The sequence below is a fragment of the Megachile rotundata genome, chromosome 6 (genome assembly GCF_050947335.1).
Source record: "Megachile rotundata isolate GNS110a chromosome 6, iyMegRotu1, whole genome shotgun sequence".
NCBI classification, from domain to species: domain Eukaryota; kingdom Metazoa; phylum Arthropoda; class Insecta; order Hymenoptera; family Megachilidae; genus Megachile; species Megachile rotundata.
This window is the reverse complement of record NC_134988.1, coordinates 2,710,508-2,854,686: the sequence shown is the minus strand read 5'-3', so window position 1 is coordinate 2,854,686 and position 144,179 is coordinate 2,710,508. Positions and strand designations below refer to the sequence as shown.

Genomic DNA, 144,179 nt, shown 5'->3' with positions numbered 1-144,179 from the left:
TCCAGCGACCCGCCGCATCTTTGTGACTGATAAGGTTACAAAGACGGACTTCTTGGTGGATACAGGCGCCGATGTCTGCGTTTTCCCCCGAAGTCGCCTGCGCGTACCAGCGAAAAAGTGCGAGTACGAATTGTTCGCAGCGAATGGTACACGGATTGCAACGTATGGCACAATTGCGCTGGACCTAAATTTCAAATTGCGGCGGAGTTTTAAATGGCGTTTCATCGTTGCCGATGTAAGCACGCCCATCGTGGGAATGGATTTTTTATCCTATTACGGTTTGCTGGTGGATCCGCGGAACAAGCGACTCGTCGACCCAATGACGAATTTGTCAGTGACCGGGTACGAAGCCGCTGCGGATATGACATCCGTAAAAACGATAGTTGGAGATTCAGCTTATCATCAGCTCCTACTTAAATATGCTGATCTGACTCGACCACCAGTATTTACAAGGAAAACCGTAAAACATAGCGTGCAGCACCACATCGAGACGACGCCAGGACCACCTGTCTATAGTAAACCTCGTCGCCTGCCGCCGGACAGGTTGAAGCAGGTCAAAAAGGAGTTCGACCTGATGCTGCAACAAGGAGTAATCCGGCCGTCGAAGAGTCCCTGGGCTTCACCTCTTCACGTGGTTCCCAAAAAGGACGGCAGCCTTCGACCGTGCGGCGACTACCGTGCGTTGAACGCGCGTACGGTACCGGACAGGTATTCACCCCCGCATATTGAAGATTTCGGCCATCATTTGTACGGGAAAAAGGTATTCTCAAAAATAGATTTGGTGAGAGCGTATCACCAAATACCCGTAGCACCCGGCGATATCGAAAAAACCGCAATTACTACCCCTTTCGGGTTATTCGAGGCTGAAAACATGATGTTTGGTCTTCGGAATGCTGCACAAACGTGCCAGAGGTTCGTCGATGAGATAACCCGCGGTTTAGATTTTGTTTTCGCGTACATAGACGATTTTTTAATAGCCTCGGAAGACGAGAAGCAGCATTACGAACATTTAAACATCTTGTTCAAACGATTTAGTAAATACGGCGTTGTAATTAATCCCGCGAAGTGTGTTTTCGGCGTGAAGGAAATATCTTTCCTCGGGTATTCCGTTACATCGGCTGGAATAAAACCTTTAGCCGAACGCGTGGACGCTATCGTAAATTTTACGAAACCCGAAACGGTAAAACAGCTCCGCAGGTACTTAGGTATGATCAATTTTTACCGTCGGTTTGTACCTGGGGCTGCTAGAATTTTAAGTCCTTTAAATTCATTATTAAAAGGTTCGAAAAAGGGAAATGCGTTAATTCCTTGGACAGAGGAGTCGGAACTAGCATTTAAAGAATCGAAGCGTGCTTTGGCCGACGCGACTATATTAGCTCACCCCGTTCCTGGCGCCGCGCTTAGTTTAGCTGTCGATGCGTCGAATTTTGCGATAGGGGCAGTACTACAGCAATATATTGATAATGTTTGTCAATCACTAGGTTTTTTCACCAAGACTCTATCCTCTGCACAGCAGAAGTATAGCGCATATGATCGCGAGCTGCTCGCTATTTATGCGGCAGTAAAAAGATTTAGATATGCTGTGGAGGGTAGAGATTTTGTAATATTCAGTGACCATAAACCGTTAACTTTTGCTTTTTCACAAAACCTAGATAAATGTTCACCTAGACAGTTTCGATATTTAGATTACATCAGTCAATTTACAACCAATATTAAATATATTAAAGGATTAGAAAACGAGGTTGCCGATGCATTGTCCCGCGTCGATACTATTTCGGAAGCTGTAAATCACAAGACGCTTGAAGCTGCACAGAATATAGATAGTGAGCTTCGAGGTCTGTTAGAATCGTCAACAGCGTTGAAATTAAAGAAAATCCGTTTTCCGGATCAAGACGCGGAGATTTATTGCGACTTAGAAAATAATGTTGTGCGACCCTATGTTCCGAGGCCCTTAAGGCGAAGTGTTTTCAATTCTTTACACAACCTTTCGCACCCAGGGGTACGCGCATCCCAAAAATTAGTTGTCGACCGTTTCGTCTGGCCATCCATCAATAAAGATTGCAGGACTTGGGCACAGCAGTGTTTACAGTGCCAAAAATGTAAAATAACGAGACACGTGTCTGTACCCAACGGTTCATTCGGGAACTTAGCCGGTCGTTTCGAACATGTACATTTAGACATCATAACAATGCCATATTCGCAGGGGTATAAATATTGTTTGACCTGCGTAGATCGGTTTTCCCGATGGCCAGAAGCCGTTCCCATCGCCGACATGGAAGCATCAACTGTTGCCTCAGCATTTATTTCTATATGGGTGTCTCGTTTTGGGGTTCCTTTGCGAGTTACGACAGACCAAGGACGTCAATTCGAGTCATCATTATTCAAAGAACTCTGTAAACTGTTAGGATCGCAGCATATACGTACAACTGCTTACCATCCCCAAGCTAACGGTATGGTCGAACGACTACACCGTCAGTTAAAAGGCGCCATAAAATGCCATGACACGGACAATTGGGTTGAAACCTTGCCCATTGTTCTATTAGGCATTCGCGCTACAGTTAAAGAAGATTTAAAGGCAACAGCTGCGGAAATGTTGTACGGTACTAAAATTCGTTTACCAGCCGATTTTTTCGTACCGACAAATCAGGAGGCAAGTTCTAGTTTTGTTAAAAGATTAAAAGACCGGATTAAAGATATAAAACCCCGCCCAGCTTCGTGTCATAATCGGAAAACAACGTTTATATTTAAAGAATTATTAGAATCACCGTATGTTTTCTTGCGACATGATGCGGTTAAGAGTTTATTGCAACCTCCATATGACGGTCCATACGAAGTAATTGAGCGTGGGGAGAAAAATTTCACAATTCGAATTAATGATAAAAATGTTAAGGTATCAATAGATCGGTTAAAACCTGCGTTTTTAATATCTAGCGAATTAGAATCAGAATCGAATAATAACGATCAGGAAACAGAAATACTTATCGAAACTCGCACCGAACGAAATGTATTACAGCGCGATAATAATTCGAACCGCTTGACGACACGCTCTGGTAGAGTAGTTCGTTTTCCAGTGCGTTTTCAGGCTGGTTTAAATTAGGCGAATTTGCATTCTTTATAGAACTAAGTTGTAATTTTATGCGTTAGTGTTACTATAGTTGTATATATTAGTTGTAAGTTAGGTAGCATAGGTTAGTTAGGTTTATTAACTGTGCAAATTCGTTAGCCCTCCTCTGTCCGATAGAATAATAATATTTTACGAAATGATGAACATTGTAATTGTTTCTTTTCGTGAACAAGTCACTGGTAGGGGGGTACTGTGGCGACAGGGAAAGTTCCGAGTGGGAAGCGAGGTCTGGATTTTGTCAGAGATCTTTTGACCCGTCGAGTCAATAGAGTCATTAAGTTGTAAATAATTTTGCGCTGGCTCGGCGGGTCTAAGAGGCCCTCGGCCCTTTCCACTCGGGACTTCCTAAAAAAGGAGAGAGTTTTCTCCTTCGTCGGAAAATGTTTTCGGGAGACATTCGAGTCTCGATCTCCGCAGTAAACGCATCGCGCCTTCTATATCAATAAAGTATTTTGCCACATACACGATTGTATTCATTTCACGTACATCACCTCAGTAGGTTAGCGAATTGACTTCCAGGAACCACCTGAATAGATTGACGATTTTCTCCATAAACTTGCACATTTTATTAGTTAGAGCTATTGACCGATAGTTGTTTGTGTCTAGTAGGTTTTTGCCGGATTTTAGAATAGGGACGATTGTAGTTCCCCTCCATCTGAAGGGAAAGATGTGTGTCCAAATGCAGTTAAAAATTGATGTCAGGTATTCAAGTGCAACATCAGGCAAACTAGTTAGGAAACAATTTGGGATTTCGTCAGGATCAGGACTGGTATTTTTGCATTTATTCAGGATATATCGAAGTTCGTTAAGTTGTAGCAGAACGTTTAGAGGGGACAAATCTGTTATAACTTGCACTGCTCCTGAGGGTTGTAGTGAGTTGATGGCCATTTCTTGTTTGTAGGTTCGGAACATTTTCGTGTAGTTATTGTCGCTAGAACTTTTTTGAAACGTTGTTGTTAACTCTTAAAAAATTTCGTTTAGGTTAGTAGTGGTTGTGTTATCTTCTTTGATTATGGCAGGGATCGTCAACTGGCCGTGAAATTTTCTAAACGCATTTATCCTCTTCCATATTGTAGGCAGTGAGGTGTGTGGGTTAAATGATGAGACGTATTCTTCCCACGCTTGCCTTTTACTAGTCTTGATGATTTTACGGGATATGGCTCTAAGTTTTTTGAAATTGATGAGGTTTTCAGGTGTCTTATGTTTCTTATATCTATTGAATGCATGTTTGCAATTTGCAGTAGCTTCGGAGCATTCCTCGTTACACCATGGGTTAAATTTGATTTTAAGGTTGGAAGAGGTTTTTGTCGTAGGAGTTGCTAGGTTGGCAGCATTGATGATAGATTGTGTGAAAACCTCAAGTGCTATGCTTAGTGTTCCTAAGTTAATTGAATCTAGTTTGATGAATTGGGGAGCTGATTTGGTCATTGATTCTTAAAACATTTCCCAGTTGGCTCTTTTGATTTTCTACCTTGGAGGTCTGGTGGGCCTACTTCTTGTAAGTGTGGTATGTTATTTTTATAGGGAAGTGATCACTTTCATACAAGTCATTGAGAACAAAACAGTATTTTACGTGATTGATGGACTGCATATTGATAAATCAATTGCACTGGAACTGCCAGTAGCGATGCAAAAGTGGTTTTGTTTGTTGGTATTTAGAAGATTGAGCTTGGTTGAATTTATTATTCTTTGATGATAGAGCCTCGAGCGTCAGTCTTATGGGATCCTGACAGGATGTTGTGACTATTAAAATCGCCTAGAATGATATGCGGTTTAGGTATTTGATTGATTAAATGGGTTAAGTCTGTTTCGTCTATGGTTGTTTGGTATGTATACGTTGATATATATAGGCTCGTAGAAAATTCAATTTTAACAACAATGGCTTCGAGACTGGTAGCAATCGCTACTTCTTGGCAGTGGATGTTGTTTTTGACTAGAGATACTGCCTGAATTTTGGTTCTTGTACATCAAGTTGGAGATCATCGGTTAATAATTGTAAGTGTTCAAAGCGGCTGTAGAATCCATTAGGTTCTATCGGATGATTTGAAGGGGCATCGTGTATAGTTGGTTGTATGTTGCTAGGGATCGAACTTTGGTTTAGGGAAGTCGATGGGCATTCATTGGTGAGGATAGTTTGTAGAAAGATAGATGATTCGTTGTCTGCTTCCAGTTTTTTGATTAAGCGATGGAGTCTATTTTTCATTCTTTGGTCGTGTATTAGCAAGTGCGTTGTTTTGAGCACACTGATCAAGTTAATCATATGAGAAGTAATTTGCAATTTCATAAGGATTTTCGGTACCGATAATGTTTTCTAGAAGACTCTTAAATTAGATAAAGTAGAGATTGAATTTGTTTACAGGGTCTTCCAAAAAGGGTTTGGTTGGTCCTATTATGTAATCTAATTGATCAATAAGCCTAGTTAACGACTGACTGCGTTTGGTTTTTTTCTTCGTGATGGAGACTGTGGGTTGGTCGTCTAGTTTCAATATGTTACTAGTCGATCGTTTGGTTTTCAGGTAATGTGAATTTATTAGTTGTTCTTCTGAGGAGGTAAATAGGAGCTTTTGTTGCGGGGGAATTGGAGATTGGTTTCATCATATAATGGGTTAGTGAGTGAAATTGAGTCGGTTGTGGATAAGTCTGTGGTACTAATATAGGTGTCCTCGGATTTTTCTAAATTTTCAGCCTGGCTTCCGTGTGAGGACAATGTCGAGTTTTGGCTGTTAGTGGAGTAGAGAGTTTGTATTGGACTATTACATGGGTGGTTGTAAGTTGAGTCCACATCTTACGGCAGGTTGGTGGTTGTTGGTTGTGCTGTATTGTTGCATTTCTTAGCGATATGGCCTTCTTTCTTACACAAGAAGCATGTTACTTTATCGGTGGTTGCGAAGATTCTGTACTGTGTACTGTCATGAGTAATAACAAAAGATGCTGCGATGTTTTGGACATCATCAGGATTAATATAAATCTGTCTTCTAAAACTCATAATGTGAGAAAAACCAAGTTCTTGTAGCCTCGCTCGAAGAAAGAAGAGCTTCGATGTTAACCTGATATTGTGATCTCTTAGAAATTTCTCAAGGTAATCGTGAGTTATAGTAGGGAGAACATTGGGGAGGACAATTCTCTGTGATTGATCAAACGTCTGACCATGGTAGTCGTATTATTGATAGAAAGAGATTTGTAGTTGTTCGTAAAGGTCTTGGCGGTCGTTATACCTACTGTCAAAATAAATGCAGACTCTATTATTCGCTATTCGCGAGACAAAGCGGATAGCGTTAGACCCGGTGAATGTTGCAACTGTTTGTATATAATCTTTTAGGGGAGTGCCCCCTATGACGTCAATTATGATTGCTTGTTGTTTACTGGGGAATACATCGTTGGACGCAGTTGATGCATAGGATTTTGTTGGTTGTTCAGTTGAAAGGTATTGTATGTTACGATTTGGTGATGACTCGAGTTCCATATTTAGATTGTTCTGGTCAGGAGGTTTGTCACTGTCCCACTCTTTTCGGTTCATTTTGCTGCCGTCATGACAGGACAACAATAAGTGTTGATCCGCGTACCAACACGACACAATGAAATTGGCTAAACTTTGATATGAACTACACTGGCACTCGCGAGCGATAGTAAACACATCTATTCTGTTTGCATGTTCGAGAGCAACTCGTAAAACTTTATTATATCCAAAAATTATTAATCTTCCTGCAATTAAATACGGGCAAAAGTGCGAAGAAGTTGCCCGTGAAAAATTGAAGAAATATACAGGGAGAGACATTAAAGAATGCGGAATGTTCATCGACAGTTTCTATCCTTTAATATTCGGACACTATAATACTTTAAGTATAATGCTTTATATCTTCCTGAATTATTAAAATATTTATTTCTTAGTTTTTTACCATGATTACTTATTTATTATAGACAACAAAAAAATACAAAATTATTTTGTAATTGCCACATGTTATTACATACTGAAGGATAAACCAAACGATGCCTATTTTACGCGTTACAACAATATTCGGACACAATAAACGATCATTTCTAAGAAGCGATCTAATCCGTTGTATACGCCTAAAATGTAATCATAACAGTAGCGTTACTGTTCTCCGTTAGTCTAAGTTAGTCTAGGCAAGGAAATTGAGAAATAAACATCAAATACTCAAAATTCCACGAAGAGGAAGAAACAGAAGTTTCGATAAACTGCAACTCGTGATGTTTAACCATGAAAAAGTAAAAGCTATCGTCAAATAGCAAATTTATTGAATATGAAGAAAATTACTGTAGCAAATTGTTGTGGTTATTTGGGTAAAGAAAACAGTTCGGTTTTAAAGAAAAAAATAATATTTGATAAAATACGTATATTGAGAACAAAGAAAGAAGAAAACTGGCACGTTTGTGCGTTTGTAACCGACTACCGAAACCTCTAATATAATAGAATATGAACAAATGAATGCGCCGCTCATCCCCTCTAACGACGTGCACAGACACGTTGAAACATATAACGGGTGTAGAATTTTTAACAAAAGTGCGCATATTGTTTGAACGACTTCCTCGAGTCTGATTGCCATTTTTGAACGTCCCCACGGGTTTTTCGAAACAATTAATTATACGACAGCCGATAGCTGCGAGACTCGAATTCACCTCGATTGCCCATTGTCCCGTTTAGGCTTGACCGAGCAATAAATTGTGCGAAGGCGAAGTAACGAAAAGCTAATTACCTTAGATGACCCTTTTTACCAGACATTAAACATTTTGGTATTGCACACGGTTTTCTGTCCACTGGTCACATACCGTTCGTCAATACCTGGGCCAGATAGCACGAAAGTACAAAGCAGTCGGTACGAGAAATGGACTGTTTTACGGCTCCGAACGTTGTTTTGTAAAACGGCTGCTGCTACGTGCTATACCAGAATGTTTAATGTCTGGTAAAATGGGTCATCTAAGGTAATTAGCTTTTCGTTAGTTCGCCTTCGCACAATTTATTACACGGTCAAGCCTAAATGGGACAATGGGCAATCCAGGTGAATTCGAGTCTCGCAGCTATCGGCTGTCGTATAATTGATTGTTTCGAAAAACCCGTGGGGACGTTAAAAATGGCATTTCGACTCGGGGAAGTTGTTCAAACAATATGCACACTTTTGTTAAAATATCTAGCCATGGGGTAGGGAAAGGCTAAGTGTGTTTTGGAAAGAAAACTATGTTTGACCCGTGAGCATTTTCGTGAGAGCTGCCGGACAGTAACCATCGAAATGTCCCTGCAAAGGACTAACGCAGAATTTTATATTTTTTATATTCACGTCGAGTGCAAAAGGAACGCGAGGTAGTCGAAGAGTTCCATGAAGATGGAACGCTAAGCATAGGAGACGTCGCTCGCCGTTTCGGGTAAGTAACGTTAATAGTATTTAAACGTTAATATTAAAGTATCCTTCTTCATTCATTAATACATTTCTGTATTTTATTTCAGTATGCATCGCTCCGCGGTACATCGAATTCTTCAAGAGAACGAGATGCACCCGTATAAGTTTATACGGCCGCATAATCTAAATTCTGAGGACTTTTCACAGCACCTGCAGTTTTTAACATGGATCTTGGGGGATTATTATTAATCACAGGAGCAGTCCAGGACAATATTAAAATAATCGGCCCCTTTCGGACACCCTCGGAGGCATCGGGAGGGACAATACCTTTTACCAGGGATTCTCCAGAAAGTGAAAGTGAAAACAAAAGTGTTTTGAAATAAAGACAGTGCAGTGACCTGTGAGTGCCACCAGCTGTGTTATAAGGTGCCAATGTCTGCGACAGGTCAACATCGGCAGGACGACCCAGTGGCAATTACCCCATCACTTTCACTCTCGGATTATTAACAAACAGGATTATTTTCAAAGAATGGGTGAGTTTTATTTTAATAAATTTCCTGCAAATTAGTAAAGACGTTAATACATTTGTTAGATCTCACATTGAAACTCTTTTTTATCACAAACAGAATAAGTGTACGATCGCGAACTCGGATGGTGGTAGATGAAAATATAACTTGAGTTCCTACTCGATCGCTGTGCTCGACGGCAACTTAATGTCGTGAGGACAATTTTTGAATGGTGGTAAAAGGTTGATGGTGTTTTGAAATCAACACTTAATTTATTTTAAACTAACTCTTAACTATAATGATTACAAATGTGTACTGATGGTTTGATCTGTTCTGATGGTGGATTTGTTCTGATGTGTTTCGGTGTGACTCTAAAAAAGGAAAACTTTTTGAGAAGGTGTCTGTGGTGGGATGATGGGAAAAGGAGGAAGGTACTATGTAGAAAAGAGGGAATTTTGGAGTTGTCATTGGGTTAGGAATCCTGGAAATTAGCAAGGGTGGAAGTAAGGAGTGGAGGAAAAAAGGTGGCAGTAGGGATGGCAAGGGAAACGGTACTTTTTGGGTTTTTCCGGAAATTTTATGATGGGTCTGTAGCGGTACGCGGATTGGGATTAGGACGGATAACTTCAGGATTGCTTTATGATGGATGCTAAAATGTATTTTTCTATTGCCTTTTTTAGAGTCGAGGTTAATGATGTGACAGGTATAGCGACCCTAAGTTGTACGGTGCTGTGCCATCGTACAATAAGTATTTCCTATTAAATAAAACAAAAAAATTTCGATATTTAATGTCATATTCCTTGTCGATAACGAATTGCAGTATTCAATAAATTCCATTTGCATACTTTATGTCAATTACACATAACTAATTCCGATCCTCCTTCATGAGGAATGAATAAATGAACATTACTTTTAATTATTCTGTTCGTTATTTAACTGAGTTTCGATGTAAAGACTTCTTATTAGACGTTAAGACAGTTCCGAGGAAAACTCAGTTGACCGCGCTTGCAGTCCGGCGACCGGCTCGAAGCTTTCGCTCCCGCTTCTCTGCGCGCGTAATCCCGGCGCTCTGATTGGTCCGTGTTTGTCGTTAATAACTCAAAAATGACGCTTCAAACCCGATTTTTGCAAAGGGAAATCTTGCTTAGAATCACGCCAGCTACCCCCCATTTCAGAGACCTACACGAGTTGTGAGACACCCTGTATACAGGGTGTTCAGAGATTTACTAGCCAGCGTTTTTCTCGTAAACGATTGGTACGAGAAAAAAATGAAAGAGGAAAAAGTAATAGTGTTTTTTATAATCAACATAACGAAGTATATATTTTTTTCATATTTATACTATTTTTTGAGATATGAAGGTAACCTTCAGTTTTCTTAATGGAATGGTATATATTTTTTATATCATATGAAAGGGCATATCGAAACGAATTCAACGATGTATCATATCATGACCTTGAAACCCATTGAAATATTTTAAATAATTTGTACTACTGTACTTACCGGTAATTCTTACTGATATGTTTACATTTCGTGTTCAATGTGGTTTTCATTAGCTAGAAAGCACTTTTGGTGGTTTTATCTTATGATTAGGTCATGATAATGGTGTTATGATAATGGAAACCACATTTAACACGAAATAAGCGTATTCAGCAAATATTTCGGACATACACCAAGCGACTATGTGAATGTTGACATTCACCGGCGAAAGTTGACATTCTCCAGATTTCGGTCTTTCACGGTAACATATGTACATAATGTAGATTTTGGTAGTGTTCGAATATTTTTGTAACGCGTAAAATAGACATCGTTTTGTTTATCCTTCATTATGTAATGATATGTTGCAATAACAAAATAATTTTTTATGTTTCTGTTGTTTCTATAATAAATAAGTTAACATGACCACCTCCTCTCCACCGCTTCATCCTGGTCCATAGCAGGACTGTAGCGCGGTAACGGCAGGATAGCGATACAGCGCACTTCGTTCCCAAGCTGGTGGTGTCGTTACTCCACAGCGGAATATACAAAATAACAAGGCGGCAGGTTATTCTTATTCGGTATTACGCGCGATTCGTTCTCTCCCTAGACGGCTTATCATGTATCCCGTCTCCAGAGGAGGTTCCTTGTGACGGGTAAAATTACTACGTCACAGGTTATTATTTTCAGGTGATTTACGTGAATGAATATACTCGGCATTTGTGAGATAGATTTTATTTTCATAAGGCACGATGTTTTAGCGACAATGCGACGGCCGAGACTGTAATGTCTTGAACCTTGTTAGCAAAATATATTTAACCTATAGGCGACAAAAACTCCCTTTTTGGGAAATCCCGAGTGGAAAGGGACGAGGGCCTTTTAGGCCCGTCGAGCCAACGCAAAACTATTTACAACTTTGTGACTCTTTTGACTCGACGGGTCAAATGGTCTTACAAGGGACATCACCAAGGTGTCACACGCGGATTTTAATGAAATTGACATATGTTGTAGCTTTTTAAAAATCATTTGACACGTATTTTTTTATATCTGCGGACATCCATGTTGAGGGGGTGAAAATAGCCCTCAAAGTTGGGGGTTAAAAACACATTTTCTTTAATATCTCGGAAACTAGAGGGATTAGGAAGGTGAATTTTTTTTTAAATTGTGTAGTTTTTAGTCAGGAATTTAGTTAGTGTCAAAAATTTCGGGAAAAATTATTTATTTAAATAATATATTAAAAAAATGCACTTTTTTTTCAATTTTTCACCCTAAATGCAGTTTGAATTTTTTGCAGCTTTGTATACTAAAAATATAGATCAAAATAGGGGATACGTGTTTTTGGAATTTTTTGTTTATTGCAATTTAGCAATAATTATTACATATACAATTTTCTTCTACTTCTACTTTACGGAACATAGGTTTCTATGGCCAATGAAACTCTTTACGAAAATTATTCCAAAATATACTGTTGCAGGAAAGTGGGTATGAATAAGTATATGGTAATTGTATTATTGTTTCCCTTTTTGAACATATGTAAAATTTATTTTTTATAAGTATGGATGTTAATCCCATTAATGTTATAAACATTTTAATGAAAATATTTAACTCTAATAAGTAGGAAGCACACAAATCGAAACAAAGTTAAACTGGCACAAAGCATAACAGATGCAATCGACATGTATAAAGAATGCGCATATACGGATATAGAAATGCAACAAGAGGTTATATTTAATGACTTGACGTATGCCTAATTCTTGCCTAGTTTTGCGAATTAAGAGGAAATGGAACATCCTTTTATTTAAAAACCCGCCAATATGTTTTTGATCCGTGTGAACCAGAAAATACTGTTTTGCTTCTTAATTCATGGAAAAGATATAGCGAGAAGAAGTTATGACGATCAATCCCTAGGTAAGAAACAGTGTAAAAAACAGGAAATATTAAAAATAGCAAAAAATACCTTACCGTTTGTTCAACCATTTAATGTTAATAGGTTTCGAAGTTGAAAAAATTTTATTCATAAAATTTCTAATCCTTTAGTTTTATTGAATTGAAATACAAATTTATTCACAAAAAACAATGTAATAAAAATTGATTTTTGTAATAAAAGTTGAATGCTTGCTTCTGAAGATTATGCTATATAGTGTGCACAATAATAAAATTCAATGAAGAAATTCATTATTAAAAGTCAAATAAATAAACTTATATCTTCAGCTAAAAGTTTCATTGACCATAGAAATCTATGTTCCGTATTACGACGACTGGTACTGCGACGGACTTATACCTGTCTGCTGGACCTTCCCTGGCTACCGATGGAACAATAAACATCTGATATTATCTAATTGTTAAGGACGTGACAAATTATCGAATAAAAAGGGCTGACCCTCTTTGAAAACAGATCTCAACTCACTTCTCCGTAAAAAGTAGAAGAAAATTATATATGTAATAATTATTGCTAAATTGCAATAAACAAAAAATTCCAAAAACACGTATCTCCTATTTTGATCTATATTTTTAGTATACAAAGCTGCAAAAAAATCGAACTGCATTTAGGGTGAAAAATTGAAAAAAAGTGCATTTTTTTAATATATTATTTAAATAAATAATTTCTCCCGAAATTTTTGACACTAACTAAATTCCTGACTAAAAACTACACAATTTAAAAAAAAATTCACCTTCCTACTCCCTCTAGTTTCCGAGATATTAAAGAAAATGTGTTTTTAACCCCCAACTTTGGGGGCTATTTTCACCCCCTCAACATGGATGTCCGCAGATATAAAAAAATACGTGTCAAATGATTTTTAAAAAGTTACAACATATGTCAATTTCATTAAAATCCGCGTGTGACACCTTGGTGATGTCCCTTGTTAGACATATTCCAGACCTCGCTTTCCACTCGGAACTTTTCTTGTCGCCACAGTATAAAATCAAAACTTAACGGTGTTACGCGTAATGCTGTCACGCTTATGTCATAGTCTATAGTATACAATCATAACGTAACGGTGTCACGCATAACGCTGTCACGCTTATATCATACTCTATAATATACAATCATAACGTAACGGTGTCAAGTGTAACGCTGTCACGCTTAACGCTACCTTCTCTACTCCACAGTCCAAGGTCCACCCACCATGTCACTTTGGAAGCGTATTCACAAGAAATAGGCGTGAAGCGTCTCAAAGGGTTAGGCCGCGAAGCGGACAGGAGGCGCAGCCCCCTAATACACTGCGGTACATAACTATAGCACCATCTACTATTTTAGTTGTTCTGTAATTCAAAGTTAAAATACAAAAAATCAATTGATAGAGATGAAATGATATGGGTCGCAATAAATTTTATATTAAGTCTCATTGAAATTGCTCTTTTATTAGAAACGATATAATCGAAAATGTGATTTTGGCTTGTTGCGTAACTATAGCACCAATGTCATTAAATTAACTTCTCTCCATCCAGTTCAACTACAAACTCACTGAAGCTAAATAATTACATTCTTATTAAAATACAAATTAAAATTTGACAATACTCTTTGTTGAACAATGTTACGTGGTAGATATTTGACCAAAGAGGAGAAGGGTAAAGTTTTGGCGTTTAAGGAGGATAAAATTAGTGTTCGGGAAATTGCCCGTAGGCTAGGGCGCTTACATAAAGTCGTTTTGATTTTCTTAAATAGTTCCGTTAATTATGGCAATAATGAAAAGGATGGTCCAAAGAAAAAATTGAGTCTCCGTGCCGAACGAGTAATTGTAAAAGCAGCCAGTAACATCCAAAACAGTTGTAACCAAATTAAAAAGGAACTCAACTTCAATATTTCACGGTGGACAGTACGTCGAATTTTGAAATGTAAACCTAACATGGAGAAGCAGAAATTAAAATCTGCACCAAAACTTTTACCACGACGTAATGTTACGAGATCCTCGAACTCTGAGGATCAAAGTAAGTAGGTATTTGCAGTTTTAGATTGTTTATATGTTTGACAATTTTCATTGATTTCGGCATAGCTGGGCATAACACCTTTACTCGTAAACTAAGTATCTAATATTTGCCAAAATTAAAAAAGAAAAACTAAAATATGCAGAGTGTGCCGTGATAAATACATTCTGACAAGTCGGAGATCACCGCACACGTGCAGTACAATCAGTACGTGAGAGAGTGAGACAAACAATGTTTCGTGTCTAAATTATTTATTTTAATAATTAAATTATTAGAGAATTATTTATTTTATATAGGTAAGTATTTTTAATTGGGAAATATCGTTGTAAAATGTTTTTTGATAAATTATATTTCATTATGTCCAGCTTCTCGTATGTATTTACTTAGGTATACGTTGACATAATAAATAATTGCAAAACTTGTCATCTGCTGTTTTGGATAACCTAAATCATAATTTTAAAAATTCTTTATTAGCGCTTCACCGCAAGCATGGCATCTACAAAAAAAAAGAGAAGAACTGAAGAAGAGCATCGAGAATTCAATCGGGATTGGACGAATTCGTTCGCTTTCATATGCTACTCAGATGGCCTTCCGACTTGTCTCATTTGCCACGAAAAACTCGCACACAATAAGAAATCAAATTTAGAGAGACATTTCACTAAAAAACATACTCAGTTTGCTAGTAAATATCCAGCCGGCGAAGAACGAAAAAAAGCTGTCGACGAGCTCCAAAAACAAAAACAGCAATCAAGTTCCATGTTAAGTAACTGGACGCAATCTACAAATAATGTTAATCTGGCAAGTTTCGCGGTATCACTAGAAATTGCAAAAAAAGGCAAACCATTCACAGATGGTGAATATGTCAAAGATTGCTTCATACGTGCATCTGAAGAACTGTTTCGTGATTTCAAAAACAAACCAGAAATCTTGAAAAAAATCAAAGATTTGTCACTATCCGCTAAAACAGTACAAGATAGATTAGCTAAAATGTCTTCAAATGTAACATATTTGCAGGTAGAAGATATTCAACTTTCTTCTGCCTTATCACTTGCTATAGATGAGTCTTGCGATATAAAAGAAGAACTTCTAGGATTGCTACCGTTCTCGGGACAAACTAGAGGGGAAGATATAGCGAATGCCGTGCAAAAATGCCTTCAAGACAATAAGATCGATTTAAATAAAATCGTTTCAATAGCAACTGATGGGGCCAGAAGTATGACAGGAAAAAATAAAGGGGCAACAACGATTCTTCAGAGCAATATAAACCACGAAATTTTTACGTTTCACTGCATAATACACCAAGAAGCGCTTTGTGCCCAAACATTTCCGGCCGAAATAGTTGATGAGGTCATGAATTTGATTATCAAGATTGTTAACAGCATCTTGTCAAAAACACTCTACCATCGTCAGTTTAAAGAATTCTTAAACGAAATGGAGACTCAGTATTCCGACCTCCTTCTTCACAATAAAGTGCGAAATAAATACATTCCTAAATGAAAAAGGTATTAATTACCCTGAATTAGAGAACGACAAATGGTTGCAAAAATTTTACTTTATGGTGGATATCACAGCAAAATTGAATGAGCTGAATCTAAAACTGTAAGGAAAGGGAAACCCAGCCTATATTTTGGTAGAAGAATTGGTTTGTTTTGGAGAAAAATTAATTCTTTTTGCAGAAGATATTCAGAGCGGTAAATTACTTCATTTTCAATTTCTAAAGCAATATCGCGATAAAACCAGTGCAACTGTTGACACGAATTACTTCAGCACAGTTATAAAAAAAATTAAAGATGAATTTGCTGACAGATTTGAGCAATTCAAAACCAACAAAACCACTCTAGCATTCATAGTAAATCCTCTCAACACAAATAGTAACGAAATCCACATTGAGCCATTTGGAACTGATACTGCATCTCTAGAAATGCAATTGATCGATTTAAAAAGTAAAGCTTTGTGGAGTGGAAAATTTACAGAGTTGAAAAGCAAGTTGGAAGAGTTGGAGGTCCACAAATGTATGTACGTAACGCAACAAAAGTGGACAACTTTAAAAGAAATGCCGCGAATTGAGGCACTTATATTCGACGCATGGAATAGTCTTCCAGATTGCTACAGTGAGGTGAAGAAGTTGGCATTTGGAGTGCTGACTATCTTCGGATCGACATATTCGTGCGAGCAAGCGTTCTCTTGCATGAATATAATTAAAAGTAAAATAAGAAGCCAACTAACAAATGAAAATTTAGAGTCGTGTTTGAAACTTAAAACAACAAGTTATGAGCCAAATTTATCCAAACTTTCTAAAAACATGCAAAGCCAACGCTCCCATTGAATTTGTTTGCTCAAATGTATGTTATTGAAGTACAAGTTAGTGTTGTAAGTAAATGTTTAATTATTTTAATTTTTTCCTTAAATAATAAGTAATTATCTAACAATGCCATATATATATTATCTAATTTGTTGTGAAAAACACTACTTATATATGAATACATAGATATTTTTCCTTATGAATAAATAGATTGTTTTTTTTTTTTTTTAGTACTATTTATTGTTGGCAAGAAAAAATTTTGAACAGCGTGCGTCGGGAATCGAGCCGAACATTCACGAACTCCGAAACGAGCACGCTTCGAGAACCGAGCCGAACATTCGCGAATTCCGAAACGAGCGCGTGGCTCGCCGACCGCGGAGCCGCCGAACGTTCGCGAAGCCACGAGAGCAGGCCGAGCATAGCAATACGACGTTGTTGATTGTCCGCGGGTTCTAGCAACGCGGTAATATAAATATCGGTTTCGGAGTCGCGATCGCGGCAGATTTCTGCTGGATTCCTTGCGTGGCAACCGACGAGTGAATATCGTCTGTGCATACCGAGCGAATTTCCAAGCGAATTTCACAGTTTTGTGATTGTTTAACCGTGTTTTTCGATTACTAAAGTGATTTCTAGCACGAGTTCGATCGTTAATTCTAAAATCCCATTATTAAGTGGTCGGCGAAAGCGGCCCTTCGCCGTGAAGTCGAAGTTACCTAACCTGGACGCCCACGTGGCTGCCCCGAGCGTGGAGCCCGTTATTTCTGAGGCTGCTTCCCTGCGAGAACTATCAACTAAGGACAATTCGGTAAATCAGGAGGAAATTATTTCCGATAAAGGTGGGCTGGTGGAGTCTACCGCTACTAGGAGTTTGGCGAGTCATTCGCTTTCCATCAATCGCTCTCCCGCAGGTGCTTTCAGGTTTATCCATTCATCGGTTGGGGAATCGGTCTCCCCAACCCCGTGTAATTCATCCATGCAAAACTCATCCTCGTCCGACAGCTCTGCTGATTCGCAGCCTCGTGCTAAGTCGATTAAATTAATCGACATGCCGGCTAGCCTTCAGGCGAGTGGTACCCCCTCCACGGAGGAGTTGAGTCGAATTCTCCTCACGAATCGCGAGAAATTATCCATCTTGGCCGCTGCTAGCGACGTTTCATCTAAATTCGAAAACCCCAACCGCGTGGCCCCCGTTAATTCATCAAACAAAATGAACGCCATCCCATGCGTCCCTACAAGTAACCGTTTCAGCGTTCTCGCTGACGCATTCGATTGTTTGGAGGCGGACACCAGCGCTCCCTTGCAGAATTCGTCCTCGGCCGGTACTAGTACCGGCGGTCGCTCCAATACCGACACTGATAAACCGGTGGCGGAACCCAACAGTCACTCGCGCCGAACCTCGGAGAAGGTTCCACCAATCTATGTCTCCCATTTTTCTTGCTCAGCCCCGGTTTTCGAGAGGCAACTCACCGACTTATGCGGCAAAACCTTCAAACTTAAGTTGCTCAAAGTTGCATCCAATTCGATAATCTCGACTCTCATAAAAAAATGATTAACTTCCTTAAAGAGAACAATAAGAATTTCTTTACTTTTACAAGGAACAGCGAGAAGTTCCTTAGCGTTGTCCTTCGTGGCCTCCCTGCCACTCCTACTGACGCTGTCCTGTTCGAAATCAGGAACTCCGGCTTGTTGCCAACCTCCATATCACAGATTGGCAAGTCGACTTCCAAGCCAATCTTCCGTGTCAACTTCCCTGCCGGTACTAGTCTCTCTCAAGTCAATAAAATTGGCTTCCTGTTTTCAACCAGAGTCTATTGAGTCAGATATTATTCCAATAAGAACCACACCTCAGTGTTTCCGCTGTCAGGCCTTCGGGCATTCAGCGTCAAAGTGCAACATGTCCCCGAGGTGTGTTAAATGCGGTGCCAAACATCACACTGCGGATTGCTCCAAGACGCCTAATACCCCTGCGAGGTGCGCGAACTGCGGCGGGCAGCACACAGCCAACTACTTCGGCTGCCCCTCGCTACTGGATTATCTTAATCGTCGAGATTCCAAGAGGTCCAAGCCTCTTGCCCCTCCGTCGGCGATTGACTTTCCGGGCCTCAAAAACCGGCAAAATCTGAGCAGTTTGGCCTCCCCTCCTAGCCGTCCCAACAGGCCACCCCGCCCCATGAGTCCTCTTTCGTCTGAGGAGCCCACGCCTCGTGCGTTGTCATACGCCGATACTGCTAGGTCTGGGCCACTGTTCCGTATTCAGTCGGCTCCTTCCGATGAGGGGGCTAAGCTCAATGAATTAATGAGCGAGTTCCGGGCCCTTCATTCACTGGTAGATGTTGATTTAATGTTATCGACCGTCAAAACCCTCAATGCTCGCCTTCGTGGCTGTAATTCTGATGCACAAAAGTTTCAAGTCTTTATCTCAGTTCTTGGTAGCTCAAAATAAAATCTATGGCTTCCTTCTCCAACATTCTTCTTTGGAATATCAGGTCCTTCAAAAGGAACAGAAATGAGCTTCTCCTTCTCATCTCGAAGGAACAACCTGATATTGTGCTGATCACAGAAACTTTTCTGTCTCCCACTGATGTCGTCAGCATCCCAGGCTTTTCCATGGTTAGACAGGATAGAATCTCTGGCACTGGAGGCGGGGTTGCTATTCTTCTTAATAAAAATCTCGTTCACTCCGTGATCAACACGAATATAGTTGATGGGTTTGAGTTCTGCGCTGTTAAACTGAGGCATCCAAAATTCTATGTGGGGGTGGCCTACGTCCCACCCTCCACCACTCTCCCTCCCTCCCATTTGGATAATTTGACCAGTATTGGTTCTCCATTTGTCATCGGCGGTGACTTTAATGCCAAGCACAGCCATTGGAACAATTCCAGGGCCAACCCCAGCGGGAAAATATTATATCAACACTTCTCCAACAACACCTATGACGTGATTTTCCCAGATCACTTCACCAGGTCGGTCCTTGGAGTGAGCCCCTCCACCTTAGACATCTTTCTGGTAGACTCGGACCTTTCATTCATATGTGACACCCGTGACCCGGGTCCCTCTGACCACTCTCCGATGGCCCTTGCTGCATCTACGGAGAGTCCCTCCCGTGGGATTGATGTCGAGATTGATTGGGAGAAGTATCGATCTCTGACGGGCAACTTTAATATGCGTTCTGCCTTCGCTGGTCCGCGGGATATCGATGATATTGTCCGGAGCATAGTCATCCTGATGCATTCCGCTAGAAGGGCTGCCACCCTGAAAATTGACACATCTCGCACTCGACACGCGTTTCTTCAAAATGATCCTTATCTCCTCTCGCTCATCAGGAAAAGGAGGCATTTTAGAAAGCACACCCAGCGTTTTGGATCCTCCTTTTTACATCCGTTTGTTCGCGACCTCACTGCTTCCATCAGAAGACAAATTTCATATCTTAGACAAAAGGACTGGATTAATAAACTGGGTTCCTTCCAAAAACCTGACCCTACCTTTTGGCCTGTCTATAAATTTCTTGCCGGTAAATCTACAAGTACTCCGCTTCCTTTCTTGAGTAGGGGTGGCCAGCTTATTTCTAGTGCGTCTGAAAAAGCTGAGATTCTCGCGGACCAGTTTGAGTCAGTCTACATCGAGGCTAGCGCTGCTAGCTCTCCCCTTCAATCAACGGTCGACAACTTCATCATGGAGTTCTCCATGAACCAAACCCTCTCCCCAACGTTATGGGTTGATCTAACGCCGAGGACTGTCTCTGATATAATCTCAAGCTTCAAAAATTCCAAAGCTCCTGGGAGGGATGGAGTTTTTGCTCTTATGCTCAAACATGCCTCCAAAAAACTCATTGTACAGATCTTCTACATTTTCAAGTTCTGTCTGATTAACTCCTATTTCCCTGTCGACTGGAAACAGGCGAAGGTCGTCCCCATCCACAAGCCCGGCAAGCCTGCCGACCAGGCTTCGAGCTACAGACCCATCAGCCTGCTCCCTATTCTCGGGAAGACGCTTGAGATAATCATCTCCCGATCAATCAATAGTCATTTAAAAGAACAAAAAATTCTCATTGACCAACAGTTCGGTTTCAGGAAATCACATTCCTACACCAGATTACTAGAATCTCCCAACGTGTAATCCACGGGTTTAATACTAACAAGTCCTCTGTCATGGTCCTGCTTGACCTGGCAAAGGCTTTTGATTCTGTTTGGCACCATGCTTTAATTTTTAAACTTCACTGCCTTAAATTTAACCGGAATCTAATAATGCTCATTTTTAACTATCTTTCCAATAGATCCTGTTTCGTCAAAGCTGATGGGTCCTGTTCCTCCCCTCGTCGGTTCCTTGCGGGCGTGCCTCAGGGGTCTGTTCTCGGCTCTGTTCTTTTCAATATATTCATCAACGACATTCCTTCTCTTTTTAACTGCAAGCTTGCTCTATATGCTGACGATATCGCTTTACTCACTTCTTCCTCCAAGGTGCATGTGGCTTGTCTTCGCGTTCAATCTTACCTCGACCTTATTACTGATTTCTTCGCGAGATGGAAACTTTCTCTTAACGCTGATAAAACTGAAGCGATTGTTTTTTCCAGGAAGCGCGAGCCCGTTTGCACCAGCCTTAAGGTGAACGACATCTCGATTGAGTGGTCCAATTCTGTGAAATACCTTGGAGTCATACTTGATAATAGACTCAACTGGATCCCGGCCATTGACGACCGTATAGCCAAAACCTGGAAGGCTTTCGGAGTCCTTAAGCCACACATCGCGAGATCTTCGAACCTGCACTCTAACATCAGGTTGGCCTTGTACCGCATGTGCATCCGACCCGTGCTCACGTACGGGTCCGTGGTCTGGTGGGATTGTGTTTCAGACTCGTGCAAGCTTCTGTTTCAGCGTGTGCAAAACAAAATTATTAAATTTATCTTGAATATTCCCAAATTCCCATTCGTAATTAGAACAGCTGACCTATGTGCTATGGCTCGCACTCCTCGTTTAGACGAATATGTCTTACGCCTTTCTGAAGGATTTAACATTGATGTTCCTGAAAATCTCCTTATTCGCGACCTTAAAAACTTCAATATTCATAACATTCCATACAGAATTAAATATAGATTTCCTCTTATTAATAGGTTCAACCAACTAGTCAACCATGCTTAACCTAATTATCATCCTGAGATTTATTCTTGCTTTGCTTCTCTTGAGTTTCTTCTATCTATTTTCCTCTGGAATGTTTTTCCTGTGAATTTCGTATCCTTTCTCACGGGCTGCTTATCTCGCTCGTTCATAACCGGCCCCTCCCCCTGGCTGTGATTGTTCATCTCTTCTCTGCTTATTCCATTTTTTGTGGTTTTTTGTAAATTTTCTACATCCCATCTTAGGTCACTATTAGTATTTCAAATCTCAGGTCGTTAACGACATTTTTATTTTCATGTCTGTCGGTAAGTCGGCTAAGGCTGGCAGGAACGACTCTAGAGGAGGCCTCCACCTATTGTACTGTCCAGAGCACGAGAGAAAAGTAGCGGGACGGGAACGGGGCAAAGAGGGTAGGCCGCTAGGACCACCTAATCCCCACTTTTCGACTCACGCGTAGCTTCCACCGTTCATCCGTAATGGTGTGGTTTTACATAGGTATAGAAACAGATATTGCTACTATATGTTTCCTCTTACGCGATGCGTAAAACTTTTGGACACTACGACAATGGAGTGCCGCTCGACGCGTCGCGTCGCTCGTTCTGTCTCGCTTGTTCTACATACAATCTGACCCACTCTCCGCGTCACGCGATCGATTAATGTATGTGTGCGCCTCGACAAATAGCGTGTTGTTGCCGAAAATGCGTGTGACAATAGGCGGCAACGTTACAATCCGACCACTGTGATGCTCTTTTCGTCCCTCTAGCCCCGTTCCCGTCCCGCTACTTTTCTCTCGTGCTCTGGACAGTACTTAGGGAGAACCATCACCTTGGGTTTGTGGTTGCCCTACCTCAATATCTCATCGCCATCTTGGGGAAAAAAAAGCGATCGCGGCAGATTCCTGCTGAGCTCTTTTGGGAGAGAACGAGGTAATTACCACGGTCGCCCTTTAGAGTCACGGGAGAGTACGGAGGCTCTTAACTGGCCGCCCTGGTATGGAGAGAACGGCAGGAACTCGCCGCCGGTCGCCTAGTTTAGAGTCTTTCTGGAGAGAACGGCTAGAACTCGCCGCCGGTCGCCCAGTATATTGTATTTCGGGAGAGAACGGCTGGAACTTGCCGCCGGTCGCCTGCTAATGAGGAGAGTACGGGAATTCTATCCTGGCCGCCCTTGGAATGGAGAGAACGGCTGGATTATCTGCCGGTCGCCTTCTAGGGAATGGCCGGAAGAATCTCCCGGATGCCTCTAGTAGAAATTGTACAGAATCATTGTAAATTCCGAAAACGACGTTTCCGTCCGATCCGTTCTCCGTTGCTTAATTTTGTACTTGTTTAATTGACAGATTTTTAATTTTATGTGCTGTATACAACCTAATATGAATAAATATTGTTGTTTGTGGTTTTCACAGAATCCTTTGAGAGTATTCCTTGCGACTATGCCTGACAAAGAAAAAAATTCATCCTACAATGTTGGCGCCCAACGTGGGGCCGATACCCACGACTCCTTCAGCTCCGACGTCCAGGACTTCTTTTCCGAAATTCAGGACTCCATTCCGGACCTTCAAAATTCCAATTCCACCGATCACGACACCAGAGACACGCCTTTACCTTTCCCGGTCCAGCTTTCCACAAATCAATTCACCCAACTTTTTAACCGACTTCGAAAAAGGAGGAGATGAAACGGATGAAAAGGATGAAACCTTTTGCATATGGAAGGTGCTGACTCCCCATTGGTACCATTATCAAAAAATTTTTCATTTTTTAATTGCAAAGTATTGTTATTGCAAAAAAACCGGCAACTTTTTTCTTTTTTCTATGTATGTTCGCGCATTGCGCCTAGCTGGACGGACCAATCGGAATGAAACCTTTTTCATATGGTAGGTGCTGACTCCCCATTGGTACCATTATCAAAAAATTTTTCATTTTTTAATTGCAAAGTGTTGTTATTGCAAAACAATCGGCAACTTTTTTCTTTTTCTATGTATGTTCGCCGATTACGCCTAACTGGGTTGACCGATCGGAACGAAGCCTTTTGCATCTGTTGGGTTCAGACTCCCCATTGGTACCATAATCAAAAAATTTTTCATTTTTTAATTGCAAAGTGTTGTTATTGCAGAAAAACCGGCAACTTTTAAAATAAACTTTTCTCGATGTTAGTGCGCTTTCAATATCTTATCGCGGACATGATTCTGTACAATTTTGTTCATATACAAATTTCGCGGAAATGTTTAGTTTTCGAGATATTAGCAAAAAAAATTGTTATTAACTTTTGAAATCAACTTCGAACTATTTTAATGTCCTTTGAATATGGTGTTAGGGGCGTGGTTCTGGACAACTTTTTCCTTTTGCGAAATTGACGGAAAGCTTTTGTTTTCGAGATATTACAGAAATTGTTGTTAACTTTTGAAGCCAACTTCGAACGATTTTTATGTCCTTCTAATACGTTATTAGTAGCATGATTCTAAACGAGTTTTTCCTTATGCATAATTGGCGGTAAGCTCTAGTTTTCGTGATATTAGCGAATAACTATTGTTATTATTATTAGTGGAACGCCCCGTGCTACGAACGGGAAAGACAAGAAAGGGCAATTACAATGCACTGTACCAAAACACTAACTAAGCTTTGCCGCTTTGACACGCAACTTATGCAGCAAGATGAGTTCACGTTGACGTTGATGTATTATTCCCATTGCTTGGTACAGTCTCCCTACCGTTCTAACAAACATTTTTTTTATTTTTTAGTTGTAAAGGATTATTTTTTCTATGCATGCTCGGCGGTTTTTCCTAGGTGGGTGGTCCGATCGGAACAAAGCCTTTCGCATCTTGTGGTGTCTAACTCCCCATTAATACCATTATCAAAAATTTTTTCATTTTTTAGTTGCAAAGGATTATTGTTGCAAAAAAAGTTGAAAAACGAATATCCATGTTGTCTTTTACTTAATTATGTTCATGGCATTTACGCAGACAAAAAAAAGTCCGGAAGAACTGTCTCACAGTATCCTATACAATTCTCCCCATTCCACTAAAAAGCGTGAAATAAAATAATTTTAAGAAAAATATACACCGACTTCGAAATGCACTAAAAAGTATAAAATAATTTCTATTTCATTCAATCATGCAATTACGTCACAGATATGAATGAAACCTATTTACTCGTTAGGTAGTGTATTAAATACATTTCAACCTTTTCAGAGGCGGCGCAAAATTAAAAATACCTCAGTAAACGTTGCTGCCAATAATGAGTTGATTGTGGTACGTCGTATTGGAAATTAATAAGTCCTGAGAAAGAATACGAACCATTATAGATATGTCTGGTAATATATATAAATGTAACGACTGCATCTTCATTTCGCAACGTTTCTGATGTAAATGAAATTGAATCGACTTCGTTCGCGTGTGGAAGCTATGGATCTAAGAACCTATAAATGGAGACCACGACGCGGGAATTACCAAATTTGCGGCATATGGGCTCTATCTTTATAGTACTGTCCAGAGCACGAGAGAAAAGTAGCGGGACGGGAACGGGGCTAGAGGGACGAAAAGAGCATCGCAGTGGTCGGATTGTAACGTTGCCGCCTATTGTCACACGCATTTTCGGCAACAACACGCTATTTGTCGAGGCGCACACATACATTAATCGATCGCGTGACGCGGAGAGTGGGTCAGATATATGTAGAACAAGCGAGACAGAACGAGCGATACGTTGAGCGGCATTCCATTGTCGTAGTGTCCAAAAGTTTTACGCATCGCGTAAGAGGAAAAAGATAGAGTTTTTTAACATATAGTAGCAATATCTGTTTCTATATCTATGTAAAACCACACCATTACGGATGAACGGTGGGAGCTACGCGTGAGTCGAAAAGTGGGGATTAGGTGGTCCTAGCGGCCTACCCTCTTTGCCCCGTTCCCGTCCCGCTACTTTTCTCTCGTACTCTGGACAGTACAAACTAATTACATCATGATTGAGGGTGCTTCATCCATTTATTCTTTGTTAACTTTCTTTGCAAAAATTTACTGCGCATGTGTATCTCTTACGGTTTAGGACTGCGCAAGGGTCAAAGTATTCGTAAAATAATAGCAGATCCTGCGCAACAAATTTTCTAACAAATCAAATTGATGTATTTTTAGAACGATACGGAGACTGTATCATACAATGGGAATAATACACCAACGTCAACGTGAACTCATCTTGCTGTATAAGTCGCGTGTCAGAGCGGTAAAGCTTAGTTAGTGTTTTGGTACAGTGCATTGTAATTGCCTTTTCTTGTCTTTCCCGTTCGTAGCACGGGGCGTTCCACTAATAATAATAACAATAGTTATTCGCTAATATCACGAAAACTAGAGCTTTCCTTCAATTATGCAAGAGGAAAAGGTTGTCCAGAACCACGCCCCTAGAACATACTCGAAGGACATTGAAATCGTTCGAAGTTTATTTCAAAAGTTGCCGGTTTTTTTGCAATAACAACACTTTGCAATTGAAAAATGAAAAGTTTTTTGATAATGGTACCAATGGGGAGTCAGAACCTACCAGATGCAAAAGGTTTCGTTCCGATCGGTCCACCCAGCTAGGCGTAATCGGCGAACATACATAGAAAAAAAAAAAAATATACTGATCGAATTGAGTAACCTCCTCCTTTTTCGAAGTCGGTTAAAAAATTTACGTATGATTTAAGAAATTGTTTCTCCGTGATGTTAGAATTAAAAAAAAATGCAACTAGAACAGGACTCCTTCAAGATTGATATAAAATCGAAATAAAAAACAACTTTTTATCATTATCCAGTTTTTGGTTTTTCCTGTCAATAGTATAACTTTAATATGAGTGGATAATATTAACAGTGGATAAGCGAATCAATAAAATGGCTAAGACACGGATGTATTTTTGGTTTCTTGAGCAAAGGAAGATTCCATTGACTTATGAATAATGAGAGAAAAAAAACATTTGCAACAACATTGTATTAAATTTTGATAATTTTTTACGAGCCTTCCTTATAAATATTCAGAATCACATTTATATTCGAAGTATTCTCACGTCTTCTATAGGTTTTTATATTAGCGTTTTTGTAATCACAATACTGGTTTTCCCAATAATCAAAAATATCTTTGTTGCAAGTAAGAAATGTAAAAAATAAAGCAATGCTGTGCTTTACGTGCCACAGTTCAATATTGTTTTGGAACATCTTGTATATATTCTGTACGAGCAATGCCTACTTATACAAATTGTGTCATTACTTACGGGTTTAATTTTCTTTTTTTATCAAAGATCGTATGAGAAATACTGCGGATAAATAATGATAATCCTTAGTCGTTAAAATGACATTACACCTTGTGATTCATGTATTTATACGATGGGAATTACGTTTCTTTTCCATATTCCTGCGCTTTGCGTATTAATTTTAGTATGTAATCAAAGATATTAAAGATAAATAGTATAAAATCATAAGATAACTGTGTCACGCGTAACGCTGTAACGCGGATCGCTACGCCCTCTACTCCACAGTCCAAGGTCCACTCACCATGTCACTTTAGAAGCGTATTCACACGAAATAGGCGCGAAGCGCCTCGAGGGGTTGGGCCGCGAAGCGGCCAGTGGGCACCGCCCCTAGTCAAAGATAAATGTAATTCCAAACGAGAGTCAAATATGTATACATGTATGAGTTTTATTTGCTTTGTAACGCAAAGATCGCAAAGCTTTCAGCGGCAACAAAAATTTTTTCGACAATAATTGCGTCGATAATTTTTTTATATCCGCTGTTGTCCCTGTCAATGATCATTGTGCAATAAATCAATCTACGCTTTTCCACGTTGGTTTTAAAAACTTCCACTATGGCATCGCTTTCCATAGCAATGGATGCTTGACTCCTTGTCCAGTTCTTATAACATATTGTTGCGACGTGAAGCGAGCAATGCAAAAAGCGAGCTGATCTTGACTACGAACAGAAGCGGTTTACGGAAGTCATGTAGCGGGACGAGTGCGATCGAATGGTCAAGACTTTCGGTAATTGCGAGCAACCGGGAAGTTTCAAAATGATAACAACGCGAGAACCAGAAGAGAAGACACGTCCTAATCGTCTTATACAATTAATAAATAGTTAATAATAAATAATTCTTGTTAAATACTAGTTTGAATTATTAAATAAATAATGACGGTTCGAGAGGGAACTCCTCGGCGCAACATTCGTGTCAGAATTGGAATTCAAACACGGTCTTCTACCGCCGAGGGAGAGATCCCTGTTTCAGTCGAGAAATTATTTGAAAATTTACAACGGAGCATTCCTTCGCAATTCTAGGAGCAGCAGCGGATGTCCTGGGCTAAATGGGAGTAAGAACGGACGCGGGCTGAGGAAAAGCAGGCCGCGGAGGAAGCGGCTGCTTTGGCCAAGGAAGCTGCTCTGAAAAAGAGAATAGGGCCGATAGAGGGTCATTATCAGGTCCTTTCTGAAAAATTTACTTCTTTAATTCAAAATACACGGAGTTTTGTGTGCTGTGATGAGGAACTTGAGTCTCCTAATGTAAACAGTCGTGTATCTTCTGGACTCTCAGTTCCTCTGGTTTCGCAGTCGTTTCCTCCTCGATTGATAAATGACACGATCCACCGCGAATCCGATTTGGGATATGTTTTGAAACCACCAGTTTTCAACAGCAAGACTTGTTGGGAAGAATACAAAATTCACTTTGAGACTATTGCGTCGGTAAATAGATGGGATGAACTAAGGAAAACATTGGCCTTGGTTTCATCTTTGGAGGGGCCGGCGCAGCGCCAAGCATTCTGACTACTCTTAGCGTTGATAAACGGAACAATTATAGTGAACTGATTTCGGTTTTAGAGTGCCGTTATGGAATTAAAAATTTCTCTAATTTAAATTACACGATTTTTCAAAATTATAAATAACGGGAGGGGCAGTCCGTTTCCGAGTTGGCCACGGAAGTTGAGAGACTGACACAAAGCGCCTTTAGTGAATGCCCAATTGAGATTAAGGATAAGCTTGCAGTCTCTCAATTTGTTTCCGCGCTAGCTAATGAAGAAATGAAGTAGCATTTGAGACTCAGCGGTTTCCTGTCTTTCAGGGCAGCTGTTGACAGGGCCCTGGAGATTGAAGTATCCAATTTGTAGCAAGTACCGAAGATCGGAATGTTTAGAAATTCAAATCCGTTTCTTATTTTGAGAAAAACTCTCATAAGCGAAGAGCCCCTGATGAAGAAATAAGAACTAACCAGAAAGCGGTACCCGTGAAGCGACGACCATCATGTTGGAACTGCGGAGAAACTGGATCCTAACAAAACTGACAGAACAATATTTGGTTAATTACAAAACTCTAAAATTTGTATTAAACGTGGAACAGTTACTCCTTGTTTGACTCTAAACTAATTAGATTCATGGCCTTTTTGTCAGAACACAAATCGACACCCAAAACCTGATCGCTTAATTGGGGAGCCTGCGTTAGCTAGCTGCTAGAATTACCCAACGATGCAAGAATCAAGTGACCGACGTGTGACCAACAGGGTTGCAAATAAAAATGACTCGACTTTAATTATTTATTGAAATTACTGAAACGCCACCCAAAAGACACGGGCTTCAGAGACCAAGCCGCTCAATGATGGGGAGCCTGCGTTAGCTGGGTACTAAACTACCCAGAGCGAACTCCGAGAATCTGACGACGAATTAGTAATTCAGGAAAATAAGAAATATGTATGAGTGACTAGCGAGCTCTCGTTGATGTCTTAGTTTTTTTCTGGGGCTGAGCATAGCACTCTCCTTATGGAGTTTCAGAGACACGATCGTTTGAACGGGGAGCCTGCGTTAGCTAGCTGCTAGAATTACCCAACGATCGAGTATCCAAATGGCTGATACCCGCTGTCCAGTCAAAACTAAGAATCTTGTAGGCTCTTACCAGTTAAAACTGCTCCAGTTAGTCGCTTCCTAAGAGGTCCGGCACGTAGTACTTCCAAGATTGTTCTACGCTCGCAGCCGCTGCTGCACGCCCTTTTATATCCAGAGATTCATGGGTTTTTCCCGCTCAAAAAGTAGTTATTATTTTATTACGCTTTATTTAGTAGCAAATATATATTAGTTTGATTAATAAAAATACGCTTTGATTTATTATTAATTAGTTTTTCACAAGTTTTCCCGTTAAATTATATTTTTAATAATTTTTAGATACGCAAATTATAAGTGTTTTAATAGAAGAAATAATTAATCGCAAACAATACATAAAATAATAGCTAAAAATATAACGCAATTTATAATGAGTGAATAATTAATAATATATATAATATAAACATTTAAATAATAATTTATAATTACTTTGTTTCGAAGTATGTCTCCTGTCTCTTTCTAACTAACGCGCGCGCCATCGATCGGTGATCTACTCTAAACAATGTTGCACGCGTGAGCTACCCCATCCCATTACCACGCGAATTTTTATGGTGCAGTCGGTAATTTGCGGTCGGTAATACAATAGAAAAAGATATACGTATTAGCATATGTCATTTATCGACAGGATTCAATATGATGTACCCGGGGACGTTACACAATTGTAAACAGTCTTCTCTGATGGTGCTTCATTACCAGAAGTTGCACGAAGCGATTCTATGCATTGTTGTTGAGTAAGGCCTTTTTTAAAATCATAAAAAATCATCCAACGTAAGCCTTCACGGGTGATTTCCATTTTTGCACAAACTTGCTTCTTTTAAACGTTCACTATCAACAACTTACTCAGTCAATTTCTAAATTGCCACTGGCTTCGCAATAACAGACGTCAATGTTCACAAATACAGTGGTGCCATGTGGCGACTGTACCGACAGCGTCACATGCGCCCTCTGGACAGTTCCTATTTTTAGTTACTTTTTATTTCTTAGGTTAAGTTGTAAATAGTAGTTGGTAAGACTAGTTTATAAGGAACGCGGCGCGAAAAAGAAGAACGTCGTTCTTCCACTTCTTGTACGAAAGAAAAAGAGTCAGCACGTGCGCGTCTTAATAAAAAGTACAATCCTTGCAAATAGCGAGAAAAGTCGTCGTACGTCATTTCCTACACCAGGTTCTCCTTCGCGAACCTCAGTCCCCACATAATTGGTGCCGAAACTGGTGAATTTTCATAAAAGGAGAGAAAAAATGAGTACGGAAGGAAGTGCAACCGACGCTCCGGTGGACGCCATGCGGCATGAGATACAGGCAAGTGAATTTCGGAATGTAAAGCTTCCTGCGTTCTGGAAAGAAGAACCGCCCTTGTGGTTTATCATGCTAGAAAGAGAGTTCGCAGCATACGGCGTGCGAGCCGGTGCTGTAAAAAGCTCCGCGGTAGTCCGAAGTTTAGATCAGGACACGATGAAGATCGTACTAGATGTAATAGAGGCCCCGCCGGATAAAAGTACATATAATGACATAAAACGCGCATTGATAGAAAGGCTAGCCAGGTCGGACGAAGCTAACTTAAGACATCTCCTATCTGGCCTCGAACTGGGCAACAGAAGACCGTCCGAGCTCCTAAGGGAGATGAGCCAGCTCGCGGGGGCGAACGTTGGGGAGAGCGCACTCCGCGCGCTGTGGATCCAGCGGCTTCCGGGCAGGGTGCAGGAGATCCTGTCTATAATCGATGATGCGGACCTGCAAAGATTGGCGAAAGTCGCCGATAAAACAATGGAGCGTTCGGCAGCCGAAGTGTCGGCCATTGCCGATTTCACCCACGCCAAGCGGGACACAATGGCGGACGCAACGCGGGACGACAGGCCCGGACACCAAGATGGCGAATTGGCGGCAATCGCGAGGCGATTGTCTCGCGTGGAGATCGAGCTGACCAGGAGAAACCGCAATCGCAGCAAACAGCATTTCTACAGAAGGAGGAGCGCCAGCCGGGACGACAGCACGAAACGGAACGGGTTGTGCTGGTTCCACCATAAATTCGCCGAGCAGTCCTGGAAATGCAGGAAGCCGTGCAGCTGGACAGGTCCGGACAAACGTGGACCAGAAAAAAACTAAAGGCGACGTCCCAAGTCGAGGCAGTTGGCGACGTGCAGCAGAAATATCGCCTCAGCATCCGAGACACCAGGAGCAGGATGGAGTTTCTGATCGACACGGGCGCAGATGTTTCAATAATTCCGCGATCATTGGGAGGTAAGAATCGGAAGGTAGGCTCGTTTAAATTATACGCGGCAAACGGGGCAGTCATCAATACATACGGCGAAAAATTATTATCTCTAAACTTAGGCCTTCGCCGAGAATTCCCCTGGCGATTTATAATGGCCGATGTTTCTAAGCCGATAATAGGGGCGGATTTTTTACATTTTTTCAACTTATTGGTAGATCTTAGAAATAAAAGACTATTAGACAACAATACTCAAATACACAGAAATATGACACTCCGCAGAACCGATGTCCCATCAGTATCTACAGTAGACAGGGGCAATACATTTAATTCGTTGTTAAAAGAATACGTAGATATCACTAAACCTACTGTACACAAAAATATAAAACATAAGGTGTGTCATGAAATAGTCACGTCCGGACCCCCGTTCGCTGAGCGAGCGCGACGCCTGCCTCCCGAGAAATTGAAAATAGCTCGAGCAGAGTTCGAGCAAATGATTAGAGAAGGCATTTGCCGCCCTTCAACGAGTCAATGGGCGAGTCCGTTGCACATGGTTACGAAAAAGACCGGCGGTTGGCAACCTTGTGGGGACTACCGCCGTCTGAATGGCATTACAAAACCGAATAAATATCCGTTGCCACATATACATGATGTGGCGCATAGATTCGACGGAAGTAAGGTATTTTCAAAAATTGATTTATCGCGAGCTTATTTCCAGGTACCTATAGCACCTGAGGACATAGAAAAAACCGCGGTAATCACCCCATTTGGTTTGTACGAGTTCACAGTAATGCCGTTCGGATTGTGTAACGCCGCCCAAACTTTTCAAAGACTGATGGACACGATATTGCGTGGTCTTGATTTTTGTCAATGTTATATCGACGATATAATCGTAGCGTCTCCCGATTTAGAGACACACGAGAAACATCTGCGCGCGTTGTTCGACAAGCTCCGGGAAAACGGTTTAGTAATAAATATTTCAAAATGTAAATTCGCGGAAACTAGTGTAGAGTACTTAGGATGTAAGGTTAGTAATAAGGGAATCGCTCCGCTGGACGAGCGGATCCAAGCGATCAAAAATTATCCGAAGCCGGAGACGCTAGCGGATCTCCGTAGGTACATAGGCGTAATCGGATTTTACCGTAGGTTCCTTCCTCACGCCGCGGAATGGCTGGACCCTCTGCACAAGCTCCTGAAAGGAGCTAAGAAAAGGGACAGGAGGCCAGTTTGTTGGGACGATGGATCCGAAAAGGCGTTCGAGGAGACAAAGAATCATCTGGCTAACGCTTCCCTGCTGCATTATCCGAAGGAGAATGCAGCGTTGGCGCTGCGCACAGACGCATCCGACGTCGCAGTAGGGGCAGTGTTGGAGCAATTTAGTGACGGTAAATGGGAGCCACTCGGTTTTTTCTCTAGGAAATTAGATAAGACACAAGTAAAGTACAGTGTATATGACAGAGAACTTTTGGCCATTTACAAAAGCATAAAGTTTTTTAGACACTTTGTAGAAGGCAGAGAGATGCATATACAAACGGATCACAAGCCGTTGGTATATGCATTTCAGCAAAAAGCCGATAAAGCTAGCCCGCGACAATTAAGACAATTGGATTTCATAAGCCAATTCACGACAAAGATCGTGTACGTAGAAGGCGACAAAAATATTGTAGCCGACGCGTTTTCTAGAATACAAACAATAGAATTACCAGTTGTCATCTCGACGGAAGAATTAATACTAGCACAGTCGCAAGACGACGAACTAAAAGATATAATATCCGCGAACTCCAACAAATGGAATCTTCAGAAAATACTTGTAGAAGGTTCAGATAGATGTTTGTATGGAGACGTGATAAAAAATAATATCAGACCTTACGTGCCAAAAGTACTTAGAAGAAAAATTTTTGATAATGTTCATAATTTGTCGCACCCGAGTGGGCGAGCCACCAAAAAATTAATCTCTAGAAGTTTTATGTGGCCTTTAATGAACAGAGACGTAACCGAGTGGTCCCGTACATGCGTGCCTTGCCAAATAAGTAAGATCCATCGTCACAACAGGCTGGCACCCGAGAAGATAGAGATACCAAAGGGTCGCTTTGAACATATCCACGTAGATCTAGTCGGACCTTTACCTGTAATTAATAACTATAAATATTGCCTTACGATTATAGATAGATTTACCAGATGGCCAGAAGCAGTGCCAATTACCGACTGTTCAGCCGATAAAGTAGCGACGGCTTTGTACTCGGCGTGGATAACAAGATTCGGAGCCCCAGCCACCATTACGTCCGATCAGGGGACGCAATTCGAGTCCCAGCTGTTCCAGTCCCTGGCCAAACTGATCGGATGTAATAAGACAAGGACCACCGCGTACCATCCCCAATCAAACGGTATGATTGAGAGGTGGCATAGGTCACTTAAGGCAGCGATAATGTGTCACGAGACACGAAATTGGGTCGAGATACTTCCCACGGTCCTACTGGGTCTCCGAACTAGTTTTAAAAACGATATTGGAGCATCTGCGGCGGAAATGGTATACGGCACTCCCATAAAATTGCCGGGAGAGTTTTTCATGGCTCAAGACGAAACTACAAATCCGCAAATATTTTTAGAGAAATTTAGGCAACATATCAGACAAATTAAACCAAGTCCAATATCGCACCATAGCACTCAAAAGACATTTACTCATAAAAATTTATATACATGTTCGCACGTATTTTTGCGAGTAGACGCAGTTCGAAAACCTTTAGAACCGCCTTACGAAGGTCCATTTAGAGTAGTGCAGAGGGTTACCGATCGAATATTTAAAATTGATTATAAAGGAAGCGAAATCAATGTATCGGTCAATAGATTAAAACCTGCGTTTTGTGAAACTACCGAGACTGAAAGAAATAGCGTACCAAAGACTTATGTAAAAAAAAGAGTTACATTCGCGCGTTAACGCACTCGGAGGGGAGTGATGTGGCGACTGTACCGACAGCGTTACATGCGCCCTCTGGACAGTTCCTATTTTTAGTTACTTTTTATTTCTTAGGTTAAGTTGTAAATAGTAGTTGGTAAGACTAGTTTATAAGGAACGCGGCGCGAAAAAGAAGAACGTCGTTCTTCCACTTCTTGTACGAAAGAAAAAGAGTCAGCACGTGCGCGTCTTAATAAAAAGTACAATCCTTGCAAATAGCGAGAAAAGTCGTCGTACGTCATTTCCTACACCAGGTTCTCCTTCGCGAACCTCAGTCCCCACAGCCACAACTCATTAACGCCACCTATTGTTCGATTGTAAAAACTTAAAAGGCAACCCTCGTAATTTATATCATTACAATTTGAACAAAAATGTTGTTCAAATTTTTAATGTTACAGAAATCGTGAAAAATGGTGAAAACTTATAGTAGTTCTAATTCGATGTGTAAAGACTGTACAAATATTTACTCACCTATTAAATACAAAAGTATTCTCGAACATGTATTTTTTTTTTATATTGGCCATTGTATACATTGAAGGGGTGATAATAGCCTTTAAACTTAATGGTTGAAAATATATTTTTGGGAATATCTCCGGAATTAAGGGAAATGATAGGGAGCTTTCTTTTTTTAATTATGAGTCTTTAAATAGAGAATTTTCCTGAATAAGAAAATATTCAATAAACCTTATTTGTTTAAATAATATATTGAAAATTTATGGTTTCTGTTTTAATTTCTTCGACTCAATGTTTATCAGTTTTTATAAACTAACAAGGAAACATATCGAACCGGGATACACCGATTTTAATGAAACTTATGTGAAAGATAGTTCTTAAAAAAATATTTGACACGTATTTTTTCTATCGGCCATCGTTCACATTGAAGGGGTGAAAATAGCCCTCGAAGTTCGGAGTTGAAATCATATTTTTGGGAATACCTCCGGCATTAAAAAAGATAATTGGATTCTTTTTTTTTTTGTAAATTGTTCGTCTTTAAATAGGAAATTTTTGTGCGTAAAAAAATTTCAATAAACTTTATTTCTTTAAATAATATTTTGAAAATTTATAATTTCTGTTTAAATTTTTGCACTAAATGTTGATATATTTTTTTTGCAATTTCGTGTATGTAAACTATGCACAAAAATAGAGGATACGTGTTAAAATCACCTCCTGTGAAGAGGTCAATCAACATTTTTATTAAAAATATCATTATTTCAACAATCTTTTACAATATTTTAGACATTTTATACCTCTCCATATGCCGTTAATTGATTTCTGAATAATTATTGTAAGCGTTGCAGGTATGAGCGTGACGCGGTTATAATCAATGCTGTAAGGAACATAGGCTTTTATGGTCAATACTGCTTTTATACTTTTACAGGCGTAAAGTCTTCAATAATAAAATAAAATATTAGAACTTTTGGAAACATTGGAATTTATTAAGAAACTAAGAAAATAGAATTAAATTAAATTATTTTCTAACAATATTGGCTATAAAAGCCTATGTTCCTTGCGACAGTGATCCTTATTGTATTTTCATATACACACAATTTTAGTAAAATATTTTCCCAACAATAGTACTATGTACGAATTTTACTTACAGAAATGCTAATAGGAGAAGTAACATAAGATATGTAGTTAATCAGAGTTTCTCTTTTTATTGACAGAATAACAATTTTTTATGTTCTGTATGGTTTATTACTTACATTATGATTTTTAAAGTGTTGTCAAGACACTCTCCACTGTTTAACAATCAAACTGCTGAATTTTTTAATAGTTTCTCTTGTTGATAATATGTACAATTGTCCTGAAACGAAGATTTGATCAAATTAATAAATCAGTATATTTTAAAATCAAAATCATATTAATGATAACGATAAGAGGGACAACATATAAATTTGTCAAACATTGCAAAATTTGAATTTTCATATTTCTTAAACAAATTTGGAAATCGTAAAATCAAAATTTTCTATAATTTCAGGTGCATTGTGTCACATTTTCTTTGATACTTGGAATAAAATTTTTGACATAAAATGTCAAAACAACTGTCAGTGACCAACTGACCGAACGTCGGTAATGAATGTTGTTAAATTATTTGTCATTTGTATAAGAGTTACCGACGTTTCAAGGCGTTGCAAGAGTGAGCGGGCGTTGATTCGTGTTTTTTTGGAAAGGCAAACGGAATAAAGGAGGGTTGTTGATTGGAGACCGCAGCGGAAGAAGGGCGTTTAGAAATTGGGCGGAATAAAGCCGTAAAAATCGTTTTAAAAATTCTGTTTTTTTAAAAATAGTATTTAAGTAAAGTTTGTTTCTTTAGTAGTTATTGTTAGTGTTACAGTTTTTTCAAAAGTGTTAAAGATTTTGTTAAATCATAAAAAAGAGCCTTACACAAATCAAATTTAAACAATGCAATATCATTTTTTACATCTTTATTTCTACAATAGTATGAAACTATTGAAATTTTTTAATTTTCCTAACAATAAGATTAATAAATTTTTCCGGCGAAACATGTTGTTAGGAATCGCTATTATCGACTACATAGCACCGATCGGCCGTCGTGGCGCTATGTAGATCGCTGAACCCCCTCTCCTCATAGGTTTAGCTATAAAGCGAGCGGCGAGAACAGAATTGTAACAACTTTTGTAGCAGAGCGAAATATAAGCGAGAATATTAAAAAGAAGGAGCGAGTCTTGATTTGAATAAAATCATTCTGGTGCGTGAAGTTCCAATTCCTTTATTCACGGGAGAAGAATAAGAAATAATTCTGCCTTAATATATATGGTTCGCCTACGACCATCACCGGCGTCAATTAAATCATCCCTTTTTTACCATCAAAAACACATGTTACAGGCAATTTTGATCATTAAATATTTGACGCCGCATACTCCTCAAGTATCCTTCAATATACTAAATTTTAAAGATTGGAAAATTAAATGTACCTTAATTACACAGATCATTATATGCACAATTGTATATTGTATAAATGCACAAAGAATTACTGCTTTAATTCGATTTATTACAAATGTTTAATATATAGGAGTTAATTTTAGCAAAAAGAGAAGAAGGTTGAGAAAAGTAATATACCTATTGAGTGTTAATAAAATAATTATCTTTAACGTTTTTACTTTATTCGCCAGAGTAACAGTTACTACATCGCTATACTTTTAAAATCTTAAGAACTATAGTCAACATATTAATAATAATGTGTTCCTTATGTATAACAATACCATTTATCCGTTCTGATTAACTATCTTATCTCTCCCTAATTAACAGTAGTATCGGAATTTAATGTTTTAATAGTAATTTTTTGACCAACCATTGTTGATTGGACGTGCACAGTTATTGGTTGGATTTCTGCCGAAGTTGAAATAAATCGTCAAATTTTTTGCAAACATTGCTAACGAATCCATCTTGATGTTTTCCAGAGGATTGTCATCCAAATGAAGTTCATTCAAAGGCACATAATTAGAACCAAACACATAATCCAAAGATGTAATCTTGTTCTTGGATAAGTCCAAGTATCGAAGATTTTCTATGGATTTACTCCACAAACGAGGCAAATAACTCAAGTCATTATCGTTCAGATACAATTCCTCTAACACCCGTAGAGGGGAAAATGCATCCGCGTCAATTCGTGAAATCTTATTTTTAGCTAATGAAAGCGTTCTCAGGTATGGCACCATGGAGAGCGAGTTCGTTGTTAAATTAACCAAATCGTTACCATTCATCGACAGATCTGTTATATTCAAAGGTGTCGTGAATGGAATGGTTCTAAATTTATTGTCATCCAATGCAAGAATTTCCAAAGAGGACAGATGTTCAAATGATTGAAAATTTGAATTATATGACGGCAACTGATTATTGGAGAGGTTCAGATATCGAAGGTTAACCGTCTCCTTGAATGCCAATCTATCAATCGAATCAATCTCGTTATTCGCTACGGAAAGGTGTTTCAAGTTTTTCAGACCCGTAAGATCAAGATTATTATAATAACTATAACCTATTCTTCGAATGTTATTATTATCCAGTGTCAGCGTCTCTAGATTCTTTAAGTTATTCAAGGAAATATCGGAAATCTGATTACTATTAAGGTGTAAAAACGTAAGCGTGTTGTTCCATAGTTGTACGAATTTAAACGAAGAAAATCTGTTGCCTGAAATGTCTAAATACTTCAACTTCGGAAAAGAATTCTCAGTATAGTTTATTATATTCGAGATCTTAGTGTTTCTTAAATTTAAATATTGAAGCTCTGGATATATATAATTTATTGGCACACTTGATTGGTAAGAATTGTATGTCTGATCGCTGAGAATCAATGCCTTGATGTTCGGAATGCTACCGAAAGAGAATAAATCAGAAGGGGAAATGAAATTCCTTTCAAGATTCAAATAAGTCAAATTTGGTACTCCGTCAAAAGCACCTTGTTCCATGAATTTGATACCGCCAGATGGAATGTTTATACATCGTATAGTGCCAGATACAATGAATTTATGTAAAAGTGTATCACTGGCAATATTCATTGTGAAGGTCTCGTTCTTACAGATTGCCGGATATTCCTCATATGCGTTACCATACGCGATTAGCAGCGAAAGAATTACCGCTGTTGTTATGAGCATCATCGTGGCTGTAACGCTATAAAAAAGAAAGTACATTCAGTTATTGTTTAAGTCTACTTTCTGGAAGGTTAGGGGCATTTGTGACTATTTGCTGGTAAATTAATTACTTGTGATTTTCATATTTTTACAAGGAAAGTATATTATTAAAGTCTTACTGCTTGAAGTGAGTTTTTTAATGCTGGTTAAATTCGTTTTACTGTTTATGAATATACTATTAACTCAAATACAGTATCATTAGCCAACTTTAAAAGAATATGATTCTAAAGTGAATTATATAAAGTGTCCTGCATCTACTGGTACAACCGAAAAGGAGGTTATTTTACATAAAAAAAATAAATTCAAAATATAAAATAGAATGTTGTCGTGTGAGGTTTTGTTTGCGAGTAAAATAGGTTTGAACATTTGTAACGTCTCTGGGGAAACGTTTTTTTCTCAACCACCAACATCACGACAATCTTCTGCCCACATATTAGAATACCCAATTACCGACAGTAGTTGCCAAATTATCGACAGTATGTCGCGTATCGATCATCGATCTATCAAACTCAGCAGTCGGTAATCAGAGTAGATACATATAAATATATGTATATATATATTAGCATTTACATTAATTATCTTATAATTTTGATTTAGAATAGGTAATATTTTCATACCAATAATTGAATATTAAGTTGGAATGATTAAAACCAAGATTATGTATTATTTTATTTTAATTCTAATAAATGTGTAATTTAGTATGGAAATTTCCATGACGCTATGATGTGCCTACGTGCCGCAATACACGTCCGAAATCCTTGAGATCAGCGCTAATCCTAGAAAAGGATGGAGCTACTATTTCTATTTTCGGCATTTTTGACCATTAAATTAATTAATTAATTAAATCAATTTATGAACGTAAAATCAGTCATTACTAAACTACTTATGGCCGGAACCACGATTATTTTCTTAAACTAGAAAGCTGTAAATCGAAATAGACTCGCCTCTTATAGAAAAGGACAGAAAATGTATTTTTCATTAAAACACCATTAGAGTACCATTTTAGTATCGAAACGATAGCCATTAATTGAAGAGCGACATTTAAAACATAATTAAACCGTTCAATTTCATAATTAATATATAATAACGAAGTTATATGAAAATTTAGATATTCTGACGTCACAGAAATTCCAGGAATTCAGCGAACCTGCGAGTATAAAAGGGCGAGCGAAACCCGTCTAAAATCAGAACAGTCTTCGAAGTCGAGCACGATACACGTCGCGTATATTTGTATAAGAATAATTAGGAACAGTTTTCGCTGTCAAGAGCCGCAACGAATCTTGATACTTGATTGGTCAAGCGGGTATATGCCATTTGGACACTTGGTCGTGGGTTGTTTCAGCAGCTAGCTAACGCAGGCTCCCCGTTCAAACGATCTCGTGTCTGAAACTCCATCAGGAGAGAGCTATACTTAGCACCAAGAAAGGCTAAAATATCGAAACGATTGCTCTCAGCTACTCATATTTGATTTTTCGTCGGATTGCTAACGAGCCTTCAGATTCTCGGAGCTCGCTCTGGGTCGTTTCGTAGCTAGCTAACGCAGGCTCCCCATTTGAGCGGCTTGGTCTCTGAAACCCGTGTCTTTTGGGTGGCAGTTCAGCAATTACGATTTTACAATTAGAGTCAATTGATTTGCTACCCTGTCAGGCTTATACTTTTCATCTGACTCTGGATCGTTGGGTTGTTTAGCAGCTAGCTAACGCAGGCTCCCCAATTAAGCGATCTGGTTTTGGTTGTCAGTATTCGTTTTGGCTAAAAGGGTCATGGACCATTAGTTGTCGAGTCAGATAATAAAAGAGTAACTGTTCTGAAAAGTAATTCATTTAGATTCAGATAAATTTCGATAATTCGAGTTATTAAAGGAATACTGTTCTCACTTAGCGTAATTTACGTAGTCGACTACACCGCGTTAGATAGTAGAATAAATCTGTCTAATTTTTGCGAAAGCGTATTTAGGTGCGTTTAGAGAATTTCACTTAGGTCGAGTTCCTCGCGGCGGTAGATTACAAAGCGCTAACATTATAAAATCTATCAAATTTCGTTTATACAAATCTAGATACCGAATTGCTCTTAGATTATAGCGTCGAGCATAAAAATCGAATATCAAATTTAGTTAATATTACGAATGCGAAGTTTGCTTTATCAGAGACCCGATTCAGATACGGTCCGATATAAAGTATTAAATTGCGAGTTTCATATCGTTAAATTCACGATTATCAATTACATATTGTTTAATTTATCAAATTCTATTACTATTATTATTTCAAGATCTATTTAGTTCTTTATACTAATCAATCATTTATAATTTATATACTTTCTTTATTTTGTTGTTATTGTTGTTTGTTAGTTTCATTTCTTATCGTTTATTGAATAAACCTAATTGTTGAAAGATTTTGACCTGTGGATTTCAATCCTTAACCGCACACCACACGAATCCCACAATCTATATTCGCGAAATCGAGTCGTTTAGAGGTAAAAGCCGCTCTTTACCTTTTAGCGCTTGTAACTAACTAAACTTAGGTTCTAGGGACGTTACACATTTGTCGAATATGCGCGCACTTGGTTTACATTTGATTTGACGGACTTCTCTATAAACTTATTCCCTTCAATATGCTTATGCATATACATATAATAGTTTGTATACATGAAATACATACATAGGGAGTCAAGGTCAGAATATTCAGGAGTAATTCGGCCAGGTCATAAATTGCTGGTAATGATTTCCATGTTGTTGTATGCATAATTGTATTCTTTTTAACGAATTCTTATGAACGTTTTCTAACATTCTACTATCCAACTTTAATTGTTTCAAACGCCATAGTTAATGGCGTTTGAGACTGATTATGTCATCACTATACACGTGACCCCATAAATCCAATGGTCAATAATAATGGCGGCCAAAAAATTTTACCACCGCAGCTGATCCAGCACCGATAATTTTCATTTAAAAACTGCCTTACCTGGCGATTGTAATGTGGGGGTGCTCCCACATCAAACTCTTTTGAATATAAGATGGAACATTCTCGAATGCTATATGTTGTCATAAAGTCGAAATTAAATATTCTGTTCGGTAAGCATAAGAGAACTGAGAGAACGATATAAGAAATATCATGTTTTGGCCTTGATTTTCGATGTATTCTATGGTTAAATAAACCATAATAGGTGTGTCTTCTACACTTGTCCTTGATGATGAGAAGTTCACGATGTACCCAAATATAGGGTGTTACCTGTAACGCTACTCACGATTTTTCTCCTACTTGCAACTACCTTACGAAAAAAAGTTTAGAATAATATTTGCAGCGTATGAAGTGCACAATAGATAGTAGTAAAGCAAATTTTGAAAACAGTTTGTTTTCTTAGCAAGGTCAAGGTCACCTTGAGTTTTTTAAATAGGAACATACATTTTTTTTTATTCATATCATTAGAGGACATCGAGACGAATTCAAAACATATATTACATGATATTTTTATTAATATATTACTCGATTTACAGGAGTGGAAATGTGAAGTATTTAGCTTTTGACTTTGGTAATGTAACCATTATTTGATTCCGAAAAGATTACTGAATGTAAACACACGACTAGAATGTAAGAAAATACACTTTATTTAATTACATGTTCAAAATGTATGCCGCTTCCATCACGTAATATTCCGGTATTTTACTTCACATTTCCACTTCTGTAAATCGAGTAATATGTTAATAAAAGTATTATGTAATATACATATATTTCGAATTCGTCTCGATGTCCTCTAAAGCTACGAATAAAAAAATATATGTTCCTATTTAAAAGAAACCAAGGTGACCTTGACTTTGCCAAGAGAACAAACTGTTTTGAAAATTTGCTTTACTAATAATATTGTGCATTTCGTACGCTGCAATTATTGTTCTAAACTTTTTTCTCGTAAGGTGGCTGCAAATGGGAGAAAAATCGTGAGTGGCGTTACAGGTAACAGCCTGTATATGCTTATACATAGAAGGGTATATGTTTACAGAAAAGTCTGTCAAACCAAATGTAAACCAATTGCACGCGTACTCGACAAATTTTTAATTCCATTTTTCTTGAAAACAGGGCCTTGCATGAAAAAATTTTATTCAACATTTTCGACTGATTTTTTTATGTGAAATCATCCCCTTTTAGGTTGTACCGCCGGTTTTACGGGACATCCTTTGTAATACTGAGGATTAATACCACCTAATACTGAGGAGATTAATACCAAAGGTTTTAATATATTTTATGTAACTTAGTTTGTTCATTCATTCTAACTTACTAACCTAGTTTCGAACGTGAATATAATTGTATTTATTCGTACAAATGTAAAAACCCAGTGATCAAACGATTAAAGAAGCCATTAGGAAAATTGTAGCTCTTTTGTACTTACACAACATACAATTGAAACTAAATACATTTATCCAAAAAGATAAAATTTCTATTTCCAATTAAAATAATAAGAACGTTCATTTATAAAAGAAAAAGTGAAAAAGCTAAATTAATTAAAATCGAAAAATGTTCATACGGAATAATAATTAAATAATAATTATGATACGTTCTAATCTAGTAATTATTATTGTTTCAAATACTAAATATATGTTGATTTAAGAACTTTCATCATTTGTCAAAAAAGATCAAAATCATAATATTTCATGTAATGAAAATATTTTATTTATAATAAATTCATGTAATCAATTACAACGGACTTTTTTTCCTGAATTAATTTAAGGACATGAAATTTTCTCTGACAACTTGCAATAAACTGCCCATTTTAAAGACTCGTACTACTGCACAATTATTTTTTGTGAGCAGTCGACTGTTTTTTTTCCGTGGACATTTCGAAGAACTTTAGGCATTAGACGATTTTATTATGCAAGAAAAATAATTAAAAGTATATTATAAAATTTTAGGTTATGATGATATCACATTTTATTAATAATATGAAAGTATAGTACACAACATATGCTTACAATTAGTTTAATACAAACAGTACTAACAATGTAATAAATTCGTTACGGCTGATTCGTCTGATCTTTTGATCTTACGTCAAATCCTGTTTTTATCTACGGCATTTAATAACTGGTCAAAGTTGTGTAATCACGTAGTGGATAAATAAAACTTAATTTCAACATTTGAACAAAATTAATAAAAAATAACGTTAATGTAAATAATGTATTGTTTAAAAATTCTAAAACCACTTCACAAATTACTACAGAATAATATTTTTGTGTAATATAAGTATTGAATTGTAGAAACTAATATAATTATATCTATGTAAAGCTAATTTTGATTAGTTTAAACATTCAGAATAACCAGAGATGTTATTATTAACGGTATTTCGACTAAATTAATAGCGATTCTCGTTGAGCACTAAAACACTTATCTTTAAATTTTTCCTCAACTTAAGTCATAAAATAATAGGAACATAGATATTTGGAGACTTTGGATACGAGAATTTAAAGGTACAAAAAGGGCTTTTATGGTCTATAAATTGGTCTATGAATTCGTCGATATAGGAGTCTAAAGCTATGAGCATCTAGGGTTTTGAAAGTTTACAAATTTTTGGGCCTACAAATTTGAGAATTAGGCATCTAAGAATGGAAAAATGTAGGAATTCGTGTATTTCGAAATCTTGAAATATAGAATTTCACAATTTAGGAAACTCGAAAAGTTGAAAATAATTTTTATAAAAAAAGGTTTTATACATTTTAATTGTTCTTTTCTCCTATATTTTGGAAAATATGTATTTAATAGTTTACCATCATTTTCAACAAACATCTAAATTAAAGAGACTTAAAACAGATTTTATAAAGAAGAATCAAACTAGAGACCACATAATCAGTTTATTCTCTGCGAATTTAAGGATGGAAAAATTCCTTTTTATTGACAATAATAAACCAATTCCTTAGAAATATTATAAACAAATTCGCAGGACAGCAACCTCGGTGATTTTTTCAATGAAATGGTTTAAAATTAAAACGGAAGTAACATAACGTCAATTTCTATATGTTTGTGAAACTTTAATAAAGCTAATAACAGCAAATCAGAGATAATTGCATTTATAGGTGTAATAATTGAAATATAAACAGTCGAGATAACACTTGCGGCAGATTTATTAATTATAACATGAAAATACAATTTTTAATTTTTTTTTTTTGAAAAACTAAAGAATTAGAGACAGCCATATAAACGGAGCACATTCAAATTAAAAAAGTTAGAAACTTTTGTACCTTGAAATTCAAACATAAAAATGAAAAAATTTAGAATATGGAAATGTAAACGGTTAGAAATTCTGAGATTAATAAATTCGGAAATTTAAAGATTCAGGAATTCGCAAACTTTTAAATGTAGTCATTCAAAGATTCAAGAATACAAGAAATTCAAAAACAAAAAATGCTCAATTTTCGTTTTTTACACATCCAGATATTCCGTTCAGATTATAGTTTATATTGTGATATCCTGTAATCATATCGCGTATGGCTATTTCTACTGTTTTAATTTAACAAATCCAAACGCTAAAGTTTGCCTATAGCAAGTTGTTTGAAGATATGTATAAAGACATCTGTGTTTGAATGTCTGTGTAAAGGCACTTGTATGAAACATTTATAATTTGCAAACGTTGACAAACTGTGATTGGCTCGGTTAAGGTCTTATTAAAGTAAAATAATACCGCCGTGGATTAATTATAAATAAAAAATAGTCATTTTTTCTAAAAGTTCTTAAATTAATTTGTGCGTAAAATTTAAGCCAAATTAAATTGTATATAAAAAAAATATCGATATTTGAACTATTTATTTTTTGTACCATTTCTTCACTTACCTTGTAATTAATGCTGTGCTTGTGTTATGATTCGTTCAGACTTGTGATACCTTGTATAGAAATTAGACTGTAGCTGACTATACGAAACTTTTGATGCTACGTTTTTATATAATGTTTTATCACTCATGTAGTGATAGATAAGGAAAGTAAACTGAATCACACAGGATGCAGCAGAAGTTTGATATAAACTTCAAACACGATAATTTCATATCAATTTAAACAAAAAATTATACTGCAAGTAACAGCCATAAAAGTTAAATCTGTTTACAATTGTTAGATACATTACGAAGATCATAATCGATTAAATGTATATTTACCCTATTTCAAGTTCGACAATTTACATCATTTCGAAAACTATTTATAAAGATTACCATAACCCACACGTATACATAAAAATGGTAAATATACATTAGAGTGTAGGCTACATGTTACATTTTTAACTTGTGACAGTTCAGTATCAACATTTTATTTATTTTATGTCACATTTAATAGAGCTCAATCGAATTTTAACCATAAATGATTAGTTTTCGCTATGCATACCCATATTTAGTCAAATATGACATTATTTTTTTGCTCATTTCGACTTTATTTTACTTTTTTTTATTCTTACTAAGTTTTCATGGTTTGTATTGTTAATTAATAAGAAATATAAACTTTTCCGGATCAAGGGCCGTTCTTTTTCAAATATTTTTAAATATATTCAGTTCATATTTATTTTTCGCTCTGATTTCGATTTGGTTAACAAAGTAAAAGTAACTTTAATCTTTTCTCAGTGAAAACTATTCCCCAAAATTTTCATTTTCGCAATTGTTACACAATGAAGCAATGATTAGTTCTTATTTATAACACTTTTATTTATGAAGCTCTACCAGAGAGTATGCAGAAGTTACACTGAACAACTTGTGTTCATGCATGTTGGAAGGAGCTCCTATCAGAAAGAAAATAAACAAAAGATAGCTTATCTATGTACTATTTCTATATCTTTATTTTTATGATACTACAGCATAAATCGACCAATATTTTTGCATTCCGAATAAAAAAAGGATAAAGTAAATTTCAAATATTATTAAAACTGCACCACGAAATCCATAGAAACAGTAAAAGTATCAGATTGCAGAACAGAAATAATGAGTATGTATAAATTACACTGTTATCAGTTATTCTCGTAATAATTAAAAAGTTATATACAATATGTAGGAGTAGTTATAATATAAATTATAATACATATATAAATTATATATGTATATAAGTTCTAGTACTCGACCAGATATTTGCTATTGTGTGAATTACTTAAGTAGATTTCAAAATTGTTATGATCAAAGTCATTATAAGTACGCTTTGAGAATATTGAAATATTTATATTATACTAAAAACTTAAAATTAAGATTCGATAGAAATGTAAATACTGATGTACTAGATTGTTGTGTTGATGCTGATTGGGCAGGGGATATTATTGATAGGAAATCTACAACTGGATATCTTATAAGAATGTATGGTAATACTATTTTTTGGAAATCAAAGAAACAAGACATTGTAACGAAATCATCGACAGAAGCAGAGTATGTTGCATTGTCTGTATGTGTGAGTGAATTGAAATTAATTAGAGATTTATTAAGTGTTTTTGGAATTGAAATACAAAATCCGATCCGAATTTTTGAAGATAATGCTGGCGCGATATGCATAAGTAAATATGGAAACTTTACGAGAAACTCAAAGTACACGTATATAGAAACGCATTATCATTATGTTAAGATAGATTCGGAAGAAAATCCAGCAGATATCTTCACTAAGTCATTAGGACGAATTAAATTTGAAAAATTTAGAGAGGTTCTTAAAGTGTGTTAGAATATAAAAGAAAAATTAAATGGAAATTGCGAATTATTACAAAATGCTAAATTTAAGGAGGCGTGTTAAATTATTAATAAATTTAGCATATAGCGACATCTTACAGTATTAGAAATGATGTGCGATGTTAGTAACAGAATAATTGAATATTAGAAACAGAATAATTGAATATTGTACTTCCGTCTTGTCGTTATGAAAATGTAACGACTCTGGAACCTAGGTTCAGATAGTTACTAGCGCTAGGAAGGTAAAGAGCGGCTTTTACCAACTAAACGACTCGTTTTAGAAAATAATTAAATGTAAAGATTGTGGGATTCGTGTGGTGTGCGGTTAAGGAGTGAAATCCACAGGTCAATATCTTTCAACAATAAGGTTTATTCAATAAGATAACGAAGATGATGAATTTAACAAATAACAAGTAACAAATAACAACAAAATATGAAAAGTATACTGGTTTGATCAAAAGAAACTAAATAGATTTTGATATAATATTAATAATAGGAATAATAGAACTTGGCAAATTAAATAATACGTAATAGGTAATTGTGAATCCAACTAAATCTGATTCTAACTAGTTAATACTTTATATTATTTCGACCTATGTCTGATTTAGGATGAAGCTAACTTCGCTTTTATATAATTAACTGAATTCGGTATTCTATAAGATTTGATTCTCGGTTTCGAACGCCATCGCAATGACAAAGTTTATCTTGATTAATACGTTTGTAGTTTATATAATGAATTATTCTTTTGTAAAATTAATAATATTAGCGCGTTATAGTCTACCGCAGCGAGGAACACGACCTAAGTGTGATTCTCTAAGTGTACCTAAATACGCTTTCGCAAAGTTAGACAGATTAATGATTTTATCTGATATCTAACGCGGTGTAGTCGACTACTGAGATTACGCTAATGACAGAACAATATTCTTTTACTAATTCAAGTTCAAAATTTGTTTGAATCTAATTGAATTATTTCCTCGGAACAGTTACTCTTTTAATCTGGCTCGACAACTAATTGTCCATGACCCTTTTTGTCAAAACGAACACTGACAGCCAAAACCAGATCGCTTAATTGGGGAGCCTGTTGTTCACTGGCTACTAGAACGACCCAACGATACAGGAAAAGGGTGAACAGTATAAGTTCGACAGGGTAGTAAATCAATTGATTCTAATATAAGATCGTAATTGCTGAACTGCCACCCAAAAGACACGGGCTTCAGAGACCAAGCCGCTCAAATGGGGAGCCTGCGATAGCTGGCTACGAAACTACGAAAAATCAAATTTGAGTAGCTGAGAGCTATCGTTTCGATATCTTAGCCTTTCTTGGCGCTAAGTATAGCACTCTCCTAAAGGAGTTTCAGATACGAGACCGTTTGAATGGGGAGCCTGTTGTTCACTGGCTACTAGAACGACCCACGACCAAGTATCCAAATGGCGTATACCCGCTTTACCAGTCAAGTATTAAGAATCGTTGCGGCCCTTGACAGCGAAAACTGTTCCGGTTATACTTATCTGAAAACTTCTAGCTCGATCGACTTCGAAAACTGTTCTGCGATTTTGGCGAGTTTCGCTCGGCCTTTTATACTCGCCAGTCTGGCAATTTCTCGGAAAACCCCCATAACGTCGAAATATATAATTGTCGTATAAATTCGCAATTAGACATTAATTATGAAAACGAACGATTTAATTACATTTTCAATATCGCATTCTACTCGATGGTTTATGTTGTTAATATAAAAGTAGTATTTTAGTAGTGTTTTAATGAAATTGCATTTTCTGTCTTCCTCTACGTACTACGCACGACTTCTATACGGATAGGAGCGAAATGTATAAGCATACGATGCTTCTAGAACATTCCATTGAACAATATTATAATTTACAATATTCACTGCAATAAACTAACATCTGACTCTATTTCCGGATAACATAATATTAATACGCCTGATATATATTGACTGATTTGTTTAACTAGTGGTTTTTAATAACTAATAATGTCCTAATTGTAAAATGTATTCTTATCCTTCTCTAGGATTACGCGAGAATACTAGGAAATTCGGGGCGAGCATCGCGGCACGTAGGCACATCGCATTACGGAATTTTCCATATAGAATTATACATTTATTCGAATGACTATAAAATAATACATTAATTTTGTTTTTAATTGTTCTAACTTAACTTGATTGTCTTTGTAAATTACATTATCCTTTCTAAATTGAAAGCATAAAATAATTATTGAAAATTGAAAATATAAATATAAATATATATATGTATCGGTTACCGACCGTTGAACTGAATACATAAGGTAATTGGTATATAATGTACTGTCGGTAATAGTCTATTATTGTCGGTAACTAAACTATTCTCACAGTGGGTAATGAAATTGAACATAGGACTGCCATATACAAAAAAAACTTTTCCCGGGATGTTACAAAAATGTAAGCGTTCGTGATGTTTTTAATGAAGAAAAAGTAATCCCTGTTTAAATGGTTAATCTTTAAGTTAGAAAGTTTGTTGTTTGTGTTCTTTATTAAATAATTTGTTCGTGTTCAAAAATGTATTATTAGTTTTGTTATTTTCCATAATTCTGATTATTTAACAAAAACCACTCTAGGATTTTGTAAAAGTCGATTTTTTTTTTTTTGCTAAAACGATACTTTAGGATCTTAAGAACAGAATGCCGTTTGATTTATAGTGGAAAACAAATTGTAAATGGTTCAATTATCAATTTTGTCGCAGCTCCTCAGAGCGCGCACTGAATACTCGCGCGGTATGCTGCAACTCATCGCTTTCGTATTATTGTTATTGTTCCGAAAACAAAATAATAAACCTAGACACTCCTAAGCCTTATTACGCCTCTGCGTTACACGCGCTAATTCCTCCCGTACGGGATTAGTCCTATCGCAACGCCATCGATCGGATTAAAGGTTCAATCGATGATCGTCCCGATTTTAAAATCAGATCCTTATGAACCTTGAGCGTAGTCGACAGTATTAGTAATTTCATCCAGAGTTACAACCGCTTTAAATCGCGTTTTCACCCAGAGTTTGTTAGTAACGTTATAATCATCTAGTGCTTCATTGTGAGTGTGTGTATAAATCGTTTATTAAATCATCTTGTGAACGTTTCAATTTATATTGTTTTTTTTTATTTAACCAAATTCACGTGACTCTTCATGTGCCATCATGACTCTTCATGAGACCTTTCTGTGCTCCGTATCGTCGCTAGGATAGAATTAACGATCCAAAAATCGATCGGCCGATTCGAGAAATACTCGACGGGTAAAGTGATCACGAATCAGTTATCATTTAAAATAATAAGTTTAACTGTTACCTACAAAACAAACAAAAGCATCCAGAAAGCTAGAGGAGGTGGCAAACACTGATCTAGATAGCCAAATTTATGGTACAGGCATTGTAGATTAGCAGTGTGACGTTGTACGACGACATTTGATCTAGTTGCTTAAGGACTATTTGTCTAAGGATTATTATTATTATTAAGTATATATGGTATGGTGAAAGACCGAAATTGGAGAACATTCGCCGGTGAATGTCGACATACACCAAATACGTCGGTGAAAAGCCGAATATTTTATTACATTCTTGTACATTCGGACCTTCACCGGTGTATGTCGACAATGACAGATATGCTCTGGTGAAGGTCCGAAAGAGAGGAGCCGACAAAGAAGCGACTGGTTCTCTCCCGCCAAATCCTTTGTTCTGCTGGGAGTCAGTCAGCTTTGTCAATCTTAATGCAAGTTTTGATAATGCGAGCAACGTTTTCTTAATTTTTTTTTCCAATACCGTAATTTATACTGAATGGATACTGCAGTAAATCGTGATCTTTTTCTTGAAAAGTTAAATGCATTAATTGCGGGTAAACGAGAAGACAATTGTTTTTATTTTTCTCAAGAAAAGTACTCTAAAATACTTTCTGAATTGGTTTCTGCTAAAACTAAGTGCAACACACCTTTGGATTACAGACGATCAAAACGTTTTGACATTTTAAAAATTAATGATGAAAGAAAATTAATTGTACCATTAAAATCAGGGGAAACGAATATACAGTATTATGTTACTGTTAGAAATTTAGAGTTTAGGTAGATGTATCGGACGAGAGTAAGCCATGTGCGCTTCGTCAGAGAGCTGTCCGGGGCGCAAGGGAAAGTTTATGAGTCTAGAATACAATGTATAGTTTTTAAGGGCCATATAGTTTTTAACGGCCAGGGTTTTGCCGAGGAGGCATTCTTGTGCAGACTGTGACCGTAGCAACACGTCATAGGAATAAACAAGGCATTTAGCAGTTAAATTGTATTTATTTCATTATTTCTTTCTACTCCGCTCGTTCCTTCCTGATTTTCTTACATTACCAATGAAAAATTGTTCGATATACTATATGAAACTCACGCCAGAATAGGCCACGGAGGAAGAACACGTATGCTTAGAATGTACTATGTGTTTTAAATTCTTAGTCTCTCCTCTCAGAAAGAGAGGCGAAAAAGTTACGTCACCCTTGTGACGTTTTATAGCGACTGAATTACGGAGAAGAAAATATAAATCTCCGACATGTTCAACATTCACCATTAGTGCATGGTGAATGTCGACATTCACCGGTGTAAGTTCGAAATAAAGGTATTTAGCAAATATTTCGGACATACACCAAACGACTATGTGAATGTCGACATTTATCAGATTTCGGTCTTTCACCGTAACATATATATTGCGTTTCTGACATAATTAGTTATAAAACACAGTTCCGCGTACGGTATAAATGAGGTAGCATAAGTTTCACATTCCTTTGCTCCTAGGTCCTCAAGTTCACCCTTTATCTTAACCTTGTAACGTAGCCGTTTCCGTAGCCTGCGCTGCTAGGCAGCGCGGTGGAGTACGCGGCTCACGGGCCCCCTTGTGCCGGACGCTTCAGCGCGCCAGGGTCGACGCGAGGAGGCCGATCGCGGAAGGAAGGGGACTGGTCACGGGTACAATAGAGAACACACGGTTAAGTGCCATCTGTATCTATTTATTGTTATTTAAATCCGCCGGTGGCGCGGGTGGAGTCGCCGGCTGTTCTGCGGTCTTCGGCTTCTAGAATATACAAATATCGGTGTTAGGCGCGGTTGTTGATACAATATGGCGGCGGTGGCGGCGCGGGTCTTATAACTAACGCTTACAATATAGTCTTACATACTACGCGCTTATATACTATTCCTACCTATTCTTACAATCTACCTTATAACTAAGTCCGACGCGGCGTTCGCGGTTCGGTCGGTCGGTCGAACGCCTCGCGGAGTTCGCGGATCGGTCGGAGGAACGCGTTCGCGGTTCGGCGGAGGAACACGTCGCGGGTTTCGCGGTACTTATTCTACGGCCGGTGCGCGATCGAGAAGAGGAGGAGGGGAGGATAGTAAAGAACACAGGGTAAGTGGCCACTTCTGGCCTTGCCTTGCTCTTATTAAACCGAGAGATGTTCCAGAGTTAGCTTCCCGGCGGTCCGGTAGACTCCGCGCCGTGGCCTAGCCTCCGACACGGTGTCCACCCCGACTTACCTACCCCGGGCCTGGTCGCAAACGGTAGAGAAGTCGATAGACCGGTGTCTCGCGTCCTCCACTCCTATTGAGCTGGGCCTTGCCGCTTGCTCCACAGCCGGTGGAGGCGCCGAGGGTTGGCGTGGCCAGCCCCGGTGCGTGGCCTTGCCTTCGCACCGGTGCCGACCTCCAGCTTTCGCAGTCCGAGCCTTGTCCGCAGACTGGGGAAGCCGAAGTTGCCTGGAGCAGACCTCCTAAGAGGTCCTGTCGGGGCTGACGCCCCAAGCCAACTCATCGATCACGCGATCGATCGGTGATTAAGTGTACCGGGTCTCGGTGGGGGGTCCCCACCTCGCGGTGCGCGGCTGACGGTGCGCGGTCGACGACCCGCGGTTGACGACCCGCGGCTGACGGAGCGCGGTTGCCGGGGCGCGGTTGCCGGATCGTGACGTATACGTCACAACCTAAACATCACGCAATTTCCAGACAATAACAGATCTTAACTAATCTCCATTTATCTTTTCTTCTGACACCATCGGGCTATATAAAAAGCGCAGTTCGAGTAGCTTCGCGAGCAGTAGCAGTCGGACTAATCACAGGGTTCAATCCCCTCGTGCTGGTCTCTGCTAGTTCCCATCCTAATTCCACCCATTTCCTACCAATTCCAAATTACACGTTTCATTTATATTACAATTCTAAGTTCATTTGTATCAGTTTATATTCCGACATCATCTTTAGTATTGAATATATTTTATATTTAGTTATATTCGCCTTTAATCATTTCCCATAAACCCGAGATTTCTTTACGAGCTTTTGATTATTTAAAATACGTATACTCGATTACGCTGGATCTGGTGGTGCGAGACATAGCCGCACGAGATCCATTATCCTGCGAAGTTGAGATAGGTAATCCACATCGCCACGGTGGTGCGAGACATAGCCACACGGTGCGCACATGATGTGTTTGATGCCTTTGCATTTTTAGTCGGCTCATAGGGAGACAAAGACGAGGAGGTCGTAGACACCAATTACGTAAGATTCTACGCACCCTATACCTGCCCTGTCTAGCTCCTATTCCGCAACCAGTTATCCGCGAAGTTAAGTATCATTATTACCTATTGATATACCTGTGAAGAAGATCACAGCAAAGAATCTACTATCTTTTTTTTTTGTTTTTCTTTTTTTTTTGTTTAAGGAAGACAGAAATCCTATTACGGACACCTGGGAAGATAGCCTAGGTAGTGTGGAAAGACTCACACTTCCGGCGCTCCCCTAGTGGGGGCGGTTTCCACGCATACCCACTAAAACTGTTTCCCGCTCCCACCCCCCGGGGGGTGAGGGGTGGCGGTAATTCAACGAGCTTCATCGTCCTTGGATATGTTTCACTCGCACTAGGCCGTTGCTTGCGTTAGTTGAAAAAAAAAAAGAGACTGAACCCCGTCTTCCGCGTATGCTCTGAATGCAGAGAGAGGATGGCCTTGCGCGGTGGCTCTTGGCCCAGGTGGTTTCGTCAAGTTCCTCGGGGAAGCGCTCCAGCTTCCAGCTTCATCCTGTAACACCACCTGCTACCGCCTCCCATCGTGTCCGAGCATGCGGTCCTAAAACCGCGACCTCTCTCCACCACATCACACCTACTAAATTGCTAATGCTCGATATCGCGTATATGTTAGCCTAATTTCCCCCCTCAAAAATTAAAAATTTCCCGTAGCTTTACGCAATTATTAACGTCTCTATGTTTAACTAATATGGCCCCTAACCTTATACTTCAGTCTCTATTTCCCCGAACGATGTAGTTTCTCCTTCCTCTCTCCCGCCGATCCCGCTCGGTCCCCATTGTCGCCCCCTAATGGTGCCATGACCAAGCTGACGACTGAGTTCCTTGCTGAATTAACAGTTGATCAGAAGGGTGCATGGCTCAATTTGGCCTCTCTCCCTTACCTCCCCCGCTCCGTCGGTCCCCGTTTGTGCCCCCCCCCCATGGTGCTATGACCAGGCTGACACCGGTTTCCTCCCTTGCAGATTTGAGTCGTTTGATCGGTCATGTCTCTGTTTTGTTTCTCCGCCTCTTCCACTCCTGCTCTTCCTCTTCTCCCTCTCGCTGTCTTCTCGCTTCTTCCCCTCCTCTTGCCGTTTGAAAAGCACGCCATGCCTCCGCAATCTTACTTGCTGCCGCATCCTTTCGCTTCACCCTTTAGGACTGCTCTCCAAGCGCTTGCAGCGTTCCTTCCTCCGCCATGCTGGATATTCTCGATCCGGCCCCTTTGCTCCACCATCGTTGTGACTTCGGAGTTTCCAGGGCACTGGAGCGTTTTCCGCTGTACTCGCGACACTTTTCCGCCATTTTCCCGCTTTTTTCACGTATATTCCCCTGTACCCGCAACACTCACAGCACTTCACTGCACTCCCATAACACTTTCTCAACACTACACTGAATTAATTGCCTATCTGTTAATTATTTATTATTTATTTATTAATCTACTAATCACTTCACCATTTATCAATAATTGATTAGTTAATTATTAATTAATTAATATTATTATTATTAATCTCATTCACTTCATTTATTTATTAATTAATTACTTCTTTTCTTCACTTCGTTCCGTGTTGTCTCGCCTCTTCCTCTTCTCCTCCTCACTGTCTTCTTGCTTCAACCTATCCGCTTGCCATTTGAAAAACGCGCCATGTCTCCGCCATCTTGCTTGTTGCCGCGTGCCTCCGCTTCACCCTTAGGCTTCTCCCCTAAGGACAGCTCTCCATGCACTTGCGGCGATCCTTCCTCTGCCATCTTGCTTGTTGCCGCGTGTCTCCGCTTTATCCTTAGGCTTCGTCCTTAAGGGGCGCTCTCCATGCGCTTGCGGCGATCCTTCCTCCGCCATGTTGGATGTTTGCGAACCGGCCTGTACGCTCTACACTTTCCCTGGCGCAGAGATGCCCACGTATTCGTTCGATATATCGAAGTTTGCTCGACCGACGCTATTATTTATTTACTATCAAATCACGAAAATACGAAAATAGCCAAAACTAATCACCGCGTGCATTCAACATGCCTCATTCGCCCTTTCCCCGCACTCTAAATCCCTACTGACATTTATATTATTTAATTTATTTAATTTCTGCGACTTTCTCTCGCAACTTCGACATGTCGCACGACCACGTATTCGCGCAAGTCCTTCTTCGAGGGTAAATTTCACCCTTAAATTGCACTATTTTCACTCGCGATATATAAAAATAATCGTGTTTAAGTCGCGCACATAACAGCGGTGAACAGAGAATTTAAGGATTAAAATGTTCATAAAACTTTAGATGCGTTTTTCTCGAAATCAGTTTCTTCATACTGGCAGGACGGATTTCACGGTGACTATTGCATGGATTGAATTTAAATTTTTACAATAGCTTCACAACAATATTGTCTTTTGGAAGTACGTAGCCGTTTTTTGATTGAATGCAAATTTTTTTTGTATAAACAATTTAGTGCTCATTTTTCATGCAAAAAGTCGATTCATTTCTTAAAAAACGCAGAACTTCTACAAAAATTGATTCTACCAACTTTGACTTTAATTCGAAAGTCAATTGTATACAGATTATAAATTCTTTTAATTTTTTATTCCACGACTCATACATAACGCGAAATCCGTCCTCCCGTGGCAATGTTTTCACTAAAGCTGTTTTTGCCGATCGGTTCTGTCGCCTCCATTTTGTACGAAAATAACAAAAAAAATTATTTTGTTGTATTTCAATATGTGTTAAATAAATCTTCTGAAAAGAAACTCTTTTCCGTCTATCGTTCGTCCAAAATAAATTGTCAAATTTGGGCCTTTTTTCGGGCTCTAGAGTGGTTTTAACCCTTAACGTGCTTGCAGACCGGCTCGCACCGGCGGACCCGTAAGAGTTGACGTACAGTGAAATTAAAGAAAAATTAAAAGAATTTTACGAACCAAAACCACTGGTAGTAGCGGAAAATTACAAATTAGTGCAAAGGAAGCAGCAGGAAGGAGAATCAGCACGATATTTTCTAGCTACCTTACACAAGCTGTCGCTAAATTGCAAATTGGGACAGTATGCACACACAATGCTACAAAATTGCTTCATATGTGACCTGCGAAACAAGAGGATCCAGAATAGGATTCTAGGAATGGCGGATCAGGACCTGGAAAAGACGATACAAATTGCAACCATGATGGAGTTGATAGAGCACGAAGCAGCTTCGAGGAGAGGAAACAGTCGTAGCTGTTGGAGCAGCAACGAAGAAGGTGCCATTTAGCAAAATTTAATACAAAGAAATTTGAACGCGGGAAATTTTCGAAAAATGGCGCGAATAACGAGTGTGAAGATAGGCGCGAATCGAGGCGCGATAGTCATTTGATCGTTGCTATAGATGCGGTAAAGATCATTACGCGTTCGCGTGTAAGATGGATAGATCCATCAAATGCTTAAAGCGCGGGAAAGCAGGGCATGTAAAAAAAGTTTGCAAAGCGAAATCATTTCCAACGAATACAGTAGATTACAGGGAAACGACGAGCGAAATACTTTCAGTACAGGAACATACGCAATTTCGCAAGAAAATATACGTTACGCTTAATGTAAATAACAAACAAGTATGATTCGAAATAGATAGTGGCGCCGCCGTTACTTTAATGTCAGAAAGCGACGCGAAAAGATTGTTTGCGGGCGCGCGAATACAAAAGACAGATTTACATTTAATATCTTTCTGTAAAGCACAGATACGCGTGTTAGGATATATAACTGTTAAGGTAAGGAGCGGTGAGACTTTGCGTAAATTAAACATTTACATTACTACGCAAAATCGCGAACTCGGTAGAGAGTAGATATTGCAGATGAAAGATCATTACAAAATACAAAATTTTGCAAATATTTTACAGTCAATATACTCATTGCAGATTATGGAGAAAGCCGAATTGCAGAGATTATTATGGGAGTTCAAAAAAATTACAAATCCAACAGTGTCGAAAATTTCGAAAATACAAGCGCGATTAAAACTAAAAGACAACGTTCGTCCGATATTTTGCAAACCCATACCGTTTCGCCTACGTGCTCAAGTCGAGGAAGAGCTTGAGAAACTGGTAAATACAGGAATTGGTAAATACAGGATTGCGCGGAATGGGCTACACCTATCGTGCCCATTCTAAAGAAGAATGGCGCAATACGTTTATGCGGGGATTACAGCGTTACACTAAATCCGAGATTAAAGATCTACAAGCACCCGTTACCGACGCCAGATGAACTCTTAACACAAATGGCGGGCGATACGGTATTTTCAAAAATTGATTTATTACAAGCATACTTACAGTTAGAAATACGACCGGAGGACCGCGAATTACTTACAATCAATACGCACAAAGGACTTCACAAACCGACGCGACTGTGGCGTCGATTAAGCGGTCGCCACGTCCCTGCTTAATTTATTATATTTAGTTTAGTCTTAAGGTTTTGGGTGTGAATGAGATGCGTTAACGAATTGTTTGCCTGAGTCCGAGTGAATGCTGCATAGCGTTTGCGAGAGGATGTTTGGATCATCAAGTCGAGTGTCGCGTTGGGTATCCGAGTTCGAGAAATGCCTGAGAAATACGCGTGTATCGTTGAATGATTGGTTTAGAGTGAGAGTGATTCGGTTTGGAAGAGGAAAGAATGATTCCGAGTTAGAATGCATCAGGATGTGTGGGGGAGAATGTTTTAAGGACAAAAGTCAGTTCATCACTGCGAGTCATAGAGTACGGTCGTAGACCACTCTTGTGAAATAAAACGGAAAGTTAAAGGTGGAAAAGTAGTCTTGCTATTTTTCCCTGCCGAGTCTTTATCCCATACGACTAATGTACGGGGTAGCATCAGAGCCAGCGATATGGCAACCCACAATCGAAAATATTTTAAAAGACATTCCGGGTGTCGTAGTATTTTTGGATGACGTACGTATTGCAGGTGTAGATTCGAGAGACCATTTACAAAAATTACGACAAGTCTTCGCGCGATTACAAAAATACAATATATGGGTTAATGTAGATAAAAGCGAGTTCTTCACAGATCAAATAGAATATTGTGGTTACATAATTAATAAAAGCGACATACATAAAGCACCAGATAAAATAGAAGCAATTAATAATATGCAAAAACACACAAATATTACAGAATTAAGGAGTTTTCTGGGAATGGTATATTACTATGATCGATTCATTCCGAATTTAAGTTCAATTTTGAAACCATTGAATACATTGTTACAAAAGGAAGTAAAGTATGAATGGTCTCACGACTGCGAAAAAAGTTTTTAAGCCGCAAAGAAGGCTTTTACAAGCCCGCGAGGTTTAGTACATTTCGACCCTAACCTTCCAGTTACATTAGCGACAGATGCAAGCCCATACGAAGTCGGAGCAGTTCTTTCGCATATTTTTCCGGACGGTTCAGAAAAAGCTATACAATACGCGTCAAGGACATTATCAAAAACGCAACAGGCCTATGCACAAATCGACAAAGAGGCATTTGCAATAATTTTCGGGATTAAAAAGTTTTACCAATATTTACAGGGATCTAAACCATCTTTCCATTAATTACAATTACAGACCATTACACAAATATTTTCACCCGTAAAGAGTTCGCCAGTATTCACAGCCACGAGAATGCAGCATTACGCGTTATATTTACAAAGTTTTAATTATGATATACACTATAGAAAGTCAGAATTACATGCAAATGCGGATTGCTTATCTAGACTTCTAGTTCCAGCTACCGATACATACGAATGTGATACAATTGACGAATTCCACAATGCTACATTCAATACATTGCCGATTACAGCAGAACAAGTTTCACAAGCTACATTAGAAAACAAAGTTCATTCCTTACATCCACTCCTCAACACTCCCCTGAGCCGATTACAGAAAGTACACCTATAAATACAAATACACGTCCTCAACGTACGAAAAACTTACCGAAGCGTTTCGAGGATTATTATTTACTAGAAAAGAGATAATTGCAAAACATTGCGTTTACCTATAGTTTTTTTATTTTACACGAGGATTTTTATTCATAAGTAGGGGAAGTGTTATATACGCAATTAGAGAAGTAGTCCCACCAGCGTACTGCACGACGCGATCACGAAGGCCGACGGGGACACCCAAACGGTACCGAGCGAAAACTACGCGGAATTCGATCGTCATTTGTTGTATACCGTTTCTTTCCGCTCGGCCGTGCGTTGACCCACCCGACTTTCAAAAATTTTATTTCTTCAATTCGATCGTATTTCTATTCGTTTGTACCCGTTTGTACCACCTTCACTTTTATTTGTACCTCAAAGTGTTCGTTTGTACCGGCCTTTGAAAAAATATATATAGGCTTAGTCCGTCATTTTACATATACAGTGTTCTCTCCATAAGTGTGAAAAAATCTGTAGCATTAAAATAAGAATTTCTCCACTATCTCCACTACTGGTTGGATCCCCTTCCGAATCAATCAATTCTTAAACGTAATCGTTTACGGAGCTGACGAAGATCGGATATTGGTGAGACTCGTACTAGTGCAAACAAAAGAGAACGTTGTAGTTTTCTTATTTCTTATTATTTTTTCGTGAAGCTGTTACCATTTTGTTAGCCTCGTTTTGCTGATTACAATGACACCAAACACGATAAATTTACTATCATAATAACTTGTGTAGTAAACCATAGACTTTACAGACTTTTACATTTAAAACGAACTTTACATTTACGGCGGAGATACGAATTCCTCGTATGAGCTCGCTATACAAGTATTTATAATCGTAATTATATCGTGTTTAGTATTATTTTAGTCAGAAAAACGAGGCGAACACAATGGTACACATTTCATTAACGAAAAACAAAAAATAAAGAATTTTAATTTTTGAATTTAAAAGAGTGAACTCGAACGTGACCTTTCAGGTTTGCTGATCGTCTCGAACCCCAGATTCTATTTTTTTTTATGTCGCTAGACTTTTCTACATTCGGCTCATTACAGACAATATGGTAATAATTTTATAAATTTGAAACTTCAGATTTGAAGCCACACTAGGGACCCTTTACATTATGCCAAAAAGCCGTGCTAGTAACGCCTGCTAGAAAGTATTCGAAGTTTTATAGTTCTTACCTTGCTTATATTAGGCCTGTTAGAAAGAGAAAATAGTTACTTTCGTTTCTTGCCTCCCTTTTTAACGACAGATCTAGTACAGGCAAAGTAAGAAATGCAAAAATATGGGCTATTTACTAAGCTATGTTACTAATATGGCTTACTGGCATCATGTGAACGATCCCTATTGGAAATAGGTTCAAGAACTAATTCTTTACGTACTAATGTAATCATATAAAACGTTTCTTTATTATTTCTACTGTACATAGAAGATCTGAGTTAATCAAATTAACGCTGAAGTGATGTAACAAAAAACTAGATTAAAGAAAAATCTATAGAAATACCTCGAATTGTTTATGTGGTTATAAACTATTTACGCTGTGAAATTTACATATGGATTGCTTTTTATTAAACAAATAATCCAACAGTCCCTTATGAAGAGAATAGTGTACTGTATATAGTAATTTCTCTCATAGTGAGAGTTTTTATTTCCGACCTACGTTACACTATGACAATAAATACTGTATAAAAAAGTCCAAGGAGATGGCTGGCGCGACTGTCATGGTCGAAATTAAAGATGAAGGTTTGGACTTTATACTGCTGTAAACAGTATCACCAAAAAAAATGTGGCAACTGTATGCATTTCGTCAAACTTTGTAATTTTCAATATTGCAAACATGATCTCACATTTACGGTGTTATAGTGGTACGGATGCATCAAATCTAAAATCAAACGGGAGGGTCTTAAAGTAGAGATCTCAAGTTCTAATTTAAGAAATAGAGCATAACTTTGCGATGACTTTTCACGGAGTTATCATCAGTCAAATTTGGCCAATTTTTGCTTAAAATTTTTGTATGCCATATATCTTTTAAGCAGTGTATTTTGCAACACATCGGGCAAAGCGGCAAGACCTTTCGTTCCGTTGTCGTTGAGATGTGTAGTTTTCGATTCGTTGCATGGACTTTCTCACCCTGGTTCCTGCAACGCAAAAATTAATTACCAAGCGGTTTGTATGGCCTTCAGCAAATAAGGATTACCGCGATTGGGCGAGGCATTGCGTTGCGTGTCAGTGGTTAAAAATTACGAGGCATGTAGTAACACCCGTCGGCAGCTTCGACAGTTCCACCGAAAGATTTGAGCATGTGCATATCGATATAGTTGGACCGTTACCTGTATCGCAAGGTTTTCGGTATTTGCTAACGTGCGTCGATAGATTTTCTCGTTGGCCTGAGGCTATTACGATCGTGCAAATTAATGCGGAAACGGTCGCAAACATGTTTAATAATTCGTGGGTTGCACGTCTTGGAGTACCGTTAAAAATTACGTCAGATCGAGGGCGTCAATTCGAATCGAATCTGTTTAGTGAACTATTGCGTTTAATCGGTGCGTTTCATCTCCGAATGACTTCCTATCATCCTCAAGCAAATGGGATGGTAGAGAGGTTACATCAGCAGATAAAAGCAGCGATAAAATGTCATGAGACAGTTAATTAGGTTGAAGTATTACCAATTGTCTTACTTGGCATTCGTACAGCATATAAAGAAGATTTAAAAATCACGTCAGCGGAACTCGTTTACGGTACGGACGTACGTTTACCGGGCGAATTTTTTGTTGCGGGCAAGAAAAATACGCAGACAGTTTTCGGCTACGAAGACATTTTGCGGGCTGAAAACCATCATCTGCGTCGCGCCATGGCACAAACAAAACTTTCGTGTTTAAGGAGCTGTCGACGTGCCCTTTTGTATTTTTACGACACGACGCAGTCAAGGGTTCGTTGCACCCACCGTACATCGGGACGTTTAGGGTAATTAAGCGCGGAGACAAGACATTTGTGGTTGAAATGAGAGAGTAGGAGTCTACCGTCTCAATCGATAGGTTAAAGTCCACGTTTATTAGAAATGAAAACATTAGTGGACGTAACCCACAAGTAATTGATGACGAGGTGATGATACAGACCAATCGATAGTAATGCCGACAGACATACATACGTTACGGTCCGGTAGGAGGTTCGATTTCCAGATCGTTATCAAGCGGGATTTACGTAAGTGTATATATATATATATATATATATATATATATATATATATATATATATAGTTTTTTTTGTTTGTTGTAATATCGGGTACTAGCAGTAAGAATTTATGTATCGTGTTAGAAAATTCCTAGTGACCCACCCCAATAAAGCAGAGATAACGGGCACATGGCCGTCCTACGATGACCACCACGGGATAGAGGCCTGACGCTGTGACGTCCGGACCGTAAAATAACCCTGGGGCCTTAAATTTCGCGGGGACTAGGAAACCTCGCGGAACGGAAAAAGGGCATTCTTCTACAGACCTTGGAAAAACATTCTTCTCTCGAGATCTACCTGAACCTGGCACCCGACTTTCAAAAATTTTAATTCTTTCAATTGTATCGTATTCGGCTTCGTTTGTACCCGTTTGTACCATATTTCTTTTCGTTTGTACCCTAAGGGGTGAAAAGAGGGTGAAAATACCCCAGCACCTCACTTGAACATGTTTTATTTCTTTCAACGCCATCATAAAAAGGAATGTTTGTAGAGGTTTGTACCACCTTTACTTTCGTTTGTACTTCAAAGAGTTTGTTTGTACCGGCTTTTGAAAGAATTCCCTAGAGGTACCTTCGTCAATTTTGGAATTTTTTAAATCTTCTTGGTGGTGCTCCTTCCTCTTCGCCTGTAGGGGTTTGTACCACCTTCACTTTCGTTTGTACCTCAAGGGGTACATTTGTACCGCCTTTTGAAAAAATTCCCTAGGGCTAAGTCGTCGCCGTGGGGTTCCGCAGGGCTCCATTCTAGGGCCCCTAATGTGGAATATAGCGTATAACAGTATACTAAATTTTATTGAAGATTTGGGAGCCATACCCGTATGTTACGCCGATGGCACTCTGCTCCTCGTGAGGGGAAGTAGCCCTAGGAAAATGGTGCACAAAATGAATAGAATACTCAAAAAACTAATAAGGGAGCTTGAAAATAAAGGGCTATTTATTGCGCAGCATAAGACTGAAACGGTTTTGTCCTGTAATAGCCGAAAAAATAACCACAGCTTAGAGATAAATATAAAGGGCACTAAAATTGTAATTAAAGATAACATCTTATATCTCGGTGTGGTTTTGGATTTAAGACTTACCTTTAATGCACACTTTCGTAGAGTTGAGGGGAAGGCGTCTAACGTCCTTCAAGCACTGTATTTTATCGAGGGTGACTGGTCCCAAACCTAAAAAAAGGAAATTATTAGTTTCAGTGGTCGTTTCTATCGTGTTACATGCGGCTCCAATCTGGATAGGGGCACTGGAACGGTATAAGAAGAACCAAAGAATCATTGACACGATTTATAGAAGGTGTGTCCAATTAGTGTCCGGGGCATATAAGTCCTCCTCTGGACTGGGTGCCGGTGTTATTGCGGGTTTGCCCCCTTTGGACCTGACAGCTGTTATGAGGGAGAATACATATAGGGAAGTAAGAGAAATAAGAAAACGAGATGGGGTAGTGTTAAATAGGGAGAAAGTCAATATTAAAAAAGAGCAAGAAGTTGCGCTCCTAGAAAGTTGGCAGCATAAGTGGCAGGAATACCCGGAATCTGAATGGACCAAGTTGCTCATCCCCGAAATCCAGGGGTGGGTTAACCGTAAATCGGGGGGTTTGGACTATTGCCTTGTCCAGTTTTTGACTGGACATGGCACTTTCAACTCTTTCCTTATAAGGATAAGGAGAAGGACTTCAGCCGCATGCAGATATTGTAGGGAGGGGGACGATACACCGGCGCATACGATGGTCTTTTGCCCATCTTGGGCGGGGGTCCAATCCCAATTTGGAATTAATTTTACTGTCACTTCGGGGGAGGATAAGTGTATAGAATTGATGAGCATTATGCTCAAAGACAAAGAGGGTCTGCAGTCCAAACGATGATCTCGGTTATTATACGTCATAAGGAAGAAGACGACAGAAAAGCCGGATTTTAAGGCACTTACTATATGTTTCTTTTATCTTTAGATGACGGTATTTATTTATCTAATTATGTATCTTATTCTATTTACGTTATTTATTTTATTTATGTTACTTATGTTATTTATTTTATTTATTATTAACCTGCATGTTTGTTTTTTAGTGTTTCTAGTGTTAATTCTTCGTTCATCCTGCGATGATAATTTTTTTGGTCTTCCTCCAACATTTAATAACATACTTTTACAGTATTTTTTTCTTAGTCTCTGCACTGTCGACTGACTAACACTACAAGTTTTCGCCGTCTGACGCGTTGACAAGCCATCATTCAAAAAAGAAATTACTTTTTTTAAACAATTTGAAGCAATTTTCTTCATATTTGCTGTAATTCACTTGCGTACTTTTTTGTTCAACTGATTGCTAGAAACTGAGTGCTGAGACGTAAACTAATATTTTCTAAACATTACAAACTGCTGGATATAAACATATCAAACTGCTAGATATAAATATACAGCTGAAACATTCCACATAAACATTGCTTTTAAGGACCGGTGCAAAACCGAGTCAATCCATTTTTTTTGCCCGTGCTAAACTTAATTGTTGAAAAAATTTCTGATGTTACTTCTAACTGTAATAAAACTTACTGTAATGTTCATTTTTTAATATTCTTTTACATTCTTAGCAATAAATAAAGATTTATACAAAATTAGTGGTTATTGGTTCAGTTATGCTCCTTACTGTATTTACTGCCTCGTATTGATTTCGCCATCTGCTTTAAAGACCCAGCACTGGAGGGCAGCTCGTTCGAAAGAGCGCGAAGGTGTTGCGAAGGAAACACTCGCATCAGGTTCTTGAACGAGTCAAATTGTTAATACATGGTAGACTATATGGTAATTATGGATCGTGTAGACCGAATATTACATCAAAGTATTATAATGTTATAAATGCCTCAAATTCAATCATCTTGCGAAGCATTACACAATTATGCCACACGCGTGCGGACACTCTGGTAGCAATCACAACTCCAGAGAATGTAAGCAAAAGGATAAGACAAAATGCATAAACTGTGACAGACACAGACTAATTGACAATAAACACAGCATTAGATTTTAATGTATGTCCAAAACTACTTAAAAAGAAAAATGATCTTGCGCGGAGTGTCGACTCTGCGCCATGATGGAGGGTCATAGTCGCACAAGGTTTGGGGGGTGGGCTCGACAACTCGCCGATGCCTCCACAGGCTCCATCAAACCCACTACAACCACAAACTGATCGCACAATAACAACCTGTGATAATCGAAAAAACAGTCAATCTGCACCTAGCGGAGTATCCTCCACTGATAACAACCAACAAAAAAATAAACATTCAAATGGGGGTATAACAATACCACCAGCCAATGGAGTATCGCGAAATCTAACCCTCTCTCCCCCCCCCCCCCACAATTTATGGGTAATTTAAATCAACTAACACAAAATAGTAATTTATTTGACTATGAATAGTGTGATAAAACATTTAATTTACAGACCACCCTTCTCCCGATCACGAGTTGCAATACAATGTACAAAACATGGGCAAATAAAACTAATGACTTACAATAGACATCACTCAAACATTACACGCCGATTTTGATGAAATTTTTACACGTCATAAAATTTAAAAAAATATTTAACATACTTTTCTTTTACGAATGAATACCCACTTTTAAATGGTAAAAATAACCCTTAAAGTTGGGGTTGAAATAGTTATTTTCACAAATATCTCAGGATATTGTTTGCAGTAAATGTGGCGGGAATTTTTTCTTGTTGAATTTATAAATTAAACCTTTTGTCCATACTGTGTCAAAAGCCTTTTCTATGTCGATTAGACATGCACCTACTGGTTTGCTTTCGTTGAGGCTCCAGCATATGTCCGTTGCTAATTTATTAATGGCATGCACCGTTGAACGACTCAGTCGGAAACCGAATTGTTGCTGCGGTAGTAGATTATTGACTGAAACAAAATTATTAATTCCATTGTTTATTATAATTTCAAATAACTTGCCGATATTCGGTAAAAGACTTATTGGGCGATAATTTTCCATTATGGTCGGGTCCTTATCTTTCTTTGGAATTGCGACCACTTTCGCAGTTTTCCATTTATCAGGGAAGTAGTGGTTATTGTTCGGCCGCGAACCGAAACCTATGCCGCGGCTAAGCAATTTAGTAGGCCACCGTCAATAGTTTTTACTTCGGAATACGGGTCACCGAGTACCCTATTGTCTATCAGATCCGGTCCGAACGAATCTTACCGTAGAATGTACATACCATAAATCAGCTAACAGCTGAATTTTTCGTTTTAAAAACAGTTTTGGGCAAACAAAAGCATAGAGTTCTCCCTAACCGTTACCTTCGGAAACGCGAGGGTATTTAGGCGATTTTTCGTACAACGAAAAGGACAGTCGAACGTTGAAGCTTGCACGGTTCGGATCGAGAGTCGAAAAAGTCAATCTTGACTTAGAAGTTTCCGCGTAACGCAACGTAGCATAACCAATGCAGGATGGTTCGGAAATCATTCATGACGCCATTCGAGCAAGACCCTGCACTCCTCGAATGGGCTACGGTAGGGTGGTTAAGTCATACACTGTACATTGTTCAGGCGAGACCTACACCCTCGAACAGGCCACGGTAGGGTGGTTGAATGTACATACACTGTACACTGTTCGGGCGAGACCTACACCCTCGAACGGGCCACGGTAGGGTGGTTAAACGTACACATCAACATGATCCGAGTGAGTCCTACATTCTCAACTCGATCATCGTGAATAATCTCACACAACGTGAATTATCACTCAAATCGAACAACATTGAGCGAGACCTTGTTCTCCTCATTCAATACGCAATCAACACAACGTACACATACTCGTACACATTTTCATCGTAGAATCATTAACGAATACATAATTTTGTAAGGGGTTTTTTATGCCGCAAGGCTTTTTCCCCTAATTCGAATCATTCGAGCCAATAAACGATCACAATTTTTAAGGCTCAATTACGATTAAACAATTTTTATTTACCCTCTTCCTCAATCGAATTCATCTATTCCTTGAAACACGAAATTTCTCCATGTTGGAAAGATTTCGACGATACAGTTATTGAGGCAGTTGTTGAATAGGATGGCCAGCATACGGATTATCTTGTTAGGCAACTTTTTTACCATAGCGTTAGAGATCTTATCGAAGCTGAAAGACTTTTTGTTTTTTAATTTTTTCAGCGCCATTTTAATTTCGGCTGTGCTGATGTAATAGCTGTCGAGCTCGGAGGAAAAATCTGCCTTATTATCATCGCTGAATAGCGTTATGGCTTGTATGGTAAAATTGCTTACGATTTCGTTCACTTTGCTATTGATGAAGTTTTCGAACTTTGATGGTGGTTGGTCTGCAAGGTTTTTTGTGTGGATTCTCTTGAAGTATGTTCAAAAAGTGCGAGTTTGTTCTGTGGGCTAAAGTATTTAAAATTGCCGTCCGCGAGTTTTGTTATGGTAGGTTCGATGCCAGCTTCTTAAAGAACATGATAGTCTTGAGCCTTGACGTGAAAATCTGACAACGAGTTATTCGCTTTTGGGCGGAATACTTTAGTGATAGTTTGATAGATTTTATGTGGTCGCCTTGTATCGAGACTTTATAACTTATTATTCCAGAATATTGATGCCGCTGCCGTGTAGCCGCTTTTCAGTTCGTTGTTGATGATTTTGATGGCCTTATTTAGGAATATAGTTAACCTTGCCTCTCGTGTGGAGCTGTTTCTATGGCTTTTGAAGAATCTAGATAGTAGCGTAGTTTTTAGTCTCTGCAGTTTAATGATCTTGCTATTTTGGTATGTTTCAACTGAGTTAGCTGGCTTATACTTTGGGCTATGCTTTTACAGTACATAAAAAATTACCTGTTCTAATTCGCCTACTAATTTATCAATGGCTTTGATTGCCAGATTTTCCTCCAGATCTTGGAGGAGCAAAGATTTTTCGCGAAGCCTTTCCAGTTGGTTTTGCAAAGAAGTAGAAGTTCCGGCTGCTGGAGTAATGTGTTGTCGAACATAATGTCATTGTGGTTTAAGATGAATTGAATTGCCCAGTGGTCACTGTCGTACAGTAAAGTTTGCAGGAAGTAGGGATTGATAAAATTGCCAGTGAAGAACCTTGAGTACGTGCAGGCGATATGAAGCGTGGGGTTGGCTCGTGGAAACGTAGCTTCTTTTGGGAATAGTAGCCTGGTTTTATATATTAGGTCATATTCAGTTAGCCGTTTTGCCAATTTATTTCCTCTTGCATTATTCGTATCACTCAGCCATAAGCTGTGCTTCTCATTTAAGTCACCACGTACTACATAGTAGTTACTTGGTTTGTGCAATTTAAGGGTGATAAATATTTTCTCAAATTCTTTGATAAATTGGAATGCGTTGTTGTTCGCACTATAAGCTGCGATAATATGGAACTTTTTGTCGTTTGTTAATTTCAGGGATACTGCTGAGGTTTAAATCACTCCTTGGTTGATAAAATTTAAGCCTATTCTTGTGAATAGTACATTATTTCGTACTAAAATTGCAGTTCCTCCTGCTTGTGTTGCATTAGTTCTGTCGTTTCTGATTATCGCGAAATTTTTGAATTGCAGGATGTGGTTTGCATCTAGTTTTGTTTCGTTCAGACATAGGATATGCGTGTTATACTTCTCGAAGAAGGCGACAAGGAATGCCCTTCTATGTAAATTTATGATTGAATATACATTTATGGAAATAATTTTAAAATTTTGCAGTGCTCTGGATGCAGTGTGTATCTACGCTGATTGATCTTTCTGTTCAAGGACCATTGCGACGGCCATTCGTTTTGGAGTGTTCATAACCTATTCCACCCATAAACATCTGAAGCAGCATGTCAATTTTCTCCATATTGTCATTTACTTGTTGCATAATTAATGCCAATTGCGCATTCAAGTTGTTGATGGCACTTGTTAGTTGTTGTGCGTCAAATTGCTCACGTTGGTTGTTTGAGTTTGTAGCTGTGGGATAAACTGTTTGCGGTTGAGTTTTTACTTGCTGATTGTTAGTACTTGCTACAAGTGAAGGTTCAGTTTTAGATTTTAACACTTGACTGTGTAGTTAAGGAGCTTGAGTTTTGATTCTGACTGCTGTCGCTGGTGTTGGGATCTTTACCATATTTCTGGTATTGCTGGATTTGATCTTGTTCTTTATTGCTTGCACTCTTGATTTAAGAATTGGGTATCCTCTATAAGAGGCAAGGTGCCCAAACTGTTTAATATTAATGCAGAACACAGCTTCTTTATGTAGGTTTTCACCTAGTTTGCACTCACCTCCCTTGTGTGTATTATTGCATTTGACACATCTGAAACTTAAGAAGCAGTTAATAGCTGAGTGACCAATCCTTTGGAAGTTTTTGCACTGCGGAGGCTCTTTTTTGCTCAGTTTTTCTCATTGAATTTTTTGGTTACATATGTATTTTATGTTTTTTAAGCGAAGTGGTTGCTTGGATAAGGAACGCGATATTTGGCTTAACTAATTTATTAAAGTAAACACTTAAACTAATTTTTCAGACTAGAATTATTAGCTATAAACTACAAACTATAAACTGTAAACTACGGCGGTTTGCCACATAAGAATGCAGTGTCTGAATTTGGAGAAAATTCTATGAAGAAAATTGGCATTTTACGGTTTTCTTTTTTAGATTTTGGTGTTTCGAATAATGACAATTTCTTTGCTTTAATTTTAGTTGGAGCTGCTTTATTGATTTCCTGTGTTAATAAGTCTTTGTCAGATTCAGGATCAATACCTTTTAGCGAATAAAACTGTGGTTTCAATACTTTTGGTGTAAACGTAAAAAATTTCACATTTCTTGCTGTTAGGCTGTCCTTGACTTTGCAATACGAGGTTATGTCCTGTACAATTAACACATGTTTTGAGTTGGAGATTCATTTGATATAGAAGTTATTTCCAGTGCATGCTTTCGCTATTGTCGTAGTATTTTGAATAGATTCATCATGAATTATGATGGGGGGGGGGGGGGGGGGGGGGTGCTTTTGTGGGTTTATTGAATTGGCTAATGTCGGAAAGTATTCCAGCCTTGTTAGTAGGGGCAAAACTGCCTATGGTTGATGGCTCTTCCGCCTCAAGTTGTGTTTCCATTACATCTCTTGTTAAGTTTTCCTTGCTGCGCCACTGCTGACTAGCTTTGTAACTGCAAGAAGCTAAATCACTTAATAATTCGTACTTGCTTTGCATTAGTATGTTGTTCACATTTTGCAATTGCCCATTATTCTCAGTTGATGGTTTAAAAAAAAAAAAATAAAAAAAATGTTATTAGTACTATTATTTGTTGAGTTATACTTTTCAGGTTTTAGATTTTCTATTTCCTGTTTTAGCTGCTGAATAGTTTCTAGCAAAACTGAGATATTACTGTGTTCTACTGCAGTATTCTTGACAGGAATTACCTCCGGTTGAAACGTTGTTGTGCAGCTGACAAAACATGCTGGTTGAGTCAAAGGCACTTAGTTTTTCTTTTTTGCTTTTAAATTGGGCGTTGGTTGAGCTTCAGCTTTTTTCAATCCATAATTGAATTTACCTCAATATTTCCACTCTTCACCTTGATTCGTATATTTGTTAAGGTTACCTCACGAACACGTTTTTCCCCTCTCATCGATGCTCCATCTTGACTGGCTTTATTTTTGTGAGAGATATTTTCATTTTCCTTATCTGAAGTTGAAAGATTCGCCGATTTCATCTCACCATCTCTTACATCTCCCATTTATTACTGGCAATTCACGCGGCATGTGCTTGCCACTCGACAACATAACCTCAATAGAGGTTAAAATCGCGTAATGCTTATTTGTTAGGAAAAACAATAAATTTTCCCTACTTTTTATATTATAGTTACTATAATTGATTCGCTGTCTTTGTAACAACTTATATTAGAAAAAAAATTCACTTGATTGCACATAGATTTCGCTTCATGCAAGCATACACGAGAACCACGAGAATCGATATATCCTGACTAGTATGGCTGTTGGCTGTTAATTAATAAGACTAATTTTGCATTTCTCCATTTGCTGTATAGATTAAAGTCATTATTTTTTGTCTCCTCCCTTAGATGAATGAGATGTATTGTAAATATTATAACTTTAAGTCAATAATATTTATTATTATACAATTTTTAATATCTCAGTTTTAATTTAACAAAATATTGCTTCGTTTGGTTTCAAATATTTAAAATACATATTTTTATGCATTTTTATGCCATTGTACACCTATTTTATTTCGCAACATATTCCTTTGAGAAAATATACAGGGTGTCCTACAACTCGTGTCTCTCCCGGAAAGGGGTGGTAGAGGACATGATTCTGAACAAGATTTCCCTTTGCAAAAGTGGGGTTTGAAGCTTCGTTTTTTAATTATTAAGGAAAAACATGGACAGTGTAAACGTTTAATAAGAAGCCTTTACGTCAAATCTCAATCAAATAATGAAGAGCACAGTTACAAATAATGTTCACTAATTCGTTTGTCATTAAATTGTAGTAAGTAAATTAAATTTTTGTAACTCTAGATTTACATGAAACTTATAAACCGTTAAAATAAGACTCACCAATTGTTTAAAAATAATTCTGTTGAAATCTGTAATTATTCGTAAAAATAATACGCAACTTCACTTCACTATTGTTTTTTATTATCACTTTTCACTGTAATATTTTTTGTCACTTTTTACTAATTTTCTAATATAATAACGATGGATAAATAAACAGAGACGCGTGAATGATTATTCGAAAATACCTTCTGTGATTTTTCTCTTTAACGTTTCGCTTCGAACGTTCTGTCCTAAACTGTCGATTGTGACTCCATGTTTCGAGCCTAGAGAATATGAGAGTTCCGGACAACATCTTCGGCCGTTCAGCCCGTCGCGTCGGGTCATAAAACAATTAAACGGCTTCGTTTTGCTCGCTGGACGATCGCTTCGTAAGCATCCGAGAAATCCGTTGTCTCTTTCCCTTTCTGAAAGGCGAAAACGATTTTCGCCTGTTTCTAAAGAAAGGCATACTCTCACTTTCGTTCGAGTGTGAAGCGTCCTTGTTGCAAGGGACTGTTGTCTAAATTTTCTGGTACTTATTTTCTAAGTACTTACGGAATTTTCTGTGGTATTGCTATATACGTTAAAATACTTTTGATAAATAAACATAACTTATAATAACATATGATAACGGTTATCAAAATGTCGTACTAATGGCATATTAAACTTTTAAATAATTATAGCTACCTGTGAAATATGATATTATACATCTAGATAATTGGTTTTCAATAAATTACACGAAAATTAACTTTTTAGCAGGCAATTACCTATCAGATACTTATCTACTACATAATAGCTTGCTATAATTATTCGATTAATTGCATTTGAAGGTTCAGCTTCTTCGATTAACCAGCGTGGAAATTATGGATATGTATAATTCAACAGCACAAGTATATAAATGTGTTTTTGTGGTATACGTGCATGTCATTATCTTCAGTTTACGATGACCATCAGATTATCATTTTGAACTCCGGTAGAAGAAATATCACGTCATACTGTACCTATACAACAGAATCCATTTATCGTAGGTAGTTATGTGTGCTTAGAGGTACTCGATACATTAGTTTAAAAAGAATCATGCACAAATTTCTAACTGTCGTACTGTTATGCGTGCTGATAGCGGCCCAGAAGACGGAATGGGACTCTCCAGAAAATTTGCACATCTATCGGAATTTTCGTAAATGGATATTATACAATTTTGGTAGGTGACATTTCCACATCAACTTACTCGGGAATTTCTTCTTAAAGGTCACATGGTATCACGATCCGAAGAATACGTGATTTCTTAATAAAAATTGAGATTTTTCATTCATATTCCTTTTAATTTGTTAAATACAATGCTATGAACCTCTCTATGAAAGTGAGTGTTTTTTAGTGTTTTTCCTTGAGTTACATAACTGATACTTGATACTTATGCGGAATGTCTTAGATTCTAATTCTCCTACAGTCATGTATTCGAAGTATATTTCTGCATTCTCAAAATATGTTTCTGTACACTGCGGTGGTACGATAAGGTCTTTATAGTGTAACCGAATAAAGTGATTTCTGTAAAAATTGCAGATTCTTCGATTCGTTGCATTTTATACATATATTACAAATGGCGCATGATGGATAGAAGTTGCGTTATTTAATTCTAGGTATTTAATGTTACCAATTCTTGCTCGATGTTTGGTACTTCAAGAATTGTAATCTCGTCAATGCACTTCAATAAGAAGTAATCTCTCATAAACGTTATAGATTCTTTTGCACTAGGTATCAAGATTCTACTAGGTAGAAAGTACTCTATCTGAATATCTTAAAAAATATAGCAATCGTTCATTAATAACGTAACGAAACATTGTTGCTTAGGTGGAGATCAGCTACAAAGACCTACAAGGTATAGACTAGAGCACCTTCAAAAACAACTACCACCAGATGTTCCATTTCCCTGCAATGTTGCTGGTAACAAACTATCAATATTAGAAATGTACTAAATCCAATAAAGAGTAACTTATGTGTGCTGCGTCCTATTCCTTGATTGTAATGGAAGATACTGTCTGCTAGGTGGCAGGTCTGCAAAAGTACCAGATTCGGTTCACCGTTTAAGACCTGGTGATATCGATGTGGTTGCTGCAATGGGTGATTCTATAACAGCTGGTAATGGTATTTTCGCAATGAATTTGATGCAGGTACTCATCGAGAATAGGGGAGCCGCCGCGAGTATCGGAGGTCAGGGAAATTGGCGAACGTATTTGACACTTCCTAACATTCTGAAGGTACATTCATTTCAATTTCATACAACACTACATGATTGCGCTACACAACATGATTCGCCTTATACACCTTCAAGTAGGTCAGTCAACCTTTATACAGTAGAACCTCGATATCATGTGGTTGCATAAACTCCTGGTAGAATCTCTTCTTGCAAACGTGAATTATGCGCTCAGGTATGGACACTCGTTTTAATTTCGGACTAGTATGACAGAATGGCTTTTAAAAGAAAGTAAATGGACGAGCTGCAAAAGCAGTGCACACGACGTTATTCCTCCGTAATTTCCTACTTTGCCCCCAGACCTTCTGGGGCAGGAAAATATCTAGGTTTTGTTGCATTGTGATTTGTTTTTCGATCGGTCGTCGTTAGTATACTTATGATTTTAAATTTTGTTGCATGCAGGAATTCAACCCGAATTTAATAGGGTATTCGCTTGGAGATACGTACACCTCTAATCCGGATTCGCAGTTTAACGTAGCTGAATTTGCTGCAATGGCTAAGGACATGCCCTTCATGGCCAGATACCTAGTCGATAGGATGAAGCAGGATCCAAGAGTAAATATCAAAAAACACTGGAAGGTTCGTATTTTCAAGCAGTCAGAAAAATCATTCAAAGTCACTAAATGCATAAAATAAAATATATCATTATACACATTTCGATAGAATTGGAAATAGTAAATTATGTCCAAGGTAGATTTCGCTTGGTATAAACTTTTCCTAGATCGAGATCTTTCTACGCTTAAGTTTATCGGAGATTTAAGTGTCTTATCTTCAAATATTCATTTAATGTTTCTGGCGGTTTCTTCTCTGAAAATATATATTTCGCACATGATGTAGTCGCATGTACGTCGAACGCAATTAACTTCCGAAAAATCATGAAGTAACACTGCACCAATACTACACTGTATTTCCTAGAGACGTTAGGCAACATCAGTGTTCTCTAATACTCCATTTATAATTTCCTGTTACACTTCTTCGACTGCTATAAGCTTCGACATTATTGTAATCTGTCATGGATATCGCTTATAGCGAAATCAACGTTCCCGAACACTTTCGAATATGAGCCACAAATTTTTCTAACGTCCGGAATCTCGCACAGACAGCTAATTAATTAAGATAACCGCGAATTATAATAATAGGTCTTTTCTGCGTCTACGTTCAGCGAAATGTTGCACCATGGGAATTGCAGGCGAGTCTGCGGCGATTCTTACCTAACAGTACATCAATAATATTAATTCTGTTTCCTTACAGCTGATCTCAATACTTATTGGACACAACGATTTGTGTAATGAGGTATGTGTTGCGCCAACACCGTCGTCCATTTTGGAAACTTATAGAAGCGATCTAGTCAATACCTTGAGAATATTACGGAATAACTTACCAAGGACTTTTGTCGTAGTTACTACGATGTTTTCTCTCAATAGATACGTTGATGTCATGAAAACTCAACCAATATTGAGGTGTTATATTATGACACGATTTTTTTGTCCCTGTTTGTTCGGTTTGCAATACCAAGACCGAATATCAGAATATTACGACATGATAAAAAGGTGGGTGTGATTTGACGGATTCGAAATTAGAAATTTTCATCATGGAACTGTATACAATTTATGTGTTGTAAGTTTATACAGTTTCACAAAAATTGAAAACTCGCTTTTGTATATATTTTATTTTCTTCCTTTTTAGGTGGCAGGAAGTAGAAGAAGAAGTTATTAGTTATCCAGAATTTAATAGAGAAGATTTCACTGTTGTGCTTTCACCTGTTCTTCAAAGTATGTCAGCGCCACTTACGGAAGACGGACGGCCAGATTTTACACAAGTATCCATCGATTGTTTTCACCCCAGTCAAAAAGTTAATGCACGATGTATGTAATCATTCTATCAAAGCTTTTACATCCGTTAAACCGATAACGCTTACATGTCATTGTTAAACTATTCTTAGATTCTACTGAGGTGTTTCAGAAGTTTTTCACAACTTCTACTTAAATTCTCTCTACCGATTTCATTGGTACCTCTCAAGTTTTTTTAAATCCAGTTTCTTTAGACTCTTCCTAGATTTTCATAACTTGTTTTGGACTTGAAGATAAACCATAATAGGTATGTCTTCTACACTTGTCCTTGATGATGAGGAGTTCACGATGTACCCAAATATAGGGTGTTACCTGTAACGCTACTCACGATTTTTCTCCTACTTGCAACTACCTTACGAAAAAAAGTTTAGAATAATATTTGCAGCGTATGAAGTGCACAATAGATAGTAGTAAAGCAAATTTTGAAAACAGTTTGTTTTCTTAGCAAGACGAATTCAAAACATATATTACATGATATTTTTATTAACATATTACTTGATTTACAGAAGTGGAAATGTGAAGTAAAATACCGGAATATTACGTGATGGAAGCGGCATACATTTTGAACATGTAATTAAATAAAGTGTATTTTCTTACATTCTAGTCGTGTGTTTACATTCAGTAATCTTTTCGGAATCAAATAATGGTTACATTACCAAAGTCAAAAGTTAAATACTTCACATTTCCACTCCTGTAAATCGAGTAATATATTAATAAAAATATCATGTAATATATGTTTTGAATTCGTCTCGATGTTCTCTAATGATATGAATAAAAAAAAATGTATGTTCCTATTTAAAAAACCCAAGGTGACCTTGACTTTGTCAAGAGACCAAACCGTTTTCAAAATTTGCTTTACTAATATCTATTGTGCACTTTATACTTTGCAAATATTGTCTTAAACATTTTTTCGTAGAGCGACTGCAAGTGGGAGAAAAATCGTGAGTAGCGTTACAGGTAACACCCTGTATACAAATCAATTCAGCATATTTAACATTGTACCTGCTTAATTATTATTCTAGACATGAATATTTATTTGTCGCCTATAATAATCGAAATACTCGCTGCCTTTGTTACAGTAAACGCTCGTTATTTACGTCATTACACTTCCAGTACTGATTTATCAATCGATTTATTATTTTCAAGATGCTAACGGTCTCTGGAACAGTTTGCTGGAGCCAGTCGGTAAGAGATCAAGCGAAAGCCGTCTAGAGTACGAAAGATTTTTGTGTCCAACTCCGGAAAAGCCATTTCTGATGACGCGAGAGAATTCACAGGAGGGATGGGAAAAATGATACTTCTTAATCTGTGGTAAATACATAATGTGGGGCAAAAATATGACCTCCAAACATGAGGAAGATGTCTGCTAAAACATTTACTTCCTAGAACATTACGGAAAAGAAGTCGTATCATATTTATTTTGAGTATTCAAAAAAAATTTTACCAATATTATTAAGAATGTAGTGTTTAAATTTAAATGCGATTTACGAAAAATTTACGTATGATTTAAGAAATTGTTCCTCCGTGATGTTAGATCACAAAACGTTTACAAAAAAAATGCAACTAGAATAGGACACGTTCTAGATTGATATAAAATCGAAATAAAAAACAACTTTTTATCATTATCCAGTTTTTGATTTTTCCTGTATAACTTTAATATGCGTCACTAGCAGTGAATAAGCGAATTAATAAAATGGCGGAGACACGGATGTATTTTTGGTTTTGTAACATCCTGCGGAACCGTTTCTTTTGTACAAAATCACACCCTAGATCTATTATCGACAGCAGTTACCAATTACCGACAGTACATCACGTATCTATTACTAATTCTATTAGGTTCGACAGTCGGTAACCAATATATATATACGAGGTGTGACACAAAAGTAACGAGACTAGTCCAATAAATCATTGTACCTGCAGAATCAGTTCTCCGTGACATTATCACCTTTAAAGTAGTCCCCTTCAGCATTCACACACTTTTGCATTCGGTGCTGCCATTGCTGGTAACAGTTCTGGAACGAGGTTTTTGGAAGTCCTTTCGGGAGATTCTCCATTTTTGCCTGAACCTCTTCAACTGAGGTGAAATGGGTTCCCATTAAGCAAAATTTAACTTTAGGAAATAGAAAAAAGTCGCATGGAGCCAAATCAGGTGAATAAGGAGGATGCCCCATCACAATGATATTTTTACTGGTCAGAAACTGCTTGGCAGACAGTGCCGTATGAGCGGGTGCATTGTCCCGGTGCAACAGCCATCCATCGCTTCACAACTGTGGCCTTTTTTTCCTAATTTTTTCACGAAGTCTTTTTAGTAGTTCAATGTAATAGTGTTAGTTAACAGTCTGACCATTGGAAAACCACTCAATCATTACAATTCCATTAATGTCGAATTTTGATTTTGACATGCGTGCTTTTTCAGGTTTTGGGGATCCTGAAGATTTTCACTGCATCGACTGGTGCTTACTTTGTGGGTCATAGGTAAAAATCCATGTCTCATCACATGTTACAACAGATTTCAACAAATTTTACAAGAAACTTGATGTTTATTCGCTATTCGGTTTTTACGTTAGACATTTTTCCGGCAGAATGCAGTTGCACTTGTTCACTAAATAACACAATACTTCCAAATGGTATGACCGATTCAAACGAAATTGGCAACATGGATAGAGGAGGTATGTGGGATGATGCCATAAAAGCAATTGCTGCCAATTCCATTGTTTTTTCAAGCTACAGACCTAGTCTCGTTACTTTTGTGTCACACCTCGTATACTAGGGGGCGGTGCCCCCTAGCCGCTTCGCGGCCCAACCCCCCGAAGCGCTTCGCGCCTATTTCGTGTCAATACGCTTCTAAAGTGACATGGTGAGTGGACCTTGGACTGTGGAGTAGAGGGGGTAGCAATCCGCGTTACAGCGTTACGCGTGACACCGTTACCTTATGATTTTATACTATAGAGTAAGATATTAATTATCTTATGATTTTGATTTAGAATAGGTAATATGTTTCACAAAATCAAATATTAAGTTAGAACAATTAAAACCAGATTCGTGTATTATTTTATTTTTATTCTAATAAATGTATAGTTTATATGAGAAATTTCCGTTATGGTAGCCTACGTGCCGAGATGCTCGCTCCGAAATCCTTGAAATCAGCCCTAATCCTAGAAAAGGATAGAGACACTATTTCTATGTACGGCATTATTAGACATTAAATTAAATAATTAACTAAATGAAGTAATATACGTAAAATCAACCAGTACTATACTATTCATAACCGGAATCAAAATTATTCGTAAATCGGAATAGATTCGGTGTTCGGCCGCGAACCGAAGACTTTGTCGCGATTAAAGAATTTACAACAGGGTTCAAGTGGTTCGGCGCGCGGACCGCCGTGAACCGTTCATACCTCGAAATACGGGTCATCGAGGACCCTTTTGTCTCTCAGATCCGGTCCGAACGAATCTTACCGTAGACATGTACGTATCATAAACCAGCTACAGCTGTACCTCTCGCTTAAACAGTTTTTGACGAACAAAAGCATAGAGTTCTTCCTAACCGTTACCTTCGGAAACGCGAGGGTATTTAGGCGATTTTTCGTACAACGAAAAACACAGTCGAACGTTGAAGCTTGCACGGTTCGGATCGAGAGTCGAAAAAGTCAATCGTGAGTTCGAAAGTTCCGCATAACGCAACGTAGCATAACCAATGCAGGGTGGTTCGGAAATCATTCACAACACCATTCGAGCGAGACCCTGCACTCCTCGAATGGGCCACGGTAGGGTGGTTAAATCATACATCGCACACTGTTCGGGGAGTCCTACACTCCTCGAATGGGCCACGGTAGGGTGGTTAAATCGTACATGATTCGAGTGAGTCCTACACTCCTCGAATCGATCATCGTGAATAATCTCACGCAACGTGAATTATCACGCGAATCGAACAACGCTGAGCGAGACCCTGTTCTCCTCAAATCGAACCACATTGAGCGAGACCCTGTTCTCCTTCAATCGAACAACATTGAGTGAGACCTTGTTCTCCTCATTCAATACGCAATCAACACAACGTACACATACTCGTACACATTTTCACTGTAGAATCATTAACGAACACATATTTTTTGTAAGGGGTTTTTTATGCCGCAAGGCTTTTTCCCCTAATTCGAATCGCTAGAGCCAATAAACGATCACGATTTGTCAGGCTCAATTGTGTCTAAACAATTTTTATTTACCCTCTTCCTCAATCGAATTCATATATTCCTTGAAACACGAAATTTCTCCATGTTGGACAGATTTCGACGATACATTCGGCTTAAGTAGAATATGTGCGCAGTTGATAGAAAAGGACAGAAAATGTGTTTTTCGCTAAAGCACCATTGTACTATTATTTTAATACCGAAATGTTAGCCACTAATTAAAGAGCGACATTAAAAATATAATTAAACCATTCGATTTTATAATTAATGTATAATAACGAATTTATATGAAAATTTATATATTCTGACGTCACAGAAATTCCAGGAATTCGGCGAACCTGCGAGTATAAAAGGGCGAGCAAAACCCGTCTAAAGAGCAGAACAGTTTTCGCAGTCGAGCTATTCACAAGTCTCTTTGATAAGTGTAACCGGAACAGTTCTCGCTGCCAAGAGCCGAAGCGATTCTTGATACTTGATTGGTCAAGCGGGTATACACCATTTAGATACTTGGTCGTGGGTGTTCTAGTAGCTAGGTAACGCAGGCTCCCCAATTAACCGATCTGGTTTCGGCTGTCAGTGTTCGTTTTGGCTAAAAGGGCCATGGACAATTAGTTGTCGAGTCGACTTATTAAAAGAGTAACTGTTCCGAAGAAATAATTCGTTAGATTCAGATAAATTTTAGTAATTTGAGTTATTAAAGAATACTGTTCTGACTCTAGCGTAATTTACGTAGTCGACTACACCGCGTTAGATTTTGCGAAAGTGTATTTAGGTACACTTAGAGAATCACACTTAGGTCGGATTCTTAGCTGCGGTGGACTATGAAGCACTAATATTATTTAATTTTGTCAGAGAACATTTATATAAATTACATATAAATTTATATAAATTACATTTATATAAAACCTAACCTGACCGTAGAAATCAAGCTAAATTTTGTCATCGCGATAGCTTCGAATACGAGAATCAAATATATATGTAGAATATCAAATTTAGTTAATTTTATAAAAGCGAAGTTAGCTTTATCAAAGATCAGACTTAGGTACGATTCAATATAAAGTATTAACTAGCGAGTTTCATTTTGTTAATCTCATAATTATCTATTACGTACTGTTTAATTTGTCGAATTCTATTATTTCTATTATTAATATTATACCAAAATCTATTTAGTTTCTTTTGTTCCAATTAATCAATTATAATCTATATATCTTTTTCACCTTTTTTGTTGTTATTGTTATTTGTTAACTTCATTTTTCTTATCGTTTTATTGAATAAATCTTGTTGTTGAAATATATTGACCTGTGGATTTCACTCCTTAACCGCGCACCACACGAATCCCACATTCTTTAGATTTAGTTATTTGCAAAACAAGTCGTTCAGTAAGTAAAAGCTGCTCTTTACCTTCCTAGCGTTTGTAACATCTGAACTTAGGTTCTAGAGTCGTTACAGTTTCTTGAATAAACGAAGTTCCACAGACTTATGAATAGTGAGAAAAAAAAATTTGCTACAACATTGTACTAAATTTTGATAATTTTTTACGAGCCTTCCTTATTAATATTCAGAATCACATTTATGTTTGAAGTATTCTCACGTGCGCTATATGTTTTTATATTAGCGTATGTGTAATCGTAATACTAGTTCTCCCAATAATCAACAATATCTTCGTTGCAAATAAGAAATGTAAAAAATAATTTTCAGAAAAAAAAATACACCGACTTCGAAATGCACTAAAAAGTATAAAATAATTTCTATTTCCTAATGAAGTAATTTCTATTTCATTCAATCATACAATTACGTAACAGATATGAATGAAACCTATTTACTTGTTAGGTAGTATATTAAATACATTTCAACCTTTTTGGAGGCGGCGCATAATTAAAAGATTTTCTTGAACATGTCAACCTTTGGACAGCCAAACATAGGCAAAGCTTGTATAGCTATTTTTTTTCTATACATATAATTCGACAGCACGCCGCGAAGTAGGTGTTAATGCGTATAGAATGTAACTATGGTCTATCTGGCCCTTTGCGAACGGGACGGTTCGAAGTGAACCGTACCGTGGGGCCGAGCTCCTGCCGCGATAGTCATTAAAAATTGCCAGCGCATATTTGTGCTTTAACGCGGTTTTCGTTCATAGCATTCCAAGTCAAATTCTGGACATATTATATGTACATGCACAGATTTACGTGCATGCACACATGTACGCGTTTCTCGGCTCTATCAGTTGTTTTCGCGGAACGCATATATGAGTTCTTCGGCCAATTTGATGATTTACGCAGAACGCATATATGCGGCGGTAGTCCGCAAAGGGCTAGATTTATAGAGTATGCGACGGAAAGACTCGATCGCCGCATATGCTATAAAGATAGAGCCCATCTGCCGCAAATTTGGTAATTCCCGCGTCGTGGGCTCCGTTTATAGGTACTTAGATCCCTGGCTTCCACATGCGAACGAAGTCGATTCAATTTCATTTATATCAGAAACGTTGCGAAATGAAGATGCAGTTGTTACATTTACGTATATTACCAGATATATCTATAATGGTTCGTATTCTTTCTCAGGATTTATTAATTTCGAATACGCTATAGCACAATCAACTGGTTATTGGCAGGAACGTTTAGTGAGGTATTTTTAATTTTGCGCCGCCTCCGAAAAAGTTGAAATGTATTTAATATACTACCTAACGAGTAAATAGGTTTCATTCATATCTGTTACGTAATTGCATGATTGAATGAAATAGAAATTACTTCATTAGGAAATAGAAATTATTTTATACTTTTTAGTGCATTTCAAAGTCGGTGTATTTTTTTTCTTAAAATTATTTTATTTCACGCTTTTTAGTGGAATGGGGAGAATTGTATAGGATACTGTGAGACAGTTCTTCCGGGCTTTTTTTTGTCTGCGTAAATGCCATGACCATAATTAAGTGAAAGACAACATGAATATTCGTTTTTCAATTTTTTTTTCAACAATAATCCTTTGCAACTAAAAAATGAAAAAATTTTTGGTAATGGTACCAATGGGGAGCCAGACTCTACAAGATGCGAAAGGCTTTGTTCCGATCGGACCACCCACCTAGGAAAAAACCGGCGAACATGCATAGAAAAAAAATGAGGGACACTCTTTCAGGGACAAGTACAAACTAATTACATCATGATTGAGGGTGCTTCATCCATTTGTTCTTTGTTAACTTTCTTTGCAAAAATTTACTGCACATGTGTATCTCTTACGGTTTAGACTGCGCAAGGGTGAAAGTATCCGTAAAATAATAGAAGATTCTGCGCAACAAATTTTCTAACAAATCAAATTGATGCATTTTTAGAACGATACGGAGACTGTACCAAGCAATGGGAATAATACACCAACGTCAACGTGAACTCATCTTGCTGTATAAGTCGCGTGTCAGAGCGGTAAAGCTTAGTTTAGTGCTTTGGTACAGAGCATTGTAATTGCCCTTTCTTGTCTTTCCCGTGCATAGCGCGGGGCGTTCCACTAATATTAATAACAATAGTTTTTCGCTAATATCACGAAAACTAGAGTTTTCCGTCAATTATGCATAAGGAAAAACTCGTTCAGAATCATGCCACTAATAACGTATTAGAAGGACATTAAAATCGTTCGAAGTTGGTTTCAAAAGTTAACAACAATTTTCGCTAATATCTCGAAAACAAAAGCTTTCCGTCAATTATGCAAGAGGAAAAAGTTGTCCAGAACCACGCCCCTAACAACATATTCGAAGGACATTAAAATCGTTCGAAGTTAATTTCAAAAGTTAATAACAATTTTTCGCTAATATCTCGAAAACAAACGCTTTCCGCGAAATTTGTATAGGAACAAAATTGTTCAGAATCATGTCCGTGATAAGATATTAAAAGCGCACTAAAATCGAGAAAAGTTTATTTCAAAAGTTGCCGGTTTTTTGCAATAACAACACTTTGCAATTAAAAAATGAAAAATTTTTTGATAATGGTACCAATGGAGAGTCAGAACCTATCAGATGCAAAAGGTTTCGTTCCGATCGGTCCATCCAGCTAGGCGTAATCGGCGGGCACACATAGAAAAAAAGAAAAAAAAAAATATACTGATCGAATTGAATAACCTCCTCCTTTTTTGAAGTCGGTTAATTACGCTTCAAACTCCTCTTCAACCGAACTTAATTCAACTTTACGAGATTATCAAATTTGGAAAGAAAACCCTATAGTTAGTTCAAAACCAATTTTACAAAAAACCAATAGAAAAACTTTCATTCAATTAAATCGAAAAATTCTAGGAGAATATGATGAAGGAAAATGGTTAGAAATTTTAAAAGACTTGTTTCAAAACTATAATAAAAACGAAATTTCTTTTGGAATAAACGACGTAAACTATTCAACTCTGGAGAAAGTTAACATTCAATTAATGCTTACATTTTTAGCCACGCGTTACCCTCTGAAAGTAATTTATTCATTGGATCCACCGAAAGATTATACAACAGAAGAAAGACTTACAATTTTGAAATAGAATCATAATGAGACCGTAGGACACTTAGGTATTCAACGAACACTCAAAAGAATATAAGAAAAACATCAATGGCTTAACATGCTTAAAGTCGTAGAAAATTTTGTAAACTCTTGCGAAACTTGTCAACGCGAAAAATTAACAAGAATTCGTGGAAAGGAACAACCGGTTATTCCCGACACACCGACGAATCCCAATGACAAAATTGCAATGGACATCTTCGGACCCTTAACAAAAACCCGCAAGGGAAATCAATTCATTCTCTCGATCCAAGATATCTTGACCAAATGTTTAATTCTCATCCCTTTGAAAAATCAACAAGCCGATTCAATAATTGACAATCTACTGGAACATTATATCTATATCTTTTCAGCACCTAAAACAATTTTGACCGATCAAGGAACAAATTTTGTTAGTAAATTGATGGAAACGTTTGAAAGAGCTTTTAAAATTGAACACATTAAGACTACTAGTTTTCATCCTCAATCAAATGGTTCAATGGAAAGAACTCACGCCACAGTAAAGGACCTCTTAAAAACTTGTATGCATGACAAAAAGAACGACTGGGACGAAAATCTAAATTTAACCTATTCCTTACGGCAGTCCGCGCCGCGAAGTGTGCACTTTGCTCGTCAGTAGTCTTCGATATTCGGACTAACGTTTTTCAACGCCACTTTGTGATTGTCTTGTATGTACACTTTTTTAAGAGCTACTTTGACAACTGTTTCATCGTATTATAGGAAAAACATGAAAATGAGTATATTGTATGAATATTCAGTTATTTACATATAACACCGGTACACACAGGTCGTCGCGCGGCCGCCGCCTATAGTCGGCACCCGTACACACAGGCCGTCGCGCGGCCGCCGCTTATAGGCGGCACCCGTAATGAAAGGGTTAATTTGCATGGGCTACAACACCTCTGTTCACGAGACAACAGGCTATACTCCTTTTGAACTAACCTTTGGAAGACAAGCTAACATGCCTTCAACAATATCCACAACCCCTTCCATAACTTATGAACAACTTTTTAAACTTTGGAAAAATAGACATGATACTTATTTGAGTGAAGCCCATAAAATTATTAAAAGAAACAAAGAAAGATATCAACGCGAACAAAATAGACGAATCATTAAATTACAAACAGTTTTCAATACAAATGATTCAGTTTGGGTACATAACGATCATAAAAAGCATAAGTTAGATCACGAATGGTTAGGACCGTATAAAATCTTAGAAGCACACCCTCCAACCTATATTTTAGAGATCAATGGAAAACAAGTTAAAGTGCATGGTAACCGTTTAAAACCTTTTATTCCAGGACATTCATCTTCCTTGGGGCCATCTTTTTTTTTTTTTGTTTGAGGAAGACAGAAATTCTATTACGGACACCTGGGAAGATAGCCCAGGTAGTGTGGAAAGACTCACGCTTCCGGCGCCCCTAGAAGAGGGACGGTTTCGGCGCATACCCACTGAAACTGTCTCCCACCCCCGCCACAAGGGCGGGGGGTGGCGGCAACCCGTCAGGCTTCCCTACCGGTTAGGCATAGTCCCCCTGATCTAGGCCATCGCTCGCAGTTGTGGAAGAAAGACTGCACCCCGCCCCTCCCCTCACGTGTGTGTTCCATGTGTGGAGAATGGATGCCCTTACACAAAGGGTCTTGGCCCGAGAGGCTGCGTCAAGATCTAGGGGAGGCTCCCGGGCAAAATGCGCTGACCTCCAACTGACCTTGTAACGCCCCTCGGCACCGCCACCCGGTGGGCTCGAACACACGGCAAAAACCGCGACCTCCCCCCACCATTTCCCACCTAGATATAATATTATGCTTTTCCATGCTTAACTCTAATTTGTCATACTTTCTAGTTGTCTGTTTCGCTCTTAAATTTCGAAATTTCGGCTCACCGCCCCCCCCCCCCCCCCCTCCTGCAGTAAGAAATTTAACTCTCTAAGTATATCCTATCACCTCTATGTATCCTGTATTATTCTTAAACACATGGGTTCCTGTTCGTGAAATTGAAGTTTCCTCTCCATGCGCTTGCGGCGATCCTTCCTCCGCCAAGTTGGATGTTTGTGAACCGGCCTTTACGCTCTACGCTTTCCCTCGCACGGAGATGCCCATGTGTTCGTACGATATATCGAAGCTTGCTCGAGCGATGCCATTATTTATTTATTTACTATCAAATCACGAAAATAGCCGAAACTAATCACCGCGTGCATTCAACATGCCTCGGTCGCCCTTTCCCCGCAATCTAAATCCCTACTGACATTTACATTATTTAATTTATTTAATTTCTGCGACGTTCTCTCGCAACTTCGACATGTCGTACGACCACGTGTTCGCGCAAGTCCTTCTTCGAGGGCAAATTTCACCCTTAAATTGCACTATTTTCACTCGCGATATATAAAAATAATCGTGTTTAAGTCGCGCACATATTTATATTATTCCGCGATCTGCTCGAACACTCGTTTCCTCGCTTTCATTTACTTATGGGTTTGCACCCCATGCTTTCCCTCGCGTGGAGGAAATTTCGTTTTTTATTTGTAGATTCATTATTTCACCTCCGATTTTTACAAAACTTTACCGCTCACTTCCCCCACGATCTCCCCTCACTTCACAACACTATTTATCACACTTTAACCACTTTTTCCCACCAAAATTGAACTTTATCGCGGAGCGACCCCCGAACACGTGCGCTCGCCACGACAGCCAGCCGTGGAGCTTATAGAACTTAACCAAATCTAATCTAACCGCTTCGAATTGGGACGCATCCAATCGGCACTGCTTCGAATTGGAACGCGCCGAATCGGGACCGTCCAATCGGGACCGTCCAAAGTGGGACACCCCCGCTACCCGCTACATTGACGAATGGGTTTCTGATTCGACTCAAGGGCACATTTGACTACCTTATCCGGCTATACCCTTTCTGGAAATAAATAAAGAGAGAAAAACTGAGTTGGCGCTAATATGTCTAACTCTATGTATCTCTCGTTTTCCGACAAATATAATTATCATTCAAAATAAAAAATACTACCCCCCCTTTCGTTTTTTGTTATTATTCGTGAACAAAAATATGGAAATCCGTTTACAACTTGTAAATACATATTATTGTAATTAGATTTGCCTACAAGAAATTTTTACAATGAAAATACATACTAATAAATTAGTGAAACGCTGCCAGACTCGACATAAATAATCTATAAATAAAATGCGAAACAAAAGAAAATGGGCTTAAACCACTTTCAAAATAAACATGGTCCATATACATATGTACTATGTGCCGATAACACTGCCTAATAAATTTTTATTCTTTTTCGACATTTCTATTTCCGTTCAGTGATTCTTATAGCTTTTCTTATGGCAGATTACGAATCTGCAACCCGTTTTTCTCTAGCACGTACAGTGTTTGAGAAATTTGAGTCTAAAAAAAGACCCCTTTAAAAATTTTTAAAATATATACTACATAAATAAATTTTGTGAGGTAACTATAAAAGTTTCTATCAAAAGATTCAATAGACATTTCTGAATACAACGATGTCTATTTTTCATGCATTCTGAATATTTAAATATGTTTAAACGTTATTGAACGCCGAAAGACGCGGATTTTGCACCAATTTTTACGTGTACTTTTCAATTTATCTTAACACTATGCCGTCCGCATGTCTAATCTAGATTGTTTCGTGTCGCGCCGGTAGTAAATCGCACCGGTGTAAGTCGCGCACTGACTTGCATCATTTTACTAATCTTATCGTCAGTTCCTATGTCTCAATCATGTCCCTCTATTTTTTCGAAATTGTTTGGATATACATATGTAATAATATACATAATTTAAAATATAAAATATGCACCAACGTGGAGCCACCGGAGCTTGCCCAATAATTTGCGTATGGCACCAACGTGGAACCACCGGCACTTACTCGATATTTTTTGCATGGCACCAACGTGGAGCCACCGGACATCATAGTGTTAAAAAATAAGGATCTAATGGAAAATCGAACTATACCACGCGATAGAGCAAATTTTCATCTTTAAGAAACACCAATAGAAAGTTGCAACATCGTTTTTTTACGATGCTAGAAAGCAAAATATCAACATAAGAAACAGAGTAATGACAGTGGTGCCCGCGTAAGAGCGGTCGTTTCGTGTCCCGCCAAATTTCTCAAAAACTGTACATGCTGGAGAAAACGGATGGCAGATTCGTAATCAGCGCAGAAAGCTCTAAGAATCACTAAACGAAATTCGAAACGCAAATTGGCTGTTGAACAGTGTAATTAATACTCGAATCGAAAAATAAAAATTAGCTTTATACCTGATATCTTTCAATAATAGTGACTCCATACAAAAATACCAAAAAAAAATTTCCATGAAATTAAGAAAAAGAAGGACAAAATTACTTAACTGTAAATTATGTTATCAAAATAACGTTAAAATGTTTGGTTCAAAATCAACAAAAAAATTCAATTGCAAAAATTGCAACATTCTATAGTCTGATAAATACAGTTTGTTTTTGTTATGTTCTAACGAAGTTCATCGCAACATGCCTTTGTGATTGTAGCAAATATGTATGTCGAGACAGTAATAAGAATTCTTGTGTAATTCTTCCTGTTCGAACGTATCGAATTACATCGATCATGTGTGACATGTGCGGGATTGTATTTTGTTTTCGTATCCTTTCTCAAGACGCAACGCACGAGCGTCATTTTTTTTCGAGGAATGTAAAGCGTGTCCTGCGAGGTTAGTAGTAACATTTAGTTATTCTAGTTTTTTTTCGTCGAATATTTCTAAAATTACCTTATCCTTCTGTTATGGTAATAAGTCAACAACTTTAGATTCACCATTTCATTCTATCAAAGTTCCATCTGAGTCATCATTATTTTTTTTAATAAAATAAAGCATAATTTGTAAATAATTTTTGAGTAGTAGTGAAATTATTAAGGAAGTTTTTATACCTATAGTGCAACAAAATCTGTTAGAAAATGGAAATCGACGGACAGTCGAAACAGGCCATGTGCCTTTTGTCATTACACTTCCCCTTCCTAAGTGAAACGTTGAGCCTAAGTGCCCTAAACAACGTCCATGTTAACGGAGGTATCCTCAAGACGAAATCGTGTCTATGAAGACACTCTTGTATGGGTATTTGCCGAGAAAAGACATCATTAAAAACCTTTGAGTATTTTCTAAATTGTGCCCACTATTTGGTAAATCCTACCCCTTTACCGTAGTATTCCTGATAGACTTACGGGCCGTTGATTTTGAGAGTGGATATAGAATTCTCGTGAAAAGATGTATTTCAGCCCTCAACTCGATGGGAATCATTCGGAAGTACAGCCTAGACTTATAAAAATAATATACATGGTGTGTTCCGAAAGTAATGTCAACAAAATTCCTGCGCCGCTCCTGTTGGTCGGAGGGGGATCAGACCACTTGTGCTAGATGGGGGGGGGGGCTAAACTTTCCAACGAACCCAGTCCCAGGGCTCTCCGAGCTGTAAAAGGGACAGGACATGAATTTTTGTAAACCCCTGTTTGGTGACCGTGTCACGGAAACAGTGGAGTCGACGATCGGAACAACGATACGTGATAAAGCTTTTGTGCTAAACTAAACAAATGTCTTGATGAGACAAATAAAATGATTCGTGAGGCTTATGGGGACTCTGTTCTGTCGTACTCACAAGTTTCGAGGTGGTTAAGGGCCTTTAAGGAAGGGCGGGAAGAGGTTCATGACGATCAACGCTCCGGGCGGCCACCAACCAGCAAAAGAGTCCGTCAAACAGTCCATAAAGAATTTCTTCCTGAAAGACAGACAGTTAACACCACCTACTAAGTAAATGTGCTGAAAAAACTGCGAAAAAGAGTCGTCAGGACGAGAAAACACATCTCCGGTACCTGGATACTGCATCACAACAACGCGCTTTGCCACAACGCGCTGCGAGTACGTGAGTTTCTGACCCAAAACCAGATGTTGACGCTGCCCCAACCCCCCTATAGTCCTAACCTGGCATCGATAGACTTTTTTTTGTTCCCTCGGATCAAGACACCCCTGAAATGAACTCGTTTTTCGTCGATTCAAGTGGAAATGTGAAGCACTTAGCTTTTGACTTTGATAGTGTAACCATTATTTGGTTCCAAAGAGATTACTGAATGTAAACACGCGATTAGAATGTGAGAAAAATACACTTTATTTAATTACATGTTCAAAATATATACCGCCTTCCATCGCGTAATATTCCGGCCTTTCACTTCACATTTCCATTTCTGTAAATCGAGTAATATGTTAATAAAAATATCATGTAATATGTGTTTTGAATTCGTCACGATGTTCTCTAAAGCTATGAATAAAAAAAAATGTATGTTCCTATTTAAAAAACCCAAGGTGACCTTGACTTTGCGAAGAGAACAATCTGTTTTCAAAATTTGCTTTACTAATATTTATTGTGCACTTCATACCCTGCAAATATTGTTCCAAACTTTTTTTCGTAAGGTGGCTGCAAGTGGGAGAAAAATCGTGAGTAGCGTTATAGGTAACACTCTATGTATGTAACTATTACTGCAATATATAATACGTATTTATTAGCAAACAGAAAAAATTTACCTATTACCAATATAAGTCTTCAAAATATAATCAAGTGAACTTAATATACATTATGTATACTTATAGGGTGTTCGGCTACTGGTGGGCATAATTTTAGGGGGTGGTAGCTGGAGTGATTCTGAACAACTTTTTCCTTTACCAAAATGCTGGTTAAAACTTAGTTTTTGAATTATTAATGAAAAACACTGACCAATGACAGCGCGTATAGACCGGTCGCGCGACAGCGTGAGCGACAGCTTCGAATATGATGGCTGATCGTCGTCGTGAACAAATGTATCGATACTGTCGGTATAACGTCGGTATAACAGGAAGCTATTGGGTAAAAGTTAAATCGAGTAATGAATTAATAAGTTAAGAATAATATTAAATTCTTCGTAATTCGTGAATAAGAAATAAATCAATTAGTTGTTGTTTACAACAACCAGACGAAGTATATTGTATTTATTTTATGCCTTCAAAAAAGAAAAAGAATAAATTCACGAAAATTAATTTTGTCATCTATTCTAATGAAGCAAACGAATAAGTACCGTGTCTATGAAATGAGATCGAACTGGAATAGAATATCTAATGCAGTACCTCATTGAAGTGAAATAAATCTATTGCTGCGTACGTTTAATTTTAAAAATACAGAAGTAACTTAAATAACACTTACTCATTGATTCATGGAAAAACTAACTTCGATAAAAAATATTTGTGTCACCGGGTAGAACCAACCGATCAGAGCATCAACAGCTGATGTCCTGGCAGGGTCAATGAACTCTCAATTTATTTCACTGTCTTTTTCTAACAATTGCACAACATAAGCACGACCGGTAAACGGACCGAATGAAAACGCGTGAACGATTATTCATAGATATGTATGTTTAACGATACACTATTCTCACTATAAGATATCCGAATTGAGGAATCGAAATTATATTATATTTTATTAGAAGACATTGTTAGACTGGCTACAGAACGCGATTTTGTTCTCGATCGCGAGGCATACGTCGCGAACGGTTGCCATGCAACGATGATCTGTTGAACGACTCCGGCGTCGATCGACAGTCATCGTTTATTGTCGAAAGAAACGTGCCGAAATAAAATGTATCGTTGTTTTTAATAGAAAATTCCATTTTCTTGCTTTCAAGATAGTATAGTTTAAATTATTTATGAATATTCGTTCACGTGTTTTCATTCGTCCTATTTACGTGTCGGACTCACAGTGAAAATTAGTGCAAATTAGTGAAAAATGAGAGAGAAAAGTGATAATGCGAACTAATAATGAAAGATGAAAGTGATAGGTGACAATGAAGTTTCTTGAGAGTTTTTTGACAGTTTCTGCATGGTGATTGATTTATACTAACAGTAAGGACCGGTGGATCGTACTGGTGACAGAGACGCATTTTTATTGTGATTATTTGCGGTTTAATGGGTGAGCTACATTTAAATTTGTTAACTATTCAATTCACATTTTTATTTGTTGAATAGAAAAGTTATTCAATTTTTTAAAAAAGAGAATTTGTTCTTTTTCATCATTACAATATCTAACGAAAATAATTCTCCATATTTTATCTATTATTTCTTTGGAATAACGAATAAACGTATTGAATAAATTCGATTTATTTTGATTACGTGAGTAGAGACTAATTTTGTTATTTCTTATTCATGAATGAATGACAATTCAACAATAATCCAGATTTTTTTATTCATTATTCAATGTAACTTTCATCTAACAGCTTTCTATTATACCGACTTTATACCGACGTTATATCGACGTTATACCGACAGTATCGATACATTTGTTCACGACGACGATCAGCCGTCATATTCGAAGCTGTCGCTCACGCTGTCGCGCGACCGGTCTATACGCGCTCTCATTGGTCAGTGTTTTTCATTAATAATTTAAAAACTAAGCTTTAACCAGCATTTTGGTAAAGGAAAAAGTTGTTCAGAATCACTCCAGCTACCACCCCCTAAAATTATGCCCACCAGTAGCCGAACACCCTGTATATATATTCATATAGAAAATACAAAGTAGATACACGTAAAATACAAATTTTATTCGCAAGTGCAAGGAAATCCTAAAATTTTCGGATATAAGCTACGCTATTGCCGTACTAAGACATTATTTAAAAAAATACATGATAGCATATGTTATTTTAGCACTGTTCATTCTCATTTAATATCACTAACCATTAGAAGTATAATCACGCGATACTGCATATACGATTGTCAACTTTCTACCGCGATAGTAGGAAATACATTTATCGAAAAATCCAATTTGATTAATTATTTTAACAATTTCACTTCGAAATTTTATCTCTATCACTAATTCTTAGCGTTTCAATCACTTTGCTTTTGTCAGAAGAACTAATATATATATTGCATCCAAAAACACTAAATTTATTCTCCACGACAAAAATAGTTGTTATGAATGACATAAATAAATTTTGCAAATTGCATGCTTTTAAATAAATGTTTGTATCATAAATGTTTTTAAATAAATGTTGTACCATTTTTTGATGGTATATTTTAAAAAATTAAATGGGAAGGAAAATATTAAAACAAAATCAATCAGCGAAGGTGGCATAATAAATTGTGCGGTCCCGTAAATTGACGAAACGAAAAGTCTTTGTTTTGTAAAACTGAATATTACTTACCGAAAGAAATCATTGTACGCGAAGAGTCTTCAGGTGAACTGCATGCGAGATCACTATAACTCTAACCATGAATTTAAATTGGTATACAAGCAATAAAAGTAGTACGCCAATCGAGCGCGTAAAAGAAAACAACGACCGATTGGATTCGAACATCGCAGAATCACATGCGACACGAAATGACAAGCTATGCAACTCCAGGCACAATAAGCAATTGATTCCGCGCTCCCTACCATAAACATTGAAACTAAACACTAGGTCTGTTTGATTGAGGCGCTCCGCGCCTAACCTAACAATGTTTAAGCAAGCGAGTAAATTTCATGCTAAAGCAAAAATAGTCAACCGTGTCATCCGTATTCTTCATGAGAATTGGTTGAGTAGTGCAAAAGAAAAACGCAGACAAAGAAGTTGCAAAGTCAAGTACAAGAGCTCGCTCGCTTAATAATTCAAATTTTGTATAAAATATCTCATTTTTGAATTTTTAAATTATTTTTAATAAAGTATTTTTTTAAATTATTGATAATTCTTTATGTAAAATATTCCACAGATACAACCTATTTAAAAAAATACATATGTATGATTGCGTTTAAAAAAATTCAAATGCCCTTCAGCAATCCAAAGCATTTGGAAGCAGCCCTTGTTTCAATTATCTGATAATAATGCCCCTCTTTAAATCACAAAACATTTTCTTAGAGTTTATAATGTGCGAAATAACCAAAATTAAAATTTTTACTAATTGTTATTAATATACTTAATATATTAAATAGTTAAAAATGAAAGGATATATTTTTTTTGTAGATTCAACATCCGGAATGTTATGAACAAAATTTTAAATTCTTAATTATTTCGATTCAAAAATATGAAGTGATCAATACTTTGCATTAAATTATGATTTAACGTACGAAAAATATGTCATATATCATTCATTTTATACAACTTAATGTATATTTTATAATGAAAATGTATACTATCAATTTTGCTAACTTAATAATGTAAAAGTAATCTTGAGAGAAGCAAAATTTGATGTACCAAAGTAGCTCCCTTTAGCGGTAAAATCAATTATTTGTAAACGCGCAATATTTAAATCGTAAAATAATGTAATTAAAGAGAAACATAGAATATATTAGAAATAATTATTGCTATGATGTAGAAACGCTGATTTAATAAATGAAAAAAGAGAAGGAAACTAATTAATAACTCTCTTAGGAATTTTGAATAGAAACGTTAATTTTATTGTAGATAACAAAATTTAAAAACAAATACATGTTTCTCTTCGACATTCAATTCAAATCTGTCAAATGTCATTAAAATCATAGAACTTAAAAGCGCAAGACATATTCTTAATGCAATACAGATTCAAATATTAGAAATCAGATTGTAAAATTCAGCTGTAGTTAAATTAGTTTTTAATAAATTCAAATTAAAGAAAGTTATAAAGTTTAATTTAATTGTTCAAGTTTATTAAATTCATTATAAATATTAATTACTTTTTTAATTAAAATATTTCATGGAATATCAAACAAAGCGTCCTTAGCACTCTTTGATAGCGAACTGCACCACAAATTCTCCATTATCCCAAAGAAACGCGACAAAAAATTGGTGCCACCGATAGGATAGTCAAAAAAAAATGGATGGTCAAAAGACACTGATCATCACGAGGTAGAACATTTTAATAGAAAACGTACCATCTCGGAAGGGAACAGATCAACGCCGAAAAATCCGTTTTTTTTCAATATCAATCATCTTAAGGTTGTGCGTGACTCCAAGGTGACCAGCAAACTCTTTCTTCTGGGTTTTCGGCACGGTTTTTCCAGAAGCTCAAGGTGAATGCCAACAAGAGTGGCAACAGTAACCGTGCAAGTATCACGTGGACATCGCACGCTTCGCCTGCATATTTAATTAAGTCACGTACTCATCTGAATAAATAAGTATAGTGAATTTAGATAGTAGTTAGTATAAATTAAAAATTGCCGCAATTTAGGAAAGAATTTGGAAGGATACGATAGAAACACTTACAGCAGAAAATTTTAGTATAAAACATGCACAAACAAATACAAATTTTATGTTAAATTGTACAGGAGCATACAACAAAAGTATTAATTTTTAAAAAATTTAATCAATATTGACAATAATCTTACAAATTTAATTCATATTATGTTAATATTATTTAACAGTGTAGTATTTACATTACATATTTTTTAGAGTACTTATATTTTAAAAGATAAAATGTATTTTTGAATATTATAACTACTAGAAAATATAATAAAATATTGATATATAATGTTTAAAAATATGTAAAATTTCCTTAATAATACCTACATATGCATATATATTCTTTTTTTAACATTTTTTGTTGTAAATGTGGTTAAAAATGAAGTTATAATAGATTATAATTGCAATTGAATCTTTTTATTATAATTTTTCACAAGTAAACCAAGTATATCTTGTTGCGTACTATTATCTATCGGTACTATTTGTAGATCTTATAAATGTTAACAATCAAGATATTGACTCTGTTCTTGTTTAAAATAAATTGAATCTTTTTTCCACATCTATATTATAAACAGTTTTACATTTTACATAATTTGTTCTTCATTTTGTCTGTGTAGGTTTTTGATAATATCTGGTATATCTAAATTACATTAAAATTCTTTCCATTATTAGTATACAATTCAGTACTACTATTATTTTGAACCATAACTGTATGAGCCGAAAGCTTAGTATGTCATAACAGATTCATTTGAAATAAAATATTTACACAAATATGGTTTTATGTCTGTGATTACATATTTCCTTGATTTTTACTTGAGGTTTATTTATTTGTGTAATTATATTAAAATGTCGCATAAAATTTAATAAATAGGCACTCAGATACATAACAAATGATTACTAAAAAATCGATAAGAAATGAGTTTAGCATGATTTAATCCATCAATCTCACTATTATTTGTAGCAATAAATATATTGCTTGTTACAACGTACTATAACATAGAAATTATTTTAAATATAACCATGTATTACATTCAAAATCTTTCAAATGAATAAAACTTCTGCTAATAATAATTTATTAGGGAATATGAAAATCAAAACAAAATTATTGTTATCTCTTTAGTAATTTTATTATACATTTATGAGATACAAATAGTTGATAATTTCAATGCTTATATTAAAACTAGTGCAGAAACAGATATTGCTTAATTGTCAGAAAATAATAAATAACATACCTGAAAGATGGTATAAATGGAGTTGGATGCTACCTAAATTATTTCAAATAAATATTGGAATATTTTTACTTAATATTATTTAAAATAATTACCTGGTGTTAAAAGGTGCTGAAAATAAACTTAAATTTGTGAAGATATGGATGCTTCGGCAATTACAAGTTATTAAGTATATTAAGGTATTATAAAACGTATATATATATAATGTGTGTGTAGAATTGTCTAAATTTGAGCATAAATTTTAAGCTGTTAAGAATCATCAATTTCAGGAGGAACAATAATCCTCTAATTCATATTAATAAATTAAGAAGACATTTACATTATATAAACATGTGAATAAACTATAATGGTTCAACTATTGCGATAATGTATATTTTCCTATAAAATATGACGTGCAGCTTATAATCTTCTATTACCAACTAATAATTAAACGAGTGCAATAATAAACTGATAAAAGATAAGTAACTGTAAGATTAATTTTACTATCATATGTTAGTTTTAGATATTGTTTGATGTTTACTATGATAAAGATACAAAATCAAACATAATTATAGTTATGTTTGTGTTTGATAGATGTGAATATTATTACGTTAATTAACTTACTAATTAAATTATAAATTATAATTAAAATGGTTAATTATTATTATGGTTTAATGTAAAATTAGGTAAATTATAAAAAGATTTTCTCACTATTTGGTATAGTCATTGTACATTTTGTTGATTATTTTTAGAGAAAGGAGATATTTAGATGCCCATTGCAAAATGTTATTTAGTCAATTATTTTATTGAGAAAATACTTACTCAGCAATCATAACAGATTATTTTCTCACTTATTGGAATATTAGTTGCAAAATTGTTTGAAAAATAATACAATTAATTCAAAATTGTTTATGTTTTTTCTTAATTCTGCAATAATATTTTCATTTGAATAAATTCAGTTACATATAGTCACAATTAATCTAATTCTTATTGCTGTGTATGTTTATTGTATGCATGTTTCTTTTTAAGTATGCCCATCAATATCTTAAGATAAATCAGCTATAGGTATATGATGTACATATATGTATATTTACATAAATCAACATATTTATATCTTTATTAGTAATGTATGTAACAACACATAAACAGCATGAATATTTTTATACTTCTCATCTCCGTGTTTATGTGCAATAATAAATATGTCTATTTCACGTTGATCAATTGGGTCTATATTTCATCCATAGTCCTTTTCTTTTTCTAAAAATAGTATCCACGTTTTTTAAAACAACATACATGCATGTAAATTTACAGCCATACAATTAGTCAATATAAATTTTCCATAATATATGGTAAATCTTCACTAGGTACAGAACATATATTTAATTACATTTATCCTTATTTAGATTGACAAATCTCTGCTTTTATTTCTTGTAACAAAAATATTATAACATGCTTTTATATTACAATTACATTATGATATGATTTAAAAATTAAAGTAATGTCTAGTAAATCCAATCAACATAAATTCTTCAATGATATTATTTTGAGTTAATAGTTGTTGTACCAAATTTACATATTATGTTTGATTCAAATTGCCAAGTTTACTTGAACACTAAAAAACATGATCTAGATTAAAAATCTAAACATATTATTATTAAACACAATATATTAAATTTATATACTTGACAAATTTTATGTTGATATATAATAATAACCGAGTTAAATGTGTAAAAGGTGGATACAAATGAAAAGACCAATTATAGAATAAGGTAGATATTAAAATACTCCAATATTTTGCTATTAATGAAATTTGACATCTTAAAATCGTCAGGAAATTATAAAATCAGGCATCAGTTTGATTAAATTGGAAACTTTTGTAATATCTTATATGTTTTTAACTTACTGTTTTGTGATTTTTTATTAGAATTTCTCTGTATCATTTAATTACATTAGAGTCTAAATTATGCATTTTGAAATAAAAAGGTGTCAGAAAGTATTTTATTATCTTAGTGTCTTTTACATTTTTATCACATTCATATTTAGCATATTTCTATAGTTTTCAATTTATTTATGCATTTAATTGCTGATTATCAAGCATTAACGTGTTTAAAGGTTAGATATTTTTTTAAAACCGTATAGAAATTATTTAATAATTACTTAAGCTTGTAGTTAAAATGAATAAACGTGTTGAATAAAAAGTCAAGCATAATAGAATAAAAGTTTAAACAATCACAAAAGTCCAGCTAAGCAGCACAACAGTTTTTAGATAAAAATTGATTCACTATAAAAAGTATTGGGTTGGTGCATAATTATTCACCGTTTACGTAGGCGCATTTTTTGTTAATAAGAATTCTGCTATGTTTACTTTTTTTTATAAAAATATTCTTCCATGTTTAGTTGGTAGAAATGTCTATCAAAAATCATATTCATATACATATTCATCAACACGTACTTCGTTAGAGCACAGTATTCAATGTTTGCAATAAAAGAGAAATTGCTAAGAATAATAAATATTATTACTGATATATACATTACAATTATTTCGTTATTGAGATACTATTTAATTTATTCACACGTGCTAGTTTTTAGTAAGTAAAATGAACAAAATAATGTAATTTGAACTTACCATAATCATTGTTTGTTAATTTTCAATTTCATTTTGGATAATCACAATAAAATTGCATATGGCCCAAGAAAAACATGTTCAATAGCGTAATAACGATGAAGTACAAGATTAAGCATGAAAGGATCTGAATATTAATTGTTAAAGTACAAAATCGAAATTATTTATGTCTTGAAAGTTATAGTTATTAGGTAATGCCATTAGATTGTCGTTCAGAACAATTTTTAAAACTATGATAGCGAACTATTAATAATAATTATATTAAACATTAATACATCTAATAATTACTTCTCGATCTTTCAAGTTATATCGAAATCCCCAGCGACATATGCATAGCCAAGTTGATAAGGAAATTAAAAGCAAAACCACTGAAAATGGAGTAGCATATATGTCTATGCGGAACATTTGACTTAAATAATTTTATAAATCCCTTTTAAATATCCTTTATATCCACCTTTTTCATTCAAGTTTCTCATTCTACAATGTTTAATATTATTTATTCTTGGTTCGTATATTTGTAAATTTTCATTTAATTTTTATGTACTGATTTACCAATAAAAGTTTGTGTAAACGACAGCTTTATTTTTTCGAAGTTGATGCGTTCAATTGTATAGGCTCATATTTCTGTTTAATTTTTTTCAACAAATCTTATTAAATGTTATTAATATCTTTGATACATAACGAAAAATTTTTTTTCAACATGATTTAATGAATAAACTAAAAATTTGGAACACTTTTAACCTTAAATTAGGAATAGAAGACTACTGTCGTTTATGCGTCTTCTTTGACATTTTCTTATACACAGTAAATGTTGATTATTTCGATAAACGTAGAATGTGGTTCAATGAAGAAACGGTATCTAGGTAGTGATATTCAATGACTGGTTATTCTATGATATCAGTTATAAGTACTATGAATTCATTTTTGTTATTTAGTTTAATTCTTTATAAACAGATTTGAAAACAGAAAAAATCGAATTCAATTTAATCACAAAAATATTGCAAAAAAGCATTTATGGCATATTAGTACATAGCTTGAAGTTTGACGAAAATTACATTTTTTATTAAGATTCTTTACAAAAAGTGACTGATTTCAAAACATAGAATGTTTGACATACATCGATGACATAAAAGTATCTCAAAATATAGTTAATGCTACATTCATTTAAAGCAAAAATGAAAATAAAATCTATGAAAGTATCTGCATAGTACATTTATTAATATTTTTCATAAAAACTGAGAAAGGCAGCTGTTAAAAAAGCTTCATATCGTATACGAGATCGTGATATATTAAATAGACGATTTTTAAATGTTGAAAATCTTACAGAATTTAATGATATCAAAATACTGTAAAACAATATTTGTGTTGTATCAATTTAAATTTTTAAATTCAGTAGAAATAACTGTATAGACATTATATGAATATCTAAAATATAAAATTACAGATTGTCTGTTATATCTGTAGAATTTAATAAAGAATAATTCATAACCATTAAAGTCTGATACCATCTGATAACACGAAACTGTAAGAAAGAAGTATTTACATTACATCATTTTGAAACTTAATGTTTCTTGAGAAACTCGTATATATGTTTGGTTACTGTTCTCATATAAGATTATTTATAATTTCATAATCACCTTAATGCGCATTGTACAAAGTAAACGATAAGATGATATTCTGATAATTACCTAACTAATATTAAAAATGTGCATAATAAGTTTATGTTGATATTTTCACGAATGTGAAACTTCAAACTGATGTACTTAAATATTAATATCATGGTACTTTTATATTATTAAATTACATTAGATTTCAATGCTTCAAAACAGGACATTTGATATGTAATATCTTTCTGGATAAACTTTTCATCGTTCTTGTTCACGTTTGAAAAGTGTTACGAACGAAAAAAACATAGTATATTCGGTAACTGTTTTGCTTAAATAAGTTAGATATCATTAACTATAATCAGCCTTTTTAATTAACAGTTAATCTTTTAATTGTCAATGAAATGATACATTAATGAATTTATGAAGATAAGATTGTTATTATGCGAGAATAATGCATTAATTTGTATTACGAAAAAAATTATTATATCAAAAATAGAACAGAAATTGAAGACTGAAATTGTGTATAAAAAATGATAATATGATAATAACTGAATGTGATATTATAATATCAGATTTTACCTCATCAAAGTTAAGTCTATGTATATTCTATTGTCACTGTCACAAGTAAATCTCTGTATACATAAGATAACGATACGGGTTCAAAGAAAAGACAAAATTTTTCGGGTTAGAGGTAATAAAATATAATTGATGTTCAAATGTATATAAAAATGTATAATGTTTGGTAAGTTTGGGAAAGTTTGGTAAAAAAAAGCATATAAAAAAAAATAAACATAATGTTATATTTACAAGATAGAGAGAAGCTTCGTATTTCAAACAACTGTTTGATCGATATCTTCATACCCAACGAAGAGGTTAACAGTATCAAAGTTACTTATCTTGTTAGAAGAAAATAAGCTCTATTACGTTTTAGTAGCTACAATTATAAATGAGAAATCATGCCGCCAAAGAAGCGAAAGAAGGATGTTAAACAAATGTCTATAGAGCAATTACCACCGTAAGTTTTAAACTATTAAATATTCTGAAATAATGAACGTAGAGGAAGTGACTTCATTACTGCGTACGTTTACATACATATACATATAATTAGATATTTTTAAATTATGTGAAGTTATATGAAATTGCTTATATGATTCATGATTAATAATGAATTTATTGATGATCTAATATTATGATATTACGTTTAGACAGAAGAAAATACTTTTAGATTAACATAGAATAAGTCTTACATTACCATTCTCTTTACTTTTGTTGGCTAGAAAAAATTGATATCTACTATTGTTAATAGAGTACATATTAAAGAACATACATGTATCAAAACTACACTGCTCAAAAGAAATATGGCATAGAACAATTTTAGGCAAAAATTGGGCAAATTTGACTGATGATAACTCCGTGAAAAATCATCGCAAAGTTATGCTCTTTTTTTCAAATTAAAGCTTGAGATCTCTACTTTAAGACGCTGCAGTTTGATTTTAGATTTGATGCACCACTACCACAATAACACCGTAAATGTGAGGTCATGTGTGCTACATTGAAAATTACAAGGTTTGACGAAATGCATGGACTTGCCACATTTTTTTTTGGTGATACTGTTTACAGCAGCATAAAGTACAAACCTTCATCTTTAATTTCCAGTATGTGAAAAACCGCTACCATTTTTTCCCGCAAAGATACAGAACTTTAAAGAAACCCTTGCATTTATGGCATATACCGCCGGCATTAGCATTACCCGATATGCACCTCGGAGAGGTTGCTGGACAGATTTTGCACATCATATGGATCTGACAAGAGCCTTTTTTTGTGTGTATTTGTGTGTGAGTATCTGTGTGTGTGTGTGAATTATTGTCGAGAAACCTCGTTGAGAATCATTCTCGAATTTTGCAGTCCCAATTCAATTCGATTGCTTCCACATCCTGCAGTAAGTCCAGATTTGAACCCTACAGAAATTTAACAAGACAACCTGCCAATCTGTAAGACTTGTCGCAAGTCTTAACTCAATTTTGGAATGACATTCCACAAAAAGAAATTAGGGCTTGCATTAACGTGAATAATAGGCTGCAAGGGATAATTCAACAACGCGGAGGAAACACACGTTATTAGAATTCAAACATACACACACACAGATACTCATACACAAATACATACAAAAATAGGTTCTTGTTAGAGCCATATGATGTGCAAAATCTGTCCAGCAACCTCTCCGAGTTGTATATCGGGTAATGCTAATGTCGGCAGTATATGCCATAAATGCAAGGGTTTCTTTAAAGTTCCGTATCTTTGCAGGAAAAAATGGTAGCGGTTTTTCACATACTGGAAATCAAAGGTGAATGTTCGTACTTTATGCTGCTGTAAACAGTATCACCAAAAAAAATGTGGCAAGTCCATACATTTCGTCAAACTTTATAATTTTCAATGTAGCAAACATGACCTCACATTTACGGTGTTATTGTGGTAGTGATGCATCAAATCTAAAATGAAACTACAGCGTCTTAAAGTAGAGATCTCAAGCTTTAATTTGAAAAAAGAGCATACTTTGCGATGATTTTTCACGGAGTTATCATCAGTCAAATTTGCCCAATTTTTGCCTAAAATTGTTCTATGCCATATTTCTTTTGAGCAGTGTATATGTATATTATTTGGGTGATCCTGGAATTAAATGAAAATAATTCGAGGATAATTAAGTTTACGCATAGCGTAATTTAGTTCGTAATATTGTTCAAGTAAGAACATTTTTTGTTATCCTTTAATATCCTCGATCCATTCATAAGTTTTATACAAATATTATTCGAATAAATTTTTGATTGAGTAAAAAATTATTTACTATTTGCTATGATTTACGAGATACTCTACCCTGATATGTACATATGTATGTATTATAATGTACAGAGATCGATTTTAAATTATTTGACATTACTAAAAAAATATGGAAAACATTATTCAAAAAATTGTTATTTAAATATAAATGAATATGTAATCATTAATCGCTTATTTATTATACGAGATAATCATTATTCCTGCTAATAACTATTAATGTACGAAGCCTTCATTTATTATTCATTGCTTATTATTTCTAACATGCGTCTATTCCTCGATGAGGAAGCATTGCTTACGTTTTTTATGTTCGATCTCAGCTGTCAGAATTTCCAGAATTTTTAATGTACATTGTATTAATATGGACTAGCATTATTGCAACTACAGAATACAGAGTTGGTAATAAAAATGTTTCATCTCCAGTTTTTAAGTTATTATTCTTACTCTGTTCTGGTGTAAAAAGGGTAGAACCAGATATTCCCGAGGTAATAGAAACGGAAGAGGCACCAAAGCCATTAATATCAATAGTAACAGGGGAACCATTTGGTCCTCGAGTTCGTTACATTAGCGAAAAGGAAGAAGGAGAAAGTTCAGACGATGAGCCAGAATCTGAAAGCGACGATGAACTTAAACTCTTGAAAGATGAACTACCGGAAGTGCCCTCAGAATTTTGGCATATACAAAAGCTTATCAGATACATGAAAGCAGGCAATCAAACAGCGACCATGGTGGCTCTTTGCCTCTTGAAGGATTACGACCTTAATAGCAGGGTAATTTATTCGTTTGCTGATTATTTTTTTATAACTGAATCAAAGTTCAGAAAATATGTAATGAACGATTTGTATAGTTGTAGGAATCATTTTCATTATGTATTATCAAATTTGAATTATGTAATGGGTATTAGAAAAAGTTCGTGCGACCGTCCTGTCGGAGATAAATTACCCGTATTTGCCACAAATTTTAACGAGAAAAAGACTGACACTATATAGCCTATATTCGTTGACAAGAAGAGTACGCTGTTACCTATAATAACAGGCAATTACAGTGATTTCCTACAGATACTGTATCAGAAATGAATGAAAAAGGAATGGAGAGAAATCCTTTCACATCTTTTTTGTAGGCCAAACCTGTTATTTTGTGACTATCACTAGCTTTTGTGTATAATAAATTTCCAGCAAATTAATAATATTGCGAAATATAACGAGATTGAAATGAAAAATAAACATAAAAAATTTTATGAATGATTACTTTATCACATAAATTTGTATATGAAGGTAGCATAAATTGTTTGAATGTTGTTTTATAAATTCATACAAATTTTCTTTTATAGCTAATACTTTTTAATATATTTAATATTTAATTGTTTAATCAAGTATGATATATTTAATTAAAAATTTGCCGTGTGAATATCCGTGTAAAGATAACTATTTAATAATTTATTTAAGAATTTGTGGCAATTATTTCCGTTGAAATGAGTTATCTAGTTAATCTTTATAAATGTTCATATCTAATATTCATAAAATATTACAGTTTATTGTAAATTGATAATGTATTGCATTTTAGAAAATATTGTGATATAGTAACAAGTAAATAGGAATTAAAATAATTTCAAAATACTTCATAATTTTAAAATATATTGTAAAGGGAATTGAATGAATCAATATGAATAAATGAGTTTTTCTTTTACTTTCATTTACTTCCAGTAACTAATTAAAAAATTAAATTACTCAAGTTATTCGTAGAAAACTTACCAATGTGATAAAAGAAAGTAAATTGAATTATTCTTCGTGAAACAGATAATACAAAAAGCTATTCAGGAGATGGGAGGTCTGGAAATCTTGGTCAATCTACTCGAAACGAAAGATTTAAAGTGTCAAAATGGTTCTTTGACAGCCTTACTTCAGATTGCAACTTGCACGGAAATGCGACGATATCTAATTGATCTTGGTATTGTCACACCATTAATTGATATGTTGAGGCATCCAGCTAGAGATATCCAGGTAAAGTTGAACTATACGAACGCGCACGCAGGGAAAGTTGGACAAAATAGAGTAGTCCAAACTCTTGGTGGACTAGAGAATAGGTTCTCCTTCACATAGATTTGCACACACTGGAACATGAGTGCAAAATTTTCAAATTTGCGGATATATATAATTTAATATATATAATTTAAGTAATTAAAATTACAAATTTAAACATTTAGAAGTCTACAAACGTTCAAATTTTCAAATTTACAGATTTATAAAATTAAAATTGCATATCTCGAATGTAAGGATCTATATTTCAAATACTCTTTATTTTGCTTGTTGTTGCACATTCCTCATTTTTAAAATATCACTTTTAAAGTTACTTCCTATTTTGAGGTATCAGGAGTAGTATACCATTTTACTGATGTGTTGTGCCTTTAAATTTAATCATATCCCGTTCTGTTAGATTATTCTGTTTTATCCAGTTCTCACTGTATAAAATTAATTTTCTTCATCAATACTAAAGTAATTTATATCGACTTTTATGTTACCAACATTTAATGCTATCTATTTTGGTACGAAGGTTCTGGCTACTGAAACCATGGCTATCATTGCGCGAATTAGAAAAGCAAGGAAACAAATACGTGTTCGTGGTGGCATACCGCTCATTGTGAGTATTTCTATGAAAACATGAATTAAATGTAATTGTTTTTAAAGCCTTTTTTTAATATCTTCTTATAGTAAATGTATACGTGGTAAAACCTTTTTGAAACCTTAATTAGAGACTTGAGGCTTTCACGGCCCGGCGTCATACAGGTATTACTGTTGAGGCTTTCGGATGTAAGCCGTGTCCTAAAGGAAGCGAGTTCCCAACGTTTCGCCAGCATTCCAGCTAGCTTCATCAAGGGATACACTGATATGTGTACACATATCACTTGCTTCCTTTAGGACGCAGCTTACACCCGAAAGTCTCAACAGTAATACCTGTAAACCTTAATTAATTTATAATGGCCTTGAAAAATGAAATCACAAAACGAAATTCATAATATAGTAAGACTGTTGAACTTTGTTTAATCTATTTCCTAATGTTTTAAATACATACATATTTAATACATCAAATAATCTGCAAATTATACATATATAAGGATAATCTATAAATTAAATTACAAACTTACTTAATTTTAACAATTCCGAATACAATATTATAACTTTTAACTTTTTCTTTTAACTAATAGTCTTTTCATTCCATTTATGAGATTTTTCTGATTAAAATTACACCAAACATGATAGACATAACAAGTATACTTTGAACTATGATTTTTTGACTTATCCACTTCTTTTAACAATTCCATTTTACGTATGTACATGGTATTTTATCTTCGTTTTCTTTATTTTTTATTTATAATAATATTAATATATTATTAACATCGTACCTAAAAATAAATATACAGTCCCTAGCCATCGAATTAGAATGACTATAAATTTTCAGCATTTTTCACGTTTTCCATAAAATTAAAAGGCTAGTTCAAATTGTAATTATATAATTTATTAGCTATTAACATGATGCACTACTACTGTACATAACATTATTAACACATGTTAGTATCTTGTATTTCCACCCTTTGCTTTGGTCACAGCTCGTATATGACATGTTTCGTATACATTGCTCATGTGTCTTATATCTGCATTATTTTCTCAAATATCTATAATTCTTGTTTTCAACTTAGCTAATGTGGTGCTTAGAGAGTTGTAAACTAGTCTTTTGAGTAGGCTCCAGACTTTTTCTATGGCATTCGCCAAAACATCGTGCACTATTGATACTCGGGTCTAACCTAAACACTTATATCGCCCTTAATCGCTCACCACCCACACAATTTGATTATCATCACGATAATAACAAACCAATTGTTATGCATATATCGTTATCAACGTATTTAATAATAATTTTGAATGACCTAAGACAATTTTTCATAAATGATATTACGTTATAGGCATAAAAATGAAATTTTCGTACGTGGTTCTAATTCGATGGCCACGGATTGTATATGTTTGTAATGTAATTGTTAAATTACACCGTGTAATCGAACGTCTACGATGAGAATACACTTGTAAGACTAAAACTTTCTTCATTCCTTTCGGTTCTACTGCGAAAACCTCCAAAAATCGAAATAAAACTTACTTAACCCGAATTATTTTACTTTTGTTCAAATATATTGTTTTACTTCTTTAACTCGAATTTTAAATAATCAGACGTATACAAGTTGAAGTTTATTTCAGGGACATGAACTTTTATCGTTGCTATTTTTACAACTAGAAATAGCTAAATAAGGTGCATAATACATGGTGTTATAACTACACAAGAGATGATTCTACATGAAAAAATAATTCTGAAATATACAGTCAAATTTCATCATATAAGGCTTGGTTTTCAAGAGAATTAAATTCGAAGATCTTTAAAGAAAGAGTGTCATGTTTGACACATGCTTCTTTGAAAACCTTGGGCCTGTTCTCGAGAAAATTGGGGCCAAATGTCCGTTTCCAACAAATGGTGCCACAGTCAATTTGATACTTTTTAAAATGTGAAAATGACCAGTCTAACTTACATTTGACAGGAGTTAGTAATTCTAGAGTAGAATTCTATTTTCTTGTAGATATTTTGAGAAGAGGTATACGAAAATAGAAACTGTGGTGCACTTGAAACCAAGGACGAATCAATAAAAGAAACGATAAATAAAGTAGATTTTATTAGTCATGCATGGAATATTGCCAGTAACAAAAATATTGCAAAGGGAAGGGTTGAGTATGGTTGAGTATAACACTGGCTGTGTTCGTAGAACAAATGTCAAATAATGGTCATTACATGATTGTATCAGCCAACGATACGCACACCCGACTCGCACGGACAGAAGTATGAAATTATTTGTCAGAAACAGGTTTGTGAACCCGATTTTCTGGATAGAGGAGTCGAAGTTCTTAACGAGGCATATACATATAATTCTCTCCATAAGCGAAAAAGATCTCTATCGTAGGAGTGAAAATTTTATCCTCACTATTGGGTGGTCTCCCTCGGAATCAGTCAAACGACGATCGAATATTGGTGAGATACATACTAATGCAAACAAAGGAAAAGATTGCAATTTTTTTATTTCTTATTATTTTTTCATAAAACTCGTGCCGTAGTATTCGTCTCGTTTTTCTGATTAAAATGATACCAAACCTGGTATAATTAAGAACATAATTACGTGTATAACAAGTTATTGGGAGGAATTCGTATCTCTGCTGTAAATCTATGTATAGTTTGGCGTGAAGCCCGAAACTTTTATGGTTTGCTACACAAGTAATTGTGATCATTTTAATCAGAAAAACGAGACGAATACGATGGAAAAGTTTCATTAACTAAAAATGCGGGTGGAAATATTTGGGGTCTTATATGAAGCTCGTTAACGTATTTTGGAAAACGCCCCTTCCGAGTGCAGATCCAAGGTCTGTATACTTCTTCTCTCGTAATTCATCGATGATGACTCGAAGGGTAGGTTCCGTCGAGTTGTTTTTGATCAGGCAGTTGAATCATGGCAAATCCAATATTTGTAATCTAGTTCGCTACAGAAGCTTAGCTTCATTCTTTATAAGAAAAATTTACAGCAAAAAAGATGGCAATTTCAATAACACTTTCGTTAATCCAACAATTAATGGATGTTATGAAATAATGTATGTATTTATGACTTCTTATAATAATATTATTATACCTGTGCCGTATTATTATTTATGCGCGAATTTATGACGCTTCCGGCTACATTCTTCATGAAGGCTAATAATAATAATATATTGTAGGTTATTAACTGTTATTATTAATTTATAAATTATTTGTTAAAATAACGTCAAAATTATTGTAACATCTATTTGTGGCAAGACAGATGATTATTTGAACAAGTTTTTCAAGTATAATATAATAATAAAATTTTCTCGAAAACGAAATCTGATATAAAACAATTTTATTTTGTATTTTCCAACATATTGCAAAATAATAAAAATCAATCATTCGACATCTTTCTTTTAATTAATAATTAATTTCCTAAAATATAATTTTTCTTTCTTTAAGCGGTTACATTTAGAAAATCATTAAGCGTCATATGAAGCTTCTCTATGACAAATTTTTGTTTGTTAAACCTCTTTTATTTAAAACTCTCAATAAGTCGAAATCTCTGTGACTCTGTTTTAACTCTACCTTTAACAATAAAATTCAATTGAATATTTAAAGTATCATATTGAAATTCAATAACCTTATAAAATGTGTAATTGTATATAATATATGTACTAATCCGATTAATATAAAATTATCAAATACATTATGGAGAAAAATCACAATGTTTAATAGTTGGACGTGATGGATATACCAGACATAACTTTAAAACGATCTTATGATGATTTATCCGAAACTAATAAAGAGCTACTCGCAGTTGCAATTGGTTGTGCCAAAGTTTTGGATTCCTTAAGCAGCAGCCCAAAGGTGAAAGAACAGCTTCATAAACATGGAGTGGTAAAGATCATGGAACGTTTTTTGAAGTCTGGACATACTTCTTTGGTAATACCCATGATGGGTGCCGTTCAACAGTGTGCGACTCTGGTAAGCGAAATATTTAAACATTCAAGAATTATAAAGTACTTAACATGTTGAGCGCCACGGGAATTCGTGAGGCCACGCAATAAATAATGGAAATAAGTGTTTAAATTCATTAATAATACGATCCTGCAATAAATAAAAATGAAGTAAATTTTAAATAAATTTTCAGTAATTACTTATAACAATGTAAATTTTTTAGTTTTTTTTTCTATGTGTGCCCGCCGATTGCGCCTAGCTGGATGGACCGATCGGAACGAAACCTTTTGCATCTGGTAGGTTCTGACTCCCCATTGGTACCATTATCAAAAAATTTTTCATTTTTTAATTGCAAAGTATTGTTATTGCAAAAAAACCGGCAAATTTTGAAATAAAGTTTTCTCGATTTCAGTGCGCTTTTAATATCTTATCACGGACATGATTCTGAACAATTTTGTTCATATACAAATTTCGCGGAAAGGTTCAGTTTTCGAGATATTAGCGAAAAATTGTTGAAAAGTTTTGAAATCAACTTTGGACGATTTTCATGTCCTTTTAATATGTTATCAGGGACACGATTCTGAACAACTTTTTCCTTATCCACAATTAAAGGGAAGCTTTAGTTTTCGAGTTATTAGCGAAAAACTATTGTTACTAATGTATTGAATTCTACGTATGCCTCCGTGTTTCTGGTGGTGTATGAGTCAACATGCAGTCGCCGATTTTCTACTGTTTCTACAAACACGTCTTGTCGGCCGATAAAAAGTGTGAAATAAAATAATTTTTAGAAAAAAAATACGCCGACTTCGAAATGCACTAAAAAGTATAAAATAATTTCTATTTCCTAATGAAGTAATTTCTATTTCATTCAATCATACAATTACGTAACAGATATGAATGAAACCTATTTACTCGTTAGGTAGTATATTCAATACATTTCAACCTTTTCGGAGGCGGCGCGAAATTAAATAACATATTCAAAATAATCTTTTAATTTTGCGCCGCCTCCGAAAAGGTTGAAATGTATTTAATATACTACCTAACGAGTAAATAGGTTTCATTCATATCTGTTACGTAATTGTATGATTGAATGAAATAGAAATTACTTCATTAGGAAATAGAAATTATTTTATACTTTTTAGTGCATTTCGAAGTCGGCGTATTTTTTTTTCTAAAAATTATTTTATTTTACATCATATTTTACATTGTCAGCCACCGGCGGTTGACGTGGCGCTCGACTTGTTAAATATTTTTCGTGCGAATTACATTCACCGAAAAATAAAAATACTAATAGTTGCAGCATTAAAGCAATAATGGAAGAACATGATGACTTTTTTTTATTTTTTAACTTAAAAGTTTTCGAAATATACAAAGATAAAAGGAAGATGTTGTTTAACTAACAGTGCATAAATGTTTTATTTCGAAGTTACAATAAAAATATCGAATATGAATGTGAACGTAGTCGTAAGATTTCTTAAAAGAAGAAGCAATATAATTGATCAGTCATTTTTATAATAATATGAATATTTACATTGTAACATGTTAATTGTTGTGCCCCTTGGAGTGCACCGTTGAAAATAGGATAGTTTGGGGTTCGGGAGCTTTAAAGAACTGGACTTTACCGATCGATAAATATAAAATAAGAGCAGACTTTATTCGTTTTACGAGTAACACAATGTTTTTCGAACTCCTCGCCTTGGCGGAGTATCGTTTCTTATATAATTCGCAATTGTCATACTATGTATATGGGCTGATGATGACTATAGTTATTACACAATGACCTGATTATGATCGCTATATGCAGCTTTTGTTACTAACGGGGTACAACATAAATAATGGCAATTGCGTTTCTGGGTATCATTCAAAATGTGATTATGTTTGCAAAAGCATTTTCTTTCTTCTATTTCAGTTTTCTGTGAGTTTTTGTCAGTTCCCAACTTCTTGCATTTGAGAAATTTGTTAATTTGAAAAGTTAATATTTTTATATTTTTCAATTTTTACATTTTCAAATTATCAAACTTCATAATTTTGAAAATTAGAAATGTCTAGAATCTTTCACTATTACTGTAAAAAGTGTGAACATTGATGCCCACAAGCTCCGAGAAACACCTCATTTCTCTACCAATGCAACATTAAGCAGATATTTTTCTGTTTTTTAGCTCAATTCATAAGGTAATTAATCACAATTCGCTATTTTGACTAGTATATCAATTCATTGAATCATTGTGCATCATGATTTCTTATTATTTGTCGTGTAATACATAAATTTTTAATATTTAAATATCATATCGATCAGTCACCTAATTTCACTGAATACATTTATATATGTAAGAATACATTTAATGCGTATACTATTAAGAATACTAGTATGTATTATAAGTACAATATTGTATTCTGAAAATAATATCACATTTGCAGGAAGCATTTCAAAAGTCATTTGAACAAACGGACATTATGCCTGATGTTGTACGGCACTTAAAAAAGACCGATAATATTAAACTGAAGGAAAATTGCGCACTAGCTATATTTCATTGTGGTGTCAACAAAGTTGCAAGAGATATAGTTCGAGAAGCATCTGGTCTGGATATGCTGTGCAAGCTTTTGCAGGACAAAGAAGTCTGCGCAAATAAGCGTTTGCTAGCCGCGGTTACAGGCGGAATTTGGAAATGTGCGGCGAGCGCAGAAAATATATTGAGGTTTAATCAGAACGGTTTAGTCGCACTGCTGGTGCCATTTTTAGAAGAGCATGAGGATGAGAACGTACTGGCGCACGTAGTAGGAGCATTAGCTGAATGTTGCAAAGATACTACTAACAGGGATATTCTGAGAATCAACGAAGGTTTACCAAAGTTGGTAATTATATTTATCTCCTTTTGTAACATACAAACTTTTGTATAGGTGATTTGTATGTGCGACAACAAAGAAAATTCCGAACGAAGAGAAAGTTGGTGTTCTGGATAGCGTCTTCCGTCGTTCAGACCGTCGAATACAAAGTAGGGATAGAATCAGAGGCGACACTCTTTTTCGGCACTTTTGACCTTGAAAACGCTGTCCCTTTAAATTAGTTGTGCAAACGAGTGGGATATTTAAAGCAAATGAATCGAATTTCATGTTAACCTTTAACAATTTGGAATGTATTTGCAGTAAATTTTCTGTACAGTACTAATATTGCCTTTCGAGGTATTTGCATCAATTTTACAACGATAAAAATTTGAAAATATAAGAATGTACGAAAATTATTACTCTATATTTCATTAGTACTCTCTGTTACTAAAGTTATTACTTTACAAAAAAAAACTTTACAAAATATATTTGAAGAATATATGTTACACAAATGATTATTACAAATAACTTATAAGAAAATGAAAAACTATACAGGGTGTTTCACAATAAGTGTAGGTCCCGGAAATGGGGGCAGCTGGCGCGATTCTGAATAAGATTTCCTTTTGCAAAAATAAGGTTTGAAGCTTCATTTTTGAATTATTAAACAGAAACACAGACCAATCAGAGCATGAGGATTACTTGCGCCGAGAAGCGGGAGCGACAGCTTCGAGTCTAGCGGCTGAACGTGAACGCGATGAAGCTTCTTTGCCTCGGAACAGTTAAAACTTCTAATAAGAAGTCTTTACATCAAAACTTACAATTAGTTAAATAACGAACAGAATAATTAAAAGTAGTATTCATTTATTCATGCTTCATAAATACATAATAAGCAAATTTGAATCAGACTCACCTATTGATTAAAAATAATCCTGTTCCAGTAAAATTTTGCAGGAAGGGAAAATATATCAAAAAAGGGATACACATACAAAACATAACACTCATCCTTTCATTCGGTCCGGCGGCGAGAATATAACTGGGTGGAGGGATAAGGCTGACTGGCCTTGGTGGTTTTTCGTAACGAGATATGACTTGCTTCGTTACAGTGTAGTTTTAAACTATTTTTTTCGACTGCCATACTTCTACAACATTGTCCACATTACGCGCATTTCGGAATACTCCGTCAAAATCGTACCTCCTTCCCCGATTCATTTGACTTGGGCATTTCAATTGATTATGTTCTCTGTCTCTCGCTAGGAGATAGGTTTCCTCGTCTAGTGTCGCCTTCTGTTCCATCCCTACTCTTTGCCGTCAAGGCAAAAAAATTATGAAACACTAGACAGTTTCCTCTTCTTGACTTGATGGTTGCTTAATGAGTGGCCAAAGGGACCTTCGTCTCTTTTCACTCGGAATTTTCTAAATAACCTTTTTTCCTTCGTTAATCGTAAAAAGTACAACCTCGATGTAAGCGAAAATAATCTACGTGAGCAACAAAATTATAACCGTTAAACCATACAAGTATAAAAATTTTATATTATTGAGTTTTTGTTATCAAACTTTTACCAACAGATTTTCGAAATTTTTTTGATTAAAATGAGAATAAACACGATTTAATTAGCACTATATTTATTGGTGTCATTAACGATAATACGGATCGAACGCACAGAAAGATAGCGAGCAGAAAAGAAAGAGATGCTGCGTTTGTGGCAATTGATAGAGATTAAAAGTCTGTTGTATTGTTTACAATACTAACGTGTTGCTAACTTTTTTGTTTTTAATCCATTTCTATACAAATTTTTCCATTACATTCCTCATTAAAATGAAAAGATGAAGAAAGTGATACTTTCCTCATTAAAATATGATAAAGCAAGATATAATTTAGAACATATTTACTTGATATAAATGTCAGAAAAATCAAAATCTGCAATCGGACAAAGGAGGCCATGTACGTTCTGTTAGCGCACTTTCACTTATATATCAAAAATATTCTTTTAATATTCTTGTATCAAAAATATTCTTTTATAATATTAGATCTTTGTTATTTTACTAAAAGTATGCAAATTCATTAAATTTTGCCTTGAAATGCCACTGTTCTTTCATAACCAAAATAAAATTAACACACTTCACAAATTGCATTAATAACTAAATTCATTTTCAATTACAATTATTTAATTTTGCAGTCAATTAGTTAATAAATTAAATCAGCGATACAAAATTATTGTCCTTCAAATGTTTATTCACTTATTTTCATCTTAATTAGAATCAAATTATTTTCCAGATAAATTGTACATTTATGAAAAGTCTTGTGGACTTTCCTTATTGAAAGTTTCTTAAATGCAATAACGATACGTTACGTATTATATTGAAATAGGTACTTTGTACGTTTCCTATATTAAGAAACAAACTTCGTAGAGATTATGCCTGTTACATTAATACTATTATTTATAACGACTCATATCTTGATATGTAAAACTACTGCTAGTCTTGTGAAATGAAGATTCATGGCCATTGTTCTTCAGTTTGCAAGATAAAATAATATTGTTATTTATTTATAGATAAAATTGTTGAGTTCAACGTATGAACCTTTGCTGGAAAACATACCAATGGTGATTAAAGAATGCGCGCAAAATGAACAATGTATGGATATTATTAACGATCCTGAACACATTTTGGACGGAGTCCGCTTGGTCTGGTCGCTTTTGAAACATCCCAGTGATGCGATCAAAAGAAATGCTTGTCTCGCATTAGTTCCATGTATCAAATACGCCAAGGACTCTCCTGAAATGGTACGTGCATTCGTAGGTGGATTGGAGTTAACAGTTAGCCTTCTTCAAAGCAAAGACACAAAAGTGCTGAGTGCTGTATGCGCTACAATTGCTCAAATTGCTAAAGATCCAGAAAATCTGGGTATTCTTAGTGATCATGGGGTGGTGGAGGAATTATCAAACCTAGTAGAAACGGTAAGTCTTATAGTTTCCAATCAAAACACTTGCTTTCTGAAACGCGTTCTTTTAACCAATCTTAGAAATCGAAAAACTGTCAGTCAACACTTACTACATTTTCATATTTCAATAATTTATCGCATTTACTACCAGTTATTGCACATTTAAACGGTTCCTTTTTTTGGATGGCTATCAACTTTAATATTATTTATTCTTTATTTTAGATATATTGTAGAAGATTATTTTTGTTAATTCATTAAACTTAAACAGTCCTTTATGTTTATTAAAATGCACTATATTTTCTAGGAAGATGAATGTTTACGTGCAAATTTGACTTTAGCAATAGCTTATTGCAGTGAATGGGAAGAAAATAGTTATAAATTTGGTCAACTGAAAGCAGTCGGACCACTCATTAACTACATGACGAGTAAAAATAAAGACGTTCTCAGAGGAGTTTGTATAGCTGCGTATCATTTAAGCAAAGATCCTTCGAACTGTATTACTATGCATTCTTATGGAATCATAAAGGTATAGTAATTATGTCTTTTATTTTCATCCTTTTGTTATAAATTATCAATGGGTAGATGAAGGGTCTGCCGCATTTCGAAGGGTTACGCATTTCGATGTTCTTCTAATTTGTAGTGAATCATAGGACCACCAACATTATCTCTGTCTTTTCGACGTCGAATATATTTCCGACTTATGCTGAATGATTCACTCCTTACATGATATAGATTAATTACTTCTATTATTAATAGTTATTCTTCACCTCGCTGTAAGGTTTGTTAAATAAAGGATAAATCTTGTAATATAGCGACTTCAAATAAGTTATAAATGATTTATAGTTTAGAAAATTTTTCAAACAAAAGGTAGATAGTTTTCAAAAGCTATAGTGCAGTAACTGCGTTGTCGTTACTTTATTCTTCTATTGAGATATGATGGTCTTCTTCGCCCCTTTTAAATGATACATATGTCTAATATGTTTTCATGGATTTGGATATATCATGAAATTTTACATAAAAATGGAAATGCTAGGATCTAAAGTTATTTGTTATTAAAATATTTGCAAAATAATAATTTTGCATTAGAAAACCAATTCAGTTAATTTGGCGGTAATGCAGTGTTGTTTATGAACACAATTTTTATTAAGTCTTAAACATCGTAAAAATAGAATACTTTAGTACCTTATTATTAATTCAGTTCTCGAAACTAACAAGAAGAAGCTAACAGTTCTCGAACATATCGAATCGTGCCATACAATTTCAGCGAAACTTATGTGAAAAATAGTTCTCAAGAAAATATTTCATACGCATTTTTTTATATTGTCCATTGTTCACATTAAAGGTATGATAATAATTTCTAGTCTTCAAAGTTAAGCGCTGAAATCATATTTTTGGAAATATCTGCGGAATCAAAGGAGATAAATGGAAGCTTTTTTTTGAATTGTAGGTTTTTTAATAGAGAATTTTTCTGCATAAACGAAATTTATTAAACTTTATTTGTTTAAATAATATTTTGAAAATTTATAATTTTTGTTTAAATTTTTTATTAAATGTTGAACTATTTTTTTGCAGCTATATATACGGAAACTATGGACTAAAATAGAAAATACGTGTTTTTGGAATTTGTAATTTTTAGCGCTGTTTATCAGATATATAATTTGAAATCACTTTCTGGAAAGAAGGGCAATTAGCATTTTTGTTAAAAATATCATAATTTTTACAGTCTTTTACAATATTCTAGGCGTTACAGACCTCTTCATACACCATAATTGTTTTCTCAATAATTATTATAAGCGTCGCAGGTATGAATGTGACTAGGCTAGCCTCCTACGAGTTAGAGTCTTTTCTATCGGTTGTCCATTGTAGATTGGAATAAAAATATATAAGGATATGTATTTTTAATATTGGGAGTTAAATGAGGCAGTATTTTGTTAAAAACTGATGTATTTAATGTTGTACAATATTATTGACTTCAAATTGAAATATTTAAAACTGAATGGAAGAAGCTTTGAACAATTATGATCGTTGTACTTCTTATTAAAAAAAAAATTAATAAAAAGTCAACAGGACATGGAGTTGTCAAACCGCCACCCAACCGAGTATTATTAGTGTTCAATATAGCTTGACTTTGATGATCGGACAAGAATCAGCATTTTTTTCTTATAAAATGTGTTTATTTGAGAATTTGAACATTGTATACAAAAACTAATTTTAGGCATAAACACAGCCGCCTTAAAGCCTACATAAATGATATACAGTATTCTCTCCGTAAATGTTAAAATGATCTCCACCGTAAATATTAAAATTCTATCCCCACTACTGGGCGGACCCCCTCGAAATCAGTTATGAATGAAACACGATCGTCGCCGAAACGACGAGGATCGAATATCGGTGAGACACCTACTAATGCAAGCAAAGGAAAAGATTGCAACTTTCTTATTTCTTATTATTTTTTCATGAAACTTTTACTGTCGTATTTGTCTATTTTTCCTTATTAAAATGACACCAAACATGATATAATTACGTTAACAATTGGGTGTGTAACGAGTGATTAAAGCTTTTAACATAAAAGAGGACGACAAATGGAAAAGAAAAAGAGGCAGAAGATTGAAGCATTCGGCAAACATGAAAGACTCGTACGTGTTTTGTTCAAATCAAAATTCTTTATTTTTGGTTTTTCATCAATGAAGCTTTGATTATCGTATTCGTCTCGTTTTTCTGATTGAAATGGTACCAAACACGGTATAATTAAAATCATAATTACTTGTACAGCAAGCCTTTAGGAGGAATTCGCAGCTCTATCGTAAATGTTACATCCCAAACTTTTATGGCTTGTTACATAAGTAATTACGATCATAATCATATCGTGTTTGGTGTCATTTTAATCAGAAAAACGAGACAAATACGATGGTAAAAGTTCGAAAAATCAAACGAAAAATCAAAAATGAAGTATTTTGATTAGAAAAGGTTGAAATGTATTTAATATACTACCTAACGAGTAAATAGGTTTCATTCATATCTGTTACGTAATTGTATGATTGAATGAAATAGAAATTACTTCATTAGCAAATAGAAATTATTTTATACTTTTTAGTGCATTTCGAAGTCGGCGTAATTTTTTTCTTAAAATTATTTTATTCGCAGTTAGCGATCGCGACCCGTTCCTTAACCGTATTTTGTACAGCGAGGGGCTCTATCTCGTTGTTTTAGAGCAGTGCTCGGATTTAGTTGCACTTTTCGGGCCGATTTCGGGGTAGACGCCTACCGTGCCCTCACTCCCGCGCTAGACTGCTCACGTGACGTCGTGTGCCAGGGACGTCGTACGATAGATTTGTCGGGATCCAGCCGTGATTAAAAATTTTGCTTGCACTGTTAATAATTATTATTTTTACAGATTATTAAAGTTATTAATATTATGTTTACATCTATAAATATCTTTTATATATACATATAATAACAATAATACATGTTATAATAATTACAATTTTGTCAATAGTTTTCCATATCTCCCAAGAGGTACTACTGCTGATGCGTTTTTTTAAATTGGTTTTCCCTATAGGCCTATTCCACTAAATAAGAAAAACGACAGTGACTCGGCAGGAAAGTCCAAACGACCCAGAAGATCGAAGGAAAATTAAAATATTTTCGATTTCGACTTTTCTGCTAAGTCACTGCGTTCTTCTTATTTAGTGGAATAGGCCTATAGGAGAAACCACTTTAAAAAAACGCATCAACAGTAGTACCTCTTGGGAGATATGAAAAACTATTGACAAAATTGTAATTATTATAACATATATTATTGTTATTATATGTATATATAGAAGATGTTTATAGATGTAAACATAGTATTAATAACTTTAATAATCTGTAAAAATAATAATTATTAACAGTGCAAGCAAAATTTTTAATCACGGATGGATCCCGACAAATCTATCGTACGACGTCCCTGGCACACGGCATCACGTGAGCAATCTAGCGCGGGAGTAGGGGCACGGTAGGCGTCTACTCCGAAATCGGCCTGAAAAGTGCAACTAAATCCGAGCACTGCTTTAGAGAGGCCCACTTCGGCCCTAAATAAAGTTATTTGTTCCCTAGATACTCGCGGGTTATCTATTCATTTTTTGTCCCCTTCTGAGTACCGCTCCCGGAAGAGCACCCGGAAGGGCGATTCCCCCGGACGCGTGCACTTGCACTGGCGTCCAGAAGTATTAGGTCATCCCATAAGTTCGTGCCGTTTTTCGAGCGGTTATATATGTTAAGATTGTTTACATACCTTTCAGCTTCATGAAAAAATCTAATCACCCTTTCTTTGTACGACTTCTTCCCATTTTTCTGGTAGGGCCATTATCCCGTCTCGATAAAAGTTCTCGTGTTTTTGTTTAAAATAATTTTCTAAGTCATTTTTGAGAATTTCAAAAAATGTTGCACTAAAAAATGTTGCAGTGCTCTGAATAGGTGATAATCAGATGAGGCAATGTCTGGGGAATATGAGGGATGTGATAAAATTTCCCAATTGAATTCGGACAAGTAATGACATGCATGTTGTTATCCGTTCAAGACAGGTCCGTTCTGTAAGTTCATGAGGCACCCAAACGTTCAACTTTGACACCATCTCCATTTTTTTTAAATACCTATGAATTGTTGTCTTAGGTATTTTTAGAACATTTGACATCTCTTGCACTGTCAAACTTCGAGATTTTTCAACCAGATCTCGAATTTTGTCTTCGTCTGTCTGAGAAGGACGCCCGGAGCGTTCCTCGTCTTCTAAACAGAAATTACCACCTCTAAAACGTTGGAACCACTTCTTACAAGTGCGAGATGAAAGGGCATTTTCTCCGTACACAGCACATATGTTTTTCGTAGCAATTGTTACAGAACTTCTTTCTCGAAATTCATATAACATGATATGTCGAAAATGGATACGCATTTCACTCATGATTTTTTCCTCTTAAAAGTCACTGGTTTCACTATACTACGATCTTATACCCACGAAAATTTGCTCTTCTCGACCAGCTAAGCTCAAGTGCATTGGTCCCTAAAAGCCGTGTGTTTATACATTGACACTTGCAATGTATACACAAAAGTCGGCACGAACTTATGGGATGACCTAATAGAAATCGTCCGTGGGTGTGAGCTTCGATTGGTGGAGGACCACATTCCCTGGTCGCCCTCCACCTCAGGGAACCTCTTCCCCGTTTTCTCACCGATCCGTCACAGTTTATATGAACTTTTTTACCTACTCAACTTTGAGGTGATGTACGTGAATGAATAGAATCGTGAATATGGCGAATGACTTTTATTGATACAGAAGGCGCGATGCGTTTACTACGGAGATCGAGACTCGAATGTCTCACGAAAATACATTTTCGCATGAGAGAGAAAACTCTCTCCTTTTTTGGGAAGTCCCGAGTGGAAAGGGCCGAGGGCCTCTTAGACCCGCCGAGCTAGCGCAAAACTATTTACAACTTAATGACTCTATTGACTCGACGGGTCAAAAAGGTCTCTGACAAAATCCAGACCTCGCTCTCCATTCGGAACTTTCCCTGTCACCACAACTTCGTTAACACATGGTATATGTTTGGTCCTATTTGCTCCAGATATTTTTAATCCTATGTTTATAAAGCAAAATATTAAAGGTGTATTTAAAATTTTACAGCATGTACTACGGTTGGTTGGATCAGATGACCCAGAAGTGCAAATCGCTGCTGCATCCACAATTCGAAACATCAGAAAACTTGCATTAACAGCTGAGAAACTACACTTTAAAGAAATGTATGTATTTTATTTTGTTTAACAGATTCAGTTTTCTGATCACATTCTTATCTATTGTTATATTACTTCTAGAAAAACACTGGAAGAAACAGATTTCCTTTTGTAATGCAGTGCTTCTTCACATATTTAACAGAACAATAAAGTTCAACTGAAGAAAACATAACGAAAACATCTTTATTGAACCAAATCACTATGATATTAATAAATACGATTGATTTTTTTCACCAACATATTTATGCTCGAGTATAAAATAACAAAACAAATAAAATATTATAACAAGTGGTTTAAATGTTATATATTATCAACGTGACTATTGTATTACTTTGTATTGCTTTTGTATTAGCAATTTGTATTACTTTTTCAATAGTCTTATCACAACATTTTTTTGTACTTATTTTGTACTGCATTTAGAACATTTATCTCACTTTGTACTACATTTTACTATTGTATCAGATCTTTGATGATCCTTCCTGCAAACACACTGTTCGGTCCAAGCGTCGACATCTAGCGGTGCATGAGTATTGGTAGGGTAATTAATCGATAAAAGATCGATCGGTGGCACCTCTAGATGAACTCATCGCCGGGAGAGGTAAGACAAGCGACGGTCGGCGACCGGTCGAAACGTGCAAAAGACCACGCTTCTGGGGCATTCGGCAAGAATCGCTGGAGCAGTACGAACGTTATAACGAAAATTGTAATCGTAGACAATAAAGTCGTAAATCAATTCGTTTTCAATAAGACTCCACCTGCCAGAGTCCAGCGTCTGCAAGACTCGCATTTCGGGACGCTACACACACTGTTGATTATTATAATAGTATTAATTTTACAATTAATATATAATACTGCTGTTAAGAATATTTATGTATTTCAAGAGGAAATAATGAAGTTCTAAGACTTCGTTAAAAACAAACATATGGAAAATTAAAACAAATATATAAAAGAATAGATTTTTTAAATCATTCATGTAATTAAAAGAATTAATACGTCTAAAGATAAAAAAAAATAGTACCAGAAAAATATTCAATAATTGCGAGACTGAAAATATTTGACATATATTTATACATTTATTGAAAACTGACATAGTAATTTATAAGTATGTAGGTATATTTAAAAAAACTGTTACGTTTTTAACACAAAGGACAATTACAAATGTGGACAAAACTAAAATTTTAAAAAAGCTTCAAGTAATGAATTGTAGAAAAGAAGCACGATTAGAATTTGCAAAGGAACGAGTACTGTTCGAGACTCCAAACAAGAGGTCCGGCAAAGCCGTTAGAAACGTACACTTTTTCTAGTCGCCTACAATGACACCGGCTAAATTCGTTGGAGGTTACAATGTTTTTCTAACTTAGTCGTTGTCGCGACTCCAACCGTCAAACCAACGCACAGCAACAGTTAAGCCAATCAGGTCACCACGCGAACTCCACTCTTTGTTTGGATTCTCGAACTGCCGCAACTGGGAAAAATCAAAATTGTTCAATAGCGAAACCCGGATAACTAGATATAAGAGCGTCGAACTTTGGGCGAGCCTTACTCGTTTTCTAATCAGTACGTTAAAACAAGCACATACATTTACGTCTCAGCGAGACTAACTTCTTTTCACATCGATTACACTGTCCAACAAATTTAAACTTTTTTTATGTTTTGCAATACCCATTGGGTGATCCTTGTAGAGTTTCTCGTCCTGAACAAGATTCCGAAAACCGAATTGCTCTATCACCCTCAGTTTTTGAAAAACACGAGCTTTTGTAAAAACACGTGTTTTGGGTAGAAAATGCGATATTGCGAGGAAACTAAAAAAGCTAGGACATTCAAATTAATTTTAAAAGATAGAGGAGAGTGTCCCGAATAAATTGGTATATATAGTTGTTATATTGCATAATTCTAAATAGGTGTAAATATTGATGAAAGTTTAAAAAACGGCCGTTGTACGCGTTTCTTATGTACTATGTTTGCATTTTTAGAAAAAGTTATTTATGCAGCGCGAATTCGCTATACAGTATCGAATTCTATAGATATTTCTGATGAAGAAACTATGTGGGGTAAATGTTGTAGCTGTATGCAATTCCAGAAAATTGAAAAAATATCTGTCGGGAGCACGTGCGCGGTGTTTTGGCGCCGGGCGGCCATAGCTCGCTCTCCTCGCCAAGTCAGTGCCGTGGCTACGCGCAATCAGCATCAATACTTTTTATATTTACAATGCTTAATTTTTTTTAGTATTATTATTTCATACTTATTATTATTCATATTTTGTTATTATTCGTTATTATTTTTAGCTACCAACGATACAATTAGAAAATATTATAACTCAAAATTTAAGAATCAAATGATTGAACACAGTTTTGAAATCTGTTTATAATATAGAAGAAATAAAATGTATATAATAGAAAGTTTTTCTATATTATAAACAGATTTCAAAACTGTCTTAACTAAATACCATGTAATTTTGCAAGAAAATGAAAGTAAAATAAGTTTTATAGATTTAACATACTTCTCTAAATATTTTGGTTTAAAAAACTATTCCTGAAGATAAAATCTTACACACTTTATAATATTATTTATAAATCTTTTATTTCAATTTTCTAGCGAGTTTATATTATTTTTCGTTGGTGAATAAATCTATCCGAAGAAAAAAAATTCATTCGAAGTTATAAACATATATTTGGTGGATAACCAAAATATCATTCTGTGTTTTAATTATTTGTCCGATTATTTTATAATAACATATTATGCTTTCTGATAGGTGCAAACAAAGCATCCCAACTATATATTTTTATTCTTAAAATATCAATTAAGTTTCTAAAAAAAATGAATTGCATATAATTGCATTTTTATTCATATTTATGTCTGAAAACTATTTAAAACTATTTATAAAACATACAACTATTTATGTCCCAAAATTTTACGATTTTTATCACTTCAGTACGTCGCTTTATTTTTTTGGTAATATTTTAGAAAAATATCATACTTCGATTTCTAAATTTGCAAATAAACTCCTTTTTGCAAAAGGAAATATTTATTATACTGTGCGAACTGTTCTGAACACATAATCCGCACCTTTAGACTCACGAAATATACAGAACTAACATAAATGATTCATTCATTTTGAAAATGCTGCAACTTCAAAAGTATTACACGTATGTACATGCGTGAAAAATATACGAAGAGAACCATAAACTTACCAAGTTTTGCAAGTGCAGACAATTGACTGGACTATGCTATGAAATTTATGGAATGAACTCGATTATCATCTGGACGTGTGTCGTGTCACCAAAGGGACACATATTAAACATTTGGAATGAGTGCATAAACTTGGTTTTCAGGTTTCTTTAATTCTAGTTTGGCTACTGTTACCCCTAGTCCTTTTAGAAGGAATCGCTGTCTTTTTATTAGATCTTGCTGGAACGAAATATTTAGTTTTCTGTCTATTTTGGATTATAATACGTCATTGGTATGCAATCTTACAGATCTCGTCTTGGACGGTTTTTTCAATCTTCTAGCAGTCCAGACAGGATCTTTCAGAGTGCTGTGAATGACTTATATCCTGGATATATCCAAATTTTTACTGATGATTCCAAGATGGAGGGAACTGTTTCAACTAGTGCCTCTTGTGTCTGTCCTCTACTGGATTGTTCTTTCACCCGGAGTCTGAATCATGCTTCATTGATATTTTCTGCCGAATGTCATGGAATCCTTATGGCTGTCAATTTAGCTAATAAGGCTAAGAGCAATTCATACGTTATACGAGATGTGGCACAAAAGTAACGAGACTAGGTCTGTAGCTTGAAAAAACAATGGAATTGGCAGCAATTGTTTTTTGTGGCATCACCCCACATACCTCCTCTATCCATGTTGCCAATTTCGATTGAATCGGTCATACCATTTGGAAGTATTGTGTTATTTAGTGAACACGTGCAACTGCATTCTGCCGGAAAAATGTCTAACGTAAAAGTCGAACAGCATATAAACATCAAGTTTTTTGTAAAATTTGTTGAAATCTTTTGTAACATGTGATGAGACTTGGATTTTTACCTATGACCCAGAATGTAAGCGCCAGTCAATGGAGTGGAAGTCTCCAGGATCCCCAAAACTCAAAAAAGCACGCATATCAAAATCAAAATTCCACATTAATGAAATTGTAATGGTTGAGTGGTTTCCCAGTGGTCAGACTGTTAACCAATACTATTACATTAAAGTCCTAAAAAGATTTAGTGAAAAAATTTGGAAAGAAAGGCCACAGTTATGAAGCGATGGATGGTCGTTGCACCAGGACAATGCATCCGCTCACACGGCACTGTCTGCCAAGTAGTTTCTGACCAGTAAAAATATTACTGTGATGGGGCATCCTCGTTATTTATCTGATTTGGCTCCATGAGACTTTTCTTTATTTCCTAAAGTTAAATTTTGCTTAATGGGAACCTATTTCACCTCAGTTAAAGAGGTTCAGGCAGAAACGGAGAATCTCCTAAAGGGACTTCCAAAAACCTCGTTCCAGAATTGTTACCAGCAATGGCAGCACCAAATGCAAAAGTGTGTGAATGCTGAAGGGGACTACTTTGAAGATGATAATGTCACGGAGAACTGATTCTGCAGGTACAATGATTTATTGGACTAGTCTCGCTACTTTTGTGTCACAGACTCGTTTAGTGTCTTGGAGGCGCTTGATGGAAGAGTTTTTTGTCAGCGTTCTTTTTCATTGTTAAAAGAAATTAAAGAAGAATTGAATGCTTTTGAAACTCTGGCTTCTCCTGGACGTAGGATTGCGTTCGTTTGGATACCTTCGTACAGGGGTATTTTGAATAATGAGCGGGCTGATGCAGCAGCTAAACTTGCCTCTAATATAAGTGGAGAATTCAATTTCAAGGTCCCATACACAGACTTCTCTCCTATTTTAAAGGATATTATGTGGAAAAATTCTATAAGTAGATGGCTTGGTGAAGCCGCGTCTAAGGGTTCGTCATATTTTAATACATATTTTGAGCCTAACAGAAAGCCGTGGTTTTTTAACCGAAATCTTCCAAGGCGGACTACAGTTTGGGTTAATAGATATAGATTAAACCATTATAACCTGGCCGCTTCTTTAGCTAGAGTAGGTATTATTCGTACTAGTTCCTGTGAATGTGGGTTTGAGATTTAGGACTTGTACCACGTTCCGTGGGATTGTCCTAAGTTTTATGAAAGTAGAAAAGGGTTGACTGCCGAATTTTGGATGTTAGGATGGAGGGCCCCTTTTAGTACGCAGTTATTCATGATCGGGCCAGACATAAGGGCCATCAAAGCTATTACCAAATTTTTAGTAGCAAATAATCTTAGAATATAAGGAACTAGTTTTGTATTTTAGAAATTTTTGATCTCATAAGGCTGTAATGGAAAACATAAAGACTTTTTTTCTTGTTCTTTTAGTATACTATTTACTATAGGTCTTACGAGTGTTTATTCGTTGTATGTTGTATATTTTATATACAGGGTGTTACCTGTAACGCTACTCACGATTTTTCTCCCACTTGCAGCCACCTTACGAAAAAAAGTTTAGAATAAAATTTGCAGGGTATGAAGTGCACAATAGATATTAGTAAAGCAAATTTTGAAAACAGTTTGTTCTCTTGGCAAAGTCAAGGTCACCTTGGGTTTTTTAAATAGGAACATACAATTTTTTTTATTCATAGCTTCAGTGACATCGAGACGAATTCAAAACATATATTACATTATATTTTTATTAACATATTACTCGATTTACAGAAGTATTGAACTGATACTGAAAAGTATTACCGACATACTTACTTTAAGATTCATGCACAAATTTTATTTTTAATAGAAAATATATTACTTCAAAATAACTCATTACAAAGATGTAGAAATGTACTTGTAATTTATTATGATCGTGTATCATTTATTTCACTTTAATGAACACAAAAAGGCATAACATAACTTAAATAGTTCTTTCATACAATTTTTTTATTATAATTATCTGAATTAATATCAAGTATACTTACAGGTACTTGTAGCAATATTTTTTAGTTCCAGTTAATTCTGAATACATGTATTGTGTAGGGTTACATAAGTTAATGAGTTTTGAATACTCTTTCCAAATTATTTGAAAAGAATGTCTGTTTCATCTTTATAATTAATCAAGTTTGGCATTATTTTCAATGTCAAATAATTAATAAGTAAATTTGTTAATTTTTTTATATGAATTTCATTCAACATGCATTTTCTGTTTTTATATAAAAAATTAAGAAAACAATTTAATAGTACTACTGATGTTGATACTTTATCGAAAGTTTCTTCAAACAATGTTTTATGCAGGATATCTTTTCCTGAATTATATAATTTAAATTACTGTTCTACAGTAATTACAATGACATAATTCTGTGAATTTCTTTTGCAATTATAGAGTATTCTTAAAAAATTAACTTTACACATTATTTTACTTTTAAAATCGGTTCTGAATGTTAAGTCAGATGATAAACTCAGATTTTTGAATTCAAACAAAATTATATTCACTTCATTTCGTAAATTATCATTGATCAGAAAATTCAGTAATGATGTAATATTTCTCAAATAATATACGAATATTTAACTTTTAAATATTACTTGTCTGTAACTGAGTAGGACAATGCATTATCTTAATAAAATTGTATGTATTTATAATTGACAAGTAAAATAAGCTTTTCCAACCAATTATATTATGCAATATTTGATAATCAGTGATTGACCATGCATTTATTAAATTCTTTTAAAAATCCTTTGTAACCTTGTTTTCATAAGTTTCATTTGATATATTTATTTAATATTTACTCTCATATTTTGCAACATTTCTTTTCAGATTTACGTATTCTTCTCACTACCCATTTTCAGCAACATAATCTATAAATGGCAATACTTTTTCTTGTTTAAACATTGATGATTATCCTTCATGGATAATGTTTCTATAAATCAAATATTAAATATCTATTAGATGTTAACAAATTTTAGTTGGTTGTTTTAAAGATATTATGCTTCAGAATCTTTCAATTGAATGTATATAGCAATTAAGAAATCATTTTTCATAAATAGTGTTAACTAGTTTTTTACATATAATGTCATTACATATATTGTTGAATATGAAATGGGCAATTTTAAAACACCAAAATATAATGAAATTAGTTGACAGAAAAGTACTACAACACAGCAATTATTATCTATTAATTTGAAGCTTAAAGTATGTAGAAAATGATTACATAAGCTTTCGTTTCGATTACATAATCATCTTTACGTAAGATGGTTATCTAAAGATTAACAATTTTATATTACGAATATTAGTAAAAGATTTATATGCTCATTTTCAACAAACCTTAAGTTTTAAAGTACTATAACACAAATGCTTCTTCATAATAGCTTTATGTCATCAAATTGTGTTAAATTTTAGAAGTTCTGAAATCAATCATTGTTTACTACAGTTATTGCTCACTGGCTATTTAGTCTCCATAATATTAATTAAACAGTAATACAGTCATATTTGCTGTACGTTAAGTCTTATTTTGTGGTACCTTTATGCCATTAATTTATGTCAAATTCTGTTCTCTAATTGATTACTGTTACCCATAATTGACAATCAACCATTTTATATTAAGAATACTAACAAAAGATTTATTTAGTCAGTTCTATTATGCATTCAGCTTTAAACTGATACGTAATAATTGCTATTATGCAATATTTTTATGTCATTAAATCTGTTATTTATTTTCTGAAATAGGTTACTTCATATGCAATACTCTAATAAATTTACAAATGTAATATTGTAAAAGAATAAAGGATTTCACCTTTTTATTATCATAATTTTAGAAAACATTTTTAAAAAACTCTACTTTTGGCATTACCTTTAATATTATTTGCATGCACTTCTTTAGATTCGTTATTCGAACCTATATCATTAGTAAAATTTTTATCTTCTTTTTGTTAGTAGAAGATATTATTTCATTGCCAAAATATTACTTTCTGTATCCTTTGTATCATTTTGAGTTTTACTGTCAGTAGTAAAATTTCCATTTATTCTCTGAAAAGAAAGTAATTGTAGAACGCAAACACATTAGATTAAACGAGTAACTTCTTAATTTAGTTCCAGATAAAAAATATATTCTTTATTTAATGGAGAATAGAAATAAATAAGGTTATATAAGTGCAAAAACTAAGAAAATAACTTTCATTTATCACAATATCATTTATTAACAAGTTATGTAAAAATACATAACAAGTTATGTAAAAATGTATTATTTATAAAAAGTGTATATAATTGCAATAACATTTTTATTCATATTTATAGGTAGTGGATTTTAATATGAACATACATCTTATAAACAGAAGAATTCTAGTTTTTTAAAAACTAGAACTTATAGTCCTCTTTCTTTTCATTCTTCAAACATTATTAAAAATATGAAGAATTATACAAATCAAATAATACATATAAACATATTTCAGTTTATAATTGTTAACATGACAAATAACAATACTTTACCATTTCTATTTATCATTATATTTAAGCTGTTCACGGAAAATATGCTTTAATTATCGATTCATCATAAATTAACGGCTACTTTTTTATATTGTTAGCCTTGAGTAGAGTTTTCTATCATTTGAGGTTAGGATTCTAACTTTCTGATATGTATTTTTGTATTTTATTTATAAAGTTATCACGTTTGGCGGTATTATACCTACTGTTCGACATGTTATTTTAAATCTATAGTATATATTTAAATGTTATGTTTTAAGAACTTTTCCTTTTAATAATCCACAAAAAAGAAAAGTAATCAATCTGCACATTATATATCGTACAGTTTACTTAAATCAGTCATTGCAATGTAATGTGAATTACATTACATGCGAATATATTTTGTTTTCATGTTCGTAAAAGTGAAACAGAAATTCTCAATATCTGTTCTCTTTTTCTAGTAGATCTGACTGGTTATTAGTAATAATTTATTACTCACGTTATCCTAAATAGTTGATAACATTTGAGTCACTGATACCAGTTTATTTAACGGTTATGTTAGTGTTAATTTAGGTAATGCGAGAAAAATGAAAGGAAACTGAATCAATTTTGTTTCTTTCTAAACAATGTTACATAAAAGAAAGCTATTTGAATGTTTATTCTTGTTCTCAAAGTACAAAATCTTTTGGGCGCAGGTATTTCATTCGGTTCCACGCCACAGTCAGCGTTATGTATTAATATTAAATAATTTGTAATCACATTTTATGATATTAAGTAGTACAAAATCAGGATACAAATTTTATAGTCAAATAAAATTGACAAATTTGTGTAATTTATGTAATTATAAATGCAATAAATTCCATGCATGCTTTTCAAGTAAACAATTGTAAAATAATCGTGAAGAATGAGTGTAAGTAAGTGAAAAATTGCAAAAATGATCATTTGTGATGCGCAAAACTGTAAGACTTATCTTGTATGACAAAAACTCATAAGAAAGATTTTATTTGCTTACTACCACGAAACACAAAAAAGTTACCTATTACAAATATAAATTTTTGTTTGTATTATACGTGTTTGTCGAATTTCTCTTATATTATAATTTAATATATTTATATTGTTTCGAGTGTTTTAATTAACTTGTCACCTTCACTTTTCCTCACGTACAACATGGTTTCCAATTTTACTCTATTCGTTTTAAGTTTATAAATACTTATTTCTTATTTCTTTTGATACATACAGATTTACATTTATAAATACTATTCACAGATGCGTGATTTGATTATAAATTATTAAAACGAACATAAAACATGTTGTATTTTTTATAATGGCGTGTATAACGGAATGTACTTTCGTTATCTTCGTTATTTTTTTATTTTTGCCGGTCAGACAAATATGACAAGACAAAATACTTTGCTTTAGGATAAAAACATGGGAAATATGCAGAGTATTCAGAAACTTGTAATACTAGATGAAAACAAATTATTACTCGGAAAACTGCGGCTATTCCAAAAGTTACCACTAAATGTCAATAATATCAAAAGTTATTATCATTAAAGACGAATAGCTACACAGATGTCGGAGGTAGTATCACACTAATAAATCTTCAAATTTTCCATTTTCCAAATTTATGAATTTTCAAATTTCTGAACTATCAAATTTCCAACACATCGAACTCTTAAATTCATCAATTTTCAAATTTTAAAACCTGTACATTTGAAAATTTTTAAATTTATCAACAAAAAATTAATAACGAGTAGGTTATTTTTTTATGTTATAGCACGCAGTACTTTTAAATATATATATAGAATAAGTAATGATGAATTAATAAGGATGTATATAGTGACAAAAATGGCAGCGTCGGTTAAATTAAAAAAAAAACAGCAAGTTAGGGAATATAATAATTCTTACAAAATTGCATCTGTTACTTTATTAGTTACTTAATTTAACATTCGTTGTGCGAATTAGTGACACCACTCATTGTTAGACACACAATGAACTAACAACTGATTGAGGATAAATATGTTCAATTTATTTAAAAATGAATGTTTGAACTAATGAAAGAATCTGAATAATCTAAAAAGAATATTTTCGCCAAAAATTAAAATGTGGAGTGGAACCGACATGCTGCTGCGGATGGACAAGCGACTTCGTTAAAATAAACTATTGGATTGGTTAAAAAAATATTAAAAGGAGGGGACAAGAACCGCTCACACAAAATGTTCGTACTGAGGTCAAGTTTGATCTAAGGTAAAGATTACGTCGTCGCTCGTCATTCCAGGGACTGTTACAATATGTTAATAAGGTGGTGTTTACACTAGTCTAGTGGATCATATGAAAAACATTGCCCTAAATTATTGTGCAGCAGTATATGTACTTTGTTGTATAACAATATTAAATTAGAGTTCGTAAACATATTTACTGTATTGTTCGTTTTCTATTATGAAGGGGAATTATGCCTAATAATATATTTTATTTCCACGATTTTGGTATTATATAATGTTTATTTTACCTATTAGATTCGTTTTTAGATTAATAAGCGATGAGAGAGAGAGAGAGAGAGAGAGAGAGAGAGAGAGAGAGAGAGAGAGAGAGAGAGAGAGAGAGAGAGAGAGAGAGAGAGAGAGAGAGACGTTCTTTCTCGTACGTTCGCGGTACAACCGTTGCCACTGTCCTGCATTGCACCAACTGTATAAAGAACAGCAGCGCACTGCTCAAATCTTAAGGAGCATTTCCGTTCAAATTATTAAAAGTCAAATAAATAAACGTATACTTTCGGATAAAAGTTTCATTGGCCATAGAAATCTATGTTCCGCATTGCGACGACTGGTGCCGCGGCGGACTTATACCTGACCGCCTGGACCTTCCCTGGTTACCGATGGAACAATAAACATCTGATATTATCCAATTGTTAAAGACGTGACAAATTATCGTATAAAAATGGCTCACCCTCTTCGAAAACAAATCTCAATTCATTTCTCCGTAAAAGGTAAGAGAACATTGTATATGTAATAATTATTGCTAAATTGCAATAAACAAAAGATTCCAAAAACACGTATCCCCTATTTTGATGCATATTTTTCGTATATAAATCTGCAAAAAAGTTAAACTGCATTTAGGGTGAAAAATTGAAAAAAAGTCCAATTTTTTAATATATTATTTAAATAAATGATTTCTCCCGAAATTTTTGTCACTACCTACATTTCTGACTAAAAACTGCAGAATTTAAAAAAAAATTCACCTTCCTACACCCTCTACTTTCCGAGATATTAAAGAAAATGTGTTTTCAACCCCGAACTTAGAGGGCTATTTTAGCATAGATATAAAAAAATACGTGCCAAATGATTTTTGAAAAGCTGCCACATATGTCAATTTCATTAAAATCCGCGTGTGACACCTTGGTGATGTCCCTTGTGAGTTCAACAATTCCCTCACTCGTGTCACATTGTCGCTGTGGTGGTCGTGGATGGCCGTCCGGCACGGTCCTCGTCGTCGACCTCTTCCCGGCCTTTCAAAAAGGCCTTATGCCACCGAAACACTTGCTGATCTGACAGGGCATCTTTTTTATTAGGTGTACAAATGAATAATCCAAATTATTTTAAGCTGTTATAAAATTAATGCATTTGGTGGGATATCAAGGGCGTGCTTTACTATGAGTTGTTAGAACCAGCTGAAACAGTTACTGCAGATTGCTACCAGCGACAATTAATCTGCTTGAGTCAAGCATTGGAAAGAAAACGACCGTATACTGGCAAAGGAGAACGACCAGTGAAACTGTTGCATGACAACGCGAGGCCACATATTGCTTCCAATACAAAAGATGTCATAATGAGTCTTGGATAGGATGTTTTGCAGCACCCGGCATATTCACCGGACACTGCTCCGTCAGATTATCACCTATTCCGGTCGATGCAACACGCCTTATCTGATATGCACTTCCAATCAGTGAACGAGATCCGAAAATGCCTTGACGACTTCATCGCGTCTAAAGACGTAACATTCTTCCGAGATGAAATTCATCAGCTACCAGAAAGATGGCTTAAAGTTATAGAAAGAAATGGCGACTACTTTGATTGAACAATTCAATTTAGTAACTTTTAAAATAAACCTTGAATGAAGCAGAAAAATTGGATTATTCATTTGTATACCTAATATAAGCTGACTTGATCATAGCAACCGTTTCCGTCGCGGTCTTTTCAAGTTTCACGCAAAACTTGATCACAATTCTTTGTTCTAACGAACGCTGCAATTTGACTTGTACAGTGATCAAAACAATTCTCACGGATACGCTCATCTTCATTCTCCGGATGCTCGGAGCACCTTCAGCAGCGGAGATCTGTTTAGCTGACTTCCTGTACTACTAATTTTAACCGAAAAAATTGCGGTCCGACGTGAAGTCGCGTCACAATAAAGTCACTGACATTACTTTCAGGATATATCATGTACATATTTCACGGTGGACAGTACATCGAGTTTTGAAAAGTAATCCTAACATGGTGAGGCAGAAACTAAAATCTGCACCAAAACTTCTACCACGGCATAATGTTGCGAGGCTCGAATACGCTCGAGCGAATATGCATCGCGACTGGAAAAGCGTAAGTTAACCTTAGATGTCAAAATCTTTTTACACTAATTTATTTAAACTTCTATCATTGATAATAAGGTTATATTTTCGGATGAAAAAAAGTTTAATCTTGATGGTCTGGATGGCTATAATTCATATTGGCGAGATCTCCGAAAAGAACCACAATACTTTTCAAAGAGAAATTTTGGCGGACGAAGTGTTATGGTTTGCGGTGAATTTTGCATTGATGGCATATTGTAATTGGCTTTTCCATCGAAAAAGAGGGGTAGTGATGAGTACACCACAATTTTATCGGACAATTTGTTATCTTTTATAAGACTTTTATAGGACAACTCTGTTGTATGTACATAGCAGTCGGAAAACAGTATCATGGCTGGAAAGAAACAAAATTAATGTTATTAAATGACCAGCATGACCACCAGACCAAAACCCGATGGAAAATATTTGAACCATTATTGTTCGAAAAGTTTATGTCGAAAATCGACAGTGTGAAAATATTTTAGAAACAAAAAACGCAATACTAAAAGCATGTAATGAAATTAGCCAACGAATTTTTCAGAAACACATCGAGAGCATGTCAGATAGAATTTTCCAACTTATAACGAAACAAGGAGGCCCTACAAGATATTAAAATATATTTGACATTTATTCATATAGTGCTATAGTTATGCAACGATGAAAAAATTAATTTTCATGTTATATTTTCTTATATAGTAAAATAATATCAACAAATTTTTACTGAAGTTCATTGTTCACTATACCCTTCACTTTCATATGGATGATTTTTATGTATTGTTATTCCAAAGTTGGAATCTGCTAAAAATGTAATTGGTGCTATAGTTCTGCACCGCAGTGTATAGTGAATCAAATATCAGTGTACGTAATTTAAACCACGTAGGTTTTAGATTTCGATTATAAAAATATACACGAAACATTACTTAATGTCTCTTTGTTATTTAATCGTTATTAAACTTTTTATTTAAAAAAATATTTTAATACAAATTTTAACCTTATGTGTACATTATCCTATAACATATCGCTTATCATACATATCCTCTTAGAAATTATATTTATTTTAATATTTCCCCTCAACTATTATCTAATGGTACAACACTACTTTTAATTATAAATTCTAGTTGTCTGACACAATATGTGTCGTATTATTATCAACAATGTCAACGTTGTATCCCTCTAGAGAAGTCTAGGATATCTTTAGAGAAACTTAGAATTTCTTTATAAAAGTTTAGGATCTCGCTAGATAACAATCAATAGAACAATATAACAGTGTAACAATATTTACAATGATGTACGTTTGTGTAATAGATCTTCCACTTCCTGCAGCGTTTTCCCCATCGTTTCAGGCGTATACCAGTACACGAAAAGGGCACTCCACAGACTGATAATGGAAAATATCCAACACATAACATGTATACCATATCTGTAGGTGATAAATGGAAAAAAGAATTCCAGAATGCACATGCAACAGACACGACTCAGCATACTAATACCGCTGCCATCAATCTTAATATTCATTGGAAAAACTTCGCTCATCATTGTGAACGGGAGTGTTGCCAATCCGAAAGCGCACATCATCAGATAAAGTACCACTCCCATAGTTAGCAACCAAGGCATCTCTGTGACAACAATTTGGTTGTTTTGAAAAACAAGAAATAAGCCGATGAGGAAAGTTGAGACAGAGATACCCAGCGAAGATATTGTTAGTAATGGTCTCCTGCCGTAACTATCCATTGCGAATATGCCTAAGAAGATGAATATTATTTTCACAATTCCTAATGTTCCACTGCTTATATGAGTTATAGAGATAAAGGTGTCCCATAGGATCATCTGACCACTCCATTGTTCAATTACCATAAGACTCAGCACAGTAATTAATGCCCTGCAAAACGAATTAAAAATATATGTATAATCAATTTTTTTCTTGGAATATTCAAAATTATCCCACGTGTTCAATGTAATATTACATATGCATGTCACTTATTTTCATGTATATGTTCACTTGTAACATTTACTGTGGCATTATATCTTATCATTCATGAAACTGTCTGTTTCTCTGCCCACTTCATAATCTAACAATAAGATACGGTTATATGACTTCCTGATTGGTTATAAATAGCTATAATAGTTATAATAACTATACGTATACATAACAAAAAATTTGAAGAATCTGGTATATATTATAAAATTCACGTACTTGCGATTACCAGTTTCACACAAGTTTCTAGTATTGGCTAGATCTGTTTTCATGGATCTCTCGATTGTGTCAGCCTCTTCGCCAACATCCGCGCTTTCTCGTAATGCCACGAGCGACAGAATCGCCTCGAGATGTTTTCCTCGTTGCATTAAAAAATATGGGGATTCCGGTGCCCATGAAATACTTAAGAGCAAGAGAATAGGTGCTATAGTTGACACCAATACCATGCTTATCGTTGATAAATACGAACTTATCGTCCATTTGATGTACATGCCGATATTTGCCGCCACGATCAACGTGGACGTTGATATTCCTCGTACATTAGCTGGCGATGTCTCACCCACATATATAATAGCAGATATGTATCCAAAACTCGTACTTATTCCGGCCATGTATCTTCCCATCGCGAATACCTAAACAATAGAAATTATAAACTTCTCGTTGGTAATCAATGAGTTTGGGATGTAAATGTTAGAATTGCGTTGTATTTATTGACGTAATTCGGATTTCTGTCTGGGTCGGGCTAAGTACCCTATCTTTAATAATAATAATATGCTATCAAGTATGACCACGTAAAAATTTGGAAATTTTTGGATTTGGAACATTAGAGAAATGGAAATTGAGAAATTTAGGAATTTGGGTTTTTGAAAATTTTGGAAATTTGTTGATTTGGACTTGGAAATTTAGGAATGAGAATTTAGAGATTTAGAGTTTTTGAAATTTGAAAGTTTGAACTATTGAACATTTCAGACATCTTCAGATTTGGGAATCTGGAGATTTGAAAATTTGAATTTTCAGAAGTTTGTGAGATTGGATATCTAAGAATTTTCAAATTTGAGGATGCGAAACTTTCTACACCTAAAACTATAATACGCTTGTAATATACAATACTTTGGAATGTTGAATACAAAGGAAAAACACGGACCAATCAGAGCGCGAGGATTATGCGTGCTCGGACGCTAGGCTCGAAACTGTCGCTCACGCCTCTGCGCACGCGTGATTTAAACGCTGAAGCAGATTTTAACGATTTAGTACGAGATTTGCAGTTAACAAAAACTAGATCAGAACTTTTGGCTCGCAGGTTACAATAATGGAATTTGCGTGCACCGGAGATAATTGTAAGTTACTTTCGAGAAAAAGTGAAGAATTACAATAATATTTTGCGGTTTAGAACAACTTATGTTATTGCTTCAACATAGAAATTGTTTTCAACAAATTACATTATAAACATAATTCTGAGGATTGGAAGGTCTCTTATAGGTTCATCAAAAACTAGTTTAAAGAGTTTTATTACATAATAGCAATATATATCCACTAGAAAACGTAAATTATATACGTATAAATAGCAAATCTGTGAAGATTTAAAAGTTATTGTAATATTAATGGGTCCTTAAAGCGGCTATACTAAATATTTTTGCTTTTTATGTGAATGAGACAGTCGTGTACGGCCAGGCCATTATAATATTAAAACATGATCACTACGGGAAAGTTTTTGTGCCTGGAAAAAATGTACAATATAATAGTTTAATGGATAAACAGAATATATATTTTCGTAAAGAACATGGGTAAAAACGGATCAGAATTTTGAAACTATAATTCTCAGCTTTTTCAGAGGCAACAATTCAAGAAGGCATATATATATAGGACCATAAATACGCACCTTATTTAAAGGTGAAAAATTTGAAAACCATGTATCTCAAACAATGTCAAAATTTTCTTGGGTTGCATCGTTTATCAAATTACGTAAAAATTGTTGAGCTATTGTTTCAAGCATGTAAAGAAATGAAGTCTAATATGTCATTAAAAATGCATTATTTACAATCTCATTTGAAGATTTATACCATGTTAAGGAACTATTACGGACAATTAAAGACTGAAGGAAAAGAATTATATAAATGTTAAGCAAGAAAAAATTATTTTTAACCCTTAAGGCTTCAAATGTGCCTCTTAAGTACCACGCAAAAAATTCCATATATTACTTAATTATAATTAATATAAATATTGTAATCGAAATGATAATCCTGCTTCGGTGAAAATATGTCCTCGTAACTGGGTCGTCCCACTGATCTTGACCTGTCGCAAAAGAAAACACACATTGCATAACAACTGTTGTCGCGACTAGGTCAATGAACTTACTTAACTTCATGTTTCACTCTCACTTTTCATTGTAACATTTTACTGTCACTTTTCACTAATGTAATGAGTACAGATAAAGAACGAAAGAGGAAAATGCATAAACAGTTATTTACTTAACAGTATTAACAGTTATTAACATCGGACGCTGTGTCATGAATTACCAATTATAAGCATCATTGAAACAAGGATGTTTGACATTAAGACATCAGGCCGATTGTGTTACGATCGATAGTTTAGGATAAAACGTCCAAAGCGCAACGTTAAAGAGAAAAAATTAATCTCTGAAGTTATTTTTGCATAATCGTTTACACGTTTTCGCTTCGTTCACTCATCATTATTACATTAAGGAGTTATTTAAAAGTGATAACAAAATTTTACAATGTAAAGTGGTAATGAAACCTGATACTGAAGTAAAGTGAATTCGCTGACCCGGCTATGACAGCCAGCTGTTTTGCGGTGCGTTTTTGCGACAAGTCAGGATCAGTGGAATGACCTAGTTTTGTGAATTTAAAGTAGACAGGCGTTAATACATTTGATAATCGTTAGATTTAAAATCTTTTTTGCTGAACAGAAAAGTTATTTTTCCTAGAAAGTGTACGAATTTGTTATTTTGCATTCTTGTAACGAGTAATAAGAACAATTTTCAATCACACATAATAGGTTTATTCCCTATCTATAAATAATGAATAACTGGATGTTATACTGCTTAATTGTTTTATTCGTTTGCTGATTTAAATTAGACATAGAGACTTTTTATTATGCAATTACACTGTCATTGTGCAAACGTCCTTATTTACGACCATGGTCAATAATCTTACTCGTAGCTATCGTCGAACTCCCTGTATATTATTAAATTAAGCTGGCCGGTATGAACTTCCATACTCTAACCCATTAATTGTATCCTGTGATCAAATGATTAAAATCGTATACTCTTGTGATATTTAATCATTTAAATATCAAAACGCTTTACAAATTCCCACTCATTCAATACGTTTTACAAATTCTCGCATATCTTGATATTTTAATTTGTTATGTTTCAAGTTAAACCTTTTTGATCAAAACATATGTTTCTATTTTGTATTATGAATATGTATCGAAATATAAATTGCGACCATACTGGAAATGTATCAAGAAAATTTGTTTTTTGAGGGAATCACTTGACAATTTCTCCTTAGTCGAGAATTTCTAGAAAGTTTCTCATCCTTAAATTGTTGGAATATTATAAGATAACCTGTTAAATGTATGTACCTGTTTCGATGTTGCAAAAGCAATCATCATCCATCCTACCATTCCTGTTATCGTCGCGATGAGCAAAGACCATTTTCGACCGACTGCATTTAATAAGTAACTACAGCAAATAGAACCTATTATTCCACCAATGTAGTAACTTAATGTAATCCATAAATGTTGAAGGGGGTTATTAACTTGTTCTAAAGCAAATAACGATGGAAATGCCCACGCAAAGGAAATGCCACAAGATAACATGCACAAATTACCTGATAATAAGCGTTTCGTTTCTTTTTAATATAAGATTCGTTAAGTATATAAGTTGTGTAATGAATATTTACTTACTCGAAACTAAAGCTAAATGTGATAGTGTCATAGTATCAAGAGTAATTCCTAGTCAATTCTGTGACAGGTACAGTGCTGTACTTATCGTTAATAGTCGCAAGGCGGGATTGGAACGTAACAACAAGACGTACACGTATACGCGCTTCGCATCAGAAACTGTTTGATTCATTTTTTATCGCGGCTGGCTTGCATTAGGAAGAAGGGGAATTTTATGAGTCAGAATTTTATATTAATATTAAACAAGAAATTACGTTCATATGTACGATAAGTATTTATATGTGCGAAAGTTTGAAAACTGTATTGTAATTGTTCCATAAATCTGAACCTGTCGGTACGAAGCGTGGGAATGATTGATAAGTACTTGTCGCATTTGGGTATGAAAGTTAGGTTAGTGTAGGTTATGCCAGATGGAGGAGCATATTCTCTCCTCCAGGAGAGGAGGAACCTAACTTTGGAGGAGAGAATATGCTCCTCCACCTGTATGGCCGTATCAACAATAAAACATAATTAATATGAACGCTATGCTCCCGGCAAAGTTCAGATTTCTGCGAAAATTACGATCGATCTGTCTTTGTCGATAGCTTTTCAGTAATCAGACTTTAGCCTTCTAAATGTTATTCAGGGAGATGATCTTAATAACATATATCAAGCTCAGAATGATCGGATATGGGAGCTTTTCGAAAGTTTGTCTCAGCACTGTATTCACAGTGTCTGATCGAATTAATGGTCATTTTGTCTGATACACATCATTTCATGATGAGATGCACTGTCGTAATATAAACATGCGTCATTTAAAGTTTCGTGCAATTTAATTTCCAACTACCAAATTTCAAATTCTTAATTATCGAAATTTCTAAATCCCTAAAATCTCAATTTCCTTTATCATTATGACGTGTAGAAAGCTAACGCATAGTAAGCTAATTTTTATATTCTTAACGCGCTATAATTTATTATGTAGCGTTAGAATTTATGACAATATAAAATGTCCCTATTACCATGGCAATATATCGAAAGTCTCTTGTAATATTAGTATTACATACAATTTTGACGTTACTAGTACTCATTCCAACAATTAAGGTGTTAAGGAATTCCGCGAAGAGCTGATAACGTTTTAGGAAACTAATCATATTAATCCACGTGTCGAAGTTGATTAAGATGGAGTGTGAATGTATCGTATTTAGAATGTTCCAAATCTGTTAGATCTCTATATTTGTGTTAGTCAGATAACGAAAGCGATGGATCATATTTTCTTTCTGTACATTTTAACCCAGATAATAGTTTAACAAATAAAGCAATATTAAACCTTAACGGTTATACTGGGGCATGGCATAACCTCAGCCAATTTTGCTTCAATTTTAGCCACTTTGTTCCTAAAAATCGGAACAAATACCTTTCTTTCGAAACTTTGGTATTTTTACTATTATTTTTCTCAAAGTGTTATACCTTAAGAGTGTTCAGCCAAAATTTTAGCGATTTATTAAAGTAACGAATAGTTTCTTTGTAAGACACATTTTCAGTCTGTGTGGTCTTAAACGT

General features: G+C 35.5%; 7 protein-coding genes and 2 long non-coding RNA genes across 48 annotated transcripts; 4 read left to right on the top strand and 5 right to left on the bottom strand.

Moving 5' to 3' along the window:
* Nucleotides 1–14,874: 14,874 nt before the first annotated feature.
* LOC105664219 (general transcription factor II-I repeat domain-containing protein 2A-like) lies at nucleotides 14,875–16,711 on the top strand. The gene is made up of 2 exons (XM_076532844.1): nucleotides 14,875–15,855; nucleotides 15,995–16,711. The coding sequence occupies exons 1-2, from the start codon at nucleotides 14,875–14,877 to the stop codon at nucleotides 16,709–16,711; spliced, it is 1,698 nt and encodes a 565-aa protein (XP_076388959.1).
* A 14,193-nt stretch (nucleotides 16,712–30,904) lies between these two features.
* LOC143264659 (uncharacterized) lies at nucleotides 30,905–31,768 on the top strand. Its single transcript, XM_076532843.1, has one exon. The coding sequence runs from the start codon at nucleotides 30,905–30,907 to the stop codon at nucleotides 31,766–31,768; it is 864 nt and encodes a 287-aa protein (XP_076388958.1).
* Nucleotides 31,769–37,930: 6,162 nt separating this feature from the next.
* On the bottom strand, nucleotides 37,931–46,419 carry LOC100877794 (uncharacterized). The gene is made up of 2 exons (XM_012296686.2): nucleotides 46,286–46,419; nucleotides 37,931–39,456 (listed from the first exon to the last, which is right to left on the bottom strand). Exon 2 carries the CDS (start codon nucleotides 39,441–39,443, stop codon nucleotides 38,118–38,120), a length of 1,326 nt encoding a protein of 441 aa, XP_012152076.1. The 5' UTR covers nucleotides 39,444–39,456; nucleotides 46,286–46,419; the 3' UTR covers nucleotides 37,931–38,117.
* A 6,708-nt stretch (nucleotides 46,420–53,127) lies between these two features.
* Nucleotides 53,128–95,587, bottom strand: LOC105664020 (uncharacterized). Of its 28 annotated transcripts, none has more exons than XR_013038533.1 (6): nucleotides 67,577–72,777; nucleotides 66,438–66,549; nucleotides 64,888–64,974; nucleotides 64,076–64,670; nucleotides 62,650–62,716; nucleotides 60,295–62,460 (listed from the first exon to the last, which is right to left on the bottom strand). XR_013038533.1 is itself a non-coding variant. In XM_076532898.1 (5 exons), the coding sequence occupies exons 1-5, from the start codon at nucleotides 95,326–95,328 to the stop codon at nucleotides 62,607–62,609; spliced, it is 435 nt and encodes a 144-aa protein (XP_076389013.1). In that variant the 5' UTR covers nucleotides 95,329–95,539; the 3' UTR covers nucleotides 60,295–62,606. The 28 variants fall into 28 exon arrangements, 15 of the variants coding, with proteins under 15 accessions (XP_012152079.1, XP_076389013.1, XP_012152080.1 ...); XR_013038534.1 differs by having other exon boundaries at nucleotides 64,380–64,670; XR_013038535.1 differs by having other exon boundaries at nucleotides 60,295–64,561; nucleotides 64,623–64,776.
* LOC100877907 (phospholipase B1, membrane-associated-like) lies at nucleotides 74,145–79,759 on the top strand. 2 transcript variants are annotated; one of them, XM_012296695.2, is made up of 7 exons: nucleotides 74,163–74,500; nucleotides 75,148–75,240; nucleotides 75,343–75,554; nucleotides 75,953–76,129; nucleotides 76,802–77,100; nucleotides 77,237–77,415; nucleotides 78,547–79,759. In XM_012296695.2, the coding sequence occupies exons 1-7, from the start codon at nucleotides 74,377–74,379 to the stop codon at nucleotides 78,693–78,695; spliced, it is 1,233 nt and encodes a 410-aa protein (XP_012152085.1). In that variant the 5' UTR covers nucleotides 74,163–74,376; the 3' UTR covers nucleotides 78,696–79,759. The 2 variants fall into 2 exon arrangements, with proteins under 2 accessions (XP_076389006.1, XP_012152085.1); XM_076532891.1 differs by lacking the exons at nucleotides 77,237–77,415; nucleotides 78,547–79,759 and having other exon boundaries at nucleotides 74,145–74,500; nucleotides 76,802–76,843; nucleotides 76,975–77,100.
* Nucleotides 95,588–97,564: 1,977 nt separating the features above from the next.
* LOC105663108 (uncharacterized) lies at nucleotides 97,565–102,174 on the bottom strand. Of its 3 annotated transcripts, none has more exons than XR_013038547.1 (3): nucleotides 101,424–102,174; nucleotides 100,878–101,262; nucleotides 97,565–100,124 (listed from the first exon to the last, which is right to left on the bottom strand). It is a non-coding gene; the product is annotated as an uncharacterized LOC105663108 (long non-coding RNA). The 3 variants fall into 3 exon arrangements; XR_013038546.1 differs by having other exon boundaries at nucleotides 100,878–101,009; nucleotides 101,139–102,172; XR_001096602.2 differs by having other exon boundaries at nucleotides 100,878–101,612; nucleotides 101,688–102,165.
* Nucleotides 100,136–124,398, top strand: gudu (Armadillo repeat-containing protein gudu). 6 transcript variants are annotated; one of them, XM_012290288.2, is made up of 11 exons: nucleotides 100,136–100,281; nucleotides 103,553–103,757; nucleotides 106,038–106,344; nucleotides 107,371–107,574; nucleotides 108,125–108,211; nucleotides 111,917–112,165; nucleotides 114,557–114,991; nucleotides 117,514–117,918; nucleotides 118,207–118,428; nucleotides 123,559–123,674; nucleotides 123,747–124,398. In XM_012290288.2, exons 2-11 carry the CDS (start codon nucleotides 103,699–103,701, stop codon nucleotides 123,778–123,780), a joined length of 2,118 nt encoding a protein of 705 aa, XP_012145678.1. In that variant the 5' UTR covers nucleotides 100,136–100,281; nucleotides 103,553–103,698; the 3' UTR covers nucleotides 123,781–124,398. The 6 variants fall into 6 exon arrangements, with proteins under 6 accessions (XP_012145678.1, XP_076389001.1, XP_076389000.1 ...); XM_076532885.1 differs by lacking the exon at nucleotides 100,136–100,281 and adding an exon at nucleotides 102,769–103,433; XM_076532882.1 differs by lacking the exon at nucleotides 100,136–100,281 and adding an exon at nucleotides 102,769–103,484 and having other exon boundaries at nucleotides 103,557–103,757.
* On the bottom strand, nucleotides 124,388–132,634 carry LOC105663107 (uncharacterized). Of its 3 annotated transcripts, none has more exons than XR_013038544.1 (6): nucleotides 132,169–132,634; nucleotides 131,534–131,709; nucleotides 127,513–130,603; nucleotides 127,140–127,395; nucleotides 126,857–127,073; nucleotides 124,388–124,470 (listed from the first exon to the last, which is right to left on the bottom strand). It is a non-coding gene; the product is annotated as an uncharacterized LOC105663107 (long non-coding RNA). The 3 variants fall into 3 exon arrangements; XR_013038545.1 differs by lacking the exon at nucleotides 124,388–124,470 and adding an exon at nucleotides 126,386–126,794; XR_001096601.2 differs by lacking the exon at nucleotides 124,388–124,470 and having other exon boundaries at nucleotides 126,385–127,073.
* Nucleotides 132,635–137,694: 5,060 nt separating this feature from the next.
* LOC100882120 (uncharacterized) lies at nucleotides 137,695–143,078 on the bottom strand. 3 transcript variants are annotated; one of them, XM_012290268.2, is made up of 4 exons: nucleotides 142,644–143,078; nucleotides 142,320–142,567; nucleotides 138,936–139,348; nucleotides 137,695–138,620 (listed from the first exon to the last, which is right to left on the bottom strand). In XM_012290268.2, exons 1-4 carry the CDS (start codon nucleotides 142,672–142,674, stop codon nucleotides 138,020–138,022), a joined length of 1,293 nt encoding a protein of 430 aa, XP_012145658.1. In that variant the 5' UTR covers nucleotides 142,675–143,078; the 3' UTR covers nucleotides 137,695–138,019. The 3 variants fall into 3 exon arrangements, with proteins under 3 accessions (XP_012145658.1, XP_076389116.1, XP_012145659.1); XM_076533001.1 differs by having other exon boundaries at nucleotides 137,696–138,620; nucleotides 142,320–142,435; nucleotides 142,644–143,076; XM_012290269.2 differs by having other exon boundaries at nucleotides 137,698–138,620; nucleotides 142,320–142,419; nucleotides 142,644–143,070.
* Nucleotides 143,079–144,179: the final 1,101 nt, after the last annotated feature.

Bases quoted from the DNA above. Each gene is read 5' to 3' on its own strand.
- LOC105664219 (XM_076532844.1), top strand. From the start codon at position 14,875: ATGGCATCTACAAAAAAAAAGAGAAGAACTGAAGAAGAGCATCGAGAA. The intron at 15,856-15,994 runs GTGCGAAATAAA...CTGTAAGGAAAG, and splicing joins ACCTCCTTCTTCACAATAAA to GGAAACCCAGCCTATATTTT.
- LOC143264659 (XM_076532843.1), top strand. From the start codon at position 30,905: ATGAGTACGGAAGGAAGTGCAACCGACGCTCCGGTGGACGCCATGCGG.
- LOC100877794 (XM_012296686.2), bottom strand. From the start codon at position 39,443: ATGATGCTCATAACAACAGCGGTAATTCTTTCGCTGCTAATCGCGTAT.
- LOC105664020 (XM_076532894.1), bottom strand. From the start codon at position 67,780: ATGGAAAATTATCGCCCAATAAGTCTTTTACCGAATATCGGCAAGTTA. The intron at 66,550-67,576 runs GTAGGTGCATGT...GACTCGTTCAAG, and splicing joins GCCTCAACGAAAGCAAACCA to AACCTGATGCGAGTGTTTCC. The intron at 62,717-64,887 runs GTAAGTCTTAAA...TTTGCGTTGCAG, and splicing joins TACGAAAGTGTGCATTAAAG to GAACCAGGGTGAGAAAGTCC.
- LOC100877907 (XM_012296695.2), top strand. From the start codon at position 74,377: ATGCACAAATTTCTAACTGTCGTACTGTTATGCGTGCTGATAGCGGCC. The intron at 77,101-77,236 runs GTGGGTGTGATT...CTTCCTTTTTAG, and splicing joins TATTACGACATGATAAAAAG to GTGGCAGGAAGTAGAAGAAG. The intron at 77,416-78,546 runs GTATGTAATCAT...ATTATTTTCAAG, and splicing joins TCAAAAAGTTAATGCACGAT to ATGCTAACGGTCTCTGGAAC.
- gudu (XM_012290288.2), top strand. From the start codon at position 103,699: ATGCCGCCAAAGAAGCGAAAGAAGGATGTTAAACAAATGTCTATAGAG. The intron at 107,575-108,124 runs GTAAAGTTGAAC...TTTGGTACGAAG, and splicing joins ATCCAGCTAGAGATATCCAG to GTTCTGGCTACTGAAACCAT. The intron at 123,675-123,746 runs GTATGTATTTTA...TATTACTTCTAG, and splicing joins AAACTACACTTTAAAGAAAT to AAAAACACTGGAAGAAACAG.
- LOC100882120 (XM_012290268.2), bottom strand. From the start codon at position 142,674: ATGACACTATCACATTTAGCTTTAGTTTCGA. The intron at 142,568-142,643 runs GTAAGTAAATAT...GCTTATTATCAG, and splicing joins ACATTTAGCTTTAGTTTCGA to GTAATTTGTGCATGTTATCT. The intron at 138,621-138,935 runs GTACGTGAATTT...TTCGTTTTGCAG, and splicing joins TGTGAAACTGGTAATCGCAA to GGCATTAATTACTGTGCTGA.